General features: G+C 48.8%; 5 protein-coding genes across 22 annotated transcripts in view; 4 read left to right on the top strand and 1 right to left on the bottom strand.

Moving 5' to 3' along the window:
- Positions 1-46588, top strand: part of GAS7 (growth arrest specific 7) — a 234323-nt gene extending 187735 nt beyond the window's left edge. For all 16 annotated transcript variants that reach the window (XM_084764353.1, XM_084764363.1, XM_084764368.1 and 13 more), the window contains 10 exons: positions 7073-7126; positions 16899-16988; positions 18975-19090; positions 21488-21562; positions 29723-29801; positions 34317-34445; positions 35598-35721; positions 38935-39014; positions 40308-40406; positions 41035-46588. In XM_084764353.1, coding sequence (XP_084620479.1) covers positions 7073-7126; positions 16899-16988; positions 18975-19090; positions 21488-21562; positions 29723-29801; positions 34317-34445; positions 35598-35721; positions 38935-39014; positions 40308-40406; positions 41035-41148 — 960 coding nt within the window. In that variant the 3' untranslated portion in view covers positions 41149-46588. The remainder of the gene's footprint in view (positions 1-7072; positions 7127-16898; positions 16989-18974; positions 19091-21487; positions 21563-29722; positions 29802-34316; positions 34446-35597; positions 35722-38934; positions 39015-40307; positions 40407-41034) is intronic.
- A 4093-nt stretch (positions 46589-50681) lies between these two features.
- Positions 50682-59419, top strand: RCVRN (recoverin). The gene is made up of 3 exons (XM_084761118.1): positions 50682-51627; positions 55637-55748; positions 58373-59419. Exons 1-3 carry the CDS (start codon positions 51247-51249, stop codon positions 58483-58485), a joined length of 606 nt encoding a protein of 201 aa, XP_084617244.1. The 5' UTR covers positions 50682-51246; the 3' UTR covers positions 58486-59419.
- A 4819-nt stretch (positions 59420-64238) lies between these two features.
- On the bottom strand, positions 64239-115592 carry GLP2R (glucagon like peptide 2 receptor). Its single transcript, XM_084764352.1, has 13 exons — positions 115328-115592; positions 109477-109564; positions 108026-108130; positions 106958-107079; positions 97349-97455; positions 94835-94988; positions 92210-92369; positions 91088-91148; positions 90184-90253; positions 81879-81967; positions 74053-74191; positions 67185-67226; positions 64239-65806 (listed from the first exon to the last, which is right to left on the bottom strand). The coding sequence occupies exons 1-13, from the start codon at positions 115514-115516 to the stop codon at positions 65486-65488; spliced, it is 1647 nt and encodes a 548-aa protein (XP_084620478.1). The 5' UTR covers positions 115517-115592; the 3' UTR covers positions 64239-65485.
- On the top strand, positions 82480-117825 carry LOC311587499 (uncharacterized protein). 3 transcript variants are annotated; one of them, XM_084764384.1, is made up of 6 exons: positions 82480-82654; positions 86186-86313; positions 88205-88310; positions 111816-111911; positions 115558-115883; positions 117165-117825. In XM_084764384.1, exons 3-6 carry the CDS (start codon positions 88283-88285, stop codon positions 117183-117185), a joined length of 471 nt encoding a protein of 156 aa, XP_084620510.1. In that variant the 5' UTR covers positions 82480-82654; positions 86186-86313; positions 88205-88282; the 3' UTR covers positions 117186-117825. The 3 variants fall into 3 exon arrangements, with proteins under 3 accessions (XP_084620510.1, XP_084620509.1, XP_084620511.1); XM_084764383.1 differs by having other exon boundaries at positions 86183-86313; XM_084764385.1 differs by lacking the exon at positions 88205-88310 and having other exon boundaries at positions 86183-86313.
- A 1757-nt stretch (positions 117826-119582) lies between these two features.
- GSG1L2 (GSG1 like 2) lies at positions 119583-133737 on the top strand (the record flags this gene model as incomplete). The annotated part of the gene is made up of 5 exons (XM_084764379.1): positions 119583-119892; positions 127134-127181; positions 127795-127947; positions 128885-128996; positions 133276-133737. The coding sequence occupies 5 exons, from the start codon at positions 119583-119585 to the stop codon at positions 133523-133525; spliced, it is 873 nt and encodes a 290-aa protein (XP_084620505.1). The 3' UTR covers positions 133526-133737.
- Between the last annotated feature and the right edge of the window lie 8589 nt (positions 133738-142326).

The following is a 142326-nucleotide window of genomic DNA, read 5'->3' as shown; positions in this document are numbered from 1 at the left end:
GTGCTCGGAGGTTCTGATTTACATGTGAGGTGATTCATACAAGCATTATTTATATCCCGAGAACTCGGGACCCAATCTAACTGTCCAACAACAGGAAATGGGCAAAAACAGCTTCTGGTGCTGGACATCTCGCCAGTCAGTTCTATTGCACAGCCATCAGAAAGCATCCTCCTGGAGAAAAGCATCCTCAGGAGATGCTTACAATTCAAGTTGAGTGGGAGGGCTGGGGTTGAGTGGGAGATGGCCCAGGGGTTAAGAGTGTACTGTTTGTCGGAGGACCTGAGTTCAATTCCAATCGCCCACATCAGGCAGCTCAAAACAGCGTGTGACTCTAGCTGCAAGGGACTACACCTTCTGCTTACTTCCATGAGCACCTGCACTCATGTGTCTGCCTGCTTGTGTGTGAGTGTGTGCATGCACATGTGTTTGCATGTGCATGGGTGCGTGCGAGCACTGGTGAGTCCACGTGTGTGTGTAAATCAGGGGCATTCAGTCCTATTCAGAAGAAGGAAAATTGAGCTTATGAGAGGAAAGGGGACCTAACTGCATCTCAGACTGAGATTCTTCCCCGGAGACATCTGGTGGCGTCTCTGATTTTGATGGAGAGGGGTTGTCGATGCATCCACAAGATAGAAAGAAGCAAGTAACGTCACTCCCTGTTGCACAATGGGCAGGACAGCTCCCGCAACAAGGAATTGACCAGTTTGAAAGTATGAATCACGCTGAGGCTGTAAAAGCTTGATCGGGGAGAACATGAGTAATGTTGGTTTTGTTTATGCTTTCTTCAAGTTTTCTAAAATCAACACATTTCACTTTTATAAAAGACAGATATGCTTTCTTATTTAAGAAAATGGGATCCGCAGCTAGGCGTGGGGGTGCACGCCTTTAATCCCAGCACTCAGGAGGCAGAGGCAGGTAGATCGCTCTGAGTTCGAGGCCAGCCTGGTCTACAAAGTAAGTCTAGGACATTCAAGGCTACACAGAGAAACCCTGTCTCAAAAAAAAAAAAAAGAAAGAAAGAAAATTAAAAAGAAAAGAAAAGAAAATGGGATCTGGCTGCTGGAGAGAGAGCTCAGTCAGTGAAATGCTTATTGCACAACCCTGAGGACCCGAGTTCAATCCCCAGCACCTTCATTAAGGGTAGGCCATGGTAGTGACCTTGTAATCCTAGAGCTGGGGAAGTGGAGACAGGGGGATTACTGGAGTGCACTGGCACTTGTGTACTTGTGTACTTGGTGAACTCTAAGCCAATGACCGAAAAACGAAATAGAGAGCAACTGGGATTGACCTGTGCCACACCTCATGTGTGCTCACATATATGAGTGTGCATAGATACACACACACACACACACACACACACACACACACACACACACACACACACACACGTCCCTTAAGGACATGTGGTATTAGGTTTTTTAGATCCCTGGCTTGGTAGACAGTGACTGTTACACACGGGCAGGTTAACAGAATACTCTTTTTGGATGATAACCTTGAAGTTGAGACCCCCATCAAAGAAACAAAATTAAACAGTGCAGTACACAGAAAGGGAAAACCTGTGTCTACTCGCTGCATCCCAGAACTGCAAGGTGGACTTTTAAGGATTCTTTTAGGCTACGCAAAGACATTTGAATACAGAAGCCGCTGCTTTTTCATCCCAGAGTGTGAACCTCTGAAGCTAATTATCTAAGAGCTCTAATGACTAACCATAATTAGCTTGAGAGAGTACCCCTTTAGAGGACAGCAGGACCCAGCAAATGCCTAAGCATACATGGTGTTCTTCAATATACAGGGGGATTTACTCTCCATCCTAGACTGTCAATCATAACTTCCAATTTCTCTCAATAATAACTCAGGGCCGGGACGTGGCTCAGTGGTAAACTACTTACCTGGTGTGTCCAAAGCTCGGAGTTTAGTCTCTAGCATGTGTGTGCATTTGGACAGTAATTGAAATATGAGTGAATGAAGGGCCACGTGACCATCTGAAAGGCAGGATTTGGGGCCACAATGGCCAAGCCCAGATTTGCTGGCTTCCTTCTCTCTGAGAAGGTGGATGGGGAGAATGGTGGCAGGAAGGGGCAAGCACACCTAATATGCCTACCATTCCGCGTCATGGATGGGGGACCAGAGCTCCTGGGGGGTTCCTGCTTTTCTCCTTTACTCAGTCTTGTGAGACCTGGGGTGGATGGGCATAGGTGATGGTGGTCTGGTGCCGCCCAGTGGACAGTTTCAGTACTGCAGTCATCAAGGGGGCTGTGCCTAGGTCCTGGATAAAGGGCGCCTTCCTGTTGGGAAAGAACCCAGGGGTCAAAGGCTAACAGCTTTGCCACAGTCGAAGGAAGCTAATCCTAGATTGTGCCTTCTCTTCCTGCCCACCATTACCTGGGCCCATTTGCAGTCCATTTTCCCACTACTCTGGCTTTATGACCACTCCAGAAACACACCAAGGAAAAGAGGAAGGACTCAGAGCATGGGCACCTAACAGGGTACATGTTGAAGAATGCAGCTTAAGTGGAGAAAGAGCAGAGATGCTGTGCCCCTGCATCCTTCCCAGGCCCTTTACTTCAGTAGCGCACACCCCTAGGTCATTTGCTAGGCTCTGAGGTAGAGAAAGGCTCCGCCCTGCCTGTGGGAGAAAGACAATGGGTCAACAGTTGTATCATGACATCAGTGGTGAGCGCAGGAGGAAGCGTGCACAATGAGAAGCCAAGAAGTGGGACTGAAAGCATTGGAAATGGGCTTCTTAAGATGAGATGCTAGGCTAAAGAGTGCAAGGCTACACGGAGGGCTGGATAACAAAAAGATGGGCATGGTGTTCCAGACAGAGGAGACAGCGTGTAGACGCATAGAGGCAGAAAGGACCACAGCATGGGTCATGCTATGACTTAGTAAGTTGGCAGGTATAGGAGAGAAGAAGATGGAGCAGAAGGGGTCTGCATGGCCTGTCACAAGGATTATGCCGACAATGTTGGGGACTGAAGAGGGGTTTCCTATAGGAAACCCGCCTGCCCAGGGCATAGGATGCAGGAGTTCTTATAGAGGGATGTGTTTTAAAAGACACTTGAAAGAGGGGCTGTTAGCCTGCTTGTGAAGTCGCTGACAGCTTAGCAAGTAGTGTGTGTTCTTGGCGACAGCACCATTGCTCAGGCACAGTCAGGACACTAGGATGTGGGAGCGGCACTTCAACCAAAATGGAAGAGAGCCAGGCAAGCCATAGACAAGTCAGCAGGATCAGGGAGTCTCTAGCGCAGGGCTATCTTGTGCTATTGAATGAGTTCTGGACCCAGAAAAAAAGGAGGGTTATTACAAGTAAAGGGTAAAATGTGTAAGTATCTATTGTAGGACTCTGCGGAGCTTCTGTGACAAAGTCCCGTGGACCTAGCATCTCACTTCAGTGAACAGTGTGGCATTGGGACAATGTTGGCTCACTACTGGTCTCATCCTGCCTCAACATCCCCACTTAAAGCAAACTCCTGACTTACACCTCTAAATCAGTGCTTCTCAACCCCTGGGTCACAACCATTAGGAAAATACATATTTCCAATGGTCTTTGGAACCCCAACCATAAATGTATTTTTGTTGCACTTCATGACTGTAATGTTGCTACTGAGTGGTATCTCGGTTCCTAAGACCATCATAAATATGTGTTTTCCCGTTATCATGACCCGTAGATTAAGATCTGCTGCTCCCAATCCAAGTATTTCTAGTTGTAAAACAAAGGGGGAAGACATCAGAGTACAATTACCACAGCCAAGAAAACACTAGACCAATAATATCACCATATACATTCTACATTCCAATTATTTGGTGATCCTTAAAATGGCTTTTACACCTGCTTTTCTCCACAGTCTAGGATCTACTTAAGTTTTTTTTTTTTAATGTGAAAATGTTGGTTACTTAGTCTCTTTAGCTTCTGTCTCTGTCTGTGTCTGTCTGACCATCTCATTTGTTGGGCTGCAACTAATTATTATGTAGCGCCAACTTTCAAAATACAGTCTGGGTTACAGCTCAGTAGATGACAAGGAAGAGATCAACACCCAGGCCTGTCAAAGACAGAGAGAGGGGACAGGGGACAGGGGACAGGGGAGTGGGTCTGGTGCCAACCAGGCATTCGATGGCTATTTTTAGAGTGCTCATACTTGTGCATCTTTCATCACAATGAATTGTAGAAAGTTTGCATCATCACTCCCAGCATCACCCAAGCCATGGAACTGTTACTAACCTACTTTCCGACTCCGGGCCGTCTTTTTATGATGTTTTATCTGCGGAAGGTTGGCCCTGTGTGGTCCTTAGTAGCTAGCTGCTTTCACTCAGGATGTTTTTGATGTCTTGTTGAGTGTGCTCAACTTTCATTCATATGGCTGAATAGTAGGCCACGCAATGGGCAGTTTTGTCATCTTGCCTGCTCCAGTCTCTTTGTCTAGGCAGGTACCCCATGGTTTTTCTTTTGCTTACCCTCACACTGACTTCTAATTTATGTTTTGAAGACTCCAGGCCAACTGTTATCTTGTAGGGTGACCTACATTCCTTAGTCTGTTTGCTACTCCCGTGCATGTGTAGAACCCAAGCTTGGGATTTGACAGGCATTCTGTGTGGGGTGAGCTGGCTGCTGCCTGTTGCACCTCTGGGGAGATACACACACACACACACACACACACACACACACACACACACACACACACACACACACACACACACACGCTGCTAGTGAGATCCTGGGTCACTGCAATAACTACTAGATTTATTTCATTTGTTTCCCTTTCTGGTTGATGGGGGCCAATGCGGCACTAATGTGACTCTGTGAGGACCACAGTCTACATCTCTTTGCCACTGGGATATCCAGGTGATGAGCTCTATCTACAATTTTATGGGTGTTCTTCTGGAATGGTGTGTTCCCTCTGCCCACTGCACAGCGAGTCCCTTGCAGCCACTATTGCCACTGAGCCTATGGGGTCATCTTTAGACTAGCTCTCGCTTGCTCTCTTCTTATAGCTCCATCATTTTTTTTGAGTTCTCTTGTACTTGCTGCCACAGTAAGCACTCGGACAGCTCTGACTCCGGCATTAGCTGTGTTTCTAGGAACCTGCGTTCCTCTCAGCGAGAGTAACAAAGAAGCCCAGTAAAGGATGATTCCTGTAGGATTTCTGCCTTCTGGCCCCTCACTACTTCAGTAGCAGCAGCAGCCATACATAGACTATGGCCAAGGCCACTGGTCCCCCCCCCCCCCACCAATCCTGGGCTGCAGTGGAATGACAAGAATGGTGGCAGCATCGTGTTGGTCCCTGACAGGGAGACTTGCCCAGAAGACAATCTAGCCCTGAGGCAGGCCTGACCCTTTCTTGGCAGCTATGGGCTTGGCCAGAGCCTCTGTGTGGAAGAAACATGGAGGGACCATTGTCCCTGCCTCCTCTTGATTACTGACGCCCAGGGCTCTTGTGGTGCAGCCTCTACTTGTCTTGTGCCATGGGCACTTTTAGTGAATGTCCCAGCAGGGAAATGGCAGCTTGGAATGCTACAGGCCAGGCCAGGTCGATATGATGGTGCCTTAAAAAATACATATTGAAGCTATCTTTGGCCATAAGCTTGACCGCTCCATGGCCTGTCAGGGTGGCAGAGGAGCTGCTGTAAGCGTCTGAAAGTCAGTCAGGCCAATGGGTCTCCGGTGAAGCCTCCAGCTGCTCAGGACTGGGACTGGCTAGAGCCATGTGAGAACCCCTGATGATGTGTGAGAACCCCTGATGATGTGTGAGAACCCCTGATGATGTGTGAGAACCCCTGATGATGGTCCATTTTAGAGATGGGAAAACCCAAGGTTCCAAGAAGTCAGCTCCATGGCCTTCATCTTAAAGCTAGGCATCCATGAAATGGATGGTTGCTTTTCACCAAGAGCTCCAAGGATGTGAGCATTCTATGAGCAGGCTCTCTTTACCTGTCAGATCAAGGCAGTAAGGCCGGGCATAGGAAGGGCCCAGTGAGATCCATTTGGCCTGGCTTGCTGACGGCTTTCTGAGACAGGAGCCTCCCACCCGCAGGTGCTCACCTTGCCAGGATCTAGGTGGCTTGGGGGGTGGATGAAACCATCTGGCTTCCTTGATGCTCACTGGTAAAGCCCTTTATACTTTTGGGCCCATGCTAGCCCCAGAACACAGAGTGGTCAACCATGGTGTCTCAAGGGAGCTGTTTTCAGGGGCAATATGTGACCCAGGACAAGTGGCATCTCAGGGTCCTATCTGGAGAGCTGTGGAGTTGAACCCTGGACGTGACTGCTGGCGTGTTGGAACTCCGTACAATCCCTTGTGTTAAATGTGACTTAAAACCAAAACAACAACAACAACAACAAAAAGCTGGCCGTTCTTATCCATCTCCACCAACACAATCATGGGGCCTTGGCCACCACCTGTAGGAGCATGGGTAGTTGGGACTCCGGTGTTTTGGCTGACAATGGGAACAACGTAAAAAAAGGCACTCCAGGACAGGGGGATGCTCTGCTTAAGAGAGATCGCTGTGGTTCCCAGGCGCTGGCACCATGGCACACAGCCAAGGTGCTGAGCAGCACCCGTGCTCATTTCACACATTCACCATTTGACATTACAGACTTGAAGGGGGGGGGTCGGAATGAGATGTCATGTGCCGAGTCCTCTGTGCGGGGAGGGGGGGTGGCCTACAATCTGCCTTAACTCTCTGCTCCCCTGTCATTCCACTATGCTGCTTTGGCAACGTGGCCTGGTTACCAGCAGAGGGCAGTGGAGGGGTTAACTCCCCAAGTCCCAGTTGGAAAGGAGAGGAGGGGGGACCTGGTTTGCTGCGGTTCCCTGGAGTCTGAGCTCAGCCTTCCTCCACTTTGCCCAGGAGCCTGAGCACTCCGGAGCAGCCTGGGCTATAAGATGCTTTTGCCTGCCCTGGCCCAGAATATGGTGACTCAGGAGTTAACAGCAGGCTGACACCCCTGAACTTCCCCAGCTCAGGGTTCTTAACCAATCCCTCCACCCACCCACCTGGGGAACTGGGGATGGGGAAAAAAATGTCCAACATGGAGAACAGCTTTGATGATGTGTCTCACCTCTCTCCCCAGAACCTGGGATCCTCATCGCCAGGCAAAAAACAGAGCAAGGAAAACACCATCACAGTAAGTGGCTCACTGTTGGGGGGAGAGGGGGGGAGTGGTGGAGGGAGGGGTGGTCCGAGGACCACAGCTGGGGCTGTTGCCCTGGCAACAAGGACGGCCAACCAGAATTGATGTTCACTAGGAAACAGGGAAGTTCCAGGCAAAGCTTGGGTTCAGCTGAAGCTGCCCCCATCCCCTCCCTCTGTCAATTTCTCCTTCTGCTTGCTCTCCCCTGGGGAAGCGGTGGAGGGCAGGAGGCTGTAACAAGGGAGAAGCCGCTTCTGCGTGGTGGTGGTGGTGATGGTGGGCAGGAGAAGGTGCTGGTGGGGGAGCGAGCTGAAGGGGGTGGAGTGTGCTGTGGGAAGAGATGTGACATGGAAATTACAGCCACCACGGGGCTGCTTTTGTGCAGGGGAACTTCTGGAAGACGTCAAAGTTAGAAGCAAGAGAAAGCTCTGTACAAATAGCATTTCTGGGAGTCCCTGGTGAGAAGCTCTCAGGGATTTCCCCCCACCCCGACCCAACTAGATACCCCTGTGGGGGTGGCATAAGGTTGCCAACTCCTCCCCTCAAACCCCCTGATGCACTGGGGCTCTCTACTCTAAGGAGGGAGCTGGCCAGGTTCTTAGCCAACGGTAATGATTTAAGAAGTGGGGTCTTCAGGTTTGCTATCCTGGCAAGGACCCATTCTGAGCTGTTCTGGCCATCTCTGCAAAGGTAAAGCTGAGTGGGTGCATTGCTGAGTGGACCGTCCCACTTTGGAGGGAAGAGGGAGCCAAACAAGTGGCAACACCAACCGTAACACCCCAACCGTAATACCCACTGCCACCTTGGTGCCCACTCGGTACATGCCAGGACCACCACCACCCCCAGGGCAGGGGTTCTGTTTGCCTCCAGCTATGGCTCTGTAGTGAGCAGAATCAACCCTCCGGAGTGATTATACAGATGGACTCTGACACCAGAGTGTCACTTATGTCACCAGGCCGTGGCAACATTTGAGCAAGTTTCTCCGGCTTTTCTGGTGTCTCTAAAGCGGGGAAGTGAGGGCATCCCTCATGGGGGGCTAGTGTCTAGAAAGAGCTGGTCCTTGGTTGCAAAGCACCGAGAACTGAGTCCGGCACACACACTCGGTGCTCAGTGTGCATTAATGTGATCATCGCACAGTACACACATGCAGAAAGTGGAGCACAGAGCGGCGCCCTGCCCAAGCTTACCTAGCTAGGAAGCATCAAGACTGAAACCTCATCTCTTGCCCACTGGCAGTTCCCTTCCTGAGCTGGCTTAGGTCCCTCGGGTCACCACCCTGTCTTCACCCTGTTGTGTCTGCTGGAAACTGGGCAGAGAAGCTTAGCTTGCTGCTACTCTGCGGCAGCCACAACTTTTCTTCCCAGAGAGTCTCAAAGAACCTGGCAGAGCATAGACAGGCCCTAGGTTCCAGCTTCTGAGGGCACAGGCCCCGTCTTTCACATTGTCACCAAATGCCAAACAGGATGATGGCTTCTCAGAGCCACTAGAAATGGGGAGAAGGGAAGAAGAGCAAATAAAATAGAGACGCATGTTCACATTCTAGAAACAAACACCAGAAGTGAAAAGAGATGCTGGACAGGCAGTGTTATGCTGGCTGGTTGTCTTAAAGACACAGTGATGGAGCCCAGCCATAGAGGCAGGCCCCTGCCGGGACCTAAGTCAGAGCTTCTGAGTGTGGCTGTGAACTTCCCACTGGATTGCATGCCCTGTCCCTGCTGCCTGCTCCCTTCCTCTAGCCCACATCAGCACACCCCACAAGGTGGTCTGCAGCACACAGCTGGTAGTCATGGGAGATGATGCTTAAAGTGCAGATTCCTGAAAAGCATTAGTAGTTGGTCTCTCTGGGGCAAGGACGGGACACTGCATTTCTGTCACCAGTTCTGGAGGTTTGATGTGAACACGCATACCTTGGAGAACTGCTGCTGGGGAAACTGAACAAAGGGGGGGGGGTGACTATAGGTCACACAGCAAGTGAGAGGGAAAACTCAGGACTCACATGCAGGTCTCCCTGCTGCCAACCTAGGTGCTAGCCCACGCACCCCTTGGATAGTCTAATCCCACATCACTTCAGGCTGCAGACCTGAACCATTCTCTCTCCCTCACCCAGTACTCTGTCTCCATACCCAGCCTCTAGCTCCAAGTTCAAACCGTACAGAGCTCAGGACTACTCCAGGGGACAGGACTGCCACATTCCCAGGATGCCGAGACACTTTGTTATCTCAGGGAATATAGGAATATGGCGAGTAATTTCTCTCCTCTGGTCTGGGAGGCAGCCATTGCCAGGTCCTGCCAGCGCCGGATGCCTGTCCTCAGTCAGGAAGCAAGGATTGAGCTGGATCTGAAGCTCAGTGGCCCGAAGCTAGTTTAGACCAACAGGCACATGGGTCCCCTGGCTGCAGAAGCAGGGCTGGCAGCCATGCCTGGGTCTCAGTCTGCCCCTGCTGTCAGAAATGCTAGGCTGACAGGTGGGGGTGGGGAGATGTTTGATTGGGAGTGACAGGCACTAATGGCTGCTCACTGCCCTCAGCACAAACATGACACCTCAAGATGTGGAGGAGTTGAGCAGTGATGACAAGCGAGGGCACCAGGCACGGGCTCCTGGATGAAGGAGTTAGAGGACCTCGTGGTCCTCCACTTGGATGCCCGGCATAACCAGTCTGGAGGCATGGCATCCCGGGAGGGAGCTCGTGGCTGGAGGAGAGCCCGTGGGGTCCTTTGCTTTCTTCTCACTTTACTGAGCCAGGGGCACACAGAGTACTTAGCCACAGCCTGGGTTACCAAATTCAGCTCTGAAAGCTTTAAGGGGACTGACCCCCACCCTGCCCTCGGACACAGACATTGCTGCTCTACAACAAGAGCAGGTAGCCCACTCCCCGCCCAAGCCTCCCACATCAGCCCCTCAGGTGCATCACACATGCGTTCCTCAGCCCCAGTGGCCCAGCCAGATGCCTTTCCAGCTGCTGTGCTCCCTTTGAACCTTCAAAGAGTGACTGGGAACAGCCCTCATGGTCCTACAGAATGCCCCAGCCAGGCAGCCACTGCATAGGAAGCATCCCAACCATTGGGGTGGGATGTGGGTGTTTCTCCTTGTGGCTGTAGACGAGGCTAAGGAGATAGTAGGAGTGGCCACATCACACACACACACACACACACACACACACACACACACACACACACACACACAGTGTCCCATCCATTAAGATGGGGATGCAGGCGTTTCTCCCTGTGGGTGTGGGTGAAGCTGAGGACATAGTAGGAGTGCCCACATCTCTCTCTCTCTCTCTCTCTCTCTCTCTCTCATACACACACACACACACACACACACACACACACACACACACACACACACACTCCTGGTTCTGCTTCCTGCTCAGCACCTACCTTGGCATACATAGCTACACTTTGCCCCAGCGTGTTGGACAAGTTATGTGTGACGGGGCTTAGCATCCTAGTCCGGACCGGAAGAAGTCCTAGTCTGGTTTCTGACCAGGGCTCCACTATTACATATGAGCTGTGTGCTCTGCATTAAGTTACTTAGCCTCTCTGGGCTTCAATGCCTGCTGTGGCTATTGTGGGGATTAAGTGAGTTCACACATAGCAAGCACTTGGGGTATGATTAGCTCTTGCTGAGCATAAAGTAGATCCCTGGGCTGTCTGCTGTGCAGGGACAGGAGGGACTAAGGCCCTCGCTGTTCCCAGCAGGCTTTTGGGGGAGACACGTCTTTCTTCTAGGGCTGCAGCTATGTGTTACTATCAGCTGCTAGAAATCACCAGGAAGGGAAAGGAATCTACCCATGGAGGTCTCCACGGAGAAGGACATGTCCCATTCCCCTGTGCTCTTTGGAGTTTTGTGGTTCAGGGACACAAGAGCCTGGCTGTGAGACCTGAAGGTCACAGAGGGCCAGGGGCAGTGTGAGACCTAGGGTTCAGTCCTCGGGAGGCCAGCCCTGCACCCTCTTGTGCCACTCTAGCTGCATGGCAGTGGCCTGCCAGCCCCTGTGCCTCAGTTTCCTCCCCTGTGCGTGTTTGCACCACCGTCACAGATGGGCATTTTTGCTCTGATTGCTTACTGCCCGTGACTTTGCTCCACTACCATCAGGACCACCTCCACTGCCTCAGACTCTCGCTCTCCAAAACCCATTCTTCTCCACATCTCATGCCCCGGTGTGGAGACACACCTTCAGCCGGGCCTGGCTCCTCACACTCTCAGCCATGCCCCTGTTGACATCTGGAGTCAAGAGCAGTCCTGAGCCTTTTCCTTCACAATCATATTCCTTCACCTCTCTGTCCAGTGCAGCCTCTGCCATGTGGGCCTGGGGGCTAACCCAGAGAGCACTGCCCTGCTCATGTGGCTAACTGCCTCAGCACAAACATCTGGTCACAGCTGCCAGAACCCTTCTTGCTTATGAGGCAAACTCAGCATGCATGTATGTGAACACGCGCGCACATACACACACACACACACACACACACACTTACATTTGCATACACGTGCACATAAACACACACATGCACACACTCAGGCACACACACAGCCCCCTTTCCTTCCTGAGATACCCTTCCCTCTTCCCAGCCTACCTGCCTAGATCCTCCTCAAGTACCACTTCATCTAAGAATCATCCATTATCCGCAACCCTTCCTGTGGCCTCAGCACCCTCTACCTACCCTAGCGGGAGGTTTATCCCAACAACCATCATCCCTTAATCAGCAAGATCTCAAGAGCAGATGCAGTGATGATGCTTTGTTGAATGCCCCCTGTTAGCCTGCTGTGCCAGGAGCTAGGAAAACCCCTAGGGAAGGGCGGTCTCTGCCTCTCCACCTGCCCCCACCGACGGGCTGCCAGCAAGGAAGAGCAATGTAAAAAAGCCATCAGAAGTAGAAACACACTAAGTGTGCATTATGCTGGGGAGACCCGGAACACCAGGAAAACTCAGGGTAGCACATGCTGTGGAGGAGCTATCTAGCAAACATTTAGCTCTGCCGCCAGCCTGACCTGAATCTGCTTTCCTCAGTGTTAGGCACTTCTCTACATGACCACCGGGGGGGGGGGGGGGGGGGGGAGGGCTCTGGGGACTCTGCAAAGTCCCTGTGGGCTAACCCAAACCAGAAGTGACAAGAGGTAGTGACAGGCACCCCACAGCTCCTTACTACCCAGTAAATCCAAAAAGAGAGGCAGAGGCATCCAGAGCCAGCAGCTTCCCCTACCTCCTACCTTCACTCCTGCCCAGTGCCCGTCTTTCCATGGCTGTCCCAGAGCCATCCAAGGGCCTATCACCTGCTAGACCCCAGACTTTCTAGTTCCTGCTGTACGCATTACTCTGGAAGGCTCTATGAGGTATGAAAGAGCAGGACCCTGGGGCTTATTCGTTATGTTGTCTTCCATGGGTAGGTGCAGGCCTTCCTTGGGGAGTGGTCCACCCCTGCAGCCTGGCCTGCCCTTAGGCAGTGGTCCACCCCTGCAGCCTGGCCTGCCCTTAGGCAGTGGTCCACCCCTGCAGCCTGGCCTGCCCTTAGGCAGTGGTCCACCCCTGCAGCCTGGCCTGCCCTTAGGCAGTGGTCCACCCCTGCAGCCTGGCCTGCCCTTAGGTAGTGGTCCACCCCTGCAGCCTGGCCTGCCCTTAGGTAGTGGTCCACCCCTGCAGCCTGGCCTGCCCTTAGGCAGTGGTCCACCCCTGCAGCCTGGCCTGCCCTTAGGTAGTGGTCCATCCCTGCAGCCTGGCTTGCCCCTTAGGCAGTGGTCCACCCCTGCAGCCTGGCCTGCCCTTAGGCAGTGGTCCACCCCTGCAGCCTGGCTTGCGAAAGCTGTTTCTCACTTCTCTGCGTCACCTGCAGCCACAGGTCCCAGAACCCCTGACCATACACTCAGGCTAGGACCCACCCATCTAACTTAACAACAACACCCCCCACCCCGGGGTGACTCTGAAACATGTGTGCCATGGCTCTAGGACAAAGGAGGGGTCGAATGAGACATAACCAAGCCCTCCTGTAGACTTTCTGTGGTCATTCTAGGAGCCAACTAAGGATTGCCATTGAAGGAGGACCCTTTGGACTAAGGGGGTCTATCTTCTCTTCATGAGCAGCCTGGGGTTGACAGTACCATCCTTTCTCTGGGCGTGGGTCCTCTCAGGAAGGATGCTGGGTATGGCTGAACAAGACCTGTTTTCCCCTTGCCATGACCTACCACTGGCCAAGTCATTTGTTCTCTTACACATCTTCCTTAGAGCCAAGGCAAAGAGCAGTTTGGATGAAGACTAAAGAAGAGGGTCAGGGGTAGCTCATGAGGTTCCTTAGAAATCGCCCATGGCTGCCTTTGGTGCTGTGGCCCCTAGCTGCAGGTCCACATCTGTGAACTCAGCCAGACGAGGATCCCACCAACTGCAGGTTGAAAATTGTGTCTGTACTGAACTGCACAACCTTTTTCCTCACTAGTATTCCCTAAACAATAGGGTAGAACAACTATTGAGCTCAAATTAAGTATTATAAGTCTATAGATGGCTGGAGGGTATGAATTTGTTATATGCAAACACTGTGCCACTTTACATAAGGGAGCTGGCGTCTATGAATTTTGCCATCCATGTGAGGCCTGAACCCAGTGCCCACCCCTCCACCCCCAGATACTGAAGGGCAATTGTACCTTAAATCTATGGGTGCCATGGTTCTTTTATTTACCTATTTGCATGTGTTTTGTGTGCCCAGTTGGGTGTGCACACTCATGTTGCACACTCGCATGCATGTGGAGACCAGAAGAAGATGTGTTTTTTCTCTATCACTCTCTGCTTAATTTTCTTGAGACAGTCTCTCACTAAACCTGGAGTTGGGCTGGCGGCCAGTTGCCAGCAATCTTCCTGTCTCTGAGCCTCATGCAGCCGTGCCTGACTTGGCATTGAGGCTCTAGGGGTGTGAACTCAGACCCCCCCCCCCTGCATGCACAGCAAGTGCTCTTACCCACTGAGACGCCTCCCCAGCCCTGGTCCTGAGACTCTTCCAGCCTGATTACTGTTAAAATTCCTGTATCATTAAAAAAACACTGAAGCTCTCATGGAGCAAAGTAAATGTGAAACCATCTTCTCCAATATGCTTGGAACAGGAAATATCTTTTTTAATTTAAATAATTTATTCAGATTACATCTCAGTTGTTATCCCCTCACTTGTATCTTTCTGTGCTCCCCTCCCTCACCTCCCTCTTTCACTCTATTCTCCTCCCCTAGGCCTGTGACAGAAGGGGACCTTCTCCCCCCACCATATGATCACAGCCTATCAGGTCTCATCTGGTTAGCCTGCTTACCCTTCCTCTGAGTGCCACCAGGCCTCCCCACCAAGGGGAAGTGGTCAAATAGGAGGCACCAGAGTCCGACCGAGTCAGTCCCCACTCTCCACACAGTTGTGGAGAATGCGCTGTCCATTGGCTAGATCTGGATTGGGTGTCTAGGTTTACTGCATGCGTTGTCCTCGGTTGGTACAGTTGTTTGAGCAGACCGACCTGGGTCCAGGTCCTCCAGCCTTGATGGTCTTCTTATAGGGTTCCTGGACCCTCCGGGAGGAAGTATACCGTTTTCATGATGGCTCCAAGCAGCATTCACTCAAGTGGGAGGCAGTGAGGCCTGTAAAGAAGGTTTAGACCAGGACACCACACAGCAGAGAGGCGATACAGCCTCAATGGAGAGCTTAGAGAGAGCCTTTCCTGAGGGCGGACATGAGGTGCTGCCTGTCGTATCCCCCAATCCAGCCCCTAGCAGCAACAGCGGGCCAGAATTCCACATTGAGCTGACTGTTGCAGAATTCAGTGCTGTTGATCTCCGGTGCCCTGTGACACTCTTGTCCTCTTCCTACTATGTCATCATCATGCGTCTCTCCAAAGGGGCCCCACCTTATCTCACCAGTGTCAGTGTCCAGGAGCAGGCCTTCCCCCCGCTGGCTAGCACTTCTGGGTCTCTTCACCCGGGCCTGTGAGGGCATCTGCTGCTTCCGGCAGGGGACAGGCAGGACAGGTCACTGACTGGCAGATGTTCTTTTGCCCTTAAGTCAGAGGCCCCTGGGGTCTGACTCAGCTGCCATAGGCGTTTGCTGATTGGGCACAGTGTTTTGATTTAGTTTGGTTGGTGGGTTTTTTTGTTTGTTTGTTTGTGTGTGTTTGTTTTGTGTTTGTTTGAACTCTGAATTGATTACCACTGCTCAAAACCTGAGACAACTGACACACAAACCCTGGCCTGACCTCCGACTGACCTGGGGTCAGCTCAGTCTGGTAATATGAAGCAGGAATCTGAATCTGTCCATGAGATATGTATCCACAGCCCGTAGACCCTGCCCAAGGAGCAGACTGGTCCCATCCTGTCCCAGCTATGGAGTCTATGTCACAGAGATACCTGGGTCCGAGCTTAAGGCCTTCCAAGCCATGGAGGTTCCTGGCCCACTCTTCCTTTCGGCACCAGAATCCCCCTCGTTGGCAGATGCCTGGTCTATGAGGAAAGGTTGAAGGAAGGTGCAGCAGGGTGGGGGTGGGGAGTAGAAGCCCCCTCAACAAGAGTGGCAACAAAGCCGCTCCCACAGAGCAGGGACAGCTAGGGAGTACCACAAACATGGCTGTCAGGGAACAATAGCTGGAACGGCCCAGAAACTTCCACACCACACTCCATCAAAAGGGCCAGCCCCAAGCCTGAACCCTGGGTTATACCTATAAACTGTAGGTGTCCCTACCACAGGCAACTCAGTGTAACCTCTCGCCCCAACCCTCAGGTGCTTCTGACTCAGTCCTGTCGTCCTTGGTTCTTAGAAGCAAATTAAGGTGCTAGCTTCCGGAATTATTGCACACAGGATATACCAAACACATGTCTATTACCCTGCTTCCTCATACAAACAGGGCACACCGATAAACTAAGCCATCCTACACGCTGCCCACTGTGTACCCAGATACCCTCCCCCCTTGCTCCCCTCCCCCCTGCTCTCCCCTTCTCCCCCCCCCCATGCTACTTAACAGTGCACCCTGATGCTTTTTCTTGCCAAGATGTGTGAACTTTATTGCTATATCTATTTTTTGATTATTTTTATCTATGTTTTTATTTTTCATCTATGTATCATTACGTACATAGTACTGTATTTTATAAGGTCGCTTTCACACCAGTACATACTGTACATTGAACTAATCTTCCCATACCTCCTGATCCCCAATAGTTGCCATGTTTCCACAAGCAGTTTGACTTCTGCCTTTATTTACATATGTGTGCATGTACCTTTCAAGCATCTCTACAGGTGTCTTCTGCGTGTCATGCAGGACCTCTTTGTTTAGCCTAAGGTGGCCTTGAGCTCCTCAGTTTTCTGCCTCTCCTTCCTGGGTGCTGTGGTTTCAGGGGACCCCACCACCCCTCACTCATCTCATTCCCCTCCTGTTGGACAGTGCGGTTCTGGTCCAGCCTTTTACTGCCGTATGTACTGTGTGGTGGAAACCAGGCACCTATGTCCCCGCACACATGGGCAGATAGATCTGTAACATAGACTCTCAGATGCACATCGGCTGGGTCAGTGGCAGGTTCTCGGTGTGTGCGATCGTGATAGATCCTATTAAACTCCCACTAAAGAGGCTTCCTCTTCTTAGCCCCTGGGATGGGCGTGGGGGAGGGGCCTACTGCCTCTGATTTGAAGTACTCATTGGCTGCTGCGAGAAGATTGCCGAGAACATTCCACCAAAGTGCCCCATGGGGAGGCCTCCTTTGTGCTCTAGCTTTTTGATCCTGCACTGACAGCATTCTCTTTCTCATCCTATACCCTGCAGATAAACTGCGTGACATTCCCTCACCCAGACACAATGCCTGAACAACAGCTGCTCAAGCCTACTGAGTGGAGTTATTGTGACTACTTCTGGGTAGGTGCTGCCTCAGTTTCCCTTCGCTGTGACCCCCCCCCCCAACGGGAGCATATACCTGGGAAAGGTGGGAAGGGTGTTCTTGTGGAAGCCTCGAGGTGTGGAGTCCAGCTTAGCATCTCAGACAGGGCGTTCCTTTTCTAGATCTTTCCAGCAGTCCCTGGAAACGTGTGTGGTTTTCATTCACAGTAACATGAAATGCAAGGAAGCTGGAAGGCCATTCCCTCCCATTGCTGGATGGAGGCAGGAGACTAGAATTACTTCTAGGAAAAGAATCTGAGCTCCAGGGCTGCTGGGCACCGCTGTGAGTGGCCTTGGACGTGGGCCCTGCCTCCTTGAGTGGTGCTTTTCCCAGCTGAATTGTGAGGAGGTTGGATACAGGAAGGAATGCATAAACCACTTCGTTTAGCGGCCACAGCTCTCAAGCCCTTGTGTACTGCTTAGTGGGCACAGAGTTGCCTGTGGCAAGAGAAGTTTCTGCCGATGATGGGTGGCAGAATGTCACCACCTCAGTCTCAATACTCTTAGTGTCACTAAGCTGTGTGTACGGCGACAGCAGTAAATCTTGCATTACGTATATTTCCCTGCCATTCAAATGATGCCTTAGTGTACATGTAAAGGCCAGAGCTAGTCCTGAGGGTTTGCGTTTCTTGAAGTCAGCAGTGTCACTGACTTCTGCAGTCGTAATGGTGAGGGTTCACGAAACCTTGACTGTCTATGGAAAACTACTAAATCTCTAAGAGGGACTTTCAGGAAGACCCTGGGGAGCAGTCAATAAATAAAACCTCTTTCTACTATGACACAGAATGGATTATCTGCCTCCTTTTTAGATTTGCTAAATACTAGGCAAACATGCTTTTTCTTTTTCCCAAATCAAGCGTCCATCAGAACGCACACAACAAAGGCTCCTGCTTGCCCCAATAGAGAGGTGCCTGCCCCCCCCCCCCCGCCAGCTTGCAACATAAAGGTCTACAGAGGATGTGAAAGCATTGGGAGAGGGGGTGCTGTGCGACATAATCCCGGAAAGAGACATGTACGCAAGCATAAGGAAATAGGAAGATTCAGTAGGCACGAAAGAAGTTGTGTCTTGTGCTGTCTGTAAATATTGAGGGAGTTTTAAAGAGAAACTAGGTGTGACCTGCTCTACGTGTTGCAGATAGGAATGGAAGGGGAGAGATGAGTGAGCTGCCCAAGGAAGAACAGAGACAGCAGCAGAGATAGAGAGAGGCAGTGTGTTCACAGAAGCCATCCCTGGGGCTCCAGGGAACAGGACATATCCTAGAGGAGAGACGAGGAACTTGTGGGGCTGAGCAGAACATGCGATCCTGCCTGCTGCTCAGCGGCACCCTGGGAAACCACATTTGACAGCCAGCGTCCTTCTTTTACCTGTTTGGTGTTATGTTGAGATGGTCTGGTCATCCCTGTGCATCTGCCTTCGGGAGCTGAGATTACAGGCGTAAGCTACCATGCTCAGTTGCGACCTATCCCTTCTTAGTGGTTTTCCTTTCATGATCATCAAGGCCTTTTCCTCTCGGTTGGGACATCTCCTGGCTGGCACAGTCATTGCAGCACATGGCTCTTGCTGGTTTTCCTTTGAGCCAATGAGTTGTTCAGCCTGTTTATCCCAGAGGGGGGCACATTTGGGCTTGGTATCTTGGGAAACTTCCTTGACTTTCTGTCGGGATGTAGCATTCACAGGATGAAGTGTGCACATGCGTGCTCAGTGCCCATACAGAAGCCTCAGGAGGATGTGTGTGATAGTGGTCTCCCTGTCAGGAGAGGTGCTTAGCACCATGCCCAGAGGCTCTTGGATCAAGGTTGCCAAGAAAAGAATTTCACTGTGCTCAGGTCAGGGAAGAGGGTCCACAAAGCCCGTCACACTGAGCAGGATTTCTGCAGGCTGCAGCAGCTCCCTAGTCTGACCTGGAAGGCATTCTAGAGACACAGCGCACTCCCCTGATGACTTGGGCTTCTGTTTCTTCCCAGGCGGATAAGAAGGACCCACAAGGCAACGGCACGGTGGCTGGGTTTGAACTCCTGCTGCAGAAGCAACTGAAAGGCAAACAGATGCAGAAGGAGATGTCCGAGTTCATCCGGGAAAGGTGAGACCGAGGCCCACCCTGAGCCCTGGACCACAAGGGAGTGGACAGTTGGCCTTGTTCAGCCTGGGGCCGATGGGGCCAGCAAATTTGTGGTGTCTGCATGGATAGCGTTTCTAAACGTTTGAACCAATATCCAAAAATATCGGTAGCCAAGGTACAGTGTTTCATACCTATAATCCCAGCATTTTGGGAGTTGAAAGCAGGAGGTCAGGAATTCAAGGTCATCCTCAGTTGTGTAACGGGCTTATGGCTTGTCTGAAATACGTAAGACCACAATATACACATGTATGTGTATAGATATAGATATATTGATATATTGATATATGTCACATTAAATCCTGGAAGCCTGGCATCCATCAGTTCCTCCACAGCCTCTATGGAGGAAGTTGGCTGGAGTTGAGTGGCTGAGGTCCACGGTACATGCCCCTATTTGCCAGTCTCCGCTCCTCCCCACTGCCCCCCAACTTGCCACTTTGCTCCACACCTCACACCTACACACCCAACCATCTATATATCCTTGTGCACAGACAACTGAACACCCATGCACCTGCACACTCACACACCTCTATGCACACACACTGCACGTGTATGCTTTTTCATACACACACACCTATACCTGCACACCCACATGCCTGTGCATGCATACCTGCGTACACGTGCACACAGCCGCACACTTGCACATCCCCATCGCACACCTGTTTGTCTATGTGCCACACACCTTCATACTCACACACCTATTCCCCTGCACACCCAAACATCTGTATACCTACACACCCACACATCTGCATACACACATCACACACTTCTCAACAAACGCACGCAACTTTCCAACTAGAGTTTCCAAGACTTCCTGGAAATATTTGTTGTAAACAGCAAAGATCTTTTTTAAAGTATTTCTTCATTATAACACCAGTAATCGGGTAATAATGCTTTGGCATTTTTAAAGCCCGTTTTTTCCTTAGGAGGCCTATTTTCCATTTGTATAATCAAATCTTTATTTTATGACCCATTAAACTAGTAGGAAATTGGAAAGCTGCTTTGTTCCGATGCGAGAAAACAGAAGCATAAAACAGACAAATAGGAGGCACTAGGAGCTGAAGTCTCAATATGCATATGGTTTACACTCATAACAGTGCCCTGTTAACAAATAAATGGTCTCTGCCACTGCGGGTCACTGTGATCATCTCTGGGTTCCAGCAGGAGGAACTCAAATCCCTGGAACCTTTCTCAGCCCACCTTTGGAGTTCTGGAGGAAGCCTATCAGAGGCAGGAGAGCCAGGCTGCAGGACTGGGAGTGTCCCTGGGGCAGCATCGTTGTCAGTTTGCTGGGCTGAGGGAAGTGGGCGGGAAGTGGAGATGGTACCCGAGCTGGCTCACAGCAAAGGCGCGGGAAGCAGATGGTGTGTGCACCTCCCTCTCCTGGCACATGCCCTTGGCCTTGTGACATGACGAGATCTGCTTTCTGGAGATCTTGGCCACAGCATTAAGGTGCGGAATCCACATACATGGGGGCTAGAGGCAGAGGCGGGCACCTGAAGAGAAAGCGGCAAAGGGTAAGCCATGGGTCAGCGTGAACTCAGGAGCTTGCAGACAGGGGCCAGCCGGAAGTGAGGGCTGAGCAGTAGTCACCCTCTCCAGGCCTCCGCATCCTTTGAGTTTCAGCACCCTAGCAAGTGCGACGCAAATGCCGCCAGCCCATGCCCTGAGACTCCTCTGTTCACTGAATGAAGGTGGACAGGCTGTCTAGGGTCCTGCCTTCAGACCACCTCTGGTTGTTATAGCACAGCTCGGCCTCCCACTAGGGCCCTAAGGACCTCTTAGGAGTGGAGCATGCCATTGACAGCCTACTTAACATGGATGGGCCTAGCTGTACAGACTGTACGCTGGAGCGTTGCCTTGGAGGTGTGAGGAGGGTTTTCCCCACTTGGGAGATCCAATGGGACGGCAGGTCTAGATGCTACCTGGTTTCTGTGGAAACACTTGCACCCATGACAATGCTTGGCAATGGAAGGCATTGTGGGTGGGAAAGTGGAGGAAGATGTTCTCTTCTTACGTCTGTGGGCTAAGGCCATCTGGGAGTGTGTGAACCTGGAAGTAAGGGATGGAAAGATTGGGTGCATGCTGGGCATTCCTGGGAGTCTGTCACAAGCTTCTCTTGCTCCTGGAAGGCTCAGCCTTGTGCTAGGTAGTGCACATGACATCTGCCACCCCCATCGCCTAGAGAAGTGGCTGTCGCTGTCGGCTCCTCCTGCATTGGCAGGGCAGTGAGAGCTGCGCGCTCTGGAATTTACATGTCTAGAGGGATCCCTTTATACACCTGAGGCGCAGCAGGGGGTGGCGGGTCCAAGCCATGGTCTGTACCGCAGAGCATATGCATCGGGTTTTCCCTCTTTGCAGGATAAAGATTGAAGAGGAATATGCGAAGAACCTAGCCAAGCTCTCTCAGAACTCCTTGGCTGCCCAGGAAGAAGGGTGAGTCGGGAGGGGAGAACGGCGGGAGATGGGAGGATGCAGGGGCGCAGAGGAAGGGATCCTTACTCAATTATCAGCAATGCCGCTTGTTTGGGATGGAGAGGTTGCTGTAGGCCGGGCTCACTGTGGGGTCTGTGCCTGTTGCTCACTCGTAGCCCAAGGTAGGTCCTCATAACTCAAGGTAGGCACTCATGACTCGGGCAAGGGACCAATAACAAGGTGGACACCCTTACCTCAAGATGGGTTTTCGTGGCTCAGGATTCAGACACGAGGTTCAAGACTGGTACCCAGAACTAGATGTTTTGGCCTTTAACCTCTCAGCACCATGGTGGCTGAGGAATGGGGGATTGTTAAATTCAGGCCAGCCTGGGCTACACAGCAAGACCCAATCTCAAACAAACAAACAAATAATACTGGTGCTCATGGCTCAAAGTGGTACCCGAGGGCCTTCATACTCTAGGCTTATCCCATCTGCCTTTTTTCTTTAGTGACTCAGGACCTCCTAGGTGCTGGAGCACATCAGAGAGCCTCTGTACTGTGCCCTGCAGATGAACAGAAGCCTCTGGGTGCCCAGCTCTGTTCCCCATCTTCTGGGTCTGGCTGGAAGGAAACTGGATCTGAGAATTTCCTATCTAGCCTGTGAGAGTGCCCATGAGAGCCCCAGTCCAGGCCTCATCACCCTCTCCTGTGACAGTCCAGATCGGGCTAAGGGACACTTCCAATCCTCCCAGCCACCCAAGGATCTCCAGTGGGAGAAATCCTGTGGGGCTAGACGCCTTCCCTGATGTCTGTCAGCAGAGCCCTAGCCCTTGTGATCTCAAATGACAGCCTCTGAGCAAAATAGCTTGACATTCCCCACAATCGGAGAAGTAGTGTATGTTATGGCTCCTTCCTAGGTTTATCCTCAGACGAATCAAAAAAAAGGACTCAAGCCAGCATGTTCCATGTAGCACTGGTCACCAAGACTGAAAGGGAGAAATGACCCAGATTCCATCAGGAGGTAAACAGGTACACAAACCATGGTGTACTCACAGTGGATGCCCATGGGTGTACAATGGGGTATTATGCACCCACTAAAAAGGAATAGAATGCTGAGCCCCTCTACGAATGGATGAACCTCAAAAATGTGATGCTAAGTAAAAGAAACCATCCACAATGGGGTCACAGACTATATCATCCCACTCATATGAAATGTCCAGAATAAACAAAGCCATGAAGACGAAGCCCACTAGTTAATGGAAAAGAAGGAAATGAGGCACAGTAGTTAACAGGCACATCGTATCATTTGGGGTATGTATGTGTCTGCTGAGGCTGCTATAACAAAATAGCACAGACTGACTAGCTTAAAGATCTGTTTATTTATTAATTATTATGTATATAGTGTTCTGTCTGTGTGTACATGTACATCAGAAGAAGGCACCAGATCTCATTATAGACTGTTGTGAGCCACCGTGTGGTTGCTGGGAATTAAACTCAGGACCTCTGGAAGAGCAGACAGTGCTCCCAACTGCTGACCCATCTCTCCAGCCCCCAGACTGACTAGCTTAAACTATAGGAATTTTTCTGATCATGAGGGTACACATCTGTCTGTAACCCCAGCTCTCAGGAGGCAGAGGTGAGAAGATCGTGAGTTTACGGATAGCCTGGGCTACCTAGTGAGGTTCCTTGGCCAGCCTAGGCTACATAGTGAGATCCCTGGCAAGAAACTGGAAATCCAAAGTCAAGGGTCCAGCAGGGTCAGTGTCTGACATCGCTTCTCCCTGGGGTCACAGGTGGCTGAAAATCACTGTGTGCTCACATAACATCCTCCACGTGGGCTGAGGTGGGAGAGTGGGTCCTCCAGGGTCAGCCATGTTATTGGATCAGAGCTCTGCCCTCTAACCTTAGTTACTGCTCCATCCCTACGTCCTTGACTGGAGTTTTAGGATATGAATAAGGAGGATAAAGGGTCAGGGGGAGTCACAAGCTTTTATTTATGACAGGGTGATAGTGCCTGGAGCCATCAGGGGTAGGCCATTCATTCTACACTGTGGATGTTGTAAACACTCTTCAACTGCTCGGCTTAAATTAGATAATTTTATCACATGCGATTTTCCCCTCAAAAGAAAAATGATCAAGGCTCCTCATAAGTCAGTACCAGCAGGGTCCTCAGAGGCCCCCTCTGTTGGCCCACCACCTTTCTGAGGTGAACCTAAGAAAGAAGGCATGGCCATAGGGGTTACAGCTGTCCGGGAGCTGTGGAAATAAATCAGCTTCAATCTGCTTCAGGGCTGGAGTTGGCCTGGGACAGAGATTTTTGCCAACTGAATATGGCCTTGATTAGGGCTTCTCGTGGGCTGAGTGCAAGCAGGCCGCCTCCTCCCCATCAGCCACAGGACCTGCGTCTCTTCAGACCTGACCATGGTTAGCTGGCTCCTGGCCTCTCCAACTGCCATTGCAATCTGAGACGAGGAGGGGAGCACACTGAAAGTAGCCCTGCCACCAGGGAGCGCGGCTTCCTATGGGTCCCTGCGCTCAGCATCACTGTATGGCTCTGGCGTCTTCCTGTTTCCATCCCCTCAGCTTGGGCTCCTGCCAGGGACATCTTGTCCTGCTGGCACACAGCATATGCTTCTAAGCAGAGCAGCCTGCTCCTCGTGCCAGACCTGAACACACGAGCACACTCAACCACATGAGCTCAGGTACAGCGCGTGCACACCCCTTCACTGCTCCACCAGCGGGCACGAAGTACAACAACACTGTATCTCACACCTACAACGCAGTTCTGGTCATTTGGCCCAGTGCACCCTGAAGGCTGTGAGGGGACGTGGGAGCTCAGACACCAGGGGGCAGCCAGGGGGTACACCTGAGCTATCTGACAACTTAGCTGCTCTGTCCAGATTAGATGTCACAAGACGTGTGTGTGTGTGTGTGTGTGTGTGTGTGTGTGTGTGTGTGTTGCGCGTGCACACATGTGCGTGCTGGTGAGTCAGCAGCCTGCAGTTCGTCATTCTTCCTTCAGCCCTCTCATATGTGGGAAGACAATGAAATGTTGGTCTTTCTTGGTTGGCAGTTTTGACAGGAGCCCGCATTTTGACTTGGCATGCCCCCAGACTATACATTGAGACAGAACTGTACTCAACAGTTTATCATTTACCTCTTTCTCATCCGATGCCATCTTCAGGTGAAAACTTCTAATGGCTTCTCCCCAAACATTTGAAATGTGTTTCTAATTAACACGTGTTCATTTGGACATATTGGCAGGGCCTAGTGTGGTAGTTCCATACATCGGAAGCGCCTTGGAATACTGAGGAGACGGGGACATAGGCATGGGGCTGAGGCCATCTGAGAGCGAGGAATGACACTCCTGCAGCTGGGGCATGTTAGCCTTTGTCCAGGACGGGAATGGTGTCACTTCCCTGACCCTCCATGCCCCTGAGACGACATTCTCAGGCTGCATACCTGGCCTGAGCCAGTTACCCCGTGTGCTCCGCTGGCAGCAGATGTACAGCCCTGGAGGAAGAGGTTCAGGGCCTCCCGGGGCCTTTGCAGACTCCTATATTCCCAGGGCCTTATGTGTGTCACTCGGCTCCTGTGGCAGCACCGCCTCTCCCCTGTAATGGCAATGGCTTATGGGATGTCAGTTTGAAGCTAGGATCAGCATTGAGATCCTGTGTGCATGGCATGAGGTGGTGGTCCAGGTTCCTTCTTGCCACGTTGTCTCTTGCCTAAGGACTAGAGATGAAGCTCAGTGGTAGAGCATTTGCCCGGTATGTGGGAGATCCCAGGCTCCATTCTCTAATGAAATATACAGCCCTGCCCTTGAGGCTTACCAGCCTGGCCTATCTGTGTGGCTCTGTGTCACAGCCCTGCCCTTGAGGCTTACCAGCCTGCCCCATCTGTGTGGCTCTGTGTCACAGCCCTGCCCTTGAGGCTTACCAGCCTGCCCCATCTGTGTGGCTCTGTGTCACAGCCCTGCCCTTGAGGCTTACCAGCCTGCTCCATCTGTGTGGCTCTGTGTCACAGCACTGCCCTTGAGGCTTACTAGCCTGGCCGATCTGTGTGGCTCTATGTCACAGCCCTGCCCTTGAGGCTTACCAGCCTGGCCCATCTGTGTGGCTCTGTGTCCCAGCGCTGCCCTTGAGGCTTACCAGCCTGCCCCATCTGTGTGGCTCTATGTCACAGCCCTGCCCTTGAGGCTTACCAGCCTGGCCCATCTGTGTGGCTCTGTGTCCCAGCGCTGCCCTTGAGGCTTGCCAGCCTGGCCTATCTATGTGGCTCTGTGTCACAGCCCTGCCCTTGAGGCTTACCAGCCTGGCCTATCTGTGTGGCTCTGTGTCACAGCCCTGCCCTTGAGGCTTACCAGCCTGGCCCATCTGTGTGGCTCTATGTCACAGCCCTGCCCTTGAGGCTTACCAGCCTGGCCTATCTGTGTGACTCTGTGTCACAGCCCTGCCCTTGAGGCTTACTAGCCTGGCCCATCTGTGTGGCTCTGTGTCCCAGCGCTGCCCTTGAGGCTTACCAGCCTGGCCTATCTATGTGGCTCCGTGTCACAGCCCTGCCCTTGAGGCTTATCAGACTGGCCTATCTGTGTGGCTCTGTGTCACAGCCCTGCCCTTAAGGCTTACCAGCCTGGCCCATCTGTGTGGCTCTATGTCACAGCCCTGCCCTTGAGGCTTACCAGCCTGGCCTATCTGTGTGGCTCTGTGTCACAGCCCTGCCCTTGAGGCTTACCAGCCTGCCCCATCTGTGTGGCTCTGTGTCACAGCCCTGCCCTTGAGGCTTACCAGCCTGCTCCATCTGTGTGGCTCTGTGTCACAGCACTGCCCTTGAGGCTTACTAGCCTGGCCCATCTGTGTGGCTCTATGTCACAGCCCTGCCCTTGAGGCTTACCAGCCTGGCCCATCTGTGTGGCTCTGTGTCCCAGCGCTGCCCTTGAGGCTTACCAGCCTGCCCCATCTGTGTGGCTCTATGTCACAGCCCTGCCCTTGAGGCTTACCAGCCTGGCCCATCTGTGTGGCTCTGTGTCCCAGCGCTGCCCTTGAGGCTTACCAGCCTGGCCTATCTATGTGGCTCTGTGTCACAGCCCTGCCCTTGAGGCTTACCAGCCTGGCCTATCTGTGTGGCTCTGTGTCACAGCCCTGCCCTTGAGGCTTACCAGCCTGGCCCATCTGTGTGGCTCTATGTCACAGCCCTGCCCTTGAGGCTTACCAGCCTGGCCTATCTGTGTGACTCTGTGTCACAGCCCTGCCCTTGAGGCTTACTAGCCTGGCCCATCTGTGTGGCTCTGTGTCCCAGCGCTGCCCTTGAGGCTTACCAGCCTGGCCCATCTGTGTGGCTCTGTGTCACAGCCCTGCCCTTGAGGCTTACCAGCCTGGCCTATCTGTGTGGCTCTGTGTCACAGCCCTGCCCTTGAGGCTTACCAGCCTGGCCTATCTGTGTGGTTCTGTGTCACAGCCCTGCCCTTGAGGCTTACCAGCCTGGCCTATCTGTGTGGCTCTGTGTCACAGCCCTGCCCTTGAGGCTTACCAGCCTGCCCCATCTGTGTGGCTCTGTGTCACAGCCCTGCCCTTGAGGCTTACCAGCCTGGCCCATCTGTGTGGCTCTGTGTCACAGCCCTGCCCTTGAGGCTTACCAGCCTGGCCTATCTGTGTGGCTCTGTGTCACAGCACTGCCCTTGAGGCTTACCAGCCTGGCCTATCTGTGTGGCTCTGTGTCACAGCCCTGCCCTTGAGGCTTACCAGCCTGCTCCATCTGTGTGGCTCTGTGTCACAGCCCTGCCCTTGAGGCTTACCAGCCTGGCCTATCTATGTGGCTCTGTGTCACAGCCCTGCCCTTGAGGCTTACCAGCCTGGCCCATCTGTGTGGCTCTGTGTCACAGCCCTGCCCTTGAGGCTTACCAGCCTGGCCCATCTGTGTGGCTCTGTGTCACAGCCCTGCCCTTGAGGCTTACCAGCCTGGCCCATCTGTGTGGCTCTGTGTCACAGCCCTGCCCTTGAGGCTTATTAGCCTGGCCCATCTGTGTGACTCTGTGTCACAGCCCTGCCCTTGAGGCTTACCAGCCTGCTCCATCTGTGTGGCTCTGTGTCACAGCCCTGCCCTTGAGGCTTACCAGCCTGGCCTATCTGTGTGGTTCTGTGTCACAGCCCTGCCCTTGAGGCTTACCAGCCTGGCCTATCTGTGTGGCTCTGTGTCACAGCCCTGCCCTTGAGGCTTACCAGCCTGCCCCATCTGTGTGGCTCTGTGTCACAGCCCTGCCCTTGAGGCTTACCAGCCTGGCCCATCTGTGTGGCTCTGTGTCACAGCCCTGCCCTTGAGGCTTACCAGCCTGGCCTATCTGTGTGGCTCTGTGTCACAGCACTGCCCTTGAGGCTTACCAGCCTGGCCTATCTGTGTGGCTCTGTGTCACAGCACTGCCCTTGAGGCTTACCAGCCTGCCCCATCTGTGTGGCTCTGTGTCACAGCCCTGCCCTTGAGGCTTACCAGCCTGGCCCATCTGTGTGGCTCTGTGTCACAGCCCTGCCCTTGAGGCTTACCAGCCTGGCCTATCTGTGTGGCTCTGTGTCACAGCACTGCCCTTGAGGCTTACTAGCCTGGCCTATCTGTGTGGCTCTGTGTCACAGCGCTGCCCTTGAGGCTTACCAGCCTAGCCCATCTGTGTGGCTCTGTGTCTCAGGCCCTTTTATGCTGCTACAAGTGGATAATTTATGAAGAAAAGAAATTTCTTATGGTTCTGAAGGGTGGAAGGTCCCAAGATCAAGGGCTGACATCTAGAGAGTGCCTACACACTGCCCTGGCATGTGACAGAAGCCACCACATGTTAACAGCAAGAGAGATGGCCAGTGTAAGGCCCCCAAGCTCTTTGTTCCGGCCTCAAGAGTCCCATCTCTTAACACTGCTGTGACAGGGATGAAGTCAGCTGCACCTGCTTTAAAGGGGACACCTTCAGGTCACCTGATCCGTGTTATAGCCATAACAGCTTCTACTGTGGAGTAGAGTAGGGGAGCTTAGCCCTGCAGGTCTGTGGAACTGCGCATTCTCCTCCCCAGATCTCAGGCCCCACAGGCAAAGACAAATGTCTACAGCGTGGTCACCCCAGACCCACCTAGTCTTTTCCTGAAAGGACCCCATCAACACTCTCCTTCTTCCAAACTCTATAATTATCACTTGATAGTTTCTCATAAGCATCCACCAAGGCCAGGCTAGCACCGCCACCAGCCAGGGAGAGAACTGGATCATGGGGACAGATGTGCTAACTGCTGGCCTGGAATCCGGAAGCAGCAGCTGAGGTGCTCCGCCCAGTGGTCTGTCTTCTAAGCAGCCTTTATTTACCGCTGAAATTAAATGAATTCCCCAGGCCGAGCAGCTTTCCCATGAGATGACGTCAACCACCTGGGTGAGAGGTTGGGAGAAAGAGTCAGGGGTCTGGTTTAGAATGGCTCCATAGCCTGAAGGGTCCAGATAATGATTTCTGTATCTTGGGGCCTTTGGAAGTCTCCGGGACTTGGAGAGATGCCTTCTGTTTGGAGCATCTCTTTGGAGCAGAGAGATGGCACAGTGTAGAGTGCACGCTGCGAGCCACAGTGAGTACAGAATCCAGAATCTGCTAGAGGGAAGCCAATGCCCTGCACTTGGCTGGAAGAGCCTTCTCAGGGTGGAGCTGCACCTGGGCTGTCCCTGGACCCAAGTAGACCATCTGTGCCCCTCCTGGAGGCCAAGTGGCTGAGGCCTGAGAGCTGGCTGCTAGGGAAGGGCCTTCAAAAACGAATCTAGTTTTCTTCCTTTGGTTAACTACCATATATTTGTCCCCTCAACAGCAAACCAGGGTGTGCAGTGGGAAGGCTCTGGAGACAGTGATGGCCGGGTATCAACCTCACTGCAACCCAGGCTGTGGAAAGTCACCCCACACACACCCTTTTGCACCTCCCCGAGTCTTTGGGTGCCTCTGGGTTCCAGATATTTCCCCTGTCACTGAGTTGTTTGTTTCTTACTTGGATCCAGAAGCAAGGCGGGCTCACTTTGGCTTGGCCCAATCTAACCTCACTCAAGTGTACAGATTTGAACATTTGACACCTCCCTAACACATGGAGCTGAGAACCATCCCATCTTAGCTAAGGGTATAGCTTTGGACCAGAGCTCTCCTCCCCAATCCCGGGTCTAACAACCTGCTTCCTGTTGCAGCTCCCTCGGAGAGGCATGGGCCCAAGTAAAGAAGAGCCTGGCAGATGAGGCTGAAGTTCATCTCAAATTTTCTGCCAAGGTAACACTCCCATCCTTCCAAGGTTGGACCAGGGCATGCTGGTAACTGGCTATCCGATGTCTCTGGCTTATATTGCTTGCTGTTTTCTGTGGTGCCAAGGCCCTGAATACAGAGCTGAGAGGAGAGTCCCATAGCTCACTCGCCATTAGACAGTGTCTCTATTGAACTGGCAACAGCAGCAGAAATGACCGGAAATGTGAACAGAGCCCAGGTAAAAGCACAGTGTAGGTGTTGAAACACGATTGCGTTTCTTGAGTGTGAGTCCAAGTTTCTGATAATTGATGGTTAATATAATGTGCATTTGTTTAATTTCTTCTTAATCATGGCTATTTGAACAAGCTGCTCATCCTGAGCTCTTAGGCAGCCTGGGGTCTGTGTGGTAAGAGTGGACACCCTCTGGTTCATGCAGATGGTCCCCAGCCTCTCTTTGCCACTTTCACAGGCATGGATTGGCATGGCAGTCAGCTCTAAGGCTGGGAATACTAGGCTGTGGCTAGGGCAGGATGTTTTTAAAACTGATTTGCTGCAGCAGAATTTCTAAATGTCCCTTTCTTTCATCCTGCTTCCAGAGACACCAGGACCAGGCCTTTTTTTTTTAGCTCAGGCACAATTCTGTCCTGTTCATTTACTATGGTTGACACTGAACACCTTGAAGGAGATGCTTATTAGATACCATCCGAAGAAATGAGTAGAGAGAGCCTTCAAGCCATCTCCTCCCTGCCCCAAGTCTTTCAGCTGTTTTGCCTCGGGATTTCCAAATGAACCTGTAGTCTCCTCTCCTTAGCTTATAGCTCCACATTTCCTCTCAGACTCTCAGCTTCTGAGATGATGGAAACTAGATATCTCTATGAAATAATTCACACCAAAGCGTGTGTGACTGATAGGTTTGCCCATCAACCTGCCTTCTTTTTAAAGGAAAAGAGGTCTTTGGGAGTGTCGTCCACCATCTTGGCTGACCCTCTGTTCCACCACCAGCTAATTACGCAGCAGCCAGCCCTGTACTATGTAGTCATGTGCTTGAACACCCCGAGCCCCCATGTTTAAGTAGCAATTTCGTTGTTTGAAGGTGGTATGACTCCAGGGCACTGTTCCTGTCTGAGGCTTCCACAGTTACTGCTAGCTAGCCCTCTCTCTGCAGTACCTCTCAGTGTGCGCTCTTGCTCTACCTAGCCCTCCGTCTGTGACAGTGCAACGTACACAAAAGGGTAGGATGACTGACTCAAAGGGCTTAGACCATGGGAGAGCTTTGCAGGGAACAGCACTGCCCCTGGCTTCTGAAGGGTATGAGTGCCTGAGACAACCTACTCCCCCAACCTCTGTGTGAGTGGCATTTCCCAGCTTGTAAGAGCATGCTCACCCCACACAGCCAAGCCCTTCCCCAGCACACTGCATGGCGCCCCTGTGAGGAGGGGGCGCCCAGGACTGCTGCTTTCAGCGCCACAGATGAAGCAGCAGGTTGAGTTTAAGACACAGCTCCTGAGTAGCTTCCCTCCAAGACTTCCCCCCTCCAGTCACAGTCCCAGCACTGTGGGGGTGAAGGCCATCAACAAGAGGGGAACCCCCGAGGAAGCTTCCACCCTCACAGCAAGTGCCAACAGTGGGTGCTGGCTGATTTCCCAAACACATTTTAAGCAGGGTTCTCAGGCTCACAGACAGACCTCAGCACTAAAGATGGCTCATGGAGAAAGCGTGTGCAAGTACAGCAGACTTTAACACCATCAACACTTCTGGCCTGGGTATATTCGTGGCTGGAGGCTCTCCCAAGCCTCTTAATGGTGGCATGGTAATTTCTTAAAGAGGAGGGGGACCTTGAGGATTGATTTGTCAGCCTTGAAGAATATGAGTCCCGAGGCACAAAACCTATTTTATGTCAGCTCCAAAGGGTTTATTGAAATTCTTCTCCATCTGAACACTCGGTGTCGAGGGTAAAAGCCTTTTAAGAAACGGGACTGCATACGGCCCACTCTCCCGCTTTCCGGGTCTCCCAGCTCAAGCCTGTGCTAACAGCAACAGCAATCACAAGAAATGAGCTCGCTCTATTTGGAAGGCAGTTAGAACTGGCCCCAGTTAGAGAGGGGAGCATCAGTAGGCTTCTGCTGATGGGGCCCCGAGCGTGCAGTAGGGGAGCGTGCATAGGCAGATCCATAGGCAGGAGGATGAGCATGTGCCCAGCGCTGTCACTAATAGGCGTTGAGAGCACAGGTGGGTTACTCGGCAGCCCTCTTCATGTGTGAAATGAAGTGCTCCAACCATATCTATGGCTTTAACTTTGCCCGGCCATGACCACAAGAGGCATTTTTACATGGTCACCAAGCACATATGCGTACCCACCCCCATACCCACTCAGATATACACATGTGTATAGCCAAAACAGATGCTTCATGACACACTAATTTTATTCTCCCTAAAACATACCCTAATATTTTCCTCCTCAAGTTGGGTCTATTATCTCAAAAAACAAACAAACAAACAAACAAACAAACAAACAAAAACTGGTCCTGTCCCACCAAGCTGATTTCACAATTATAGCCACTCTCCACTTGGAAAGGTTTGGGCCAGACAGTCACTGAAATCACTCTCTACTTGGAATTCTTCATCTTCTCTTCTGACATGTGATGAGAAAAAAAGGAGTACACGGGGCCATGCCCCACTAATCAGTTCCTGTAGCCCAGCCCATCTGGAATAGGCCAGACCCACCACACATCCCCCAAAACACACTTTCAGGAAAGATCACTGAGGCTATGAAGCAAGACTTCAGAGTAATGAATGATATATATATATATATATATATATATATATATATATATATATATCTTGGTATTAAAAAGTCTTTGATAAATGGGCTAGAGAAATACTCAGTCCATAAAGCACTCAGTGCACAAGTGTGAGGATCCAAGTTCAAATCCTCCAAACAGAAAACTTAGTGTGTACAACAAAAACAGTTCATGGCAACAGACTTTAATCCCAGCTGAGATGAGATATTTTAGCCAAGTGTTCATTGGTGTTGTGTGATGTGATGGGCATGCACAGTGCCATGTATTTTCAGAGCCAAGGCTGCCATGAAGTCATGTGATGTGACACGGACAGCTTAGGTTCTTCACATGTTTGGTTTTGAATTAACTTTCGGTTGTTGCATCTTTACAAACCTTGCACTGTTGCCAAGTTTGAGTAAGACCCACATTGCTTAATGTCCCATTAGTGGGGTGCAACCCAGGGCTTAAGAACCTGGGGGTGAAAATAAGAACACTTAAGTCTTGAGTGATCTTTAGAGAAAAGTCAAGGCCACAAAAAAACCTAAGCTGGAGGAGAAGAGAAAGGCCACAGAACCTCAGAAATGGGGAGCCATGTGTTTGGGGGACAGAGCTGGCTGGCCACAGGCACCTACGGCATGGTGGAGGTCATGTTGAGGGCCCCCCAGGGACTGACTCTGAGCAGTGCTGGCAAGCTCCAGGAGGTTGGGTATGGGGCAGAGGAGAGAGCCAGGTCCACCCCCTTGGCTGACCAGAGCAAGGCTTTTTGATCCCTGTTCATGTAAAATAAACATATCATCCTTCATGCTTAAAATCAAAACAAGTATCTCAAAATAATCTCAGAAAAGCATGACACAAGCTGGGAAAGGGAGAAGGGAAAAGAGAGGGGGAGGGGAGTTTGGCTTAAAAGCAGACGCCACCAGCTCTTCTCGTGGCAGAGAACTCTTTCTTGGGCCCCCACAAAGAACATGAGGGCAGTTGCCTACAGTGGCGATAGGAAGTGCACCTGCCTCCCTCTAGCCCTTAAGTAGAGAAAACACCCTTTAATGCTGCTCAGGACAGTCATCCCTAGGTCCTCCTGACAGTTCCTGCCACAATTTCCTGGAGGTCTGACCCGGCCTAGGTCATCTTCTTACTCGAGGCACCTGACATGCAACAGGCAGTAGGTAGATAGAAATGATTTCGGATCACCTGTGTGATTGGCAGATTGCCTGCATGACTGGCAGCCTTTCCAGTGATCTCCTAAGATGCATACAATAGTCAATGTGCGAAGTGCCCTGGGACACAAGCAGGTGATGTGGGCCATTGCCCAGGGAGACAGGCAGGTCCCCAGGGGATCCCTAATTTGAAAAGGGCAAAAAAGAGGGCACCCAAACCAAGCCATATAAGACAGCTATATATTGTGAGACACATGTAAGTGAGGGTACCCAAGCGAGGGTACCCAAGTGAGGGTTCCTTGTGTGACTCAGTCACTGCTTGCCACCAAGTGTTAAAGATGAAATTTTGAAAAGAGAAGAGTCTGCTTTGAGGCATAGAAGAGGAAGGAGTGAGCTGATGGGGGCTACTGGAAAGTTCTGGGATACCCACTCACCACACGGCTGTGCCACCTGGGAGCGAAGTGGGCAGATGCCCAAGTCTTCAGCTTTCCCTTCCATCCAGACCACACCCCCGGGCCTGGCTTCTGCAGAAGGTGGGAACTCTCATTCCCACCCTAGCACAGGCAGAGCCTTGGCAACAACTGTGCCCTCTCCACCCTCCCCCACAGCTCCACAGTGAGGTGGAGAAACCCCTGATGAACTTCCGAGAGAACTTCAAGAAGGACATGAAAAAGTGCGACCATCACATCGCTGACCTCCGCAAACAGCTGGCCAGCCGCTATGCCTCGGTGGAGAAGGTGAGACATGCCAGGGGACCCCAGCTGATGGGCAGTTGGGGGAGTTCTAGGACAGAAGCTGGTTGTAGGTATCATAGCAGAAGCCTTTCTCCAAGGAACCCCCATCTATCCATGTGGCAGACAGGTGTTGCTACCCCAGGACACTTGGGTGACTCTCCCAAAGTCAAGAGGGAACAAGGAGAAGCTATGGGTGAAGCGGGAGCTGTAATGGGCACGTGGGACAAGGCAACCTTTATTTGTGGGAGCACCAGGCCAGATGTGCCATAGCTACCCACGTGGCTACTCTGTGCGGGCCTCACCTTCAGGCGCTCCCCTCCCAGATGTGCAAAGAATCACCTTCCGGTAGGTAGCCATACCATGGGAGACAGGGCTGCAGGTGGCCAGCCCTGGAGGAACAGGCGATCTCTCCCCAGTGGCCTGGCTCAGTGCCTTATAGAACAAAGAGTGGCAAACCACCGCAGGTACCCACAACATGGCTACATCTCCACCAATGACTGAGAGTGAACGATGATGGTGGTGGTGGTGGTGGTAGTGGTAAATATGATGATGATGATGATGATGAGATGATGAGGATGAGGATGAGGATGATGATACAGGCAAAGTAAAGACTGTAAGATAAGTGAGTTGGTACTCATAGCCCATTGTGCACTGCTAGGAGGTAACCCAGAGACAGTGGGTTTTGTATGTATGAATGTTTTGCTCAAGTGTATGTCTGTGTACCACCTGCTTGCCTGGTGTCCTTGGAGATTAGGAGAGGGCATCAAAGGCTCTGTAACTGGAGTTGTGGGTGGTTGTGAGCTACCAAGGAGGTGCTGGGAATTGAACCCTCTGTCAGCTGCAAGAGCAAGTATCCTTAACTGCTGAGCCATCTCTCCAGCCTCAGAGGCGGTGGGTTTTAGGATCACAGTACAGGCACATGTTCTGGAGCCAAGTGGCCTCAGGGACTGACAGGTCACATGCAGGTGCGACTGGGGGAGAGAGGGCGAGAAAAACCCATCAAGGTGCCAGCCCTCCAGCTCCTCCATATTGGGGTGCCATCATCCGTACAAGCAGGGAAGATGAGCGTTTATAGGTAGGTGTGTGGTGGGACCCTGAAGCCTGGCTGCAGCTTTAGGAACAGCTCTTCTGGGCTGGGTTGTTCCCCCACTCCAGGCCCGCAAAGCCCTCACAGAGCGGCAGAAAGATCTGGAGATGAAGACCCAGCAGTTGGAGATCAAGTTGAGCAACAAGACTGAGGAGGATATCAAGAAGGCGCGAAGGAAGTCCACTCAGGCTGGTGAGCCCAGTGGGGCCCTGGCTACACCAGCCCAGGGGGAGGGGGCAGCTCTTCCTGTCAAGTTTCCACTCAGGTGACCTTCCCATCTTCCCCCTTGACGTGTCACCTCCATGCCCCATGACCAGTGATCTCAAGGAAAAGAGACAGAAAGCAGGCAAGCTAAGATTTCTCCATGCACCAAGAGCTCAGGGCCCTGCCCTGGCCCTGCCCTCAGACTGCAACCCCAGACCACCTATCCAAGATGCTCCACCTCCCCAGGGAGTTAGTTATACTGTGGGAGTGAGCTCCTGCCCTGAGGACCAAGGCCACCATTTGGATTTAAAAGCATCCTTACTTCAGTTTGCCCACATTGCTCCAGAGAGCAGGTTTCTGCTGCCACCTAGTGGTAACCATTAGCTGATAAACAAGGCCGGAATAAAAGGGTCCTTGGAGAAAAGAAACCACTTTCTCAAGGATGCCAGTCTCCACCACACAAGGGCAGTGCATCTGCCTCCTGATTTAAGATTTGCATTGTGCAATGAGGGCTGGGAGATCTTTACATATCCTTCCCCTTAATTTCTGATGAACCTGCTGCAATTTGTATCATCCTAGAATAAAATAGTCATCTTAGGCCATGTTAAATAAAGTGGGACAGAAATAAGTTGACCAAAATTAGATACATAATAACGCAACCTGACCAGAAACATTTTCATAAATCCATGACATGTTTCTTGTAAACAGGAAGGGGACATGAAGAGGGAAGCCTGGTATTCGGATTAATTCATTAAATTACAAAACAGAACTATATAGCAACAGCAGTCAGTATATGGCAAGTGTTTTCATCAGTGCACAAGAGTACGTAGTGTTGGTCGCCAGAAATATTCCCCAAATAATTCTCTGAATTCATATAAACTGGATCACATTAAACGCTATCTTCGAGCTTGTTTTTCAATTAGTGTCTTAGACATATCTCCCCGTCTCATTCCTTCTATACTAGTCTGTATATCCACTGATGAACAGCAGACACTTATTTTTATTGGTATATTTTGTTGCGGTGCTGGTGAGGGACCTCGGGACCTCATACATACTAGGCAAGCACATTCCCACTGGGCTGCAGCCCCAGCCCTGGTGATTGTTTCTGAATTTGTTTTATCATTCCTTTGATAGATTTTTTTTTAGGAGTTTGCAATTGTTTCAGAGCGTTTGCCTAGGACCAGAGATACGATGATGGGTTACTGGGATTGTAGCTCTGCGTCTGTAAGCCGAGGCTCTCCTATGGGGTGAATGAAGATGCTGGGTCAGGCGGTTTGATTCATTTTGACAGCTATTTCCCAACTGCTTTCTGGAGAAGCCTCCACCTATGAATACTTCTTCCTGGAATGCTTACTGGCATTGCCTGTTATCACGCTTAAAACCACTGGTATGCTGGTAAATAATAATAACTTGCTATTATTTTGTTCTTCTCTAGGAGGGTTCAGCATCCATCACCACTACCCCCCATCCCCCCATGAACTGAGGAACTCAAATTCTTTCCCCGTTTTCTTATTGAATGCTGTGCCTAATTCTTAGTGACTGATTCACAAGCCAGCTATGCATTACGGTGATCCGCCCCTGGTCATCAGAACCGCAAGGATTTTCCTATGGGTTATCATTTATTCTTTGAAGAAAAAAAAACGAAAGTTTTGCGGTTGTGGGGTTTTTTGCTTGTTTGTTTTGTTCTGCCTTTGTTTTTAACTGGCTTCTACTGCTGCCGGTTCTCTGTGTGACATGGCACTCTCTCTCTCTGCCGTGTCTGGGTTAGAGTAGGGCGGGCTTCGAGAGGCCTCCCCCTGGAAGGTAGCCTCTCCCTCATCTCTCACAATGCTAGTGGGAGGAACACGCCTTTAATCCCAGCACTTGGGAGGCGAGGCAAGTGGAGCTCTGTGGGTTCAAGGCCAGCCTGGTCTACAAAGTAAGTCCGGGACAACCAGAGCTCTGTTACACAGAGATACCCTGTCTCAAAACAACAACAAAGTTACATCAAAGAAGTGGCCTAATCTATTCAAATGACTAGCTTCAGTTCCGAGAATTCCTAGAGTCTCCTGTAGATTTAGAGTGAATCACTCCTCTAAATCTGGGGCTCTGGAGCTTGACTCACAAGCTTCTCCCATCATGAGCTGAGACCGTGATACCCGTTCTCAGCAGAGCCACATTTACACAGTGTAGGCCGCTTACGTGTCCGCTCCTCTGACACACTCCTCACCACACGTCTGGGGGAAGGTGGCTCCTGATTCAGTGGTTCTGCGGCATATCCAGAAGCCCTGCACTTGTCACCAGTTTCTGGGGTCCCTTGATGCCATTGGTGTACCAACTATGTTTTCATAGCAAGGCTCTGAGGTGCCCGCATCCTTAACTAACATTCTGCAGTCACCCCATAGTTCATTTTAGTTTTGATTTCAGAAATGTTTGATGTACACGTCATTACACACAGTACTGCTAGTCATGGGGCTGGAGTGGTTATGGGTTCGTGTTGCTGTTATAAAACGGAATGCTGCCTGAACACTTCCCTCCGGTCCAGCCTGACTCAGTTTCCCAAAGCTCCCACTCGTCTGTCCCTGCTCTAGTGTTCAGGTTTGTACCAGTACTGCATAGCGAACGAGCTGTGACCACCAAGGCAACTGTGTTGGGATTTAGAATGCTCTTTTCTCTCTCTATCACACTGGCTTATTATATACGCGCTTACATATGGATGTGCGTGCGTGTCTTGCAGGCATATACACGCACTTGTGTGTGACTTGCAAACTTCTCTCTTTGGGGAGAGAGAAGACACTGGGTACTCTACCTGGGTCTTCCATACATACACTAGGCAGGCATTCTTACCACTGAGCTCCATCCCCAACTTACCCAGCCTGACCTCGAACTTGCGGCCCTAATGCCTCAGGCTCCCAAGGGCTGAGATTGCAGATGTGTACCCAGACTACAGTGCATGTAGTCTCTCAATGAGAAGCCCCCTGCCTGAGTTCCTGGGATCTGCGGTCGAGTTCACACAGGCGCTCTGGGACTTGTCCCCTGTGGCTTGCCTGTCATTCAACCACTCCCTTCTCTTCTGCCTCCTTCATTGCCTGACTTTGCAATGACCACCATGACTCCGGGAGAGGAGCAGGCATCGCGTGGGCACCGGCAGAGAAGGGCCAGTCACGGTGGAGACAGGGTGGCATGGAACAGGGCATGATGGTGGCTGTTGGCTTTTCCCAGGAGATGACCTCATGCGCTGTGTGGACCTCTACAACCAGGCCCAGTCCAAGTGGTTTGAAGAGATGGTGACAACCACACTGGTATGTAATCAGGCATGCGTGAGCATATGGCAAAGAGGCCAATACATAAGAAACCCCTGGGGAGGAGACAGTGGTCATGAAAGGGTGGAGTGGGGTAACAGCAGAGATGGTCACTAGATTTCTCTCAGCATTGGAGTCCAGCCTTCAGTCTATACATGCCCATAGCACTCCCTGCCTCAGCGCTCGCTGCTCTATGAACTCAGCAAGGGCTTGGTCTTGCTCTGTTCTCCTTTGTCTGTGCACTGAGAGGTCAGCGTCCATTAGGAATTTCCTCAACTCAGTGAGCTATGGCCCTACTGGGGATAATCAGTGAAACAGTCGGAAGCAGTCTCTCCACAAAACACACACACACACACACACGCACGCACGCACGCACGCACGCACGCACTTGCACACGCACACACACTGAACCCCAAGTCCTTGATAGAGTGGTCCTTATGAGACACCTGAATGGGCCGGCTGGGGAGCTGCAGAGAGGCTGTAATGGAGACCACGTGTTGGCCCCTGCATGCTGTCCTGTGTGTTCCTTGTGAAGAATCAGTCATCTCTCCTTGTTGGCCAGAAGCTGCCCGAGCAGGACAGGGGTGCGTGGCTGGTACTCGGAACAGCATCATGCCCATTGTTTATCCCGATCGCCCAGTGTCCAGGGCCACCCTGCCCATCCCCTAACCAGCTACCTTCTCCAGGTGCTAGCCCACCTAGGAAGATTAGCAGCCTCCTTCAGGGTCAGTGCCCAGGCTTTTCTCTCCTCCGTTAATCTGCTAATTAAGCCCCCCTTCTTTACCTCCCTTTACCCGGGTTAATCACCTGGCCAGTGACCTAGTTACCCACAGGAAAACAGCTTAATCCCCTAAAGTCACGGAACCACCAACAAGCCCGCTACACTCTTCCCTATGACAATGGCTACCACATCCCCAGCCTGATTTGCTCCCTGCCCAGTCTTCTTTGTCCCTCAGCACTAAGTGTGCGTACAAGCCAGAGTTCTCGAGAGGCTGAGAGCTCCAGCACACACCCTGTTGCCTCACCACAGAACCCACCTTAAATGCCACTCTTCCTACAGCTCCATGACACTTTGTGCCAATGGGGACAATGGCGGACCCTCTCTCTGAGTCCTAGTGAGAGCAATCTGATACTCTACCCATGGAGAGTTTCACACTGAGCAATCAGGTGGGCTGGGAATCCACAGCCAGGTCCTTGAGCGTAGGGTACATGACGGTCTGACACCTGTTTGTTGGGAAGGTCCTCAAGTTAGGGATGTACACAGGGGGCCTCTGGTCTTTTCTTCCTCTGCAGGAACTGGAGAGGCTGGAGGTGGAGAGGGTGGAGATGATCCGACAACATCTGTGCCAGTACACACAGCTGCGGCACGAGACAGACATGTTCAACCAAAGTGTGAGTTCCCTGCCTTCGCGCTAAGGCTAGCAGGACAGACATGGCACAATTGCCTCAGAGGTCCAAGTGATCCGTTCCTAGCAGATTCTCCTGGGGGATACAACCAAGGACAAACAAAACAAAACAAAAGCTGTAATTGGTTTTGTTTGGTTTGGTTTGGTTTTAGATTGAATCTGGCTAGGCCTTAAACATGTGATCTTCCTGCCTCAGTTTCCCCACTGTTGGGATTGCAGTTTTATGCTTCCTCCTGCTCTACACTGGTTAAAATAACCAAAGACACTTGTATCTCATATTAATTTGCTTTAGAAAAGAAACCAAATATACAACTCCTAAAACAATGATGGGTGCCTGGAGGCAGTTCTATTTGCCCAGGGTAGACCAGTAGGGGAAGGGATCATCTTTAGGATAGCCTGGCCTCTTCTCCGAGCTTGGAGTCTGCAGACTAGCTCTGCCTCTCACAACGTTCTGCATATTCTCACCCTCAAACCACCTCCATGGGGCCCTGGAACCTTCTAGAAAGGCCGATCTGATGTGGCTCTCCAAGTGCAGCAGCATGGGACATGGGAGGCATCCCAGTTCAGCTGCCACCCCGACAGTGACCACCCCCCTCCTCTATGTCCCCTTGCAGACAGTCGAGCCTGTGGACCAACTGCTGCGAAAAGTGGACCCAGCCAAAGACAGAGAGCTATGGGTTAGAGAGCACAAAACAGGCAACATTCGCCCGGTGGACATGGAGATCTAGAAGCGCCTGTGTAGTCCTGGGGGTCCTACTGAGGAGAGGGGCTGGGGGTCCCACGGAGAAGGGGTGTAGCTGCCCTATTACCTGCTGACCTGTCCACTGAGAAGGAGGAAAAGAGCCGGTGATTCCAGAAGGAGGGCCCAGCCAGGGGCTCCCCAACATTCCCAGGCCACAAAGATGGACCCACAGCCCTGTATCCATCTCGAAGACAGACCCTCCAACTCCCATGCTGTGCTTGTCACTCTGACACCAAACAAACGCTGGAACCCTGGAGCCCCTGCTGAGTTCTACAGAGGTGGGGGTGGCCATCACACACCTGTGCCCCAGGTGTCCACGGCCTATCCTCTAGCTGGCATCCCATCCCCAGGGTTAGGGAAGAGGAACAGAGGGGGCATCTCTGTCTCCAAACAATGTCAGGGTCAGAATTAAGGATAGGAGACACAGTGCAGTTCACAGTCCGCACCCACAACCTTTTTTCAGCCCTCCCTACTTTCCCCCATTGCATTCTGGGAGCCCATGTCTTTTTTTTTTTTTTTTTTTTCATCTCTTCCATGGGGTGGAGGGTATCTTCCCAACCCAACTCTGGTGAGGTCAGGATGGAACTACCTCAGTTGGCACAACTAGACCATGGCTCCCATCAGCTTCAGATCAGGCATCGTCTGTCACGCCTACCACGGAAGTCCCAATCTACACTTCCCTCAGCCCCTTTCTCAAGGAAGAAGCTCCCCACCTTGCCGTGACACCCCTTCTCAGGCTCAGTAGAGGATATTTTCCAAAGTCCTCAGGCAGCTGTGTGCATGTTCAAAGGCTTTGGGGGTGGAGTCTCAGAAAGTCTTGCCTGCCACGTGCACCCTGCCCATCAACGCTGTGACATCCTTTGGCCAGCACTCTCCCATGCTGACCACAGGTCATGTGGGGCAGCAGTCAGTCAGGCTTGGTGGTTCTGTAATGGGTCCAGCTGTGGGTGTGCATGATGTGGTAGGAACTGCTGGCCCCCATATTGGCATTGGGCAGTAGCTCAGACTCTTGGATCTGTGGTTTGTTGCCACCCAGGAGAGGAAGGAACTTTGGGAAGTCACACAGTGAGCAACGGGGTAGATTCTGCTTGGAACTTGTGCTGGAGGCGGGGGTGGGGGTAGTGAGGGTTGGGGTGGCGGTGGGGGTGTTTCCTCATCTTTCCCACAGATGACTCTGTATTTGTCATGTCTGTCTCCCCAAAGTACAGAATCCTCTGAACACAGTTCAACTTCTTTGAGTCTTAGATGCTAACAGTTTACTGATCTCAGACCTTTTGGCAGCTCGTCCACAGAACCGCCTCTCATGTTAGGCAGATGCCTAATGCACTAAAGCAAACTAAGCATTGTCACCTTCTTTACCGGAACATCTCAACCACAAAGGCCACCATGAGGACATTTCACCAACTTGTGCTCAGCATTCTGGGGCTCAGCATGGAACATAACACCAGCTACAAAAAACAAAAACAAAAACAAAAACAAAACAAAACAAAAAAACAATTGGGTGCTAGTGGTGATTTGCTTTGTGGCATAGCAATCTAAATTTGTGAGTGATGGTCAAATTCCAAGTCTTGTCATACACCGAGATTTGGGATACCACAGTGTGGCTCATGACTCTGCCCCCATCCGAAGAGTTTAGAGTCCTCTGAGATGTCACGTCCTCAAGCGTAATCAGCCCAGTTGGCTGATGCGAGGCAGTTCAGTTTGAGGCTGTTCCCTTCTCGTTGTGACCTCGTCTTCTTTTTGATCTAGCCACATATACCTTTTGTCCTTTCTTCTCCCTCCCTTCCATTGTTCGTTCATGAAGCATTTTGTCATAGGCCAGCAATGTGTAGTTCCCTCACCTGAAGACAGGCTGCACTCAGCTCTGCATGCAAAGAAGCCCTAGGGGCCGGCTTCATGTGGACTCGCCTCTTCCTGGCATAGTCTTGGCTGTCCCTCTTGGGTACTCGGCCCATTTGAGTTCTCAGAGGTACTAACGCATGCTGGTTTATCTGCACCAGTTTGTTTGCACACTCATTGTTTTCCCCCAAGAACACTTAGGGCTGGCTACTGAGGGCCAGAACTAGTCTTGTGTCTAAGAGGACACCCTCAGCCCACTCCACCCGCAGGGAGACAGGTGGGTTTAGACCCTGCTGGGCAGAAGGACTTTGCACTTTCCACCCCACCCGCTGCAACTCTTCAAGTAATAACTGTGCTAGGAGATCCTGGCCCAGCAGCAAGATTTGAGCCTCCTCTCAGCTTATATGCAGCGTCAGTTTCAGAAATGGCTTCAATAGGTTTTCAGTATGACTCCTCATGCTACAACGAGGAAGCATCAGAACACGGAGGAAGAGGGTGCCAGGAAGCGGCACCCGGAACTATGAGCAGTGTAGAGCCGAGTGTCCAGTCTATGAATGTAATCAAGAAGATGATGAGGTCCGAGAACCTAAAAGTCCACAGAGACGTCAAGTGTTAGAGATGCTTTGGGGGCCCTTGGTCTATGTGCAGAGCTGGGTACCCAACCAAGAGTAACATGTGACTAGGCCAGAGCTCTGCCACTTAGCTACGCACAGCTCTGTTATCTTGCTTTCATGAATGTGTCAATGCATAAATTCTGAGAGGATTTGCCTGGCTCTATTCAGAGTGGACGAGCATCCATTGTCCAGGCTGAGAGCAGCACAGCCTTCTCTCCCTGCCGCCCCCTGCCCCCGCCCCTGCCCCCGCCCCCACCCCTGCCCCCGCCCCTGCCCCTGCCCCCCGGCCCCCTCCCCCGCCTAGGAGTGCCAATGCACTTCACTTAAGCTTTGTCTGCAAAACCCTGATTTAAGAAAAAAAAAAAAACCTCTCTAATATGAATGATGTTCAAGGGGGAGGGGGAGGGTAGTTGTCATGGCAACCACCAGGAAGAGATACTTGTTTCCTTTCATTATTTTCTAGCACTTTGGAACAGTTCCACGGTGCACACACGGTTTGAGGGATAAGGATGCCAGCCCTGGGGCTGCCTCTGCCATGGGGGCCGCCTTTCCACCTCCACACAAGACCCTGTGGACTCAGGAGGATTTCTGCAATGGTTGGTTAATAGCTGAAACAAAGTATCCCAATTCGTGGAAGGGGTTTGTGTGTTTCCCCTCTGTGAAATCCAGCCAGTTAGCAGTGTAGTGGATGGGTGCGCAAGTCTTGGCTAAGCCAAAGGCCCCCTTTCCTGGAAATACAAGCCATACAATTCAAAAAAGAGTCAAAAGATCTTGGCTTGTTTGGGGGTTTGCTCCTAGCTGTGAGTAGCCTTGACAAGGAGGAGTTATACCGGCGTCTAAAGGCCTGCTGTTACTAAGAAAGGCACTTTATAGATACAAAGAAGGGGGACAGGTCGGCTGCCTGATGGCCTAGCCTGGAGACCCTCTCATCCCCACAGTTGTTCCCATGACAAAAAAAAAAAATATATCTCCACCTCCCTTTTCAAGGTAATTGAGGTGTGATTTAAATATAGTAACGTTTACCCTTTCAAGGAGTGTGTTTCTCTGAACCTTAACACCTGTGATCCTGTCGACCACGAGGAAGACTGGCACACCTTCGGCTCAGTTGCCCTTTCCCAGTTCAATGTTCTGTCCCTATAGTTTTACCCTTTACTGCAAAGACAGGTAAATGGAGTCACACTGGTACAACCTTCTGGGTCAGCCATGATGTCATACGTGTCAGTAGAGAGTCTCTTTCGCTGCTGAGTAATATTCTATCATAGGGCTGGACCCCAAGACTTCCTTAGTTTTAAAATGTGGTGGGGTTTTTTTTTCATGCCCCAGAAATTATCGCCCCAGACCTCCAGTTTGTTTGTGTAACTGCTTCCTACCCACTGCTTCCTGTGTTCCCAGGGCTCCTTCCCCAGACACCAGCTGCACCCTTGACAGGTTCCTATTGCATTCACCTTTGTTGCTGATTCTAGTTTTGGGGTCATTGCAGAAAGCAGGGAGGGGCAGCACAGTATATCTCAGTGCCAGACGAGCCTTTCCCCCAGGGAACTGTCACCTCAGTCCTCAGGGGTCTGTCGTTTATTGAACATTGACGCTTGGGTACAGCTTGACCCTTCCCTGACTCTGTTGTGCCATCTGCCATTTGATGGTGCTTGTTCTAGAAGGCCTCTGAGGCCTTCAGCTCCTGTGTTCTCCCCACCCCACCCCCCATTTCCCTATTTGTACTGTATACACATGGCAGTGTGTAACCTGGACTCATCTGCACAGCTGTGGCCAGAAATCCTCAAGATGGGCACTTTACTTGGTAGACCCAAATGGAACTAGATCGTGTCATAAGCTGAAAGTTACTGAGTTCCACTCAGAACCCCCAAAGAAACTATAAATCAGTACCAGTACCTTCTGTTCCTCAGGATCCAGGGCCAGCTGATCAAGTCCTTGTGGTGGGTGTACTTTGACTTGCCAGCTAGGCATACCAAGACTAGCTTGAGCCTACACCCTACTAGGTAGTGGCAGAGATAGGACCAAGCCCAGCTCAGGCCAGACGAGGCCAGGCTATGGGTGGGGCCCCGTGCGGCCTACTCCTCTGAGCTGTATTTGGTCAAGTACTGCTAAATGGGTCCTAGAAGGCACTCGTGAAGTTCCAAGTAGACTGGGGCATTCCTAGATTCATGTGAGGGCCAGAGCTGAGGAGCTCTGGAGGGACTAACCTATGGAGGCTTGGGTTGGGGAGTAGGGGTTGCCTTTAGACTCTTCCTGGATGATATGAGGGATGTGAGCCCTTTGTGTTTTGAAGAGATTTTCCAATAGGACCACAGTGGTAGAGTATGAAGGGCCAGAGCCGCAATGTGACACTGGGGCAGGAAGGAAGAACTGACACGGGCCCTGGCCGGCCCTCGAGTCCATCCTGCATCGTAAGGTCATACGCTGTCCCTCCCTGCAGCTTCCTCAACAGACAGGTTCTTGGACCCAGGTACCAACAAACATTCCAAGGGACACCAGCCAACCCGGGTGAGGGCCCCACTCTGTATGTTTTCCCCTTCCCTGGGGAAAGAGATGTCAGAGGCGTTCCCCTTGCAACCTGAGCGCATCAGCAAACCCCATGAAAGTGGAATTTTCTAACAAAATAAACTTGCTTGTTTGGTCTGTTTTCTGTAACTTTTGCTAAATACTTTATACATTTTTAATGTTGAAAAGCAGTGTCTCCTGCCAGCATTCCTCACCCGGGATGAATGTGTTTATTCCACGCTGTATATCTTTCCATGCTCTGGCTGCCTAGACCAGTAAATAAAATGGATGTAATATAAGATGTAAGTAACATTGTCCAAACTCTGATCCCAGTGGAGGCTGTATGCCTCCCCTACCCCATAATAGCATTTGTGTGTATTAATTCTGAAGAATTAAATGTTTAAATTAGAGTTTAACTTTTGAAGGTGTTTGCTATGTATAATTGCCCCTACACTGTTATAAAGTGTTTTCAGGAAATTCAGTGCCATCCCTTTTCTTTTTCCCTCCTTCAGTTAAATGTACACTTGAGATGCTTAGATTCATTCCACACAAAAAAATAAAATAAAATAAACTCGAAAGAGTCGATGGGTCCCACGGGGACCCTCTTTCCTAGAAGGCCACATAGTTTTCTTCTTACGGACTGTCTCGGCATTGCCTCTTGGCCTCTAGACACCAGTGATGGTTTCAGTCCTGGTGACATAGCAGAAGGGACAAAGGACACTTAGACATGGATGCCCAGATGGACCCAATGGTACTGGTCCCAGCCTTGTGCATCCCAACCCCTGACTTCCTGCTTCCCGTCGTCTGCCTTTGGAGTTGCTGCTATTGCCTCTTAAGTCACTCATCCATTCGCGTATTTACCCAACAACTACTGAGTGTCTATGTCATGTCACTCTCCTCTCTGAGCACTGGGAATACAGCAGTTAGCAGAACCAACAGCTCTGCCTTCATGTTTTCGGGATAACAGGACCGGATAGAAAAATCCCAGAGAGTGGCCGCAGAACATCAAGTGTGGAGGGACCAGGATGGCAAGGCTGGGTGTATATACCAGGGAGATTGGACTGGCCCTGGGAGAAAGGTTTCAGCAGATTAGACACAGGCAGACAGAGGCAGGGGGTCAGGATGGGGGTGGGGCGGGTGCTGACAAGTCTCAGCAACTTGATGTCTCTTTCCCCAGTCTAGACCAAGAGGAAGCCATGCTAAATGTTTGAGGCCTGGGTGGCTGGAGCAGAGGAGAAAGATGGGAGGGTCCACTCAGGGAAATGGTGGCAGGATGGGGCAGGGAGTGTCTACAGGGAGGCACTAGCTGTTATAAACGTTTGATGTTCACTGAGGGAACGTAGGCCTCTTCACTGTGAGTACCAACATTGATGCGGGTGTTTGCCTCAGGCAGATTTGGTAGGTTAGTCAGGACTTGGTTGTTCTTTGGAGGGAGAGCCAAAGTCTTGGATGTGGAGTGTCCTGGAAGAGAAGTCCTGAGTTGACTGAGAATCTGGGTCCAAGAGGGAGGGACAGGCAGCTTCTTTCCACAGTGAGGGGGGCTGTACTCAGGCTGAATCCACAGCGCTTCCATCCCTTTGTCTTCTGCCAATATAGACTGTTTGAAGCCATGACTCCAGGCCAGGGGGTGCCAAGGGTCACATTCTATTGTCGCTTGCTCAGAGCAGGGGCCGTGGAGGAATGCGGTGAGGGCGTGGGTCTGAGCTCGTAAATAGCTGAGGCTTGCTTGAGGATGGGATGGCAGGGCTAGCCTCTAAGGAGCACAGGCTGCGTGGTCCAGGCAAGGCCAAGAGGAATGACACACATGGCCGTCTCCCCTTCAGTGACAGCCATCGGTCTTTCTTTGGGGCAACGGGCAGGGTTATTGGCCCAACTCAGACTTAACAAATCAATTCACTATACATCATCCCATCAGACTTGTTTGGCTGAGGAGCATGCCTGCTCTCTCTGGTAGAAGATGTTTATGCAGGTTTTCAAACAAACCTCGAGGTCATGACCCCCTGGTTCTCAGCAGCATCAACACAGCTGCCTGTGGTCCTTCCCGGGATTCCCTCCACCAGGGCACAGCAACCTGAAGGAGAGAGACTGGGCCCAGCTGCAGCCCACCTGCTTCCTCCTGGACAGAAAAGCCAAGGTCTCTGTCAGACACCCCACCCCCATCCAAAGCCACATGACTCTTTACTGTCAGCTCTTCCATTGCCATGGCAACCGCAGATCCTCACCTATGGAAATGGAGAGTCTGGCCTCTACAGTCAGCCTCTTAGAGAGCAAAAGAGCAAGCAGAGAGTAGAGTGGAGAGAGCCAGTGAAATAGAAAAGGTGAGGAGAGGAGGGAGGGAGGGAGAGTGGGTGGGAGGGAGGGAGGGACGGAGGGAGGGAGGGGCTGTAGTATTCAGAGTCCAGAACTGGCAAGCCTGGGTTCTGTTTCCAACTTTGTGATTCAGGAGCAGTATAAGCCGGGACTGGAAACAGGTCTTTGCAGTGACTATTTCCTACTTGTGACACGGTGGCCTTGTCTCGTAGGGCAGCTTATAAAGACACCTGACCCCCTGAAGGTGCTTTAAAATAGATATGTCATTAGTGTGTGCATGTGTGGAAGTCAGAAGACAGCGGATTCTCCTTCCTGTATGTGGGTTTTGTGGCCCAAACTCTTTGTCAGGCCTGCAGGACCAATGCCTTTATAGCGATCTACATCTGGTTCCCCTGGAGACACTTCTAACCAGCTCTCAGAAAGAACTCAGAGCAAGGGCTGGAGGCAGCTGGCCACGCTTGCCTGCCTTCCCTCAGCGAGGTGTTAGGCTGCACGGCTATTCCATAGTTGCATGCGCTCACGGTGCTCTGCCTGGAGTGAGTGGGTGAGTGACTTTTCAATGTGCATGGCCCATTTGCAACCATACTTGGGAGCAAATGCTTGCTGCAAGGGCAGTGAGAGGCCAAGGGAGAAGGCAGCACTCTTACTAAGAAATATAAGAAATAGTATTCTCTCCTAAGCTGTGGGAGAGAGAACTTTACACACACATACACACACACACACACACACACACACACACACACACACACCAGAAACAAAATTCCTTAGGATATGATTTTAGCATTCCTTTTGAAGCGTTTAAAGACCTTGCAACATTAATCTGACCCTGAAAAGGAAAATCCAACTCCAACTCAGGTTGCTCACCTGTGATCCCAAAGGGTGTGAGGCTTTAACCCCCCTGCAAGGAGAAGTCACTGCAGTCAACAGCTGGATGCCACGCAGTGCAGTTGGCTCTGACAATGTGAACCCGGGGACAGCATTAGAGTCCACAGGTGGAGGGCCCCATCCCCAAGATGACCCTTACTTCACACAACCATCCAGGCCCCCCAAATAAAACAAGATCCTCTGAAATAAGCATCTCACCAGCCTCTATCCCATAGGGTAAGCAGTGCGCTGGCTACTTTCATGTCAACTTGACACAAGCTAGAGTCATCATCAGGGAGTGGGGAGCCTCAGCTGAGAAAATGTCTTCATAAGATCGGGCTGTAGGCAAGCATCTAGGGTATATTCTTATTTTGGTGAGTGATATGGAAGGGTCCAGCTCACTGTAGTTCATATTTCTGCCATCCTTGAGCAGGTACCAACTCCTCCTCAGTTCCATAATAAAGCAGGCTGAGCAAGCCATAGGGAGCAAGCCAGTGAGCAGCAGTCCTCCATGGCCTCTGCATTAGGTTCCTGCCCTGCTTGAGTTCCTGTCCTGACTTCTTCCAACGGTGCAGAGTGAAGGTGAAATAAGCCCTTTCACTTCCAAGAGGCTTTTTGGCCATCGTGTTCCATCGCAGCAGTAGCAGCCCTGACTGAGACAGGCAGAGAATTCCTTGCACCCATCCCAAACCAGAAAGGCAGGGAAAGATGGGATTATATATTCAGTTTCTGGGAGGATGAACGTGGGAAAGAGAAATCCTGGTTTGTAGGGTCAATCGGGTACAAGGACAGCACCGTAAGGTAGGGATGGGTTTTGCTTTCTCGAACTTACTGTGCCCACAACAGTGTTCTAGTCTCTAAGGAAATAGCAAGAGGGGGTGGGGTAGAGGGGCAACCATGAATTGCGCACGAACACAACAACAAGAAAATGTATGTAAATATGACAGCTCCCACGACTATATTTAAATGGCACGTTCATCTGCATCCTTTGCTGGTGTGACAGGCCACTCTGCCCTTTGCCGCCTACCTGCCTGGTCTGCTTGCTTTACTCAGTTGGCCTGCTTACTCATCCTAGGCAGCTTTGTTTTACCCTTGTCACTTAGGAACAACAACAACAACAACAACAACAACAACAACAGTGTTTGACTTACAGTGGGGCCGGGTCTCGATGACCCCATCCTAAGTTGAACACACCGGAAGCAAAAATGTACACCATTCACCCAAACCAACCAGCTCTATAACACGGCCTTGCTCAGAACACTCAGGCTGGACTCCCCTGCAGTTGTATGAGGCATGTTTTGGTACCGTGCTAAAGTCAAAGCACTTAAACTGAGGTAAAACGAAAACACTTAAGTGAGTCTGGTGCCGTGTGTGTGTGTGTGTGTGTGTGTGTGTGTGTGTGTGTGTGTGTTTGCACACACGTTAGTGTGTTCAGCACCTCCTCCGGACGGTTTGAGCTATCTTGTTACTGTTCTGACAATGGGGGTAGGAATGCAATCTTTCCCCTTTCTGGGACTTCCATTCTGTCAGACAGTTTGGGGTTTACCGATGGCGGTGGGGGAGGGGGCCCTCCCTCATAGTGGATGAAAGGCTCTGCTGAAAAGGTGCCCTCTAGGCCCAAATGTGCCTGAGCCTAAGCCCCTAACCACTGCGTTATAAAGTCCCATGTCAGATGGGGAAGACGAACAGGGACAAATGTGGCTCTTCCAGGGCTCGAGTGCGGGAGGGTCTTTGGTTCAAGGGTCCCAAACTATCCCTTTATTCTCAGCAGGCACAGAGGAGGTTTTAATCTCAGGAGGGTTCTGTGCCCCTCCTCCTTCCAAGGACTGGGAGGAACTAGCTGCAAATCCCCCCATAATCCATCAGCACCCGGGTCTCCACCCCACAGCAGCACACAGCCTCGGCAGCCAGGGGACCGCACTCGTCCCTGCTGCCCCCCACAGCACCCACTCTCCCTCACCATGGGGAACAGCAAGAGCGGGGCCCTGTCCAAGGAAATCCTGGAGGAGCTACAACTCAACACCAAGTTCACGGAGGAGGAGCTGAGCGCCTGGTACCAGTCCTTCTTGAAGGAGTGCCCGAGCGGCCGCATCACGCGGCAGGAGTTCGAAAGCATCTACTCCAAGTTCTTCCCCGACTCTGACCCCAAGGCCTATGCGCAGCACGTGTTCCGCAGCTTCGATGCCAACAGCGATGGGACGCTGGACTTCAAGGAGTACGTGATCGCTCTGCACATGACCACAGCGGGCAAGCCCACGCAGAAGCTCGAATGGGCCTTCTCGCTCTACGACGTGGACGGCAACGGGACCATCAGCAAGAACGAAGTGCTGGAGATTGTCATGGTCAGTGTGTCTCTGTCCCTGCTGCCTGTGTGGGGTGGGGAGGAGGCCAAGGGATGAAGGCCACAGATGCTGTTGTAGCCCAGTGGAGTGGGAGCCGGGACAGAGGCCAGGAGAGGGGGCAGGGAAAGGCCTCCGATGTAATGAGAGGAATAGATGGTAGGTACCTCCCTACTGTGTCATCTGTTTCCCAAAGAACAACCTGGGCGTTGCCTAATAAGTATAGTTTAAAATTTCCCCCTTCTTCCTTCCTCCTTACTTCACCCCCCTACCCCTCCCTCCTGCATCCTTTGCTGCCTGCCTTCCTTCCTTCCTTCCTTCCTCTGCCTTGCTCTTTTCCTCCCTTCTGGTTTCCCTCCATCTTTCTTCCTTATTCCTCTCTCCTTCCTCCCCCCTCCTATCTTCCTCTCTTCCTTTCCTTCTTTCCTCTCTCACACATTTCCCCCCTCTTTTTTTTTTTCACACATTCAGATCCCACAACAGTAAAGTTAAAGCGCGTTCGTTTCCATTAAAAAGCAGAAAGAGACCACAGTGGGGGCACGGATCCTAGACACTGGTCTTGAGCGGTTTCTTTTCCTAGTCCTGGCGCGGTGAACCCCTAGGCAGGGCTCCTTAAGCCTCTCACCACAGTGGACTTTTTCAGCTGGAGTGCTGTCTCTTCTCCCTCTGTCTACAATTTGCTCTGAGTATCTTTGGTGTCTCAAATTGTCATATATAAGCGGATGCAAAAGAAATGTTGCAAAATAAGGTAAAAAGAATGCTTATAACTAATGTACTGTTAGTACATTGCTACAAGCCTTCGCAGCGTTTTGTCTGTTTTAAGGCAATTCTGGAATCCTAACATTTTAACCAGTGATTTTTTTCCCATGTGATTTTCCTGTTACTCTTTCATCACGAATATTTTCTATATTACCATAAGTTCCTCAAAAGCATCCCCCCCCCCCCCAGGAGTCTCCCAGTGTAGCTCAGGCTGTCCTCAAGTTCCCAGCCTTCTTGCCTCAGTCTCCACAGAGCTGGGGTTGCAGGTGTGAACCACCATAGCCAGGTTAAAAATATTTATAAGAGCCACTTAAAATTCTATACTATGGTATGTCATAAGGCTGCCCAAGCATTCCTATAACTTAAGACATTAGAGAACTCCAATTTTCCTCCCTCCCGTATTATGTCACTTAGAGGTCTCTCTTTGGCTGTCTTCTGATTCCTCCTGAACCTGTCACTTGCTATATTGTTCAAATTCCATTCCTGTTAGGAGGAACAATACTCTTCATATTTTATCCTATGTTGGTACATTTGTAGTCTTGTTTTTACTTGCAGGATTCTTCCCCCTTATTAGGACAAACCACAAACATAATAGCAAAGCCTGTAGCTAGGGGCGGACTAGGCCATCCCTTGAATGGAGACTGACAAGTGGCAGTCTCACATCTGTGGTGCAAAGCCTACAGAACAACCTCCCCTGGGTTAGTTTGGGGGTCCCTGGATGACACAGGATGGGGACCAATTCAAAGCCACCTAAAGAGTGCTAGGTTGTTGCTCTTCTAAAAGAAAGGGGTGGGGAGGAAAGGGGCAGGGAGAGGAGATAGGGAGACTAGCTGAGGCTATGCAAAGTGGGCAGGGCCTTGTTAGTCACCAGGTCATAAGGTCGTTGTGAGAGCATCAGTCTGGAAGTCAAATTTGATGAGTTTTCGTGCCAGCCCTGACATCAAATCATTATATGACTGTGGGAAATGTGTATGACCTCCTTGGGTCCAGGGTGAGGCTTTGATAACTTCTATGGCGTTTCCCAGAACCTTCCAGACCACCAACCAGCCCTCTGTTGGAAGAGAGGCGGAACAGACAGACAGTCACTGCCAGTGTTTAGCCATCATGCCTAGACGTGGTGCCAGTTGATCAGGAGAGAGGAATTCTGGGAGTCATCTGTGTCTCGGTTCACTTAGGGGGATGTGTGTGCTGTCTACAATATAAGGGCGCTGCCTTGAACTATTAGGGTTAATGTCCTTCTTGTCCTAGCACCAGTGGGCAAGAGCACTTCTTATGGCTGTTGGCCTTCCTGATTTCACAGACATTACTTTTGTAACATCCTAGAGACTCCAGGGAGCCAGGAGCCTTGGTCAGAGACAGCAGCCTCCAAGATCCTCATGTCAATGTATCTACCTACACCCTGAGCCTGCCTAACACCCAAGGGCCTACAGCCTTGAGTGTCCTTGCTGAGCCTAGCTGGACCTGGAGTTACCAAGCCAGCAGAATACCAGAAAGCTTGTTATTAGAAGGATGAGCAGGGGCCACCTTGAACACCTCTCTGATCTCACAGGCCAGGAACACTTCCTTCTAGCTTTGTCCTTGATTTGAGCGGGGATCCATGAGCCCAAGGCTCAGCCTTTCTCTGGATTCCTCCCCGAGCTGAGGGGTACCTGAGGGGCTTCCTGTGTCCTGAGCAGACCTCTGCCAGTCTTGCCCATGTCTCCCTTCCCCCTGCCCCCCTCAGCCTAGTCTGTGCTCTTCAGAAATGAGATAAGCAAATCTCAGTATAATGTAAGAATGCAGGTTCTAGAACCAAGCTGCCTGTGTCAGAGTCTCTGCTGCTGTAGGTGATTCTGAACAAGTTAGATGTTTCTAGATTTGTTTGTTGTCTGTAAAAACAGGACCAGTACTTCCTGCTCTGTAAGTTTGTCTTGAGAATTAATCTTTTTTTTTTTTAATGCTTAGAAAAGTGATGTCCAATAGATGTTGGCCTTCATGGTCATAAGCCATCAGTGAGATACCTCACAGACCCGGAGGAGTTGGATTCTATCAAGCCTGTGGGAGGCAGGGTCTGTACTAGTGGCTCCAAACTCAAACCTCAGGACTGCTGTGGATTATCAGAGAACTTCTATTTCTTTTTTTTCTCCCTAAACAAACCTGTATTGACTACTCAGAAATTTCAAATTTTACATGAAAATGCAAATTTTCTTCCACATTCACTGACCCTTACCAAGGTTTCAAAGGTGGTGATGATGCCCGTGCCCCGCCCTCAGAAGCTCTGATTCAGTAGAACGTGTGGGGCTGTGGTAGGCACCTGGACTGCAACCTTATCACCTCAGAGGGCACCTGATCCTCCAGGCTGTTTGGCCACCAGGGAAGAGAAACCGTTTTGAGAAGACCCAAATAATGACCAAGGGGCTTCCTTTTCTACACATCCACTCTGACACTCGCCTCTTGTCTTGGCCTTTAAGATGGGAGCACTTGCTGTGTGCTGAAGTCCTCCAGGCTAGAGCTTCACCACAGCCCCATCTGACAAGAGGCACAGACAAGGCGGGTGTTTTCAAAAGGAGTTCTCCCCACAGATGTGAGGGCACAGCACCTCACTGTGGTTCCAAGCTCCACTTCCCTGGTGGACTAATGAAGTTGGTCACCTTTTCACATACCTGTTGGCCATTCCTATCTTTTTAATTTTACTGTCTTTTTGAAGAAATGTCTGTCCAGTTCCCTTGTCTGATTTTAATTCAGTTTTTTAGGTTTTGCTTGCGTTTGAGTGTGGTTGGTTCATTGTGTTTGTTTGTTTGTTTGTTTGGATATAGTCTCACTACATAGTCCTGGCTGGTCTGGGACTTCCCTGTATAGTCCAGGCTGCCCCTTCCCTCCAAGTGCTGGGATTAAACATGTGCGTCATCACACTCGGAATCACGTATCGTTTTAGCATTGGGTTGTAAGTGTGCTTTATATCTGTTATATACTAATCCCTTATTAAATTGATCCTTATCAAAGGCAGGTAAATATTTTCTCCCATCCCAAGGTTATCTTATTTTGTTCACTCCTTTGCTGTGTAGAAGCTTCTTAAGTTTTAACATAATCCCACTAGCTCAAAAAATTTATCACAACTGATGTCATGAAGCTTAGCTCCCTCTAGGAATTAAAATTAAGTCTTTAACCCATCTCTGGTAGATTTTTGTGTATGGTATGAAACACAGATTTCTCAGGAGGACCACTGAGCCCTTACTACTCCTTGTGACGAGGTCTTTCCCTCCGTCTGCTACAGGCTATCTTCAAAATGATTAAGCCTGAGGATATGAAGCACCTTCCAGACGATGAGAACACCCCAGAAAAGAGGGCCGAGAAGATCTGGACATTCTTTGGAAAGAAAGATGATGGTGAATTCTTTGTCCTTGTTACTTCTGATCTTACAGCCTCTGCTGTTTCCTCAGGACCCCAGCGGGATTTCCTCTTCTGAGTCACAGGGCCCAGGCAGGAGTTGGGGACTCTTCTTGTAGTCCTTTGGACCACACTTTGTCCAAGCTATCTTCAAAGGTCGGGAGTGGGGGTTGACCAGATGTACCAGGAAGGGCTATGTCTACCAGTGATACTTTTGATAGGGGGTATCAGCAAACCCCTATTCCTCACATAACTCACTCACCGCATGGAGATTGGGGGTGGAACGGAAGCAAAACAGTGTGTATCCCAGGGTGGCAGTAAACTAGTGATCCTCCTGCCTCAGCTTCATGAGTATTGGGGTGTCAGTTTTGGCAGGCTCGTTGGTCATGTGTACACAATAGCAAGTTTAGGGGGATGCAACCTTTTCTTTCTTCAGGCTGCTTGCTTTCCAGAATGCTCCCTGCACAGGAGGAACTATACCTCTGTCTATACCTCTCCCAGAAGATACCTCATTACAACCAGGAAATTAGTTTGGGTGACCCAAAAACTCCACCAATAAGGGATTCGATTCAGTTACACTGCTAGGCATTCTCTGGGAGGACAGCCTGTGCTGGGCCTCTCGGTGTCCCTGCTCTGCTTCATGGCTGGCTGGAAGCAGCCTCTGGAGCTTGGAAAAGGATGGATTCCAGAACATGGCAGCCGGAAGTATCATCACACACACACACACACACACACACACACACACACACACGGAGAGAGAGACACAGAGACATACTGACTTGGTGCCAGACAGGGTCTACAGATTCCTAGCCACACAAGGCTAGGATAATGAACTTCAGTGTGATGAACATAGCCCCACTGGGAGACAAGAACTGGTAAATAGCCCTGATGAGTTCTTGCATTTTTCCCTGTGGAAATATGGAGCTTATTGGTACCATGTAATTTTCTTTCATTTATTTTTTTTTAAGGAATGTCAGCATCTGAGCTGTTTAAAACCTAAAGTTCCTCAGGAAACACAAAACAGCATGCTCAGGCACATGTGAATGGCTAGTGTTAGCCCATCGTATGTTCTGTGTGGCTAGTGCTAGCCCATCGTGTGTTTTGTGTAGCATGCTCTCCCCAGGCCTAAATAAAGAAGCTAATCCTCAGAAGGATTCAAAACAAAGATGGAGAGGATCCACCCCTACTCTTCGGTCAGATGATGACGTCAGAGGAGGGCCTGGTGCAGGCAGCAGGGCAAGGCAAGCAGGCTCTCAGAGTGCAGGATTCCTAGAGGTGCTCATTTTCAAATGCCATCTGTGTCCCTACATCCCCTTGAAAGTGAATACGTCCTTCAGTGTTTGCCTAAGCACCGCCTTGTCCCGCCCTACACCCAGCCCTGTTGGCACTTGTTCCCTGAACACTTTGCTTGCGTGGGTTCTGGCTGTGTATGACAGCTTCCTGTGGGACTTCACTTTTGAACTCCTCCATTCCCTCTGTGCCAGGCCGTGTGTCAGGGTCTCTCTGCTACTTTTTGCTAATCTGAAAACTGTTCCACAGTGGAGGGAGGTAGCAGAAGGCTGGCTGTTACTCCTGCTAGGCCAGGCGTGCATGTGTGCTGGCATATGTCTATGGTTCATCTGAAGGCAGCACCGTCATGGCAGCAGGCTTCGGTGGTGGGACTTTTAAGCTTGGAGTGAGGCTGGTGAGACAGTTAGAACCTTGAAATCCAAATTTCACCACCCAGACTTAGGCACAGAAGCACTAGAGAGGTCCAAAGGCTACAAATATAAGCCAATGGAAATCAAATCAACTCTGTGGTACTGTGTGCTGAGGGACCATGAACAAAATGGATCCGTCTCATCTTAGACTTCTTTCTACATAGAAATGTCTTCCCACAGACCCACTTTGTCTCACTGTCTATACCCCACTCTCTGCGATGTTTGTAACCCCAAGAACAGCAGCATGAAGGACACAGAGGAAGGCTATAGTGGCATGCATTTGGCGCGCGCGCACGCGCGCGCACACACACACACACACACACACACACACACACACCTGGCTTGCTGGAGGCAGAGGCTCTCTCCTTCCAACCTCACCCCAAATGAGGTAGAACAGACTGAGAGATGAGGAACTGCAGGCAGAGGAGGATGTGCCACCTGGTGTCACCAGATTGCCTGGGTGCTATGAACACAGAGACTTTCCTGCAAGCCAGGCTTACCACCGTCCCCTGACCTCTCACCCCTCGTTCCTACTTCTGCAATGAGACTGTGAGCCTGCCCCCAGAACCTCAGGCTAGGGAGGTATCGGTAATTTCTAAAGCATACAAAAACAAGTATTGGTAATCATCAATGATTTCAGTGTGTAATGACAAGGAAGGCAAGAGTGCTGTCCAAGCAGGAGGCACGGAGTATACGCGTGGGTCCCGGCAGACATCTACAAAGCCAGTCTTTGGCTGTCTTGACATGATTTGAGGGGGGTTGAGGTCTTGAGGAAGGGGTAGTATCTGGGAGAATAGCATGGGTCCCTAGGAGTACTGAGTCCCCAGTACTTGCACATGGTTTTCCTGGGTATGGAGGTTGAGTATCACCCTTTGCAGCTTGAGACAGCCATTCCTGACTGATGCTTCTTCTCCACTACACAGATAAACTCACGGAGGAGGAATTCATCGAGGGGACCCTGGCCAATAAGGAAATTCTGCGACTGATCCAGTTTGAACCTCAAAAAGTGAAGGAGAGGATAAAAGAAAAGAAATAGTGATGGGAACCGCTCAGCTCTCCCCCACAGTCCCCACACCCATATAAACACCCACAGCGCAAGCATACACACACACACACACACACACACACACACACACACACACACCCTGAGTCTGGAGAGGTGGGGAAACACAACCTCTCCCTGCCAACTGAAGGTCTTAGCAGGACACAGTCCCTGCTCTCTTTCATCCACCACGTCTGTCTGTCCCTTCACACCCTACCTGTCCCTGCCCAGGTAGCCCTGTGATAATCCCAGGCTTAGGTCATAGGAGTCCCAAATGTCAGCCCTGCTTAAGCTCCTTTGGGGATTGCTGGGTAAGCAGGTTCCAATAAATGCAAAAGGACTGGGCCACAGCTGGCTTGTCATTCTCAACCCCAAAGAAGAGGTGCTCCCTGATGCTCCAAGGTCTGTCGCGAATGCAGCTCTAGGCCGGCTAGGGTGCTGAAGAGGATACACGTGACCCCATTCATGCTTTCCTGGGAGTTAAAGGCCCAGGGGGCACATGATGGTTCATGTTTCTTTTGGTTTGGTTTTTGGAGACAAAGTCTCACACTGGAGCCAAAGCTGATCTCGAACTCAGGACAATCTACCTGCTTAAACCTTCTGGGAGCTAGCATTACAAGCATGAGCCTCTCCACCAGCCTGACGGAGCTTGATGCCAGGACTAAGGTTACCATGGTGATGTGCACGGCACTAAGGGAATATGTAACACAAGAGGGGTTGGCTTGTCAGGAACGGTCAGGGAAGATATTTCCAAATGAAGTGATGCACTCAGGCCCACTCACAGCTGACTGGAGCAGGAGGTGGGTGGAAGGCGGAAAGCTTCTGTCTCTCAGTGAAAGGAAAAGTATCAGCTTAGGATCCCCAAGACCAGGCTCTTGGCACAAAGGAGATGTACTTGCCCCAGAGGGATGGAGGGCAGGAGATAGAGGTTTTCGGCAAGACAGAGGGAACGGGGGAGAAGGGCAAGACCTGCTAGAGCCACACTTGCCACGCTCAAGCTGGCCAGAGTCCCTTCAGACAGGGTCACTGACACAGCCATAGAAGCAAAAAGGGGCACCTCTGTAATCGTGAATGGGCCTCTGCAGCCTTGCCACTGTGTCAACGGAACTGGGAAAGGTCTGTCTTTATAAGCAAGCTCCTAGCAGGGTGGATATAATCCACAGGCAAGACAGGGGGCCAAGAGGTGACAATGGTGTCCAGGGTTCAGGAGAGGCAGAGAGATGAAAGGACAGCTGCAGGGGTTAGCATCGTATGAGTGACAGCACATGAGAAACTACAGGGGCAAGGGTGGCCACAGGTTTGTGGCTGGCTAAATATCGGGGCCATCTGCTGAGACTGAAACCCCCTAAGGGTGGCACTGATTTCAGGGGATGAACAGGAGCCCTGTCTGTTTGGTGAGTGGTGAAGAATGAGATCTAAGTGCCCCCCCCCCATCCAGGGACCTCATCTTGGAGACAAGGAAATGGAAGTCATAAAGCCATAGGATCGGCTTGCCCAAGGTCATCCAGCTGATAAGCAGAGGCTAGACCAAGGACATGTACCAGTACGCATGGCTTTCTTATAGGGCCAGGGCAGGGAAGGCTTATGAATGCCTCAAGCGGCTTCCCTAAGACCACAGGATACATTCTGTAGAAGGCCCTAAGACCACAGGATACATTGTGTAGAAAGTCTTTTGGTTCTCCAGCTTCCAAGATGAGGTCAGGGAAATTATATGGATACTCTGAGCCATCACCAACCTGTACACAACCTCCTGAGACTGGAATGTCTCCCTTTGTGAGTGTCCTGGGTGATCCTTCCCAGCTCCCACGACTTAGCCACAGTGCTGTCACAATCAGCAGTGTCTCCCAAAAGAACAAAACAGTGAGCACTTGGATGCTCTCTGTGAGCCAGGCATCACGTGGGGCTCTCTGTAAGTATTATTTTAGGGATGGAAGCATTGCCACATCTATAATAGAGATGAGGACACTGAAGTCAGGAAGTGACAGGAGGACAGGACTTATAGTAGAGCCTCTCTGAGCACAGCAGGGTGCTCCCATAAGTTTGGGTGCTGGACATGACAGGATTGTGAATCCTTGGCTTGTTTGTCATCTGTGGATTGTTCGTCATCTGTGGTACAAGAGAGGTACACAGCACCACTGCCTGGGCAGTTCAGGGACAAGGGAGTTATTGGGCAGATTTACCTGTTTAAGATGTTTCTCTAGTATAGAAATCATGAGTCACCTGGGAGGCAGCACAGGGAGGGAAAGGGGGCATTTAGTCTAGCCCATGGTGATTTAGAGACTCCCTACAGGCCTCTTTCTACCTGTGCATTGATTAAGTCTCCTGGTGGACTACGAGACTAGGGGCTTCTTATTTCTATCTGAGGTCTGGCTATCGCTGTCACTTGAGTCCAAAAACCAGGCTTCCTAATCATAGAGACTCCATGGCTCTCATAGATTCACCACTAAGTCCCTAAGTGCCTGGTGCCATTACTCCCTCCAGGTATCAGATTTCACACTACAGACATGGTTATAGGGACGCTGGTGTGCTGCAAATTCTTCTGTAGGAAAGTCTGTTAGAATGACTCTGGGGTAAAAATGACATTCATTATGAGAAACAGCTCTTCTAGAATGGTCTATAGATTTGCTTCCCACATTAGGCTTAGGCACTATCCATGAAGCCCGGGGGGTGAGGGACACCAAGCTCTTCCCACTTTTGGCTCCTGTGACTGATGCTTCTATAGATGGAAGTAGATGCCTGGGTTCCTGTTTCCAAACTTGGAAGTAGATGCTTGGGTTCCTGCTTCCAGACTTGGGGTGGTCAGCCAGTCAGAATATTTACAACCGTGTCAAGCCATGCCCGAACTCCTGTTTCTAAACACTGGGTGTCCAATCAGAATATGTCAAATCAGATTCATCATTTGGTCTATTTAAAAGTTTTCATTCGGGAAGTGGTAGCACATAGTTGTAATCCCAGCCCTCGGGAGGCAGAGGTCAGAAGGATTGTAAGTTCAAGGCCACCATGACTATAAAATACTGAATTTCAGGCCAACGTTGGCTATAGCAAGATTATGATTCCAAGAAAAATTTAAATGAGGGGGGAGACGTGGCATTGTTTGGAGATGGAGCCCAGAGGTACAGCCTTTGCTTGATCGTGTACAAGGTCAAGTTTCATCACCCAGTGCCAGGAGGATTGTGAGCAGGAGGCTAGACCTGTAAGCAATACACGCACTGAGAGACTTAAGGGCTGGTTTGGGAAAATGGAGACACTCGCCTTCCCCTTTTGGCATCTGACCTCTGCTTCTGGCTCTTCCAAAAAATGGACCACACCTTCCCCCCACCCACACCCCCATACCCCCGACTTCTGTTCAGAAACAGTGCAGGACACTCCCCAGGCAGACAGGCAGACTTCCAGCTCCATGAGAAACAAAGAACGGACAGCATAAAAAACAACTTAAATAACTTGTTTTAATCAGTAGCACAGCGAGAGGAAGCAGTGTGGTGTGGGAGGATGGCCCTGTCTGCAAAGGGAGGTGGGGAGAAGATGTTTACAAATGCTTTGGGAAAATGGGTTTCCCTATTCCTGGTAAGACCTCAGATAGCTTGCTTTAGGCAGCACCTGATGCTGCTCAGAGGCACTCTAACCCTCCCAACCAGTATGTCTGGAGCCACTTTTCCACACCAGCCCTGGCCTGGGCACACACCAAGAAAGCAAGATGTCCCCATTGGAGCTGCCTGCCCAATGACAGAGCAAGGATATTTGCAGAAAAAAAGAGGAAGGATGTGTATTTTAATATAAATTCCAAAAATGTAGATACCCCAAACCCTCACCTCATTATGCACTTACTTAATGTCTTTGCTTCTGTTCTCACCCGGCTGGGGACAGCATAAAATGTAAGACACCAAAAAGCTCCATAATCAGGATAAATAATGTTTTAATACAGTTGCTCAACACCAAAATTACTGATAAAAGGAACACACTGTCAGGATAGAAGACAGGGTAGTAGTTAGAACCTATGCTGGCACCCTGGGGTTTCATCTGCTGCCAACTCACCGCTGCCCTGGTACCAGCAAACTTTATCCTTACACATGGGCTATGGACTATAGTTGGTGGGTTTGATTGTGTGTGTGTGTGTGTGTGTGTGTGTGTGTGTGTGTGTGTGTGTGTGTGTGTTGTTTTGTTTTGTTTTTCGAGACAGGGTTTCTCTGTGTAGCCTTGGCTGTCCTGGACTCACTTTGCAGACCAGGCTGGCCTCGAACTCACGGCGACCCTCCTGCCTCAGCCTCAATCATTCTCTTAATATTGCACTAAGTTACAGTTTATTTTATCACTGAGGCTTTCAAAGGTGACTGACACCACCTTAGGAGGCACACCCTTGTCCTAGCCTTACCTTCAAGCCTCCTTATTAAAGAGAACAGCAGGTAAGACACGATGCACAATTAGACTCAGTTTCCAGGCGAAGCCTATAATGGTATAAACTCATACAAGGAGATCATCCACGGACATCAACCGAGGTTCACATATAAAGGAATACATGGGGGTTTCATTTGCTGAGCCTGGCGCAGCCCTGCTTGAGAAGTATCAAGGCAGCACCACAGAAACATGCCCCACCATGGACACATACCCACCCAGGCAACATACCCAACCATGAACACATACACCTTGCCCACTGAAAATCAGCATTCCTCACCATCTGTACAACATTTCCACAAACAGCTCCTCCCTCTGTCACCCCGCACCCTCCTGTCTGTGGCTTGTGTAACTCAGGCTGGCCATGGCTGATTTCCCATTGGCATGAAGGTCCAATAAGCCTGGCAGATGTAGAGCCGTGGGCTTCTCATGCCACCCCCAGCAAGCCCACACTCAGCCAGAGTCCTATTCCTCACCTGGGATTTCAGCACCTATGTAGGGTGAAGAGTCTTTGTGCGTAGGAAGCCTGGCTATCAAAGGATCAGTGGTGAACCAAGTATGGAAAGGCATCCCTAGCCCTAAGGATGTAGAACAAGTGGGCTAATAGGAGCTGAGTTCAGGAGCACAGGTGGAACCAGGAAGAGGACAGGACCAGTGACAACATTCCAAAGGCTCCCAATATCTGAGGCCAAAGAAAGAGCCGTGTGGCAGTGGGTCTTCACTAGCAGCTTGCCCGGATTTGAAATCATCTAGGGGACACACCTTTCGTTGTGTGTTAGGACCAGAGAGGCTTAACCAAGGAGGGAAGACCACCCTGAGTGTGAGCAACGCCATCCCACCAGCTGAGAACGGTGGAAGAAGAGAACAGAGCGCCAGCCCCCATCTTTCTCTGCCACCTGACTTCCTGGTTCACCCCAGGTTTGTTACCAGCCTGATGTACAAACGGGCCACCTCCCCACCAAACCATAGATCCTGATCCCAAGGAGCAACTCCCAGAAGATTCTGTCTCAATGATGCTGGTCTCTTATTAAGTGGATTTGTCATCTCTAACTGACCAGAAACCTACAGATTCGATTAAAAAAAAAAAAAAGTTCAAACAACCCAGAGTCTTTGCATCACCTCTGAAAAGTTACAAGCCCTCAGCACTCTAACTATCCAGCTCTCACAATAAAACCCACTAGGCTTTGAACACTCAGCAGCTTTTCCAGCCTCAAGTTCCAAACATTTCTACAATCCTTCCCCAAAGCAACATGGTCAGGCTTGTCACAGCAGTAGCCCACTCTCCAGTACCAACTGCTGTCCTAGTTTGCTTTATTTTGCCATGATAAACATCATGACAACAACAACAACAACAACAACAACAACAACAACAACAACAACCACTTGGGGAGGACAGGGTTAATCTGGTGTACACTTCCACATCACATCCCAATCACCGAGTGAGGTCCAGTCAGGATATGAACTCAAGCAGGAACAGAGGAAGGAGCCATGGAAGGGTGCTGCTTCCTGGCTTGTTCATCATGGCTCACTCAGTCTGCTGTCTTATACAACCTGGGGTCCACCTGCCAGAGGGATGGCACCGCCCACAGTGGGCTGGGCCCTTCCACACCAATCATTGATCAGGAAAATGCTCCTACAGGGCATTTTGTCCCTATGGGGCAATATGATGGAGGAAAGACCTCTGTTAAGATGCCCTCTTCCCTGAGGTGTTTGGGTTTGTGTCAAGTTGACAAAAAAACCAACAAGCTACGTTGACTGAAACAGCAACCAGCCACCTCATGCTCCTACAGCCCACTGAGCCCCTTCTCGCCGGCATGATGGACTGTGCTCTCAACCCCTGAGCCAGCACGTCATCTCCTCCCTTAAACTGCTCCTCGCCAGGTATTGGGCCACAGCAATGAGGACAGAAACTAACACGCACACAGTGCGGTGACAGCCAAATGTCTGTCCATCCCAAGCAGGGCTGAGATGGAGAAAGGGAGATGAGACGTGACGGGAGAGGAAGAGACGAGAAGCAGGGAGGAGCAGGGTCTGGGGACAACATGGGATCACACCCTGTCCAAGGAGAGCGGTATGTCCCAGGTGAGCAGCAAATGCTCCCTCCATCCTGCCCAGGTTTTGCCAAAGATGAACCTTCCAGAATCTCCTCAAGTGCTTACCAAACACTTCCAATTCTCGCTCATCATCTCAGACTTGCTCTCTCTGGATTTCCCAGAACTCCATGCTTTAAAGCTTCCTGTGGGGTTCCAGCGCACCCTACACCCATCCTTGGGAGGAGGCTGTATACCGTGAGGGGGGAAGGAAAATCAGGCTAAACCCCATTTAATAAATTATTTCTCTTCATGGGTGGGTGCCACCCACTTGGACCTAGGGAAAGGCCTCCCAGGGACCAGTGGATATTTTGGGGAGTACGCCTGGCAGGGGGGCCAGTAGGATGCTGAGGGCAGGAGGAACCGTGAACACTACACAAACTCGTTTATAGAAAGCTTGAGGAGCCAGGAGAGCCTTCACAACAAAGTGCAAACAGTGAATAGGAGGGTGACCCGGGCTCAACGACATCCCTCCTAGGAGTCCCAGTTGCAGAGCTGGGGTGATGGACATTGCCTTAGATCTCACTCTCTTCCAGAATCTCCTCCATAGTATTGGCCAGGGTGAAGTCTCCCTCACTGCTCTCAGACAGGCTGCTTCCCCGGGGCCAAGCTCCATGGCCCCGGTGGGGCCGGACCCCCAGATCCCCCAGGGTCCCGGAGGTCGAGCTACACGCTGAGGACTGCAGCTTCCGAAATGTCTCAGCACCTTCTCCCTCCGACAGCTTCTTGGAACATTTCCCCAGGAACCGGAAGTTCTTCCCCAGGACACAGGCTCTGCAGCCCCAGTGGCGAGCTAGTAAGAAGCGGCCCCAGTACTTGCGCAGCTCCGCCTTCACCTGCCAGGTGAGACAAAGGTGGGGTAACCATCTTGGAGTCCAATCAGCAGGTATTTATTGAGCGAGCGCTTACTGGGGGCTGCCTTGGGGAAATTTACTTTTTTTTTTCATGAGTCTAATCTGCCTCCTATTCTCTCTAACGGATGCTCACAACAAATATTTGTCCCATTACATGGCAGAACTGAGACAAAGCAAGACAGAGGAGCACATCAGGAGGCAGAAGCAGTACGGCAGCAGCAGCGTGGTAAGGGCTGTTAAATGGGAGTTTTGATGGGAGACTGGAAGCTTGAGATACAGTGCTCAGGATGGGACTTTGCATAGTGGTGTTGTAGCTGCAACCTGCCTGACAGATAGGGAGCTCCCTTGTGGAGACACTGAAACAGCAGCAAGTGCAGCAGAAAGCGAGGTTTGCTGCTCAGAGGGCTGTGTTCTACTGGAAGAGACAGCCCCCGTGGAGAGGATAGAAAGGGCTGGAAACTACTGAAAACACCATCCTGGCCTCTGCCTCTGGCCCTTTAAGCCTTTTCCTGGATGCGACCCTTTGGATAGGCTCTTGCACTGAAGGTGTTAGTCTCCAGCCCTTGGCCCTATTGGGGGTGGTAGGACCTTTAAGCTGTGAAGCCAACTGGAAGGAAGTTAGGTCACTTGGAAAGGATATTGGAATATGAGCGCGCTCGCTCTCTTTCTCACCTCTGTCTCTCTCTGTCTCTCTCTGCCTCTCTCTCTCTCTCTCTTTCTCCTCTATTATTTTTTTCCTCCATCCCTCATTTATGAGGCAAGATGGTCAGGCAACCAACCATTGACTGAAACCCTTGGACCAAATGAGCTTAATAAACCTTTTTCCTTCTTTGTACATTGATTATCTTGAGTGTTGTTACAGTAACAGAAAACTGACTAGCACACAAGGAAACAGAATGCAAAAAAAAAAATTTTTTTTTTTAATTAAAAAGCATAGCTCCCAGGTGCTCAGTGTTTCTTTTTGTGCTGAGCATGCCCAGGGTATCATTGTGAACAGGGTCACCTGTTGCTCACATTTTACAAATGAGAAAATTGACTAACCCACAAAGATTCTAAGCGGTCAGTCAATGTTTGGGTGCAGATTTTTAGACCCTAAAGTCCACGTTCTTATCTTCCATCCCATTTTAACCCTACCATGTCTCCCACAGACCAAGGGTTGGGTTCTGAGATTCTCACACCATTCTTGATATCTTTTTTTTTCATGAGTCTAATCTGCCTCCTATTCTCTCTAACGGATGCTCACAACAAGTATTTGTCCCATTACATGTCAGTGACAATCACACAAACAGATACCCCTAGGGAACATAGACCTACAGCTTCCTCCTCACTAGAAGCTGGGATGGCAACATATAAAACATACCTCTCCATTGGCAAAGCCATACTGCAAGGCCACCAGAAACCCCTGGAACAAAAGGAAAACATGGTATGAACTCCTACTTGGTAGAGGATGTGTTGAGGGTCCCCGGGAAGAGGTATTCCAACATGGTGCTTACACAGAGCAGGGTTAGTCAAGCTGGTTGGTGTCTCTTCTTACCTTGATACCCACTATCAACATAGGCAGCCTCCTGGGTGTTGGTGGGTACACTTATGTCCATGATAACAGGCCTGCCAAGACCTTGGGTCATTCATACAATGGGACAAATACAGAGAAGGCCATTGTCTTTTTTTTTTTTTTTTAACTTCTCCATGGTGGTTATTGACTAATTCGGTCTTTTCCTCCTCTTCTTTTTCTTTGCCATGGATCTCAGTATGTAGCCCTGGCTGGCCTTGAGCTCATGGAGATCTGTCTGCCTCTGCCTCCCAAGTGCTGTCGACTTGTATCTTTTCCTACCTCATTCCCTGAGCCTACAGCACAATTGTCAGTCATGAGGCTCTCATAGTCTAGGACAGCTGTCACCATAATAATTGGCCCAAACAGACTCTGTGACACGAGCAAAGCCAAGGAGAGCTCTTTTCACTGGAAAGGAGAGGAAATCTCTCCCCTTTGCCTGTCATAATAATTATAATTATGGACACTCTAGGCTTAGAGACACTGCTGGTATCTTCCCAAGACAAAGAGAGAGCGCCTTTCTGGGCATGAAGCCAACAAGAGAGACTGGTGATGGTGGGAGACAGATTGCTCCTGGATTGTTTGTGGACCTGCATCCCGCTACAGCTGGTCCTGAAATTTTCATTTATGCAACTTAATAAACACCCTTCGCTCTTGTCTAGCTATTCTCTTTGAAATGACAGATTATTTCCCACCAGTGGTTTCTCATCTCACTTAGCACAAAATAAACTCCCCTAAGTGTGGGAGGTCTGAGGTGATCTGGGCTCTGGCCCTTTGTGGTGCTGACTTCATCTCATGCCCCGTTTTCTATTAACCACTATATTCCAGCCACCTTGGTGACCCTAAACCACAATGGCCGGTGAAAGATCTCCAGATCCTCAGCCATAGGACATGTATGTGATGATTAAATCCTTATTGCTTTGGTCGCCAAATTACACACAACAGACACTTAACATGTAGGCTTGAAATGCCGGGGCTTATGTGATTGGTGAGTCTTTTTCTGGTGACCCTGACTGCATTGTTGTAGATTACGCCTTCAAATCACTATTTTAAAAAACATTTTAAAAGAACATGTACATATGTGCATGTGCATGCATGTATGCATGTGTGTGTGTGCACATGCATGCATGTGTGTTTTGAACACATGTTCAGGTACCTGCAGAGGCCAGAAGAGGGTGCTGGATCCCCTAGGACTGAAGTTACAGGCTGTTGTGAGCCACATGACATGGGTGTTGGGGACCAAACTCACATTCTCTTACAAGAGTAACTAACACCCTTAACGGCTGAGCCTTCTCTTCGGCTCTCATACTGTAATTTCAAACATTAGTCCACACCTCAGAAAATTCCTGATTTCACAGTAAAATATAACCATGGTCATAGCAACAAAGATTTCTTCTTCGTGTAATAATGCTTACTTTATCAATTAATGTTCAAACGGCCTTGCAGAATATGTCCCAGGCAAAAGCGTTTGTGGTAAGACTCGCAATTTATGCTCAGATTCACTTAGCTTGAAGGCAGTGGGCCTCAGTTCACTGCCCATAGAGTTGCTTGAGGGGCCTGGCTTTTCCAGAGAGGGTGAAGCAGGCAGAAGCTGCAGCCCTTTCCATGAATGACCTAATGTCAGAGGTCATAGGCCATTGTTCTACAAAACCAAAACCGACACCTGGGCCGAGGTCATTCATTATGGCGGGGGTGCCTAAGCAAGGGTGTGGATAGCACTTACACATATCACAGCCCACTTATTCCTCATGCCCCTTCACGCTTCCTGTTTCCTGGGAGGTTCTTTCCGCAGATCTCTACCTAAATTGGCTTCTTAAACTTTAGAGATCAGCTCAAAAATCACCACAAAGAGGTCTTTGCAGGGTGTCCAACTTTAAGCACTGGAGTTAGCATGTGATTTACCTACTTGGCTATTTCCAGCCCTCCTCTGTAACATTAACAGTGAGAGCAGCATCCCTGCCTAGACTTCACTACCAGATCCTCCGCACCTAAAATCATGTGGCACATAATAGAAATGCATTATGTAGTTATTGAATGAATGAATGAATGAATGAATGAATGAATTGGGCTTCTTTCACTTGGGATAAAGAGTTTTGTCACATATAATGCCGAGCCACTTCTAAAGTGCGATGACATGCCTTGCTTTCTATTCTTTTCATAGCTATTTGGAATATCCATCTTGACCTTCCCTAACTGATGTGAGGATCTGTGGAGTCTGTACTACCATGTCTGACATATTAGGACAGATATGTGTGGGCCCCGAGCAGTTGAGACTTTAAAGGAAGATTCTCAAACTGCCAGACCCCACAAGGAAAGGGCACATCTCCAACTGAAGGGTCACAATGACAGGCTAGCTCTTTCCATATCCTATCTATCTGTCTGTCTGTCTGTCTGTCTGTCTGTCTGTCTGTCTGTCTATCTAAGACATGGTCTCACCGTGTAGCTCAGGCTGGTCCAAAACTCCCACCTCACTATCCCAAATCCTGAGATTACAGGTATGTGCCACTATGGCCAGCGTTCCTATGTCTTTTGACACTAATGAGATACAACCCTGGGAGGAAGCTGTCTTTGGTTTTCTTTATGTTTAGCTCTGCCAACAAGTCCCTCCCAGTTCAGATCCCGCCTGCCGATGTGGGGTTTCCCTTTTGTCGTGCACCTGAAGGGTCTATGCCATGCTGCCGAGTAGAGGTTTGGGAGTACAGTTGATCTTTTCCACACATGCAATTAGAGCAGAGGTTCAGCGCCTGCCGTGGGGGTCACAGGAAAAGTAATAATCACCTCTGAGCATGTGCGATAAGAAGAGCCGGCTTTGGTGTACCAGAACCCCCACAACGCTGGCTAAAAGAGGATTCGAGTGACAAGCGTGTCTTCGCTTCCCTGCTTTAGGAACACCCTGCAGTCTGCCTTCTGCTCCAGATAAAGTAAGTGTGAAGGGAGCAGGTCCCACAGAACACATGGCTCTCACTTCACATGGCGCCAACATGTGGCCGTCTCTCCAAAGACCTGATGATAGCAGGAGGCTGGTGACGCACTCTGTGCAGCAAACCTTTGAAGAGTGGAAGGGACTCCAAGGCAGCGAGGGAAGGAAGCTGTGGGGAACTAATGCCTCTTCTTGCAGATCCCTTTTATAATGTCACCAAGAAGGTGACTGAGATGGTTCCAAGCATGCCTGTCTTCATCTGCCCATCCCAACACTCACTCCTCTTGGTGAAATACGGGAAGCCTCTGTCTACAGCCAAGCGCTTTCTTTCTCCATCACAGTTTGGAACATGCTGCCCGCCACATGTCTGTGAAACCTCGTGTTCCTCCATAGCACAAACAGGTGAGCAGAGCTTCCTCTGGTAGCTGGACCGATCCACTGTGGCAGCTCCTCTCCAAAGAGAGGCTCAGGCTGTTCCTCACATTAAAACCTGGATCTCGTTTTTCCCTCCTCTTGAGATGACCCTGTGACTGTTAACCTGCATAGTGTGGTAGAAGCATCCATCTAATTAGGTATTTACTTCTGAGCTTCTGGCTTTTGGAGGATGAAGACTTCCTCTTGAACACTTGCCCTTGGGGTGCTCCAAGAATCCAGCTGTTAAATTGTGAGATACGTGGAGCCAAATAAAGCTCACTCATCAATGGACCTAGCTGAACAGGTCAACAGGTCACATCAATGTGTAGTCATGTGCATGACCCATTGAGGGTGGTCCAGCCTGATGAAGCCTTCACACTGTTTGCAGGTCCAGCCAAAATTACATGTATCAATAAGACCACACATATGAAGCCTAGAAAGCCCAACCCACAGAATCATCAAAAATGATAGTCATTATAGCTTTGACGCAGGTATAGTTTGTAAATGGCTTATTACACAAATGGCCAGAGCATCCTCCATACCTAAGGAGTCTGGTAAGTGAAGTTTTTTCCTTAGAAATTTGATCCCATGATCCCCATGAAAGTGTCTGGTCCTCAGCTTGCCTTGGATGTGTGATACCAGGTGATTCTGAGGCTTACATTAACCAGTGAGACAAAAGGCCACCAAACATCTGGAGGATTTGCTTTTGTTTTGCTTTTCTCTTTCGAGATTACCTTTTGCAGAAGATTAGAGCCAAGCAACAAAGGAAAGTCAAATTACTCTTAGCCTTTGAAATCCCCCAAAAGATTGAAATAAATTAAACATGTTTCAATGATGGAAAAAATTATTACCAATGGGCCTGGTGTGTCAGTTTAAGGCCACAAAGAATTTAGCTCCGATAGGAGTAAAAGAAAAGCACTTTCAGTTGCTGTGCCAAGTCCCAGGCTCTGTCTCCTAAGCCACTGGTGAGAATGAAGTTGGGGCAAGCATGTTTTCTCTGCTCTCTGCACAGGATCTCAACAGGTCTCCCTGACCCCTCATGGTGGCAGAGACCTGAAGACTGTGTTGTAGCAAACTTGGTGTCTCCTGGTTACAATCTTGACAGGATGCCCTCCAGGTACCATATGATATGCTAGGTATGCCATGGTAGGTACAGGCAAGGGCTTAATTTCTAGATGAAACTTCCACCTTTGACTTTGTTAGCACATGCGCATTCTCTGTGCCCCAGCTTTCGTCTTCTGGGTGGGTGTGGTAACTCCTCCTCCACAGGGACGTCAAGAGACAGAGGAGTGTCAAACAGACTTTCCAGCCTGCCAAGTCAATCCCTTGATGGTGTTTCTGCCACATTTTAGTTATTTGAATAGGCCACGTATTACAGCATGCATCTTAACTTGTCACAGTTTGTTTTATATTAATAGTAACTTTATTTTGGTAAAGTATAGAATTTTTGAACATGTCTCATTTATTCATTCCTCTTTCACGCTACTATTGTGATGCATATGTGATCTTTTTAGTAGTGATATAACATAATCACCACTACATTGTACAATCATCTCATGTCTTCTAAATAAGCTAAGAGGAAAAAAAAAGTACCATGTTGTCCCTATTTAATTAGATATCTGCCTTCAACAGTGTTTTAGTTTTTTGTGAATTTGTCTTTTTCCTCCAGCCTGCAGGACTTCCCTTGAAACCCCTTGTAGCACTGTCAGATTTCTCTCAATCTTTATCTACCTGAGAACATGTGTTTTCTTCATCTTTAAACAGTGTAGCTGGCTGTGGAGCTGTTGACTGGCATCTTTTTACTTACCCAGTCTCTACCCTGCTGTGCCTCTGCCTTCCTGCTTGCTGGGCCGGCTCCTATTCCATAAATAGTTGCTATTCTTTTGTTATATTAAAGATTGTACCTTGCTTGTGAGATAAATCTTGCTATCCTACCGCTAACTTTGAGTCTGTGGTCCTCCTGCCTCATACTAAGCCAGCTCTCTATCAACTGAGCTGCATACCAGAGCCTGTGGCTCTCCAGGGAGGGAATTTTACCAAGTTCTTCCTCCTCCATACCAGAAACCCCACTCGATGTCAGAATCAAGTGGTTCTTTTGAAGTTGAAGTTGGTTATTTGTATTATTTTTTTTTTTTACTATTAATGATTATTTTGTCTTGGATGACCTAGAATTCACTCTGTTCACCAGGCTGGCCAGAAGCTCGAGATCTGCCTGCCTCTGCCTCCCAAGTGCTGGGATTACAGGTGTATGCCACCACCACCCAGCGAAGCTGATGAATTCTGAGACTACCGCAACACGAGGACTTTGGCTATTCCTATATGATTGATCACCTGAGGTGTGGGCCCTCGTGGTCTTTGCTCCTGAGCTGTGCTTCTCTGCAGCACCCGTGCCCCTCTTCAGTCTCACCTTCCTTCCCTCTAGGTCAGGACGGCAGCTTGCTTTAAACTACAGGATGCAGCAGAATCATCAAGAAGTCGACTCCAGGCCTGGGCACTTAAAACGCCCAGCAACCCCTGTTCCCATGCTCTTGGGAGCCCTGAGCTGTCACATAAAAAGGCAGTCACTCTGGAGAGACCACAAGGAGGGGCACATGTGGGAAACAAGCAGCCCTCAGATCCAATGGAAGAAAAGAACATAGAAGATAGTAAAGAATAAATGAAGCCCTAGCAACTCAACCCAAATGGAGCCAGCCCCAGCTCAGGCTGTTGCCGGTGTGTGAAGAAGCCACGGGGCCCCAGCAGGCTTCACCAGGCCAATGCTTAGCCACTCTCCCATGCCCTGCCCACATGCCTGACTCCCATGCGAAAGAACAGGATGAAGGGCCACACTAAGCTGATGCTTCTTAGACAGTTAGCAGTGACTAACCAAAACATTCAGGTAACCAAAGCTGAACCCTGGTTTCTTGTTTTGGTACCACACACACCTGTCTGGCTTAAGAGCCTCCTGATCTGGACTCCCTCCTCCCTACCCTAATAGTATTGTGTGCTGTGTACATGTCACAGGGTGCACGGAAAAGGTTCACTTTGTACGATGCTCTGCAGATAACGCAGCAAAAAATAGGCCCTTAATAAAAGGCTTCACGGTAACATTCACAGTTAGTATGGTCATGAGTCACAGCACCTATTACAGTCCAGGAACAAGAGTGATTTTCCCTTCTGAGTCACTGAATCATGCTGGCAGCATCCAGGCAGCCCTTCCCCATCCATACATTCTTCTAATGTCACGGCTCCTCACCCAGAAAGCCTGCCAGTGCTCGAAAACTGTGTTGGTCCCCAGATCTGTCCAGCTCTGTCCGGACGCTTGTATTTTCCTCTCTGAGCCAAGGCATCAGTGAGAGTACTTACGTGCAAGGAGCTCAGTGTTAGCTGGATGAAGAGGCGAATAAGCTTTGAAAATCCTTGAAGTTGGTCGTCGGTGACAAAAGAGAAGAGGATCTCATGGACCCCCAGCAAAGGAATGAGGAGCAGCGTTGACTTTGCCAATCTGCAAACGACACCAAGGAGCAGTCGTGAGGGCCTCCCAGGGACTAGGCAGCATATTCTGCCCGTCTGCGCACATCTGTACTGTAAATCTCCCACTCTTGATGAACAGCTGGCTTATCTCGTGTGACCTTGCTCAATTCTGTATCTCTGTACATAGCAGACAAGCAGGACACATTTGCAGAAAGAACGAAGGAAGCATCCCCTGTAGGGTATCATGCCTACAGACACTGATAGGTCTGGTGGAAAACCCACTTCTATGCAAGCAGGAGCCACCTTTAGATACCATCCAAGCTTGCCAAGTTTCCTAGCTATTTCTAGCACATGCCTAGCAGGTCCCTATAATGCTTTCTCTCCCCAGAAATTTAGTGCCTTCGGTGTCAACCTCAGATGAGAAAGAAAATGGGTTACCCAGGGCCATACAGACACCACAGGGCTATCCCCAGCCTAGAAGTGGGGCCTGCCCTCAGCTGCCCCTCAATCCTGTGGCAGCAAGAACTACAGGAAATGGAAAACTGATCCTCCTCGTAAAGTACACTAAAGTACACAGAGTTGAGGTTGGCGGTTGTTTACAATCTACACACACACAAAAAGGCAAACATTCCTTTGTACCACCCACGAGCAAAGTGCACAGCTGGGGCCCCACTGGTCCAAACTGGTGAATTCCAAGCACTGCTGCCTATTAAAATTCCTTTCAAAGCCTTTAATATATATATACAGTGGGTCCTCTGAATGCATAGGTTCTGCCCTGGGGCACCAAACCAACTATAGATTGATTGACACAGTTTCTTCGGTGGTATCCATTAGTGAACCTGCACAGATTTGTTTCCTTATCATTTATCTCTGGACATTGCAACATTGTAGCATCCACAGCACTGTGTGTACTAGATCGAATCCAGAGATGACTGAAAGTAAATGGAAGGGGAGAAAGGATAGATCGGGAGTTGAGGGTGAGGGGGTGCTTGCTCTTCTTCCAGGGGACCCCAGTTCTCTTCCTAGCAGCCATGTCAGGTAGCTCACAGCCACCTGGAACTCCAGCTCTGGGGAAGCCGATGCCTTTCTCCAGCTTCTATGGGCACCTGCACACACCTGACACACATGCACATAGATGTATACACATAATACCTGCATAAAGATAAATCTTAAAAAAAAATAAAGTATGTCAGCATCCTGGGTGGGTTCTGGAATAGGTCTCCCATATCCATCAAGGGACATTTTTTTCTAGGTCCCGTTGTCAACACTTTGAAGCCAAACTTTGGGAGGCTGTTGCCTGAGAGTGTGAAGTTTACAGAGTAGTGGAGACTGGGAACAGCTTCACTTTACCACTGATCTGCTTCTTGGTTTGCCATCAACAGAATTAGCAAAGGTGACTCATATTCCGTGGGGAGGTGGGGGAACTAAACTAGCGTCTAATCCACACTGGCAAAAACAGAGCTTAATTGTAATGTGTTTTTAAACCAAGTACTTATAGAACCAGAGTAGGAGGATCCCCACCCCCCCCCCCCCACACACACACACATACACACATACACACACACGGTAAAGATGTAGAGAATCAGTGTGGTCAGCAGTCCAAATGTCATGCAAAAAACTAAACTCTATCCTGGGTCTGAGACACACCCAAATGCATGACCACCCATGCAGCAGAACAGTTTGCTTCTTTAACAGCCTTCAGAGAAGAGGGACTCCACCTGCCATGTGGGCTGGATGTCTCCAGAGCCTTGACAGTCAGGGGAAGCCACGGTGGGGGAGAGGTGGGTGACAGATCCTGGTTATGCACTTCTCCTGAAGGCAGCTCAGATCTACTGCTGCCCCCTCATCTATCCACGTGGGAGTTGCTTAGGAAAGACTATTTCTTGGGAGAATATTTTTTCTTTTCTTTTTTGGATTGCTGAAGACTGAGACCTGGGCTTCACGTGTGCCGAGCATGTGGCTCTACCGCCAAGCTATATGCCCCGCCCGCGCCTAAGCATTATTTTGTAGGTGTGAATATTCAGAAAAGTTTTTAGACCTCTTTGGCTCACTGGTTGCAAAACAAGGTGCACAGGTTGGGGTTTGACCTGAAGCCCGTTTTTGCTTAGGATATAGAATTATTTTTATTGCAGGAGACATCTTTAGCAAGGATGTGTAAGCAATGATGCTCAAGTCTTAATCTTTTGAAAGCCAGAGCAACCTGATGGCAAAGCCCCAAACTCCCGCTTGACAACTGGCTCTCACTGGCAGGTACTCCCCAGCCTCCACTCTTCATGTTACTTGCTCTGTACTGACAAGATCCTGAACCTGTTACTCTTCTTCTGCGGTATCTGGATTAATAACACATATTAACATACTTATGTGCAGTCCCATGTCTTACCGGCAATTGATTCTTAGGTTAAATTACAGCAATTACGTGTTTTAAGACTTTTTTTAAGTGTGTGTGTGTGTGTGTGTGTGTGTGTGTGTGTGTGTGTGTGTGTGTAAATGAGGGTATGCATGTGAGTGCAGGTGTCCACGAAGGCCAGAAGCATCTGATGCCCCATTTGCAGGTGGGTGTGAGCCATACAACATGGGTCCTAATAACCAAACTCAGGTCCCCTGCAAGTGTGATAATATGCACTCTTAAACACTGAGCCATCTCTCTGACCCAGTTACAGGTTTTTAAAGTACGTGCTGACTATGGAAAGGTGTCAGTTCTACAGAACAATATCAAAGAGGACACAAAGGGCTTCCGAAATAGCCTTCCTTAATTTCTCTAGCGTCCACAGATGGTGTGGCCATAGTGTATCCACCAGGAAACCATTGGAACCAAACTGGTAGTGCATTCCAGACTTGGTTGGATTTTACCTGTTTTCCATTTTCGTCCTGTCCGCATTCCCAGGATCCACGTGCAAACATCACACATCTAATGGCGTATTGGGACACTTTTGTCACTCCCACATCTTTGGGTAGATTCAGAGTGGAATGTCCCCACTACCCATGCCCTTCCAATGTCTCCTTAGATGAAAGTACAATTTGTGTCCCAGCTCAGATGAAAGCCATAAATAGTCACAGACGTTTACTCTTATGGACGGCGTCTATGCTTCCTTTTCATCCATAGCCACTTGTTTATTTAAGTGGTACAGCTTGCTGCAGCCGTCTAAGCATTCAACAAATATTTACTAAGCATTCGCTCTGGGTACATGAGCGGGGACAGAGGGAGTAGAGAGCTCAAACCAAGGGCAGTAGGACAAAGGGACAGTGCCAGGGTGTGGATTCAAATAACAAAGTCACCAACCACACAGGGTGACCTTGGGCAAACTCTTTACCCTCTCTGTACATTAGTCTCCTCGTTTTATAGAAAGAAGATTATACAAATCATACTGAGGTCCTTATAAGGATTAGGCAAATAACACAGGGTGGGTGTGGGTGGGTGGGTGAGTGTGCAAGCGTGCAAATGTCCATGTCTGGTGCTCTCCTCAGATGCTCTCCACCTTGTTTGTTGAGACATAGTCTCTCACTGAGTCTGGAGCTAGACTGGCTGGCCAGTGACACCTAAAGATCCTACTGTCTCTACCTCCCCCAAAACAGGGCTCATAGAAGCCCAGCATTTTACACAGGTGCTGGGCATCCAAAGTCGGGGTCTCATGCTTTACACAGCAAGCTCTGTACTGACTCAACCATCCCCCAGGCCCCTTTTTACTTAAAAATTTGATAAAGGGTCTTACGAAGTTGTCCAGACTGCCCTCTGTGGCTAAGGCTAGACTTGAACTTGCAGTCCTTCTGCTTCAGCCTCCCTAGGCGCTAGGATCATAGGCCTGTGTCACCAGGCTCAGTTGTCATCATTTTAAAAGAACCCCTGCCTTTAAGTAGCTGTATTTCATCACTGTGACAGACATTTGTGACAAACAAAGGAGGAGAGGCTTGTTTGGGTTCACGGTTTTAGAGGCTTAATCCATGCTCACTTGACCACCTTTGTGTGTGGGGGGGTACTGTGTGGAGACATCACAGCATGGTGGGGAGCACATGGCACACTAAGCTGCACACTTCATGGTGGCTGGTGGGTAAAGAGGAAGAAGAAGAAGCCAGCCTCCAACTATCCCCTGCTAGGGACCAAGCTCATTGCACTAGGCTCCACTTCCTAAACATTCTACAATGTCCCCACAAGTGCCACAGGCTGGAGGCCAAACCTTCAACACATGCACTTTTAGGCGACACTTAAGACCCTGGCATAGCAGGTGCTGTAGCTCCTATGACTCTCTTGATGTATCTCCCAGCCTATTACCTTCAGGCCACGCCTCATTTGTTTGGTAACATCTCCCCGTGACTATCCGAATTCTATCAAGCCTAGCATTAAAAAAAAAAAATACACATTCGATGGCTTCTCTGTGTCTTCATTGCCTTGGGAAGGCTCCCATGACACTCAAAACTCTACATTTGTTTACCTTCCTTTCTTCCATTCTCTAACCTATAAGATTTATAGACCCAAAGCCAAGGTCTCTATGAGTCAAAGTAAAATCTTTCTGCCCTCGTGCTGCCCACCAGAAACTCCTTCCAGAAATGAGAATATTTTCATCGTTCTCCCTATACTTAATTCACCATGAGCTCAGGCTGCACACATCACATGGAGAGTAAAACCATTAATAAAGGGAAAACAGCTGTCTCCCTTCTGGGAAGTGCAAAGGGTAGTGAAGTGGGAGGGGCTGAGGGACTGTTAGTCTCTGAGTGCTTGCCCTTTATCCTTGCCTCAGTTTACCCTCTCCAAATCAAATAGTAGAGCCATTTACTGTCTCCTTTACCTGATGGTGGAGGCCCATGGGGAAAGCTAAGAAGACGGAGAGTTAGAAACTTGCCTCTTGGGTGAGGGCTACATGTGTTTTATTTAAACCTTCCTAAAATAACTTCTGGAGAGGGGCCAGCGCTTGAGTGTTACATTCTGAAAGTTCTCAAAATCTGAGAGCTGGATGGCAGCCTCGTATCCACTGGACTATAGATGGCGTACACTAGCACCTGGAGAGCTTTACCCTGCTGAGGACTTTCATGAGAAAACTAGCATGGATGGGGCATGGGAGAGGGCAGTGTGAGACAGGCATGGTGATGCCTGCTGACGTGACAGCGAGCATGGCTTCCCAAGAGCAAAATCAGCAAGCAAGCTCACAGACCCCGCAAGGGTTCTCCAGCCCAGAGAGCACAGTGAGAGAGCATGGCTGTGTCTCTAGAGATGAGTCCCACACCCTAGGAACCATTAGGATCATGCAAATCTGCTGGGCTATGCTCTCCCTGGGAAAAGAGGGAGTCAGCAGAAAAGACAAGGCCAACCAAAATGTCAGAGAAAGGCACCAAAGGGGCACGTTCTCAGAACGTACCCCACCCGATTCCATGGACTCCCCCCACCCACCTTCCACAGACTTCAAAAATGCACAGCTGCTTAGTTAACTCCCCAGGGTGTGGCCCCTCCCCCAGGGAAGCCATTGGGTAGACCTGCACGAAGACTCTTCTCAGGCATCTTCTTTGGACAAGGGTGGGAAGAGAAAAAGGCCAATTCCAGACTACACATGTCAGCTAAAGTTACTCTTTCTCCCCTCCCCGCAAAACATCCATCTTTGTTCATTACCCAGCCATGTGGTCTTCCTCAGTGTCTTAACCTATCTTTCCCTAGTTCAGTGTCACTCAGGGAGAAGCACAGTCACCATGACGCAAGAAGGAAGCTCCCTGTGCCAGTCACTGGGACGTCGGGTCAGTGGTCCTCTACTCCGGCGTCCATCCAAATCCCCTGGGGAAGCCTCTAAGAAGCTCTCATAGTATGACTCCATCCCACATTTCACGAGCAGACTACACAGTGGTAGGGCCCACGAGGCTGTGTCTTGAGCCAGCCCTCAGCAGACACTCACAGTAGCTGAATTGGGCAGCTATTAGGAATCGCTGAGTGTCTAGCGCGTGGAGAAGGTCCCAGGAAAACAGTGGACTTTGGGTGGGAATAAAGCCATAGATGTCAGCCTTTGGGCCTTGTGGGTTATGCACTGGCTAGTTGCATGCCAACTTGACACAAGTCAGAGCCATTTGGAAGGAAGAAACCTCAACTAAGAGCACATCCCTACCAGGTTGCCCCAATGGTCAAGGCATCATTTTTCTTTTTCTTTTTCTTTTTGGTTGACTATTGATGTTGGAGGGTCCATCTCACTAGAGAAGAAGCTAAGCAAGCCACGAGGAATAAACCAGTAAGCAGCACTCCTCCATCATATTCCTGCCTTGAGTTTCTGGGCCTCTTGCCCTGACTTTCCCAGATGATAGACCACAGCTATAAAATGAAATAAATCCTTTCTCCCCAAGTTGCTTGGGCCATGGTGTTTTCTCACAGTAACGAAATCCTTAGCTGAGACAAGTCTCCTCTGCTCTCCTTCTGTCTCCTAGAAGCCTTTGCCTCTGTACAGTTTCTGGAAGCACCCTGGTGGTTAGGACATTTGCTTGCCAGAGGAGTGGCACTCTTTGAGTGGACTCTGGCGGCCCTGCCTGTTCGTGGAGTTCTACCCTGAGAACAGTGGTGTGAGGAGTGTGAACCTTGGGAATGGGGCCCAAGAGGCTGCCTGGCCACTTGGAGTCTGGACCAGAGGCGCCAAGAGAGATAGCATGACTCCCTGGGGCCCAGGCCAGGCCAGTCCCCCAAGGCTAAGTAAGGGCTTCTGCCAAATGTCTGGATGTAAGTCCTAAGCAGTGCCTCTAGCACACATATGTGTGCTCTCTCCTGCATCGGGTAGGCTGACTCTCCTCGAGCTGTTGGAGTAAAACCCTTGGGAAGATGGGCTTGCCCTCTGTATCTGATTAAATTGGCTGCCCAAAAACAATGCCTTCAGCTGCCGCGACTCATAGGAGACAGGTCTGCTACCACATTCCCGTTTTACACACCCGAAAACAGACCTCAGGGGCCAAGCTTATTAAAGGTCAGAGAGGGAGCTGGGGTGTGGCCAGCCCCCCTCCCTCCAGTCTGCCCCCATATCAGTGTCTCCGTCATTCCTGAAGTTCCTCACACTCTCCTGAAGTTGCCTTGGTCATGGTGACTTATCACAGCAATAGAAAAGTAACGAAGACAGCCATTTATTTTCATAGTCTTGTGACATGGGGATTAATACGCCCTTGACTGCTTACCACTTACGTCATCGTCATGAGGTTAGGGAGGCTTAATCCTTGGCAAAAGTCTCCCATGCATCTCAAGAAGGACCTTTTCAGAAAGGCCCTCCTCTGTCCCCCCCCCCACCACCACCACCACCTTAGGAGACAAATCTGTAATTACAGCCCGTGTGCCATGTTATGAATGTGGACTATCTCCCGTGGGTTAATCTGTTTAAATACTTTATCCCCAGCTAGCGATGTTCCTTTGGAAGCCGACAGACACAGGGGTGCAGAGGCTGGTAATTAAAATGTATATCCCAGCCTCATTTCCAGCCCAAGAGCTCCACTTCCTGCTTTACTGAGAAGTGCTGAAGACTGAGCCACGAGCGATCACCACCACGGATGTGAGCTACTCCCACTGCTGGGTCTTCCCAGACACGAAGGACTGTGCTCCCTCAGACCAGGAGCCAAAACAAGTGTTTCTTTCGTTAAGCTGTTTTTGCCCAGCATTTGGTCACAGGAATGACAAGAATTAAGGACACATTGTTCCCCCCTTCCCAAGCTGTGGGTGACACCCACGAGAGCCCAGATCACCTCGGATCGCCGCACGCTGGCCTCGGGCCACTCACCTGTACTTGTAGTCTCTGAAGCACATCTGGTGGGCTTTGAGCTTTGAAATGAGAAGCTTGAGGATTTTCAGGAAGATGAAGAAATTAACCTGGAAAACAAAAAGCAGGTGTAAGTGGGGGGTTGGGGGGTGGATGCTACATTCTATGGGTATCAAGGTCACCCTGGGAGTAGGCATCAGGTCCTTATCCACATGAACCAGGGGCAAGTTGGCACCTAGCTGGTCACACAGGAAGTGTCTATGGTCATCCCCATTGTTCCAAAGACTCTTTGAACTGAAAGTCTGGGAGGGAACTTAGAGCATCATTTACTTTATCCTGCCTCAGGGAGGCCCAGCGCTCAGCAGTGTGAGAAAGACAAGCAAGCATTATTATTAAGTATTGATTATTCACCACCCAGGCTTTGGGCTAAGAACTTTCCACATACCATCTCATTTAATCTCCAAAACAACCCTCTGACGTTGTCCCAGTTAAATTTTCTTTTTGTCCCCACAAAACAATGAGTAACCACAGCATGGAAGAGATTAGCATGATACGGCAGCTCACATAGCTAGGCAGTGACTGAGTTGGTGTTTATGACCACGGTTGACAGAGCTCCCTTCACTTAAACAGAACTGGTGTGTTCAGGCTTCTCGGCAGGAAGCTAAGGCCTCTTGCTGTGTGGCCTACGGTCCTCAGTGGGACTCACCGAGCAGTGTGTGCCCTCCACTCCAGGGTGTCTCCCATAACTATCACAGACTTGGCAAATCTACACCTACAGCTTTGACGGAAACTGTAAGGTATGTCTGAAATTCCTTGATACTTGTTTTAGAAAGGGGATCTCGGTCTCCTTCCCTCACTCTTACCCTGTGTGTGTATTAGATTTAATTACTTTCACTAATGAAAGTGTGTGTGTGTGTATGTGTGTGTGTATCCCTCTTCCTTTGTCTGTCACTGCTTAGCCTTGGTGAAGCCATGCTGTGAGAAGAGTCCCACATGGGAGGACTAAGTCTTCCTCCCAATAGCCTGAAGTTCTCTCCTTCTCCCTCTCCCTTCCCCCACCCCTCTCTCTTTCTGTCTGTCTGATATTTTGATTCACGAGAGATCCTGAGTCCATTGGATGTAAAAAAAAAAAAAAAAACAAGTGGTTGAGTGTAGGCTACAGTTGTTGAGCATAGGCTAAGTGTGAACTTGGAGAATGAGGGCGTGGTTTGTGAGGAGACAAGAAAGGCAGGGCTAACCAGCATGAGATTTACATGGTCACATGGTCATGCTGAAGGGCTTGGGTTCTCTTATGAAGGCAGTGGAGACCCTGGGATAAATTCTAAACAGGCATATGACCTGGTCACATTGGAACCTCTCCTTCTCAGGAAGATCATTTTCAGCAGCAGTGAGGGGGGATGGGTTCGGCAAGGGTAGGTCTGGAGGAGGGTGAGAAGTTGGCAGGCAGTTTCCAAGTTCCTGGGGAAGATGGTGGGCAGGCAAGCTCAGGCAGCAGCCCTGGCGTTTCAGTGATAACAAGGAGCAACCCATTTAAAACTGCTAAGTGTTAGTCAAATGACCTTTGACACTGGTCGGATGTGAGACCAAAGATGTCCTGATATTTCACGGTAGCCCTCTGCTGTGTGGTAGTGTTATTCACCCAGAGAAGGACCTTGTATGAAGGAAGGGCTTTGATGATTCTGGGAGGAGGGCATCTCTAAAAGATCCAAGCATAAGAGATGCCTTAAGGCAGATGGATGTCTATGCGTGGACCTCAGCAGAGGATGAAGCCATTAGAGTGCTGGGAGAGGCTTTGGTGTTGAGTGTTTTCTAGGATGGAAAAAGTTTAATATGACTCCCACACAATGGGAAAAGAGCTGATAGAGAGGGCAATCAGGTGACGAGTCATGGAATAAAATCTCTACAAACACTACTGATCTAGCACAATACAAATGTCTCCAAGCAGAAGCACAATGTGCATAGACCTCTTATGTGCTCCCCTGGCCTCAGAGACTCAATGCTCAGTGAGTGCTAAAAGGCTAGAGTTTCTAAAACATAAACCAACAGGAATGAAGGCAGTACCCAGCCAGGGGATATTTAGTGCCAGAAAATTTTAAAAATTCAAATGAAACATAACCAAGTAATTTATCCCTTTTAATGGGATATCTGCTTCTCATCACAATGGGAAAACACCGTGTGCTTGGCTTAATAACTTGTAGAGCACAGGAATTTTTCTGACAAAGTAAGATTAACAGGGAAGATACATCTTTCAGCCAATGGGCTGAGGTCTGGACCATTGCCTAAGAAACAAAGGGCCTGTGGATCCGCTCCTCTCTGTGTCTCCCAGAGACCAGACAAAAGGAAATGGGCAGCTACCAGGGGCCACATGAAGAAAACATCTCCCCACAAACATGGAGCCCGGGCACCTCTGGGTTTCCAGAGGTCCAGAGTCAGTGACCACCTTTGGATGGTGGGCTCTTCACTTGAGTACCATCAGAGAAGGCGACAAATGAGGAATGCTGGCAGAAATGAAGCTAACTCCCCTGGGAATCTGTGACGAGACAGCGAATACGCCCTCAGGAATGTGTGACAGGATAGGGAGCATGCGGAACCTCAAGGGCCTGGACCCTGCAGCTGCTTTTGCAGCCGTTACCTCCTTGGTGACATGTGTTTGGCACCCTAACATCTGTACACAGCTGTGGGCATGCAGGATGGCAGTGGTGATTTCCAGCACGGCTGGCTTCCCACTGCCAGCAATGTTTTCTGTCAAGTCCTGGTGCCTTTCGGTTGGCTATATGGATAAGAATGCTTAATGCTCTAAGGCTCCTCCTTTAGGCAAAAGACATACCTTCCCCCCAAGAGTCCTGCTGATGCAGGGACAGATAGAAGGACCTGAGGGTGGACAGGAGCTCCACAAGACGACAACAGAGCCAACTAACCAGGGGCCATGCATAGACTGGACCAAGGCTCCCTATGCCGATGTAGCCGATGAGCAGCTCAGGCCTCATGTGGGTCCCCTCTTGCTCAGTCCTGGTGCAACTTGATGAGCTGGGTGGGCAGTTAGGAGGGGGGGTCCCCTTTTCTGAGGAACAGGGAAGGAGAGTGAAGGGGAGAGGAAGGAAGGGTGTGGACGAAGGAGAGAAGAGAGGGTTCTGCGATCAGGATGTAAAGTGAATAAATTAATTAACTAGTTTTTTAAAAGAGTCCTGCCAAAAGCATGTGCGCTGTAGAAGGTAAAGGAACGGCTGAGACAGCATGAAGGAAGGTCTCTTTTCTCTCATTCAAAGCGTTCACTTTCCACAGCACTGAAGCCTTCAGTAAACACCTATTGTGGTGGTTTGAATGAGAAATGCACGCGCGCGCACGCACACGCACACACAATACTTGGTCCCCAGTTGGTGGCACTGTTTGCAGAAGTTATGGGACTTTTAGGAGGTAGAATCTTGCTACCAGAAGTATTGCACTAGGGCGAGGCTTTCAGGGTTTGCAGCCTCAATCTTCTTCCTGTTGTCTCTCTCTGCTTTCCAAGCGTGGGAGAAAACAACGTGATCAGACAGCTTCCTCTTCCTGCTGCCATGCTTTCCCAACCTGTCACCATAACCCAGCCATAATGGCCTCTTGAATTTCATCACAGCAACAGAAAAGCAACTAATACAGCTGTGATCTGATTTACTTTCACCGTGCAAAGCAGAAGCTTGGGTGTGGTGGAGGCCAGCAAAACAAGGCAGAATTCAGCACTAAGGGGCTCCCCGATAGTGCTGTGGTGCAGAGAGGACCCCAAAAGCTAGACTGAGATGCGTTGCTAGGCTTGTCTGTGAAAGCAAGCCTGTGAGAGGCGGAGCAGGAGTGGACAAAGGATGTGCAAAAGCGATGACGTCACTCCACTTTTCCTTGTAGAGATGGAAGAGGGTTTTGGTGGCAGACGATGGGACAAGGCAGCTAGGGCGTTTCCACTTCAACCCTTCAGCAGAGAACAGGGTAGAAGTGAACTGGTGTCTAGGGAGACAGGGAGTGACAGGAAGCTCCTAGTTCCTCATTAGGTAGAAGTCCGAAGAGCTATCTTGCCCATTGCTCAGCATTGTCACACTTTTAACCTGTCAGAGGAGTCAATGATGTTTTGACTTTATAGCATTGTGAAGTCAACTGTAAAGTCAACGGTTATTTCATTCCACTGATGGGCTGAGCAACCCACTCAGCTGGGCGTTCAATCTGGTCAGACTGTTAGCTCCAGGGAGCAGGACAGGGATCCAGTGACCTTTTCTCAAGGCCGTTAGTTCGTGAGGCTGCCCTAGAAGGAATGGAGTAACCAAAGGAAAGGAGTAATCGAGGCTTTAAAATTTTGCTAGCAGGTGGCGGTGTGGCGGTGGTGACTAAAAAGTAAGAAGGCACCACGTTCCAGTATGACTCAACTCCACAGAAGGAGGACGAGGGGCTAGTTTAAGCAGCAGTTTATGAGAAGGCATGCATAAAGAAGAAAGTAGAAAGTCTCCTGTTTCTTTCTTTCTTTCTTTCTTTTTTCTCCTGGTGAGAGACTCAAAGAACATCTAGATTTCCCCGCTCGTCATGGCATGGACGTTTCTAAAACACAAGAATCCTGACAGTAGGAGCAGCAGGTGCAGCCAGCTGATGTGCCCGCATGCCCAGAGTGACCTAGTTCATCGAGCCAGACATCAGTCAGCAAACACAGACATAGTTAGGGGGCAGTGACGATGGGGGATGCTGGCCCCGGATGCAAACCTAGAGTAGACGATCCCTTTGGTCCCGGCATTCTGTTCATCACACACGGTTGACTTTCCCCCAGAAGGTCTGCACCTTGCTCCAGAAATTTGAGCTCCAGATCAAATGGGCCAAGTATGAAGGAAAATTATTAAGGACCCTCAAATCTGAAATAATAAATACTGCTAGATCAGATTTTCACTGACATATTTTTGTAGTTGTTGGTTTGTTTTTGTTTTGTTTTGTTTTGGTTTTTGGTTTTGGTTTTTTGGTTTTTGGGGTTTTGTTTTGTTTTGGTTTTTTTTGGTTGTTTTGTTTTGTTTGTGGTTTTTTGTTTTTGTTGGTGGTGGTGTTTTTTGTTTGTTTGTTTTGGTTTTTGAGAAGGGTCTCTCTGCATTATCCTTAGCTGTCCTGGACTCACTTTGTAGACCAGGCTGGCCTTGAACTCACAGCAATCTGCCTACCTCTGCCTCCTGAGTGCTGGGATTAAAGGCGTGTGCCGCCATGCCTCGCCTTTGTTGTTTTAGAACCATGGTTCTTAACCTGTGGGTCATGGTCCCTTGCGGGTCAAAACAACCTTTTCACAGGGGTCACCTAAGACCATCTGTGTATCAGATGTTTACATTATGATTCATAACAGTAGCAGTTATGAAGTAGCAACAAAAATAATTTTATGGACCTGGAGAGATGGCTCAGAGGTTAAAGGCACTGACTACTCTTCCAGAGGTCCTGAGTTCAGTTCCCAGCAACCACATGGTGGCTCACAACCATCTATAATGTGATCTGACACCCTCTTCTGGCCTGCAGGTGTACATGCAGGCAGAGCATTATATGTATAATAATAAATAAATAAATCTTTAAAAAAATAATTTTGTGGCTGAGATCACCACAACATGAGAAGCTATATTAAAGGGTCACGTCATTAGGAAGGTTGAAAAGCACTGTTTTAGAGTTTCCGTTTAAATAGAATATATGCAGAAGTCAAGATTTTTTTTCCTTAGCACTGTATTTCCTTTTGTTTATGTCACACCTTAGTGCGGTGTGAGGCTCTCTGTTTTACGCAGTCATTTGGGCACCCAAGGCTCTTTCCATTTTGTTATCCAGTGAGTCTTTTTTTAGACTGAGGATGCGGCTATTCAGATTAGTGGGGACTGGCAATATATGGTCATGTGATCGACCATGGAAGCCACGGGCCATGCTGTGTTCTACCAGCTAATAACAAATAGTCGGCTCCTTACCAAAGGAGCATTCCTCCTGTTTCTATTAAAGGCCAAATCTTCTTGGCCAAATCCCCGCAGACACAGACAGTAGTAGGGAACAGCACCTTCCCTGAGACCTTTGCAGAAATGCTCCTTGCCAGGCGTGTCTGATGACTTTTGTGGCCAATGGACTAGACAGATCAATTAACGTATTGACTTCGAAGGAGGAATATGGAGCCATCACGTGGTCATGTAAAGGAATAAAACATCTCCACTGAGAGGGGAAACTTTGGGTTTCTCCATACAAGTAAAGCACGGGGTACTTGTGGTCAGACAGACAGGGACTATCACACTAAAGAGACTGGGGTCAACCTTGAGTATTAGGCTGACTCACCAAAGTCATGGGCTATAACTGGATTTTTCTCTGAAGTGATCACTCTGGCTGCTGTACAGGGGCTTGGTCGCCAGGGATAAGAAGGAAGGGAGTCAATCAAGAGGCGTCTGCAGAGGACTCCACAGAGGGCTGATGACATGGAACGCAACACTAGCTATCCAGCCCGTAGGCAGACGTGGGCAGAAAAATCTACCCAACCCTCAGTGGAACCTGTCAGCCCACTGTTGGTTCACCCCAGCATCACTACCCATCCACCTTCTTTAACAAAGATCACCCCCAAACATTACCATCTAAATCTCTGCTTCCTAAACATCACTCAGCTTAGGAGGGCACAAGACATTAGTGATGGTAAAAGGTTTCAGAACATACAATCAAAAATGTAATTCGAAATTAAATGCGTGTGTCCAATGTATTTCTGGCCACATTTGCCCTTGGTGTATCATGAAGCAGCTTTGTTTCTGAAGACATAACATGCACACCTTCAGTGCACATGCCAACAAACACTGCCTAGCATGCACACTTTCAGTGCACATGCCAACAAGCACTGCCTGAAATGCCTCAGCTTAGATTTTAGGACCATGATTTAATTACAGAAAAGAGAAAGACTTTTCACATTTCCCTACCGTCATTGTATAGCATTGTAAGTACTCCAATAACTTATCTTTGGATTCGATTGTTAGAATGATTGGCTTTAACATTGCTGTTTGAGGGAATGGATAGGCGGCTCGGCAGTTAAAATGTTTACTACTCTTCCAGAAGACCTAGGTTCAATTCCCAGCACCCACATTAGGTGGCTCACAGCTACCTGTTACTCCAGCTCCAGGGATCTGACACCCTTTTCTAGATCCAAGGGTACCTGCATTTACACACGAAAACACACAAATACACACACACACACACACACACACACACACACACACACACGCACGCACATACAATAATAAAATCTTTAAAAAAAAATAAACCTTTCCAGAAACTGCTGTTTGAGTTGCTAATTTCAGTTTCATTTTAACAATTGCTATGTGAAGTTCAGCTAGAGATGAAGAAGACTCTCCAATAATTCCTAAAATCGGCTTACGACATACTACTGCTATTTTGAACTGCATACTTATATAAAGTTCTCAACATTAGTAATTATAAAACTCAAAATATCAACTCTGAAAAAAATGAAAATGCAGTATCAAAAATTCAGCCAAGATTTATTTTACGTAAAAAATAAATGAGCATATCGATCTCACTAATGTGCAAATTTGCTTTTGTCAAATGGCCAAATCATGTACATGCCAGGGATTTCTGTTAAAGTACATTTCTTTATAACTCACTGTCTATAGATATTTGGTTTGTAGCCATATTGCATGTCTATGTACTTGGGGTCCCGTAAGAGTTGTTTTGGCAAAAGGAGGTCAAAAGCTCTAAATGGGTCCTCTATGTCAGTGATCTCTATGCCCTGCAAGTATTATGCACCACGACAAAACCAATTAATAATATATATTCTTTTAACCACTTGTATTAACACTGATTGTTCACGTTTCTCCTCTGAAAGTAGTCTCGTTGGTTTCCTCTCCCTGTTTGCTATTGGCGTTAAGATAAAAGTTGAGCAGGGCATGGTGGCACACTGGAACCCCAACAATGGACAGGCTGAGGCAGGAGGGCTGCCATGAGGTGGAAGTCAGGCTCTACTGTGTGGCAAGACCCTGTCTCAAACAATCAAAAGACACACGCTGATAGTTCCCTGCTTTCTGGGACCTGACAAGACCACAGACAGCCCGTTCCCTATCACAGCCCTTCGGCGCAGGGTCATCGCGCTGACTTCAAGTCCCACTTAGAGATCCAGAGAGATGGAGGCTTACAGCGTTACCCTGAATTTGGATCCTGAACCAGAAGTTTCTAATTTCTCACCCTGAAGAAACTTCTCACATGTTATATTCCCACTTTCATGGACCAGAGATTTGAGGAGTCGGGAGGGAGGGGAAGGAGAGGGGTGCTCCCTGAAGCTGCTGAGCCCAGAGAAGGAAAGGGTGGAAGCAATGGGCCTTACTGTTACGCAAAGCAGCATGGGTCCTCTGATGATCCACCAGATTTTCTTATTTCCGTTTGTTGTCCAGCACCTAAGGACAAGACCAGGAGGAGTAGGCGACACATGAGACGGGGATGAATGTCCAAGTTCCATGCCCTGTAGAAGAAGGGTGCCTGCCCACCTTGAAGATTAACTGTCTACCAATCCATCTCACAGGAGGAGGGATGAGGGGGAAAAGGAAAAAAAATCCCTTTTCCTACCATAAAATTTCTCCTTATCTTTAGGATTGTACTGCACAGATGCTTCCACGAGTTCCTCCGTGTGTGTGCAAACAAACGCTCTGGGTTATAGACCCTTATCACTTTACTCAACAGCTTGTTTCCCATATCATTTACGTACTTATAAACATATGTGTGTATCCATATGGAAATGTGACGGTTGCTTGGTGGTCATTTGGAGGGGAAAATGGATCACACAATACACCTTGTTTAGGGCCAGGCTTAAAAATGTTTGCTGAGGTTCAGCCGCTGCAAGTAGGAGATTCAGAACTAACTTGTGATTCTCGGTGCATTTTGGTCTTCACACCGTGTTTCACAATATAGCAGTGCCATGCTATCCGTGTATATCCAAGTTGCTGTTTTCTCTCACATGAACAAAGCTATAGAAACTGCTCTCTGCTTCTGTCCTTGCACACCCAGTCATAGACTGGACAGCTGGTCCAGACAGCATCTTTCAATACTTTACACGTGTAACTAATAGGCTTCTATAGGATCTTTGACCACCTGTCTACACTCCTGTTACACTCTAGAAGGACAAAGTAGGAGAGCTGAATAGTCTCTTTCGAAAGGTCAATGTCATTTCCTGTATTTGGGCATATCTTGGAATTGCTGGTCCATGGAAGCCTGACACCAGCGGGATCACCTACCCTGTGTTCTCCAGGTAAGCACGGGCGAAACCCCAGGGGAGGACAAACAGCACGGGGAAGGCTGTGTAGGAAGCAGAGACGGTAGTTAGAAGTTGCTTGTCCAAAACGGCCTGCTCCCACACCAGCCTGACGGGGCCCAGCAAACAACGGCTTAAAAAACAAAACCATGCAAACAAACAAACAGATAAAAACCACAAAGCATAGAATCAAAGAGTGTGAGAATTGTTGATGCTTAGAGTAGCCCAAGACCAGCCGTGCCTCAGTAATACGAGGCGCTGGACTCGGGGGAGAAGGGGCTTGCCACCTATCACAAGGCAGTTTGGAGTAAATCCATGAGCTTCAGTCAAACTTTCCATGAGGAATACCATGTGTCCTTCTATTTCCTCTGAGTCCTGTATCCCCTAATTGACCAAGAGCTTGTAGAAACAAGAGATCCAGATCAGAATACCATGCTTGTACTTTTAAGCATGTTATTACTATTATTATCATTATTATAAAATAAAACTTTCTTTTTCTCACATACCTGTTATAAACTGATGGATTTTTTTTTTTAATCTCAAAATTCCTGTGTTGAAAATATGTCAACACTGTAGTGTTATTTGATAATGTGGAGTTACTAGGTTTAGGAGGTGTTCTGGGGTCTCCCTTTCTCCCTCTCTCCACCATGAGAAGATACAGCTGGGAAGGCAGCTTGTCTTTACCAGCACAGCAGGTTGGACTCTGAGCTTCCAGAAGCAGGAGAAAAGTGTCTGTTGCTCAAGCCACACAGATATTTTCTTATGGCATTGTGTGAAGGCCGACGCAGTTGGAAAGACGGCCAGAAAGACATCGTCTGGTTGCATCAAAGATCTTTTGATTTTTGCATATGTGCATTGGGCCTATAACACCTTTGTTTGTGAATGGATGCATGTGTGTACTCACATGCATGTACACACCACACACACACACACACACACACACACACACACACACGTTCTTTGGAGATGCTGCCATTAAAGAGTTATCTGCTCCAAGCATCATTCTCTAGTTGGATTCCTAGCTCCCACCAAAGTCTCTGATGGGCTCCCATGTTCTGAAGGGTCCATGGGAGGGAAGGACAGGAGTCATGTCATGTCAACTCACCCCAACCCACCACCAGGTATCTGGGCCACAGCCGCCTTTCAGGAAGCACTGTGGGTGCCAGCAGAGCATGGAGGTAAAGTCCTTCAAACAGCAGCCACAAGTGATTGGCACCCACGGAGTAGTGCAGGAGGACCTGGACTGAGCGGCAGGAGGCGGACATCTGCAGGGGCAGAACCTGGGTGAGTCCTGGCGTCCTCAGCACCCGCATGAGCAGGGCTCCCCCGCGTACACACACGCCCACGCCTGTCCTCCCTTCGCTCCTGAGCCCTTGCTGACTCCTTCAAAGAGGCTGGCATGAAGGCTTCACAGAGCTTTTAAAGATCAGTCTCATCCTTAATAGTGTAGGCCAGTGTGTCACAACCTGTGGGTCAAGACCCCTTTGGGAGTCACATGACCTTTCACAGGAGTCACCTAAGACCATCAGAAAGCATAGATATTCCCATTAAGGTTCATAACAGTAGCAAAATTATAGGTATGAATTAACAATGAAAATATTTTTATGGTTGGGAGTCACCACAATACGAGGAACTGTATTAACAGGTCGCAACATTAGGAAGGCTGAGAACCACTGTCCTAGGCTCTTTTTGTTTGTTTGTTTGTTTGTTTGTTTGTGGAATACATAACCTATGTATTCCAAGCCAGGCTTGCATTTTTTATGTAGCCAACGATGATCCTGAACTTCTGACCTTCTTGCCTTTTGCTTCCTACCTGCTGGGATTGCAGGTGTGAGCCACTGGGTTTTTTTGTTGTTGTTGTTTGTTTGTTTGTTTGTTTATGTGGTTCTAGGGAACCCAGAACTTCATCTATGCAAAGTAAATGCCATATTTAGACTTTAAAAACATAAGTAAAGAAGAGGCTAGAGAGATGACTCGGTGGTTAAGAGCCCTTACTGCTCTTACAGAGGACCCGGATTTGTTTCATAGCACCTACATGGTGGCTCTCAACAGTCGGTGTAACTCCAGCCCCACAGGATATGATGCCCTCTACTGGTCTTTTCAGGCTTCTTCATGAACATGGTGTATACATACATGCATACAAAATTAAAGAAGGAAGGAAGGAAGGAAGGAAGGAAGGAAAGAAGGAAGGAAGGAAGGAAGGAAGGAAGGAAGGAAAGCTTAAAGAAAACAAGATCAGAGAAAGCTTACCATCAGCAGCAGCCCAAATGAAAGCATGGAAGGGTCTGCTCTCTAACTTCAGTTCAACTAGGTTAGGAACCACAGTAACTAAATAAATCTTCATAGGACTGGAAATCATCCCACGGACTTCATAGGTCAAATAAGAAACAGAAGAGCTTCTTGAGTGAATGTAAAAAAAATAAATACTGTGTGCCAAACTTAGTACTGTGCAACTAATATCAAGCCTGGACTTGGAACGAAACTTCTGCCCTTAAGTCCAACTATCAAAAAAGAAAAGAGCTGAAAATCAGTTATCATAAGTTCTTGTGGGGGGGGAAGATAATAAAAATAACAGCGAAATATCATGGACGTAGAAATGAATGCAAATGAGAATAGAAACTGAAAGGGCTCAGTAATGCCAAGAGTTTGTTCTTGGAAAAGTCCAGCAAACTTGAGAAACTTCTAGCAACAGGTGCCAAGGTGTGAAAGCAAAACAGCAAAGACATAGATAATTAACACAGAAAATGAAAACACAACTACAGACCCAACAGACTTGAAGAAAATCTAAAGAGAAGACCATGTGCAACATTACGCCAAGAAACTTGGAAGGTCACATGAAATGGACAGACAAATTCCCAGAGGACTTACTACAGACGCTAGAAAACTCAGAAACTTTTGAGTACAGGATTCATGATTAAGGCCCCAGGGAGCCCGCTCAGCAGGTGAAGATGCTTGCCACTAATCCTGACCACCTGAGTTCGATCCCTGGGTTCAACATGGTGAAAGAAAAGAATCAACTCCTTTAGGTGTCTTCCACTTTGACCCCCACAAGCACTCCTGCACACACACACAAAAATAAAAGTAACAAGATCCATGATGAATCCATAACTCAAACCTTTTTACATGTATGTATGTGGTGTACGGGTGTGTACACATTTTCACATGTGTGAATTCGTGTATTGCATGCCTGTGCATGTGGAGGTGAGAGGTTGGCATTGGCTATCTTCTCTGACTGTGCTTATGTGCTGTGATTGTATTTATACTTTATATATTGAGGCAGAGTCCCCCACCTGAGCCTAGAGCTTGCTGATTTGACTTCCCTAGCTACCTAGCTTGTTCCGGTTCCCATACTGGCAAAGCAAGTGCTTTACCCACGAAGAGATCTCCTAAAACCTACTGGTACCTGGCCATGATGGCACCCACATGGAATTCCAGTACTCTGGAAGCAGAAGCAGGAGGATCGTAAGTTACAGACCAGCCTGGGTTACACAGTAAGAATCTATCTCAACAAAAGATCCGTCTAGTCTTTTGCTTGCCCTTGAGAAGTCACCCGCGGCGAGCCCATCAGCCTGTGGATTCTCTGGCCTGGCCCGCTCCTGGGAGGTTGTGTTTTTAAGTTATACACTGCCGGTCTATTAAGGAGGCTTTCACACCCTTTATCTCTCTGTCTCCCTCCAGAGCCCATCCCCCTCACCCGCCAGCTCGGCCCCCTCAGGCGGGAGGGGGGTACCTCTGACAGATAGGACACCCATCCGCTCTCGTTGTCAGGCCTCTTGGAGTATGAGTTGTAGAAGACGGCATCCTTCACCAGCACGGCCAGCGCTCTCAGGATGAACGAAGCAAACAGGTTCATGTGGATGTAATTGCGTGTGCAGTGCAGTTTTCTGCAGAACAGAACACAAGCGTCTTCCCTCAGGAAAGAATGGCTGGGAGGGCAGCCCTGGCTGATGCGCTTATTTTACCAGTGTTACCTAATAATGTTTATTATTAGGCCTATAATTATTATCACAACAGTATTTTCTAGCCCGCTAACAATCAATCAAGACACAAACACCTGTTATATTTTAAAATAGCCTTAGTTAACCTGGGGCAGGGCAGATATTAACACCCTAAACTACTTCCCATAGTGGGGCAAGTATGAAATACCTGTCCCAATCCCCTGCCATCTGATTTTAATAACTTCTACCAAGCTACCTCCCATCCATAATCTCACGTACTTGCTAATGTTCTTCATCTGGGCCAAGTCTCCATCCACGCTGCCGGCCACGTGCTTCTCCTCCATCTAACCCATGGCGGCCTTCCTCTCCTCCCTTCTTCTCCGGTCTCTCTTCTTCTTCCCAAGATTCCCTCTGCCTCCCACAAGCCCAGGAACCTTAGCCACGCCTACCCATTTTACCCTGCCCAGGTGTGATGGCCTTTTATTGGTCAAATAGGTTCGGCTCTAGGCAAGGTACTGGTGGGTCCCAGAGACAGCAAGCAGTGATTGGTGTCAAAATACATCAGACCAAGCTCCAACACCTGCCGGCCTGTGCACAATACAGGCTGCTGCTCTGGGTGCTCTTGCTTCTCTGTGCTTTGCCCTCCCCATCTGTGAAGTGGGGTGAGAAGTTGCTCCCTAGATAACACGTGTAGCATGCCATGACACGTGTGACCAGTGGCACCTTTACCCACCTCTTGTGCTGCTGGAGGAGTGGGCACTATTGTGACCCTGATTTTGTAAATGGCAGAAGTCCCTGGGCAGTGAGTGGTGGAGCTGAGATTCAGGCCTAGAAATGCTGAGAACTAGTTCTGGCTTTCCAAGAGCTCAGCTGTCTCTGAGAATAAGAGAATTTCTCTCAGGGGGCCTGTGGAGGGTCACATCCATTCACTCATATAAAACGCATGGACGAGGTGTCCAGAGATGACGTCGGCTTGAATCACTTCTGCCTGGCATCTCTCTCCTCTCTCTCTCTCTCTCTCTCTCTCTCTCTCTCTCTCTCTCTCTCTCTCTCTCTCTCTCTCTGTCCTTCGGACTGTTGTGACACCGTGTGCCCTCAGTCTGTCTTCCCACCTCTGTGCTTTCGATCCAACACCTACCCCGCCCTACTTGCTTTCCTCCTATTATTACCTCGGCATCTTTCAAATGGAGGGAGCTCTTGCGTTTTATGATGTGTGCATGCTTCTCCCAAGCTAGACCAGGAGGCTCAAGCGAAACGGACACTTGGCCAAGCCAAGCCCTGGGGAATTTACCGCCTGCTGGGCCAACCATTTGCTGGCTTGGGCTTGACACTTTGGGGAAGTGCGTGGAGAAAGGAAGGGGTCAGGGCATCATCGGTAGGCACCGGAGGTGGAAGTTGCCGAAACTCAAAAACGGCAGATATGATGTCTGCTCCTGAAGCCACAGAAGGTCATGGGGTTGGGGAGACAGATGAGCTAGGATCTGAGTCCAGGTGAGCCTAAAGAGGGCGTTCCACCTCTCCCCCATGTCACCAGGGTCTTCATACAGGTCTTTAGCAACAGTAGTGAGGGTCCTGTTACCCTCGCCAGTGCCTCTGACTGAAGAATCTCCTTGGGGGGGGGCCTTCCTAGTGGATCCATAATTGTCTCACTTAGGGGACACCTGAAGTACGGTTTAGTAAAATGCACTGGGCTTTGAATTTTGAAACAGCGCACTGGTCTGATTGGTTATGACCCTGGCTCTGTCACCCAGCAGCTGTGTGGTCCTGGGCAAGTCCTTTCACCTTTCCAAATTTTAGTTAACTCACTGATAAAATGGGACGACAGGCAGTGACCTTCTAGAATTAGGATTAATCTGAAATCAGAGTACGAGGGCAATGGCAGCAGCGGTAGCTGGCTGAGGTACGCAGGCCTCGTTCAAATCCTAGGTCAGCCATGGCTTCTTGGAGGGAAGGGGTTCTCGTGTGCAAACGACGCCTCTGGTGGAACTATGGTTTGCCTGGGCGGTGGTGGTAAAGGGTGTCATCAGGAACTTATGCACAGTGGCAACGGCAGAGTCAGGCATCCCGTTGTTTCAAGTCCTAGCTGTACCCAGCTGCCTTTTCTGCCCCTAGGGACCCAACGCCCCTCCTTTGGAACTTTCTGTCTTCTCGTCTACAAAATGGAATGGAGATATTCAAAAATTCCAAGCTCCCAGCTCTGAAGATCCACGGCGTCACCCAGCAGAGTCTTCTACTGCCTTCCGGTGATGAGCACCAAGCAAATTACAGGCCATGGATCTGCCCACATGTCGTGGGGCTCTACTCACCGAAGAAACAGGAAGAGTGTGAGAGCCAGGAGGAGGGAGACGAGAGACAGGGAGTAGCCCACGGTGTACATCAGCTGTAAGGTGGACAGCAAGGCATAGTGATCCACCTAGGCACAGGAAGAGCAGACATGACTACCAGACTGTAGTGTGCACCCCACATTCGCCCCAGCTCCATGCCCAGAGCAACCAACCGAGACATGCTCTGAGCTCCCAGACTATCCTTAGACCTTTCTTTCCCAACTGTTGATATCCAAATAGGCAGCCCAGCCTGGCTGTGGCACACCTCAGAGGCCACAAAACCCCAGGAGTAAGAGTCAACATGAGCTTCACCGCATGGCTGGACTCACAGCCCAGCACTCGTTCACTAGGGGTCGCGACATCAGAAACAACCGAATCCTAGACAAAGATGCCACGGTCAACTGAGGTGAAAGCCTTCTGTGGTCTCTTAGTATGATAAATTATGTTAGTTTTTAGATTTTAAATCAATGTTTTATGACACTGTTTTCTTTTTAGCACACTGTTTGATTCAATTTGGTCAAGTTTTATCTACGTACATCAAGAAATGTTTTGTCTTTGTCAAGTCTGGTGATCTCTCTGTGTGGTGGCTGTCTCATAGGCTGGTTTCACAAGGGCTTCTTCAACAATCTGGGAAGTTTTGTAGAATTTGTAGTATTTTTTTTCTGTTTTTCTTTTAAATTTAATCAGCTTCTGCTTCATGAGCTTTGAAAACCTATTAATAGGTTGTTGTTGTTATTGTTGTTTATTTATGTATTCTGATGAATTTATCTCTTCACTACTATGTTTGTTTATTATTTGTTTGTTTACTTATTTAGAGACAGAGTGTCACTATGTAGACCAGGTTGGCCTTGAACTCACAGATGTCCACTTGCCTCTCTCTTCCAAATGTCAGTACATGTGCCACCACACCAGCTGAGATGGTACTCTCTATCCTGGTGATATTCATTGCTCTGACATCTACTTTGTCTGATATCAAGATACTTAGTATTTGTTTTCAGTTGTGATGGCTTGGCTGAGAATGGTCCTCATAGACTCACATGTTTGAGTACTTGGTCCAGTTGGTGGAACTATTTGAGAAGCATGGCCCTGATGGGCGAGGCATGTCTCTGGGGGTGGGCTTTAATGTTCCTGAAGACTCAGGCTATCCCCAGTCTCATCCTCTCTCTTGCTACAATTTGCTGGTGGAGATGTGAACTCTCAGCTCCTGCCACCAGGCCTTTGCTCCACAATCACAGACTCCACCCCTCTGAAACCATAAGCCCCGAATAACATGCTATCTTTTGTAAGTTGCCTTTGTCATAGTGCTTTGTGCAATAGAAAAATAACTAAGACAACAATGGTTTTGTTTTTGTTATTTTTTTATCTTTTAAATTTTCACCCTGAAGATTTGTATTTGTGTGTGTGATTGTCTTTTAGCGTGGATAGTATTATAGACTTTTGCATTTTCTTAACATAAACTGATATCCACCTGGGTGGAATGCTTAGATTGTTTATACTTAATGCTGCTGTTATGTGGCTGGGTTTAAATCCATCAGTCTTTTTCTTTGTCTCACATTTTCTTTATTCTCTTTTCCTCTTTTTCTGTCTTATTTTAAATTGACTATACCTTCACTCTCTCGTTTCATGATTTAGTATGTCTTCTTTCAATTTTTAGTGACTGCTTTGAGACTTATAGTAAACATCTTAAAATTATTGTGGTCTACCATGATCTAATATTTTATGATTTGGTGCATAATTTAACAACTTCACCGTTGCATACTGACACATCCTTCATCCCGGCCATTCTGCTGTTGCTGCCATCCATCCACTCACTACAGCACACCCCATAGGCTCCTGATAGATCCTTACTACTTTGCCTTAACTAGTACTCTGCCTTTTAAGGATATTTTGAAATACAGTAAGGAAATTGTCTCTTGCTGTTTCTAGGGATCTTTATTTCTTTGTGTGGATCAAAATAGCCACCTTGCACATTTCCCTTTCAGCGTTGAGGGTTGTCGTACAGTGGTAGTTTAGATGTAAATTTTTTGAGCTTTAAAAATAACCCATTATATTTGTATTAAGAATTATTTTCTGTGGACCTCATTATGACTCCTATAGTACTGTGAGTCCTCCAGCCACTCTCATTTGACCTCTCTTCTTAGATAAGCTTCTTACAAGAAGTCCCTGGGGCTGGAGAGATGGCTCAGTGGTTAAGAGAGCAGACTGCCCTTGCAAAGGACCTGAGTTCAATTCCTAGCACCCATATCAGGTAACTCCAGCTTTGGGGAGTTCTTATACCTCTAGCTTCCATGGACATCTGCAGACACACAAATATACACATAATCTTTTTAAAGTCCTCATTTCTTATATTTTTAAAGTCTCTGCTTCTTAACAGCTCTTGTCATCACAACACTTCGGACTGTTTCTCAACTTGGTACATCAATTTCATCATCATCATCATTATTATCATTATCATTATTATTATTATTGCTGTTATATTTTACTCTCCGCATGTGTGTGCATGTGTGCGCATGTCTTCATGCGTGTACATGCGTGTGTGTTATATTAACTGATGTGCACGCCCAAGCACCTGTGGAGACCTGATGCTGATGCCAGAGGTCTTCCTCACTCTCTGACTCATTTTCTGAAGCGGGGTTGATCTCTCACAAAGCCTAGAGCTACTCAACTGGCTAAGCTGGCTGACCAATGCAGCTATAACATATATGTATTGCACACTTATATTATGCTATGATATATACATATATTTCTAGGAACTGATGTGGAATGATTTGCAGGATATGTTACTGAGTAAAAAAAAAATACTGCTTTCCATGAAAGAAAAATGAGGAATAACAGCTATATGTTTGCTTTGTTTTATAAAAAAGAAGCACAAAACATACTTCAATTAACAAAAGAACTGGGCATGGTAGACTTTGAGAGGCCGAGGGTCACCACTGATTTTGAGGCTAGCCTGGGCTATATAAGTAGACCTTACAAAAGAAAGAAAGAAAGAAAGAAGGGAGGAGAAGGAAGAGGAGGAAGAGGAGAGAGAGAGAGAGAGAGAGAGAGAGAGAGAGAGAGAGAGGAAGGAAGGAAGGAAGGAAAGAAAAAAGAGGAATGGAGGGAGGGCTGGAGGGAGGGAGAGAGGATGAGCCAGAAAATAAAAGTGACTGTCAATAGGAGTTTCTGGAAGAGGGTAAAGGAAACAGTGATAAAAATTAAATATCTCTTTATACAAATTTGGCTTTCAAATCCTGCCAATACCTTGCCTATTAAAAGACAAAAATCAAAGGGGAAAGAGTGGAAAAGAAAAACACAAGTAAAAACAGCCAAACAAAACTGCGTATCCCAGTACTCAGATGACCACATAGAGAAGATGGTTAATTGCAACACAGTGCTCTCTGCTCAGAACACAGCCTGGGGGGTTGCGGGGGGGGGGGGGAAGATCTGCAAAGAAACATTAAGATTTACCAATTAGGTTTGTGGTATCAGGAGCAATATTACTACTTTAATTTTGAAACTAATCCAGGGAAATGGATAAATATGATGTCACAAGAAGTAAGGTTTTACTGATAGAGTAAAGAAACATAAATACAGAGTAAAAGAAGGTGAGCAAAATTTCTAAATGTTAAATTAAATCACAGATCTCAATATGAGGTCTTGATTGTATGGGTTCATCTGTGCGTGTGTGTGCACGTGAGCAAACATGTGAAGAAAGAAACATTTTTTAAAAAGCAGTTGGTCTGGAGGGAGGGCCAGGTGGATAAAAGTATTTACCATGCAAGTGTCCTATGAGGACCTGGGTTGACCCCGCATAAAATCTGGACAGACATTGCAAGTGTTGGCAATCCCAGCGCCCTACAGGGACCTGAGAGGAGATGGGAGAATCCCAGGCACAGTGTGAAGTCGGAAGACGGGCTGGGGAGCGGCTGTTCACCTTGTCTCAGACGGGGCCTTTGTTGTTTTCCTGCTGCGTACTCCGGGCTGTCACAGGAGCTGCTGTGCACACTGTTAACTGTATCTGCTTGGAACCATGACAGCGTATCGTCCGTGTGAAATAACTGCCTTCATATTGGGTGGTATCTGATGAATCTTACTGTGTCTGAGAGGCGTTTTCCAGCATTTCAGAAAGATAGTGAAGGCCAAATGTGAATAGATTTGAATCTAGGTAGTGGGTATTTTGTTTTTCTTTTAACAATTGTATATGCTTGAATATTTCAAGATAAAGTACAGGCACATTACATGGCTTTTTCAAGTGTTAAATTACATTAATCATTTACATTTATCACTGCAATGAGACAGTCTTGTGTTAGAGTTTTGTCCTTGTGACAGAATTTCTGCAAGAAACAGTTGGAAGGAGGAATGGCATATCTTGACGCAGGGTAGGGAGGGCATGAGGGGGTAGAGAAGCTCACGTCATGACAGCTGGAAAGCCAAACCAGCCAATCCTACGCTGACTAACTCTCTCCTCTTCCCATTCATCCCATTTTTATCCCACCTAGACTCCCAACCTACAGGATGGCAGAACCCGAACTCAGGGCGTGTCTTCTTCCTTTTGTTAGTTCTTTCTGACCCCATCACTGACATACTCAGAGATATGCCTTACTAATCTCCTCAGAGATCTCAATCCAGTCAAGTGACAACCAGGCTCAACCATCACAATTACATATTGCAATTATACTCTGGGGCCAGTAAGATGGCTCAGGAGGCAAAGGCATTGCCTCCATGTCTATCTCAGGGACTAACACAGGGGAAGTAGAGAAGCGACTTCTACAAGTTGTCCGCTGATCTCCACAAAGTCTGTGTTGTGATGTACATCAGACACACAAACACACACACACACACACACACACACACACAAATAATAATAATAAATAAATATTTTAAATTATGCCCTATACAATTTTATAATTGATAATTGTATACCAATTAAATTCTGTATTGGAGAATAGAAAACACTCTATATGAGAATAAAGAAAATAGCCTGAAGTAAGATGAAACAAGAACTGGCCCTCCCACACTTCTAAATCGAAATCTATACAGACAACTCTAAACGTAGTGTCTGTGCTTATGCACGTATACCACACACACAGCACCAAGACATGCACTTAACATACATAAGGATTCCCAGAGTGCTGTTAGTTGATAATAGCATGGTATGCTTGCCAAAACTCTGAAGGGCAAAAGTTTACTCACACTGCCCTTTTTTGGGAATAGTTTCAACCCACTCTGTGAAATGCAGGTAAACATGGCCAGAAGCTTTGGGGTTTTAAGTATTTGAGTTCTTGGAAACACAACAATATGCTGAGGGAAGGAGCATATTCCTCCTTCTCCTCCTCTCTCTGCAGGGGAATATTATCTTTGGGATGGGAGTCTGGCTCTGTAACCTGGTAAGAGTGGCTTAAAATTCAGATCTTCCTGCTTAAGCCTTCCAAGTGCCACGGTCACAGCCACACACCCCTGGTGCACCCACTTTTCTAGAGAGAAATCTTCCTTTGTGTTTTTCTACTCACTGACTTGGGGTTGTTGCCACAGCAGACCAAAATGGGGTTTACATCTGCCAGTGAATCTGACTGCATAGAAGAATTATCTGCAGAAAGTTAGCCTTAGTATTAAAACCCAGGCCCCAATGCAGACCCATTGACTCAGAATTCATAGAGTCATAAATTCATCATGTATTAAATGTCTGCTCTACATAAAGCCTATTTTGCATACCTATTTTGCATATGCTAGGATTTGGGAGTGGTATCTAATATGATGGTTACAGTTTGATTGTTCTCAATCAGTTTACAATGCAAGATGGAAGATAAGAAATGGCCATTATGAGATTCATTCAAAGTATGCAATTAACATAACGTCAGCACTATGGCATGAACCAGAGAGGCTTGAGATAAACCACAGGTGTCACTTTGATCCCTTTAAGAGATGGGACCTGGGGGGCTAGAGAGATGACTCAGAGGCTAAGAGCACTGACTGCTTCTTCCAGAGGTCATGAGTTCAACTCCCAGGAACCACATGGTGGCTCACAACCACCTATAATGTGATCTGGTGCCTCCATTGGTCTGCAGTTGTACATGCAGACCGAGCACCTGTCACACAGTGAAGCTGTATAGGGTACACAGAGTTCTACTAACTCAAAACAGAAAATATGGCTTTTAAAATGGCTCTAAGATCATCCTAAGATGTGGAGAGTCCATCGTAAGGCCCAATAGGAGCCTGCAGACTCAAGACAGCCAAGAGCACACCAGCTCTCCTAGCTATAGAGAAAGTCACAACCAGAGTGAGAGATGCAGACTCAGACTATCTGGGGAAAGTCTCTGAGGGTAAGACATGAAACTCAGTGGCAAAAGCCAAGCATATTGTCATGGTAGACTCCATAGTATGGCCATACCGGCATAAGTGTCCACTGATTAATTTATATTAGCCAGTTGGAAAATACAAGCCTTACTAAAAATTAAATTATGTAAATCAAATAACCATGTAAAGGTGGAAGGAGAGAACTGATCCACAAAGCTGTCCGCTGACTTTATATGCACACCATAGCAGTCTTACCCCACACACCTATCACATGCACACGTATATTACATACATGTACAAGTTTTAGAAGGAATTTCAAATTTCAACTAAATGAGAGCACAGGGAAGCTGGCCCTGAAGGCGGGATGGGTGCAGGGGTGATGCACTCCCCCTTTCTCCCTCACCGCCTGCAGTAGCTGGGAGAGCTGACCCTGGGGTCATGAGAGCAGGAGAGCTAGCCCTGCCCCCTCACAGACCCCTGCACCTTGACTGGGCAGCACAGTGGAGCTGGCTCTGGAGGTGTGAGTGAGCCAGCCCTGAGGCCATGAGAGCAGGAGAGCTAGCCCTGCCCCCTCACAGACTTCTGCACCTTGACTGGGCAGCACAGTGGAGCTGGCTCTGAAGGTGTGGGTGTGGGTGTGGGTGAGCCAGCCCTGAGGCCATGAGAGCAGGAGAGCTGACCCTGCCTACTGCCAACAGCAGCACTGGGTGTCCTAGCTGAAGCAGTGCTGGAGAGCTCACCCTGGTGGCATGGATAAGGGAGAGCCAGCAGGCTGACCAGCTCTACCACCCTGGCCCAGATCCAGGCCTCTGAATTGGGCCACCTCAAACTCTATATCATCTTCGAATAGTCGGGATTTGTAAGAGGCCCAGTCCCGCTAGTCCAAAGCCACAGGATCTCCATGACACAAGGCAACAATAGAGTGACTGGAAGGAGTCCCGACAATGATCCAATATTGATGGTGTCACAGAAGCCAGAGATCTCAAACCAGACCAATAACCCATTGCAATGAATATTTGCAAATGAAGATGTGTGGAGAGAGGGCTATACTGTGGGACACACAGTGACATACTAGAGCTTCCACAATGAGACGTGTTCTATACTTTGGTTTTGCCGTTGTTGTTGTTGTTTGTTTGTTTGTTTGTTTGCTTGTGTGTTTCATTTGGGGGGATGGGAGGTTGCAAGGGCGAAAAGCAGATATGAGGAGACAGGGAGATGAGCAGGCCTGGGGTGCACGATATAAAACTCACAAAGAATCAACAAAAAGCTTTAAAAGGGGTGGGGCACATGGAGGTGAACCGTGATGGTGAGAGGTAGCCAGCCACTGGGGAGCAGGGGAAGGCGCTCCAGGCAGTGACCAGCAAGCTGAAGGGCAATGCTGGAAGAGTGACTTCCCTATGCACTCTTTGACCCTGAGTGTTTGCTTTTCCTCCTGCCACAGACATTCGTGCTCTCCTCCTTCCCGTGGCCAACTCCTTCTCACCCTCTGTCTCAGTTTGGGCAGCCTTCCCTACCCCCAGACTGCATCGGTACCCCCTTTGCTGTGGCTTTGAGCATCCCATACGTTTGTCCCAGCAGTTAGTCACCCCTCCTGTGTGCCCCGACAGGACTCCAGGCTCCTTCAAATCGTATCTCTGTCTGAGGTGCTTCATCACCGTATATAGCGAGAGTGGAAAGTGGGGGAGACACATGCGGCACATCTGTCTATTCCTCAGCACCTCCTCCTCTCTCCCGTGCGACCCCTTTATACTTGACCTTGAATGCAGGGGAGCAGGATTTGGACAAACAAGTAGCTTTAGGAGCCCAGGGAGAAAGTGGTTTTATTAGAGATGGTTTAGTACAGTTTGAAGCCTAAGGGTTAGCTCAGAGGAGTGCTCAGAGGAAGACACGCCCAAGAGTGGGCACCGGCTCCTAGGGGGAGGAAGCACTTCGTTGTCTTGGCATTAGCTATGTATGCCCTTTTGATGACTCTCATGCAACATCTTAAAAGGTTGCTAGGAAACCTTTTACCCTCTCCCTCTTTTGTCCAGAGAGATACACGAAATGGCCCCAGAGACACCTTTCCTGGAATTATAATCTGATCAAATAAAATCAGAGACTACTCTGGGTACAGAAGGAGTTTAGTACCTGCTCCTCCCCTGGATGTGGGTTTTCTGATGAGTTTTTTTGTTTTTTTGTTTTTTTTGTTTTGTTTTGTTTTAAGAAAATTACAGGTCTATGGTTAGCAAGGAAGAAATGTTAATGGTGCTGGAATTCTTGTTCCTGTTGCTGGGAAAGCTTCCACCAGATTCCAGAGAGGGGTTCCCCCTCCCCACCCCCAGCTTCTCATGTCCCCAAGACCACCCCTGCGCCTTCCTATTCTGTCTCAGAAGGAAAATGGGTGGAGCTGGGAATTGTGCATACACACACACACACACACACACACACACACACACCTATGATCACAGCACTCAGGAGGCTGAGACAGCAAGATCACCAGTTTGAAGCCAACTAGGCTTCAAAGTGAGACCCTGTCAAGGAGATGAGATGGAGAGAGAGAGAGAGAGAGAGAGAGAGAGAGAGAGAGAAGGAGGAGGAGGAGGAGAGAGTGTGTGGAGGAAATCTGCAGGGTGACTTGCTCACTTTCTCTGCATTTGCTGTGCTGCTGAGATGACTGAAGGAGGAGCAGTTCCTGCTTAGAGCCTGCTGACGAACGATATGCCATAATTTATGTCTCTTGACTTCCCAAAACCTCGTGATGATCGCATGCAGCATCCCCTTGGTGTGATGAAGGAAGCAGAGGCACCAAGAGTGAAATCACTTGTGCGAGTCCACGCCTAGTAAAGGAAGAATCTGGATCCATGTGACCAAGTCTGAGCCTCATGCTGCTGCCTGCCAGGATGTGCATTTTGGAGACAGGGATAGATGAAGAATAAGCAATCGCAGAAATATCATAGAGTGGTGGGTACAACAGGGGAATTTGATGAGACTTGCGGTAGAAGTGGCCACTGGGCCTCTCTGAACAGAGCCATGTACCACCTTACTTGCTAAGAGACAACCAAACTGAAACCTGAATTCTGGGTGGTTTCGGGGAGCTGTTCCAGACATGAGACCTAGCAGGTACCAAGGCTGGGATGCTTCTGGAAGAGTCGCAATAACATTTCATGTTTCATCTCACGGGAGTTGCTGTTTGCGTGAATTGCAGACCTTCCCTAGCGGAATCTGGAGCAAAGGTGCTGGTGGAAGGTCTCGTGTCCCCCCTCCCAAAGCTGGCCATCCCCTGAGGTCCCCCAAGTTCCAGCCCTAGGCACTTTGTCAGCAAGCTAGTAGACTCACGTTTTGTTTGAAGCTGTGTTTCTCTGAGCATTCAGAGTCATCCTGCCAAATATCTGTGGTGTTCTCTTGCGTCTGCCAAGTCCCCTGAGCCAAGCAATGTCTGTAGGCCCTTCCTGGGCTCTCTGAAAGTAAACAAAGCTCTAGAGGAAAGGTCAAAACGTACAGCCCGTTCCTTGAGCCCGCCGGAAGGTCTTCACCCTGGTTAGAAAGCTGTGGAAAATCCCAGGGGAAAGGGGTTTTCGTTTCTCCATTTGGAGGTTCATTAGCATCCCTTCTGTTTATTTGGGATGGGAAGAAAAACACGGAAGCCTCTAGATTTTATAACTAACCATGATCCTCTAATGTCCATAGTGTTTACACATGTCTCCGAAGTTAATAGTTCCCAGTGACTCAGAGATATAGCCCAGTAAGGTACAGTCGCCTGGGAGATGCTGACCTGAGCATGCTCAGTGAAGCATCTCTCCCTAATGCCCAAGAGGTGGCGCCATGAAGAAGAGAAAGCAAAGGGTCCAAAGCAGGCTGACTCTGGCCTGAGATATGACAGGCCAGCTTCTGAGCTGGTGTCCTCGATCCAGCTTTACATTCTCTGGGTCTTACCTATTTCCTCATCAAGAACTGTTACGTAACTGCTGCCAATCTTCCGTGACATGAGAGAAGATTGAGTGTGATTATATGTGTATGCTCCTCATTCTTTCTCATGTCCTTTTTCTCCCCATGACCAAAGCTGAAACCCTTGCATTCTTCCTACAACAGTCAGGTTCTATGGGAGGTGAGTCTATCCATGAGCCCAAAAGTGCTGTATAAGTGGAGTAGATAGAAGCCTACAAATTGCGTGAAGAAAAAGAGGAGAGAAGGATACAGTTCATTGGTAGAACATTTACTTCCCAGCGCTTAGAAAGGGTGGAGGCAACAATACAATACGGAGTTGGTACAACATACCCTTACGATGCAAGAGGACTTAGGGAAAACTTTTGCCTAGAATCCCGCCTGACTTCCCACTGGCTGCTCCACCAGGAGCCTCTGTCCTTCAAAGGAGCTGCCAGAAGTGAGTAGGATGAGACCCGTTACCTTCATTCCACCAAGGTAAGTACGAAGGACAGGGAACAGAGACATTTCCCGGAGAAGAATGGGGCCAGCACACATACTGATCGAATGTCCCATTACAAAATATGCCTGTGGGGAGAAGAGAGCGCAGAACAAATGTGAGTCTACACACGCAGGGTCTTCGGCTAGAAACAGACTCAGGAGCTGGGAGCCCACTTTCCAGTCTTTGGAAGCTGGTGCAACCATTGCCGAGACCCACACAGTGTCCTTCTCTTTAGAGCAGTCAAGGATGCAGAGTAACTGGGGACCACAGGGATGCTGAATGTAGCCCCAACACTGCCTTCATCTGCCCACTTTGGCTTCCAATCACTGTCCATGCCATGTTGGTTTTGCTTTATTTTGTATGAAGTGAACGCTCACGGAAACTCATGATCAGGGGGAAGATGCTTGGAGGCCCAGCCACGGGTTTGTGTGGCATAATTAAATGATTGTCAAGTGTTCGCCCATCTGAGTATAGGACACAGTAACTGTAAAATGACAGATGGCACTAAGGAAATGTGTGGAGTTGAGGATCTCGGTCTCATATATCTAGCATTTTTCGGTGTCCTTGTATCTCTCAACTTGAATATTAATTAAATCATTACTACAGGGGTTTGGATCATCTCGAGTTCAGGGAGTGTTTTATGTATCTGTTCTCAGTAACTAGAAGGTACAAGCCTAAGAACGCAGCCTGAGAGACCTCCTGGAATGTGATGGAGCCATTTCATACTGCAAGCTCCCAAACTTCTCGGACCACCATCCTTCCCCGCCCTCCTTCTCGCTGTGGTAGAACCCAGGGCCGTGTTGAGGCAAATAAGCAGGTCCCTGGCATTAAAACTCTGCAGACCTGACCCAGGTTGGCCCAGTTATTAGCTGCCTTAGCACACTGCCAAGCCGGTTGCCAGGTAACAACACACGGTCTACTTTCAGAGCCACTCTGCTCATGGACCGGCTCCATATAAAGAAGGCTGCCCTACTTTGACCTCAGAGGTAGTGTTCCCTTGAAATGAAAAATGGATTCTGTAGCTGACACCAAGCCTGGGCAGATGGAGGACTGAAAGGCCTGTTCACAGAGGAAGTGTGGCTTCTGGTCAGGCTAACCCTTAAGAAGCAAGCCATGCACTGCAAGGAAGCCCCGTCTCCACAGAGAGGCCCGGTGCAGGCACTCTGAGCACCAATCAATACTTTCCTCTAAGAACCAGCATCAGCCAGCAGACAATGGCATGAAGATGCCTTCAGTGATTTCAGCTCCCAGCCTTAGAATCTCCCAGTTACATCCCAGGTAACGCATTGTAGAAAAAGACTATGTCCGGTGTGCCCTGAACTCTTGCCCCAATTGGAACTGTGAGAGACAGTAAATGCTTATCACTGCTTTAAGCCTCTTAGACTGAGGGCAGCCAGTTGCACAGCCACAGATAACTAATGTGCATGCTTACCAGAAAGTTCAGTGCTCAGGTTTGTCAGGCACTTCTCTTTATACTCAGCCCACTTCCGAGTTGTGTCCTCAAGGAGTGATCCTGGTACCTAAACACACAAAACCATGGTCACAGCCAGTCATGGTGGTGCACATCTGAAACCTCAGCACTCAGGAGGTGAGTCCTAGGCCAGCCTGAACTACACAGTGAGACCCTATCTCAGAAACAAAACAAACAAACAAAACCCAAGATCACTCCCAAGCAGCCACGAGTCCAGCTGTGGCTTTGTTTTTCTCACATCCCTGGTCCTCAAATTGCCTTCCAAAGTGGCCCATACCAAGAAACAATTTCCTCGGTATCTATGTTCTACTTAAAAATAAATCTTAATTTTGCATTTAATCAATAATATAAATAGTACTTTTTTCCCCCCGAAATCTTTAAAGTTGGCCATTTCAAGGGAGTGTAAAGCAGTGAGGCTGAGCTTTCCCACACTTGCACAGAAGTGCTGGTGTGCCCCCTAAAACTACACAGATTTCCCCAGAGAGAAGCATCTCACTGAGAGGGGCCCCACAGTGTGACTAAGCAAGGCCCACACATGCTGGAATCAGTGCCATTGAGGAGACACATGCTGTCCTGAGGCCTTGGGACTTTCGCTATTGTTGTTTGTTTGACTGTCTTGTCCATGGAACTTTGGAGATGCCGCTCACATATGCGGACTTTTGAGTAAGTAAGTAAATCTCTCAGCCTCTCTCTCTGTGAACTTAGACCCCTTCTTTCTGTTCATGGAGGGCCTTTCTCTTCAGCTGTTCAGTGGCGGCATCTTGCCGAAGCGCACTGTGTGTCAGGCTTTGTGCCGAGGGGGAATAGCGGGACACAAAGATGAGCAGCGTGTCTCTAGCAGTGAAAGACATTCGCAATACATTAAAGATATGGTAGATGCAGCAATGAGGAACGGAGGAGCATCTGGAGAACTTGAAGATGTTCCCTTTAACAGCTTTCAAATTTAATTAAACTTACACAACCAGCCACTACCCCCAAACTCCATCTAGAACCAATGGGTGGCCTGTTTCGATCACCTAAATTGTCTGATCTCCCTCCCCCCTCCTCGCTTAAGTGCACCCTCCCCCAACACCTTGGCAATCATGATGAGGTCTGTGGCTTTCTTCTATGTCTTTCCTAAAGGACACCACACACACACACACACACACGCACATGCACGCACGCGTGTGCACTCTTTGGAAAAAGGTTTACGCCATCTTACTGGTCCATAGGTTTCCAAAATTTTCTCAGTTTGTGGCACCCTTCACTGTCTCAGTAATTTTCCAAGGCATTCCCAGATGCACCTCCCCTGCCCGAACAAGCACTAAAGTCCTGTTTATTGAGTAAATAAGTCCAAACAGTTTATAAATGTTTATACCTTAGCAACTTTGAACGTATCGGGCATTGCGCAACCTCTCAGACTTTAGGGTGGGATTAGACATCTCCACCTTCATTTATCCCCTTTTCCATACTGGTTTTGTTCTGCTTGGCACTTGCTTTCTGTCACAGTCTCTGCAGACCACCAATCTAATAGTGAGCCAAGCAGACACAGTGCGGAGCAGCACAGCTATGAGGCTAGCACTTGGGGACGGGGGGGTGGGGGGGGTCAGGCAGGGGGCGGGGAGGGAGGGAAGAAGGGGCAGGAGTTCAAGTCCAACCTTAGCTACACTGTGAGTTCAAGGCTAGCCTGGGCTACATGGGTCTCTCTGTCAATTAATTAAATTCAGGTCTTGGGGTGTAGCTCATCTTAATGCTTGCCTGACATGTGCAAGGCCCTGGGTTCCATCCCCAGCACTGCAAAAAAAACCAGAACAAGACATGACTCTGTTGAGCAAAGAGTTTGCATGGTGACCTGAAAGTGCCACAAGCACTATACTTCCCTCCAAAAACTGAATTCACAATGGTACCCTGGGCACTTGACACACAGTCTGGGGACCGGGGACCATGGAATTAGCCAATAAGGAGGACGCAGGAGAATATGATTAATAGCTGGCACTTATCTCTTCGCTTCCTTTTGCAGTGAGCTTGGAACCTCTGCCAATAATGACCCCTTCTGAGTCAGAAGCACCAAGAAAGCTTATGAAAATATTGTGTAACAAAATAAGCAACTTCTGACTCATGTTTTCTTTCAAACACTTTAGCAGATGAGTTAATAACTAATCAATACATTTCCAGGATCCTCGAAGTCATGAAAATAAGGTCATCTGTTGCACAAAGAGCTGTCTATGCCCTGGGTGAACCTTACTCAAACCTGCCTAAAGACGAAACTGTGACATCGGTCTCTGAACTAAGATTCTCCTGGCTCCCTTGTTCTTTGCCAGGACTAATGGTGACGGTGACAGTACAGAAGCCGGAGCCGGTGACAAGTGCTTTGCCACACAAGCAGGAAGAACTGAATTTGGATTCCCAACACCCAGGTAAAAAGCCAGCCCTAAGGGTACATGCCTGTGATCCCAGAACTAGAGAGGAGGAGCCCCATCTTACAGGCCAGCTAGTCTGGCTGAATCAGTGATATTCTGGACCAGTGAGAGATCCTGTCTCCGAAGACAAGATAGAGAGCAGCTAAGGAGGATACCTGACATCGACCGCTGGCCTCAGCATGTACATATTTGTGCACACAGCCACACACACAGTAAGCACGTAAAGTAGAAAACAAATCAGAACTGAAAACTACTGAATGTGGTCAGCCTAGGAAGCCAGACAAACTTGGTTGTCTCCTCAGGTGCTTATTTAAAACACAGCAGCCAGCACGATGGGAGGCTGACAGAGAGCCAGGCTCAGCTGAACTCCCAGTATGATGAGCACAAGAGATGCATGGGCAGGTCCAGCTTGACCCTCCTCCTCCCCTCCCCTTTACATAGGCAGCCTGCATCCATGACCAAAGGGGCTGAGAAGGGATTAAGAAGGTGCATGTGCATGCGGTAGCAGAGCTTTTTCTGACTCAGCTTACACAAATCTTTCTTTGTCAGACGATGAATATCCTACAGAACAAAGAAAGAGAAAGTCCCAGGTAACTGCAAACAGGAGAAAGGGGGATCACAGCCTTCACTCTCGGGGGGGCACCTTCCCCTCCGGACCCTTCTCTCTGCACATTGCCTCATCTTACTTCTTTTTCAGTTCTGTTCCATTCTAACCAAAAAAAGGAAGCCATATTACTCTGCAACCTTTATTTTTCCACTTAAAAGATGCATCCATTTCAAGATGTACTTAAAACTGCTTTAGTGTTGCTTTTATTCAACACCCCCTTTAACTGTTGCACATAATGCAGGGAATAAATATGGTATAATTTATTCTTTAAACCCTCCAGCACTGAACATCTAAGTTACTTCCAGATGCCGCTAATAGCATGCTGTGGTGAAAATCCTCCTAGCTAGACCTTTGCGAGGAGATGAAGAGTCACAGCTCCCAGGTCATGGAGTACACACATTTTTAAAGATTTTTCAAAATAATGTATTGACAAACTGCTTACCCCTGCCAATTAAAAAAAATTTAAACCATGAACCCTTTCAAACACCAGCCAGTGATTTCTAACATCAACTTCTGCTAGAGCCTGTTTAATAGTTTGTTTTTAATGCCAAATAACGTAAATGAGTGAGTGGGTGGGTGTGAGCTATTACGACACTTGCACTTAGAAACTAAAGTATCTCTGAGAATTTCTCATTAAGTGTATTTTATGAAGACTTCCTGCCAGCACATATACACAGACACACACACACACACACACACACACACACACACACACACACACACGCCACAATCATTTATATCCCCGGGCAGGGAACTCATGCATGAGCTAACCTCATGAATGTCTACGCAAAGCCTAGTAAAGCATAAACATCCAAAGACTCTGAGGTTACCATTGGATAATCAACAGGAGACTCGTCAGATTCACAGGCATGTGCTATGGCTGTGACAGACCAGGGTCTCTGTACACAAGTGACCAGGTGACAAGAGGCAAAGGGACCCTTCCCCCAACGGCGTTATTGATATGGAAACACCAGAGTGAAGGGGCCAAGGTATGATTTAGTCAGCACTGCCAGCCAGTCTGAAGTACTGCAGATGCTGCTGCTATTGTATATAAATAGTTATATGTCAACAGCTCCCAAGAGTGCTAGAGAAGACGGAACACAGGGCCACAACCCTCTGGGTAGACACAATGGCTCCCCAGCTCATGGGTGTACGTGAGGGAAGGCAACTGTATAACTCCCTGGAGCTTTTTGCCTGTCTATGAAATGGGTTCAGTAGTAATACTCTTCTCGTGGTCTGGCGGAAAGCATTACACAGGATGATGTGCAAGGAAGCGTCTCACAGTGGCATGGCCAGAGCTGCAGCAGGGCTGGTGTGTGCAGCACAGTTGGGTACATATGGATAGAAAGTGAACAGAATGTAACAGTTAGCTGGGTACGTTGAGGATACCCAGAGACTGCAAGCAAGGATGGACATACCATCACCTCTCCCTACAATGGCACCAGCAGTAACGATGGATAGCAGACCCAGGTCACCTGCTCATTGGGAATGCAGTCTCTCCAGAGTCTGCCACCAAGACCACCAATTGTCTCAGGGTTGACAGCGCATGAGGGATGAAGGCTGCCTTGAGGGAGATTTGGATGCAGAGAGGCAGCAGAGATGCTTTTGCCTGTCTAGTCTCCGGCAGAAAGGCTGGGGAAAGGGACATTTATGAGATCTGGCACCTCTGCCCTCCCCGGGTGCAGGAAGGCAGGAGTTTTTAATTCTGATGCTGCAAATGAGGACTAAGAAGCAAAAGGGGAAAAGGCGGCTGTTCCCTGAGGTACTTTCTTTACTGAGCTGAGTGGCACTGGGGTTCCTTCCCACCACAGCCCTGAAGAAACGAGACCTTGGAAAGGGAAGGAATGGCCAATGGGCTAGCCTCTTTGGGTAAGGTGAAAGCAAGCTACTGAAAAGCCTAACCAGAGGCATCAAACACAGGCTAGTACACCCAGAAAGCCCTCCGCTGGCCTGCAATGGGTCCACACTGACGGATGGAGAGCAGAGTGCTACTTGACCTTCACAGGCTCAGTCTCCTCCTCTGTAAAATGGGGTTTTAACCAAAGACCCTGCCTTGAAGGTCTGCTGAGAGCTTAGAATGAGACCATAGAAGCTGGGATGTGTGACACCAAACCCAGTGCCACCTGGCTATTGCTGTGGTCACACTATTTACATGCTTTGCAGTAAAAAAAAAAATAGATCACAAAATATCTATAGTATGACTATCCATTGTTTTAACTTGTACGTAAATGAACAGAGGGAAAGTGTTGGATGTGCAGGCCCCTGAGTGTGAGCGAGGTTGCACGGTGGCTGGTGGAATCACTGTGATCTGGAGCTTGCATTGATAGGTCTTTGGATTTGTTGTCCTTTAATATTATAGACTACAGAACACAATAAAGAAAAATTCTAAATTTTCTCAATAGGAACAAAGGAAAGGAGAAAAGCAAAAAAAGAAAGGGTTAGACATGTACATGTGCTGTGGCCACTCAAACCAGCAAGAACGTACAGGAGGATGCAGGCAGCCACTCATAAATGTTGACAGGAGAAGATGCTTCTGGAAAGATAGAAAAGGAGGACGAGCGGGGCACATTGCAATTCATCATTTCAGCTGTGTAAAATAATGCACAGAAAAGAGATTTAAAAAAAATCAGCCAAAATATGAACACTGAACAGAATGCTGTGGCTGTGGCTGAGCATCATTTTCTTAATATGGTTTTATTCTTCCCAAATTGCCTACAAGGGGCCTAAATTGCCTCTACCACCAGAAAACATGCACAACTGATAATATTAACAAGAAAAAGAACGAGGAATAAAAATCTGTTCTTACTTGTTTGATGGAAACCAGCAGAAGCAGGACGAGAAAGGGCCTTCCAGGACCCCAGAGCAGACGCATCCCGTGGGAGTGGAGAGGACAGGTCCCCTGAGCCACAGGGATGCCCACCGGCTGTGCCCGCAGCCTGGGCAGGGGCCCCGCTCTGCTTCTACTGGGCACTGCCGGGCTTGGTTGGGGCCGCATCCTCCTGGCGCCCTTTCACAAGTGCAGGCACATCCCTCTAGCACTCCAAGATGTACCGCAGGCGGTGGCCTCCTGCATTCCTCCTTGTCCGGAGAGGAAGTGTTTGCACAAGTCCTCTGCAGGCCGCCGACTGTCTGAACTGCTCTACAGCGATCCACCGAATCTCCAAGTTTCTCATCCCCCGCCTGCCCCTCCTAAAATCTTGGGAGATTTTTCCCAGACCTACCCCAAGACGGCTGTGCTGCCTGGGACTTCCTCAGCAGGCCCAAAAGAAAAAGCAAGGCATGGTTTCCATCCCGAGGATGCTGCTCCACACTCGGGCCAGAAGGCAGTTCGGATAGCTGCAGAGGACGGGCAGGGATGCCAGGTGAGTATCTTTGAAGCTGATATTTCTTTCTATGGCATCAAACTTTTCTAACCAGTGCTGGTGCCAGCGACAAAGGCAGGAGCCACCTGTGAGCTCTGATTATGCTAAGCTAACAAGAGCACCTCCCAAGGTCTGAAAAAAAAAAAAGGCCATTCAGTGACGAGGGTTAGGTCTACACAATAGCAAAACAATGGGTAGGAAGCGCCGAGGTTGGCGCCTCTCCATCGTCCACGTGTTCTGAGCTGGCCATGGTGTTTGGAACACAATGCTGCCCAGACCACATGACTGATACCTTTGCAGTATTCATAACCCACCACGTATGACCAACACCCCGGCTTCCCACTTCAGTTTACGGTTGTAAAACCTTCCACCCTCCGCCCCGTCACACTTGAACTCACAAGTATACCGCAGGGTACCATTACTTCCCCATCTGAGAGCTGAGGTATACTGGGGTTCAGAGAGGTCACATTGTTTGTTCAAAGCTGCACAGCAAGTAAAAGACAGAGCCAGGCCTTCAAGCCAAGTCACCTGACCACAGCTACCTGGCCAGGAGTCTGCTTGAGCCTCCTCGCCACATCTGATCCTGACTGGCTTCCAGCAAGCAGTCTATCCAATTTTTCCAATTGGAGGCCCAAGTGGAAGGATGACCTGATAGACAAAATGTCAGAATGGCAAGAGGCAAGAAAGACAGCTCTCTCTCTCTCTCTCTCTCTCTCTCTCTCTCTCTCTCTCTCTCTTCTCTCTCCCTTCCTTCTTCCCTCCCTCCCTCCCTTCTCTCCTCCTCCTCCTCCACTCTTTTTCTCATATTTAAGTCACATCCATAGCTCATTTCCATTAACTGGTCAAGCCCAGTGACTTCTGAACGTTCAGGGAGATACAGGTGAACGGCTCTAGATAAAACTCCCTGGAAATCTTAAAGCTCTCACACGGCAAGAACTCCAAGCCAGGATAGCAAAAAGACCCTTCTAGAAAGGGATCCCAGATGGGCTTTTATGCTTGGTGTGATTTCTGCAGTCAAAGTGGCCATCTCTCTGGGACCACAGAAAAGGGGATGAAGTGGCAGGGAGAGAGGGAGGAAAGGGGTGTGTGTGTGTGTGTGTGTGTGTGTGTGTGTGTGTGTGTGTGTGTTGAGTGTGGCAGTAAAGCTATTCTGTACACATCAAAGGGGAGCTTCCCGGCTGCATGATAAGGGAGAAAACGCCTGCTTTGTGCGAATATCCCATCTCACTTCTTTGAATGTTACTCAAAAGCATTTTTTCCTGATTTTTTTTTTCCTGAAAGGACATGCCTTGGTCGGCCTGAGTATAGCTTCCCCACCGCTGCCTGTTGGATGGATGCCATCTAGTGACAAGACGTGGTACACCTGTCTGTGAGAGCAGTATGTGGTTCCTAAGGCTACCAAGAGCACAGAACACAGGGAAGCACAGATGGAGGGAGGCAAACACAAATGTCACCGCGCATTTACATCTGGACGACTCCAGGGCTGCTCAACTCGTAATGAGGAGCCCACAATCTTCCGAGGCCACACAGACTCTTTTCTCTCTCCATTCCTTCCTGGCTTCCGGGGTTATTGGATTTCTTATGTAAATTTTCACTTTTCTTGGGGTTCCTAATTGCTTTTCCATTCCTCATCCTAACAACCGCTTGGTTTAGTTTTTGGCTTTGGTTTATCTTATTCCTGGAGACCTAGGTAAAAGACAAGTTTCTTAGGAGGCTCCACTCTCCTTCTCACTCCTACTCCAGACATGGCCACCATGAAGCAGAGGCTAGCCTTACCCTCCCACAGGCTTAAGGATCTTCAACATCATGGGTCCTGCAGGGACCCATTCATGGAGGATGCGAGTGATGGCTCAAGGGATTTGAGTCCCCTAGATGGTGCTAATTTCTGCAGCCAGTGGAGCTCACGCTACACACACACACACACACACACACACACACACACACACACACACACTGCACAATACACAGGCTTTGAAGCAAACTGCCTGTGTCTTTCTTCTCTGAGTCCCCAGGTTAACCATCTGTCCTTGGAACCTCTTTCTAGGGCTGAGCAAGAAACAGGCCCACAAATTCCATCCCCCACCCCAAGTTTCCATGTTTCTTGACTGCTCACCCCTACAAGCATATCCTAAGTTCTAATGTTTATGTATGCAAATAAAGGCTTGTGAGAGTGGATGTGGACGCTAAAAGGGAGGCCACAGGGGGGAGAAGGAGGAGTTAGAGTGGAGGAAGAACACGAGGGATCACATGTGTCATGGAAGTACAAACAGGGTGGCTGGGCTGGGCTGGGAGGGCAGGAGGAGGGTGGCTGGGCTGGGCTGGGAGGGCAGGAGGAGGGTGGGTGGGCTGGGCTGGGAGGGCAGGAGGAGGGTGGGTGGGGTGGGCTGGGAGGGCAGGAGGAGGGTGGGTGGGCTGGGCTGGGAGGGCAGGAGGAGGGTGGCTGGGGTGGGCTGGGAGGGCAGGAGGAGGGTGGGTGGGGTGGGCTGGGAGGGCAGGAGGAGGGTGGGTGGGGTGGGCTGGGAGGGCAGGAGGAGGGTGGGTGGGGTGGGCTGGGAGGGCAGGAGGAGGGTGGCTGGGGTGGGCTGGGAGGGCAGGAGGAGGGTGGCTGGGGTGGGAGGGCAGGAGGAGGGTGGCTGGGGTGGACTGGGAGGGCAGGAGGAGGGTGGGTGGGCTGGGCTGGGAGGGCAGGAGGAGGGTGGTTGGGGTGGACTGGGAGGGCAGGAGGAGGGTGGGTGGGCTGGGCTGGGAGGGCAGGAGGAGGTGGGTGGGGTGGACTGGGAGGGCAGGAGGAGGGTGGATGGGGAAGAAGGAAGAAAGAGAAACAACAAAAGTAAATTTTGTTTGAGACGTGCCGTGCGGGAACCTAGTTATGTGTAAACTAATTTTTTTTTTAGAGACCATCTTATGCTTCTGCAATCTAACACCAAGGGCCCTCCTTAACTTTGAAAGTGAGTGTGGAGTGGAGCATCAAGACAACCCCCTGAATAGTCTTGGCTTTCAGTCAAAAACCAATGTCCTCTATAGTCATCAAAGGAAGCAACCCAGGCATCCATCAAGAGAAAACCAAGTTATGCTACAATAAGCACAGGAGACTATTATTCTGCCTTGCACAGAGTCAAGCCTTTTTGGCACACACTACAACATGATGAGGTTTAAGGATGCCACACTATGTGAAATAAAGCTAGGCTTGTAAGGAAGGACAAATACCGCACCATCACATTTCTGTGAGGCTTTTTGTAGAATTTTGAGACAGTAAGGACAGTGGAGGCTGACAGAGGCTGGGAGAAGAAAGAACAGAGAGTTGTTTGATGGTGACAGAGCTTCAGTTTTACAAACTGAAGGGAGTTCTGAAGAGAGAGCTGAAGGTGGCACAGCCATGTGACCATGCTTACTGCCACTGAACTGAACACTTGGCGGTTAACATAGCGAATTTTATGTGATGCATATTTCACCACCAATTTCAAAAGGGGACCCATGTCTCCTGCTTCTTACTAGGGAAGAAGGAAATGTCCACTCTGAACCTCTTCACAGGAGAATATCTCAGGCCAAGGTACTTACACAGACGCTATATGCTGGAATGGGGACCATGAAGAAGCTGTGTCAGGACGCCAGATGGCAGAACTTGGGGATGGAGACCAGGATACAGCAGAAAGGAGGGGGGTTCTTGCTCATGCTGGGCACTGGGAGCTTTATTCTGCCATGGACAGGGTGAGGTGGCAGCGGATACTGACCCTCCTCCCCATCTGCCTGGCCCTCGTCTTCTCCCTCACAGCCATGGGCAGCAGCCACTGGTGTGAGGGGATCCGGCGGATGACAAAACCACTGTGCCAGGACCTCCTCGGGGGAGTGAACTGCATTCACTTCAGCAGGACCAGCAGCAGCACTGGCAGAAGACATGACAATAGCCAGGCTGTCCAGTACATCTGGGAGACAGGGGACGACAAGTTCATCCAACACAGGTTCCATGCAGGGCTTTGGCAGTCCTGTGAGGAAAGCCTCAACAGCACAGGTGGGTGTGTGTCCCCAGGCCAACAGGAGCAGGATGGCCCTGAGAAGGTGCTCCAAAGCCAGACTGCCTGGGTCTGACTCTTGGGTCTGCCATGAACTATCCTTTACGTCCAAGCCTCAATTTTCTCATCTATAAAATGGGAGTAGTGGGGTTGCTTTATCTCCTAGTGATCATGCACTGATGAGGTGAGTAGATACACGTGAAGTGTCTGCAACAGTCCTGACACACTCTTTATTAAGCACACATGTTCACCCACTTGCCGCTGTCTCTCAGCTTCTCATAAAGGAGAGGCAGGTGGATCTCTGTGGGTTTGAGGTCTACAAAGTGAGTATAGGACAGTGAAAGCTATATAGAGAAACCCTGTCTTTAAAAAAAAAAAAGTGGCTGCCACCCACCTCTAAGCTGCATTCCTAAGATTTCTCATTTTAAAAGTTGTTGTTGTTGTTGTTACTTGAGACAGAGTCTAACTTTGTAGCTTTGTCTGGCCTGGAATGTAGATTAAAGATGTGCCACCATGCCCAGCTGTGTGTGTGTGTGTGTGTGTGTGTGTGTGTGTGTGTGTGTGTGTCTCCTCAGAGACCAGAAGAAGGCATCAGATCCCAAGCATCTAGAGTCACAGGCAATTGTGAGACAGCTGACTTGTCTGCAAACCAACTTCAACTCCTCCGCAGGAGCAGGAAGTGCCCTTCAACACTGAATGGCTGCCCCATCCCCCACCCCACCCCACCCCCAATGCTGAGCCATCGCTCCAGCCTCTCTTGCACTTTTAGTGGCTCTTGGAACAGAGGGTTCTCTTTAAAAAAAAAAAATCCCCAGCTCTCATCATCATTAGACGGCCACCAGATCTATCACAACAATGGCCCAGAACAAGTTGGCCCTTTATATCTGGCTGTCCTTGAAAGAGCCCTGCACGGTAGAGGGCCTCCCCTCAGCTCTGAAGCAGGAGACTTGAAGAATTCGCACACGGGACAAGCCTTCCTTTGTGTCAATCAGCTCAATTCCGGGCTTTATTGATTGAGGGTGGAGGTTTATGAAGTAAACGGTGAGAGAAGAAAGAGAAGATGGAGGGGAGGGTTAGTACGTAGAGCAGAGTTCCCAGAAAAGCAGAAAGTGTTTTTACCTCACAAAGAATAGAAGAGGGAGGCACGGGAAACCTTGATGTCACACAGGCTGCCTGAGCCATACTGGGGCTCCGTGTGATGCTCTGCTTTCAAAGCAAAGGCCCCCCGAAGTGAGAAAGGGGACACCCTAGGAGTCCCCACATATCTTTGGACATACATTTCCTGTACACGTGTTCATTTTACCACCCTGTGGCACTTTACAACTTGTTCTCGGAGCCTTAAGTAGACTGCAATAAGGAAGGATACAGTGTAGCTAGCTCCGAACCCATCCAAGCAGCTACTAAGTAGCAAATAGCTGCCCTGCCTTTGCCTCCAGGCTAAGTGGCCTTAGCTCTAAGTGTGGTGCAGACAAAGCCCTACTAATGCTAAGACTACCAAAGGGACCTCCCAGATTCACTTTTCTCTGGAGCGCTGTCATAGAAAGTCCACTCTCTTGACTCCCCACCCCCACCCCCACCTTCTATACACAGTTACATTTGGCTTATGATCCTGCCTCCTCTGAGAGTGCAGTGATAGTTCCATATTTTCTGTTTGGGAACTGTAGGCACCAACCACATCCGCAAGCAAATGGCTTAAGAACTTCTGTTCTGTTTCCAAGCCCCCCCCCTCCTCCATCCCTCCCTTCCCCCGCCCCCTCTCTCTCACACACACATACAGCCTCATCTATTTCCACAGTTTGGTTTTTTGTTTGTTTGTTTGTTTTTTGGGTTTTGATTTGGGGGGGGTTGTTTTGTTTTTTTGTTTGGTTTTGGTTTTTTTTTTTTTTTTAATAATGGCAGGAACTGGAATCACTCTGGGAGCTTGTTGACATCCAGGAATCCAGCCCCAGAGGCTCTGACTCAATAGATCTGGGCTGGAGTCTAGAAACCTGCTCTTGGTTGTTTGTTTGTTTGTTGTTGTTGTTGTTGATGATGTTTTGTTTTGTTTTGTTTTACATTTTAAGGAAGGTAATATTTACATGCAGGTAGGTCACGCATTTTGGAAAGTTGATAAGCCAACATTCTCGGTCCATTCTTCCAGAGGAAATTGTTTCTGTATGAAAGACAAATGTGGATATCTTCATCTTAGACATTAGCTATTGACTTAGTTGTATAATAAATAACATTTATCATTTTCCGTACATATGTCTGCCATCTTCTTGGTAAAGTAAAATCACTGCTTTATTTAAGTCAATAAGCCAATAATTTTGAGTAGACGTTGCTCATTCTGGCATCAGGAAGGGTGTTCTTATATTTATTGTCTGGACAGATTTTTTTTTTTGTCTCTATGGAATTTCTAATTGCTGTTTCTTTTCCCATCCTCATAACATAAGTACTTCTACTCCGCTAGCCTTTATTCTCTCTAGAGTATCTATTTGTATCCCTAATCTGCTTGCCTGGTGACTATGGCACACATCACAGCAAGAGAAACACACCTCGGGACACAGAAAAGCCCTCTGGACAGAAGGGAGTTGGAGCATCATGGAGTACATTCACTAATGAGCATTTCCACGCTTGGCATGGAGCTCAAGGAACAGGGCTTTAACAGAGAGGGGGCCACAGTGCTGAGAGCTGAAAGCCACTGGGAAATACCACATAGAAAGGTACCACAAGGAAGGGTATGATAGTGGTTAAGACAGCGCCTCACTCATTGTATGGGAAGGTAGGAGATGCTACGTAGGTGTAGAGGCTTCATGAAGGAGGTGGCCGTTGTACCAAACCTCAGGTGTCAGCTTGAGGATGTTGCCTGCTTTGAGACAGGGTCTCTCATTGGCCCTGATCTCACTAATTAAGCAAGAAAGGCCAGCCAGCAATCTGCCCCAGGATCCTCCCATCTCCCCTACCCTTCCCCCTCCCCCTAGCCCCTCCCCCTCCTCCTCCTTCCCCCTCCCCCAGCTTTGGGATTGCAAGCTAACACCACCATGCCCAGCATTTTAACTTGGGTCCTAGGGCTCAAACTCAGACTCTCCTGCTTTCGAGGCAAGCAGTTTATCAACTGGGCTGCCCTTTCCAAGCCCCATAGCTGGGATTTTAATAGAAGAGGCCCAGGAGTCAGGGTGTTCCAGGCAAACAGAAATGAATAATCTGGGTCTGATGCAGCCAAGTCAGGCTTTTCCACCCGAACACAGGACGAGGAACAGAAGGAAGCCTCAGTACAGATCAGAGCTCACATGGCCTTTTCGTGTCCCCGGGGCAGTTGTCCCTTCCTTGTACCAGGGAGAAAGCCTACTTGGAGAAACTGGCACTGCACTGACATTGGCATGCTTTTTGTGATGCCAGAAAACGGTGGGGGGGGGGCTGCAATAGAGGCTGAGCTTGAGGATAGGATTTAAAAATTAGGGAGATGGGAGTTGCTTTCCCTGTGAGAAAAACTGTCCTGGATGGACTTAAATAAAGGAAGAATTGGTCTTTAAGGGGACCCAGAGGTTGGTATCATCTGGTCATCTGCATGAGGCGTGTGTCCCTCAGCACAGCAACACTAAGCTGGTACCTGGTATAAATTATCCCTAAGATAAAAAGTAGTTGGGGAGGTCCTCATCCTAAAACAGGATCCGGGGGCAACATTAAGAGATGGTGGAAGGCTGTTTTGAACTCCTTCTTCTAAAACAGTGGTTCTCAACTTTCCTATTGCAACCCCCTAATACAGTTCCTCATGTTGTGGGGACCCACCCAACCATACAGTTGTTTTCATTGCTATTTCATTTTACTACTGCTATGAATCATAATATAAATATATTTGGAGATAGAGGTTTACACACACACACACACACACACACACACACACACCACTTTCACTTGCATGGCAATACTAGAGGGCCTTTCCTACATCAACTGGGACCCACGCTAAGTTTTAAGGGAGACTGATGTTCTTAGCAATTCACGCACAATCCTGAGTTGAAATTAAGAGTGTGTTTCTTGGTTCCTTCCCAACTTTGTGCACCTCTGTTCTTGAGTTCAGGGTGGGAAGAGCCTTTGCCAAGGACCTCAGTGGGTGTCCTAAACTCATTTCATAGACATGGTCTCTGAATAAAATAAACAAAAGAGTTTAAAGACAAGACTGGGAATTTTTACAGATTATATTTTTCTTGGAAACTCACGTGTCTGTTAGCATGTAAAAAAAACTCTGGAAAGTTATGTAGACACACACACACACACACACAAAAAAAACTTGGTTAATATGACATATCCTAGTGTTTCCAAAATTCATTAACCACAGAAGAGGTTTGTATATTCACATCTATTTATATTATTTATATGAGAATTATGGTGAGAAACTGTTATGGAAGTATATGCGCCACGATGAAAATGAACAGCTAGAGGCTGATGAACTTGAACTTTGCACTCTTCACTCTGACCTTTCCTGCTCCCCCACAATCTAATAACTATCACGAATACTACCTGCCCACTCATCCAACATGCCTCTGCTCACACTTCCCATACTTCTTAGCGTAAGGAAGTTAGGACTTCTGAATGGTACTACGTTGCCGGTGTCTTAAGATAGAAAGAAGACACATTCCTGGAAATGTTTCTCGTCATCTGAAAACACGTCTTCACCTTTCGTGTTTTGTAGGACGTGCCTAGAGCAAACAGTTTAGAGTTCAGTTTTTACTAGATAGGAATTAATAGCAAACGTATCAGAGGGCAAGTCAGAGCTCGATACTATAAGTTATGAACGCAAATGACTCGCCTTCACGCCTTGGTCAAGGGGTTGTCCTTAAGTTCACCCAGCACTGAGGTCAGATTCTCTAGGGAGCTCAGTACAGCCACATCCTTTGCTTTTTTTTTTTTTTTTTTTTTCTCAATCCCCCAATTGAAAAATCTGTTTAGGGCTTTATACAGGCTCCCAAAGCCATGTTTGTAGTGAGGTATAGAACATAGCGCTCAATCACTGACTACCTCACAAGCCCCTGATGGGCTGGAGGCATAAGAAGGAAAGGATCGGATGGAAATGGACAAGCAGTAGCACACTTAGGGAGAGGGTTATGGTGTGCTGTAGGCTCCATTCGGCTGGCAGTAAGGACTCTGGTCTCAGGAAGATGTCCCTAACCAAGTGCAGGCAAGGGAACAATGAGAAGAGGTTTCCCATTCCCATCTAAATCAGGCCATCTCCCACAACTGGGCTCTTCGGTGCTTTAAAGGGAGACTACCTCTCTCTCCTACACTCTGAAATAAAGCTTTACAACGAAAGCTCCTAGTAGAGGCAAGGCTCACGTGTTCTTTTCCTTAGGCTAACCTCCTATGTGCTTGAGTAGACCATGAGCTGTTGTGTTGAAATCAGTGCGTTCAGGTAGCCCTGGGGCCTTGGTTCTGTGGCGGGATGGCAGAGTCGAGCTACAGCTGGCTTGCTGTGTCTCTTGGCCACCCAGGCCCTGCCAAGCTATGTAACACCCGCCTCTCTGGCTTCGTGGGATTTGTAAAGATTTTCCTTCTTAATCCCGCTGGCTTTGTTCAGAGGGAACACTGTTTCTGAGGATTCACATTAATCAAGGGGTCACTCCGGTCTAGCCCTCTGGGCCCAGCTAAACTTGTCCTTCTAAGCTATTGGGAATTCTCTTAATCTGTTCAGCTGGCCTTCTGGTGCTCTGTGCCCTGCTCCTGGTTCCCCCTGCCTGTGCCCTGTTCTTGGCTTCTCCTGCCTCTGCCCTGCTCCTAGCTTCCTTTGCCCCTGCCCCTGCCTAGCTCCTGGCTCTCCTTACCCCTGCCCTGCTCCTAGCTCTCCCTACCCTGCTCCTGGTCTCTCCTGCCTCTGCCATACTCCTGGCTCCTCCTGCCCTTGCCCTGCCCCAGTCCTGCCTTTACCCTACTCCTGGCTTATCCTGCAATACTGTTGGAAAAGTCAGCTCTCTTCTGACTAAGGACACCCCCTCCTTCCATGTGCTTGGGATGTGGTTTGAGGGTGTCCCCCAAAGGTTCGTGTCCTGAACCTGGTCCCTATGTGGTGATTTAAGGCAGGAGGATTTTTCAGAGCTGGGGCCTAGTGAAAGATGATTACGTCATTGAGTGCAACCTTCTTTTTCCTGAGAGCCTGGTTAATTCCTGAGGGTGAACATCTCATGCCTGCTGCCTCATTGTGGCTCCTCTCTACTTCTAGAACCTACTCCCACCATGATGGCATCTGCCATCTGTGATTTAGCTAGAAGGCCAGGCCCTCATTAGAGCCAAGCAGAAGCCAGAATCTTGCTCTTATAGGTCCAGAATTGTAAGCTAAAAAACATTTATTTTCTTTGTAAAGTATCCAAGCATCAGTATTTTGTTACAGTAGAAAATATACTAATATATAACTCCAAGCATTAGGTAGAGGGATAGCAGGCAGTAGTATGGGAAAATGTACTAATACTTAAATTTAAAAGTCCCTCTTCCTTCCTCCCTCCCTCCCTCCCTCCCTTCCTTCCTCCCTTCCTTCCTTCCTTCCTTTTCTCCCTTTCCGGTACCAGGAATAGAACCTAGGCCCTTGCAAATGTTAGGCAAATGCTCTACTGAGCCACACAACCCTAAAACCCCTTACTCTATCAACGTGTAACTTGTTTTAAGCCTGGCTTTCAAATCTGCAAGACATAGATCTTTACACTGTCCCCTATCAATAATTAAGCACAAAAATCCACATGGCAATCCAGAAGATGTTTTTACAACTATCTCACTACAGGCTTTTTGTTAGACCAAGTTTGAGATAAGGAAAAGAGATCTGGAAACTCTCTGCGGCAGGACAGATAATCAGAGAAAGTGCACCTCAGGGACTGAACTGCCACGAGGATGCCCATCTTCTTCCGCTGCTGTCATGAGGGACCCCTTCTTTGTCGCCACTTCCTCTGCCTGCCCCCTTTCCTCGCTCTGCCCCCTCACCCTACCCCTAGCCCACCCCCGTCGTGAGGGATCCTTTCTAGTTTCTGCTTTTACTAATGTTTATTTCCATCTGGACAAGCCGACTTAAGGGTAACGTGCTAGACTATGCCTGGGAAAATATACGATATTTGTCTTTCTGGGCCTGGGTTACCACTCATAAAATAATGTTTTCCAGTTCCACCCAGTTTTCTGCAAATTCATTTTTCTTTAACTGAGTAGAGTTGTGCGTACGTAGCGCGTTTCCCTCGTCCGTGTGTCTGTCTGTGGAACGGTGCTTGGCTATGCTGTCCTTGTCTTCTAGGAGAACGATGCAGGTGTTTTCCGGGGATTGTGCCCACTGAGGGACAAGGTAAGCACCGTGCTTACAGCCGGGGTTCCTCACAAATTGAGAGGAAATAATTGTTTTACTGGGAATAAGGGGAATAATGAGATGGTCGGATATGGTTTTCCCGTGAAGTCAACCCAGGCTCCGTTCACGCGCCTTAAAACCCTGATGTGCTGGAAGACACTAGCCAGCTTCATAGGGTGACAGGAAACTGGCTGGTGGGGTCTGTAGATTCCTGGACCATAAATATTTCCATTGGGGCTGATCTCGGGCTCTGCCAGTGAGGAAAAGGTCGGGTTGGGAAGACACGAGCTCTGGGATCCCATCACCTCCCTCGCCTGTGCTCTCTTCTCTCCGTCATCCACTCAGTTCTCACTGGCTTGCTTGGCATCTGCTCTTCCAGCAGGAAGAGAGGCTTTATGAGACTGCAGAGAGAATCACGTTAGTCCTGGGCCGGTGCTGTTTGAGTTTGACAGCATCCAAACCTGTGAACAGAATAGACCTTTCTGCTTACAAAATATCTAGCCTCCAGCCTTTTATTATAAAACCAGAAAGTGGGCCAGTAATAAAACCAAAAGGCCAAACCTTCCAGATGTGGGTTCTAAATGCGCAGCATCTCTGTCCTTTCCGTTTATAGGAGTTTTGTGGCTCTCCATCGGGGCCGAAATCTTGGGTATCATCCTGATGCTGACAGGCGTCATCCTCCTGGGCTTCAGTGTGAGCTGTCAGAGTTCTGGATGCTGCCGGCTCACAGTGGACGCCTCAGTGGCCATCCTCCTGGTGCTCGCAGGTATTTTCTAGCAGTTTCTCCCAGCCTGCTCTAGAGAGGACATGGGTGCCTCAAGCCATGGAACAGGCTGGCTGGCTCCCTCCAGTCGCTGGCCAGCTCAGTAAAACAGCTGGTCGTCTGGATAAGTCACCGAACTGATTCCACTGAGCGGAAGTAGTGTCGGAAAAGAAGAAGATGGCCACTGGTGGAGAGAAACACTGGTTTGCATCACAGTCAGGGAAGAGGCTGCACTGGTGCTGAGAATAGTAATGACCTCACTTGGCAGAGAGGTTAGGCTTGGGTCTGTAGAGGAATCCTCCCGCAGTCAGACCTCTGCTACTTAATACCTGCTTGTGAGCAAACATATATATTAAGTTTCACAGAGTTAATTAACTTCTATAAGTTAATTGTCAGAGTTAGGCTCTAGTGAAGACAAAACAAGAGTATACCTACTATGTAAATTTCAGTATGTTAAAAATGATTACCAACGTTTGGCATAAATGTTACACACACACACACAAAAGTCTTATTTTTTGACACTACCTCTGCTCTCCAAGCAACCTAACTTGGCCTTCCAAGATCCTTAAGTTAATGTCACCACCAAGCTAGGACTCTGAGCATAAGGCTCCCTTCCAGCCTCCAGACAGACACGCTAAGTTGTGTTAATGTGTATAAATCCAATTTGCGCGGCAGAGTGCAGGGCCACGGACGTGCAGAGATTCCTGCTCGGGTCCCAATATCTACTACGTTCTTCTTGGTTGTGATCAGGCCTGTTTCTGGGTGTTCCTTCAGTTTCTACCGTGGGGACGAGCCATCAGACGGAGTGTTTAAGGGGGTGTAAGTAGCGATACTACACAGGGTCTGTGGATGCTAGAGTTCTGCTAGCAGCCAACACATGCAGGATAGCGAAAATGTCCCGACTGTTGCCACCTTAACTCATGAAGCTTTACTTGCACAGGGCTCCTGGGCATGGTGGCTCACATGATGTACACTACTAGTTTTCAAATCACTGTGAACCTGGGACCGGAAGACTGGAGGCCTCAGGCATGGGACTATGGCTGGTCCTATTGGTAAGTTGCTCGGTCACAAGCTCTGGTGGACCAAAAACGATGAACATAAAATTTTTTTTTGTCAGAAAATAGACATTGTCACGGGGCTGGCACCTGCTACCTTGTGACCCTGTCTTCTTGGCTGTAGAGTTTTTAGCCACCTTGACATCTTTAGAGGATTTTTAATAATTTATTTTCTCATTTAAAAATTTTAATACAAGGGATTTTGATGATATTCTTTCTCCTCCACTAACTCTTTCCAAATCTATCTACCTCCCTAACCTCCCAATATCATTCCCCTGTCAAAAAATCAAAATCAAGACAAATGAACAAGTAAAACCCAATAAGACAAAAAAAAATACCAGAACACACACACACACACACACACACACACACACACACACACACACACACACACACACACGGAGGAAAGAAAGAAAAAAAAACATAGGTTTTGTGTTGACCAAAAACTACTGAGAATGAAGCGTGCCTGAAATCTTGGTTGATATACCCTTTGACACTCCGTAAGAGAAAACATTTTCCCTTTTCCAGAAAATATCAATTGCAAATAGGCTCTTGGTTAGGAATGAGAACCCCTGTGTGCTTAGCCTGCTCAGTGCTGAGATTTTGTCCAACTTGACCCTGAGGAGGTCTTGTAGATGCTGCCCCTGTCTCTGTGAGCTCACATGTGCATCAGTCCTGTTGTGTCTGGAATGTGCTGCCTCCTTAGAGTGGCCCCCTTCACCTCCGCCTCTCACGGTCTTTCTGCCTCCTCTTCCGCATGGATCTCTGAGCCCCGAGGAGAGAAGTTAGTAATGGGTTGCTTTACTGCTGTGTTCCTTTTATAGAACCACAGTGGTAGGTTTCCCCTTACAGCCTATGACATAACTAACTAACTAACTAACTAACCTAACTTAGGCTCTTGGCCCCTTTAACTGTGTCAGGTTATGGATTCCATCTTATGGAGTGGGCCTTAAGTCTAGTTTTTAGAAAAGCGATTGGTTACTCCTGAAACATCCATGGCACTGTGGCACCATTGTATCTTGCAGGTAACTGTCGTAGGCTGCGGGGTTTGTAGCTGGGTGGTATTGGGGATTACCTCTTCCGTCTGTTAGCATACAGAGTACCTTCCAGTACTATGAACACTAGTCAGAAGGGGTGACGTTTCTAGCTGGACATCAGTTCGATTCTTTCACCTTCAGTGACCTATATAAGATTTGTCAGGAGTAAGGCCTTACCATCAGGTTGTAAAGAATAAAGATGAGGTATTTACAAAATACTTGGCAGATGGTAAAGTCTAGATTTTTAAACATTGATTGGAGAATTTCTTCCCTTTTAGACACAGGGTCTATCTCTAGAAGGGAGACCTATACATGCCATACAAGACCATAGAGGGTTTCTTCATAACTTTTTGTTTTTGCAGCGCTGGAGGTTAAACCAAGGGACTCACACATGCTATGGCAAGTGCTTTGCTTCTGACCCACTTCACCACCCCCAGACACATTGCAACTTAAAAATCAATGTGGTGGTGCACGCCTTTAATCTCAGCGCCCAGGAGGCAGAGGCAGGTGGATGGATCTCTGTGAGTTCCAGGCCAGCCTGATCTACAGATCAAGTTCTAGGACAGCCAAGGCTACACAGAGAAATCCTGTCTCAAAAAAAAAATCAGAGTACCGATGCTCACGTTTTCTTTTCTTTTCTTTTTTTTTTCTTTCTTTTTTTTTTTTTTTTTTTTGGTTTTCCGAGACAGGGTCTCTCTGTGTAGCCTTGCCTGTCCTGGACTCACTTTGTAGACCAGGCTGGCCTCGAACTCACAGCGATCCGCCTGCCTCTGCCTCCTGAGTGCTGGGATTAAAGGCGTGCGCCACCACTCCCGGCTGATACTCACATTTTCATCCCACGCAATGGCCCCTAATTCTGGGAGGAAGTTGCCATCTTCAAAAAGGAGTCACTTGTGTCAAAACCTGACAAAATAAAGACAAAGAAAGTCATATACTGAGATTGCTCACTCATAACTGTCCTGATTCTTGGATCTTTTGAGGAAAAAAAATCCAGGTAGAAATCTACTGTGAGTTCCACCATGACTACTAGTGTCAGCCACTTGAACAAGAACCCAACACACTGAGAGCAACACAAGTAAACCTCTAGGGTCAAATTTCAACCGTATGGTCCTTATGACCTTATGACCTTAAGGTCCACTCCACACCAAGATTACAAATCTTAACTAGCAGCTACTGACACCAGCCAATCACAGCTTCCCAGCTCCTAATGTGCACAAGACAGCTTATCCATTTTTCTTTTTCAATAACCAACCTTTTCCTTTGCTCTCCAGAAATGCCAGAGGCTACCCCTGTCTGTCCAAGTGTCCCAGATTGCACTTTTATTCATTATTTGTGCCAGATAAAAATCTTTGCTTGGAGAACTGTCTTTGTATTTTCATTTGGTGTTGACAGTTATTTTCCTGTCTGTAAAACTCACTTTTGGCATTTATTCCCTCATTCTGCCATTAAGCTTTCATGACGCACCTGTTTCTAAACCCTTCTCAGCTTTGGTCGCCTGAGTCTGAGGATGTTAATATTTATAACTGGCCTCTACACTATCCCTGGCATCTGGGTCACTGGAGCAGCTTCCTTCTTAACTAGAGCTCTGGGTTCTGAGGCCCGTCGTCGGCATCTGCGCAGTTGAGAGATCAGTGGAGAGAGGGTGGCAATTTTATTCCTTCATCTCCAGAATGATGCTTCTGTGGTACTCTGTGTTTGGTCATCTGGAAAAAAATAATGTCCAAATATCTTGAAAATCATTTGCTCTTGGGATTTTTGTTTGTTTGTTTTGTTTTTTGGTTTTTCGAGACAGAGTCTTTCTGTCCTGGACTGGTACTCTGTGTTTGGTCATCTGGAAAAAAATAATGTCCAAATATCTTGAAAATCATTTGCTCTTGGGATTTTTGTTTGTTTGTTTTGTTTTTTGGTTTTTCGAGACAGAGTCTTTCTGTCCTGGACTCACTTTGTAGACCAGGCTGGCCTTGAACTCACAGTGATCCATCTGCCTCTGCCTCTGCCTCTGCCTCTGCCTCTGCCTCTGCCTCTGCCTCTGCCTCTGCCTCTGCCTCTGCCTCTGCCTCCCAAGTGCTGGAATTAAAGGCGTGTGCCATCACACCCAGCTTGCTCTTGGAATTTTTAAGGCCATGTTGCTTTCTTCCCGAGGGTCTTGTTGACGTCAGTCTCGTAGCCCCTTGCTTTCTTGCCAAGTGTCGGGGTGTTCCCTAGTGGAGCTCTTTCCATCTCGTTCCTCCTACCTCCGTGTGCTTGTCAGGCTGCTGAGCTTGTGTCCACACTTCAGGGAAGTTTTCCTATTTTACTTCTTTCACTGTTTTCTCTCCTTGGTTTTCTGTTCTCTTGGAACTCTTCCTAAGTGGGTCTCCAGGTTAATTATCCAAAGGTCCTATTTCTTTCCTTACCTAGCCTGTGTTTCTTTTTGTTTCACTTTCTGGGGAAAGAAAATTCCTCGGTTTGTCTTCTAAGCTTAACTCTGAGGTTAGGCACGAGAAAGGGGCCGGAAAGCTTTCTGCTCCACGGCCAGCTTTTCATGCAAACCCTGTTTGCAGACCAGCTTCCCCTCTGCACCCCACACTGGCCCCATTGCATCTATGATGCCTTCACACACTAAGCCTGTGCTCGCCTAGGCACAGGGGTATGGGGTCTTGGTTGTGGTGTAGAGGACATCTGAGAGCTAGGCAGTCATCTATAGTTAAACTTTTTCCTGGTGTCCTGGTGTGTGTGTGTGTGTGTGTGTGTGTGTGTGTGTGTGTGTGTGTGTGTGTTCATGCATATGTGTATCCTCTCAACGACTCAGTGTGGCTATGCAATAGACCTTCTTCTTGTCTTCTGAGACCCTGCCCCCTCAATACTATGTGTTGCTCCTGTCTTCCATGGCTCAGTCATTCCTCCCACAACTGCCGTCCATCCTTTTACACCTCCTCCTTGCTGTTCCTCCAATACCCTCCCTCCAGGAGGCCGTGGAGAGTGCACTGAGCTCTGGGAGCCATTCTTCCCTGTGAACCCTGCAGTCCTCTCCCTCGCTATTTTCCATGAAGCGCAGAGCTTTATAATTTGCTTTAACAGCAAGTCTGCCAGTGAAAGGAAATCTCCCAACCTTATCCTCAGATCTCCCTAACGACACGAAACAGCACTCCCCGTGGATAGCAGCGGTGTCTCTCTGCCTCTGAGTACCAGGTGGCTGACCCCACAGCAGCCCAGGAATCCCCACTCCGGGCCTTTCCTAACTGTGCCTTCTGTTGCAGCCTTGCCTGGGGATCTTTCGCCCTGTGTATGGCCGTGTCAGTGACGACCATGAGCAGATACGCCACAGCCCACGCAGAGACGCCAAGGGCACTGAAAGGCGGCCCATTCCCTCAGCACAACACCCCACAGCCTGGGGCTTCAAAGCAGGTTTGGCACACAGGAGCTGCTCCCCACCCTGTGGGACAAGTCTTCGTGAGTGTTGCTGGGCACCGCCCCCCAGGGACGGGAAGCAAAGTGTCCATGTGCTAGCCAGTGATGCAGTGCAGATAAAGTGGGGTTCAGAAGACTGTGGTACAGGTAATCTCCCACTACCCGTCTCTGGATTCAGCCTCTTGCGCCTCCTACAATTCTGATATCTTTAGAGGAGATAATGTCTACAGAAGGTATCAACTATTAACACTCTGGTATAAAGGAACCCTGACTCTGAGTTTAATAAATCTCCCAAAGAAAGTTCTAAAGGGAAAAGATGATGGAAGAAAGGGCTCCCCAACCCTTACAGCAGATGCAGAATATGTTACCCAGTGACAGGCAAACCCGGGATGCTTTTCTCTAATTGATGCAGGAAATATGTAGCTATACCCCTCCCCTTTCTAATTTCCCTCAAGAAGATAGAAATTTTAAAATAAATTGTGTTGCCTAAAAATATCCTTCACCAGATGTGGAGACTCGGGCCTCTAATCTCGCAACTCAGGAGGCAAGGGGCAGGTGGGTTTTTGCGAGTTCGAAACCAGCCTTGTCTACATAGCCAGTTCCAAGACAGCCATTGCTACATAATAGAGAGACTCTATCTCAAAATAAATTCACACTGCCTACCTATAATGAAGCCGGTTTGAAAGGATGGTGAACTGAAAGAAAGAAGTGGCACAGCATCTTATCACGCTGAAGTGGAGCAAATGTTTGGATTGTCCTGCTTAAGCTAAGTCGCCAGGCGTGCTTGCATCTAAAAATAAACCCTGACAAGCATGCAGGCCATGTGGGAGGTGGTGCTCTGCTCTGGACTTCCTGGTGCGTTCAGTTACGATGCGCATCAGTCTAGTTCCCGTGTTACCACAGCTTGTGACTGAGCCACGGGGTGTCAGGCGCATGTCCAGTTTGACTTCCAAACCCCAAGGACCTGAAATATGTCCTAGCTCAGAGTAATTTGAAAGAGTTTACATTTATTTGTTTTTGTGTTTACTGTGTGTGTGCGCGCGCTTGCGCGCGCGAGTGTGGGTGTGGGTGCGTGTGTGCATATGCCACAGTTCATGGGTGGCAGTCAGAAGACAGCTTATAGAATGGATTCTCTCCTTTTACCAACTGGATCCTGGGACTCTAACTCAGGTCCTTGGGCTTTGTGGCAAACACTTTGCCTGCTGAGCCACCTTACCAGCCCGTCAGAGTCTTTTTTTTTTCTTTTAATTGCATTTATGTGCTTAGTAAATCTATTTCTGAAAAAAGCCAAATGTCTACAATAAAACAGTAATTTGTTTGTGCTGAAATTAAGTTACACTTTACCACAGAGGGGGGGGGCATGGAAATCCAACTAATTGCTTCATGTTTAAGATTCAAGATGATCATCTGTCTGTCTGATAAAACATTGGTCCCGTGTTTTGTTGTACAATGTTTTGGACCCAGCTTCTCTTATCTCAGACATGAGCGTTTGTGTCCCCAGGCCCTTTGCCTGCCTGCCCCCCGTCGCAACACAGAAGGACTGATACCTGACAGCGTCTGCCCTTTGGAGAATGTGGCTTCTTCCATAGAGTCCACGGCCTTCCATGTGTGTATGCAGGGAGATCCTGTGTGACTTCGTGATGTCAAGTCTAATCTGCTCCCAGAGAAAAGGAAAGTCTCTGAAACGCTCCTCCCAAAGACGCTTGACTTTTGGGTAAATATGAGGGGACTCCAGATGACGCTGCCCTAGAAGGAGTGGATCTTCCTGAACCCCATGAACAAAGCTGAGGTCAACGGAGCCAGCAGCTGATGTAGAAGTCAGAGCAGAGCTCAAGTCAAAGCAGACTCTCGAGCTCCGAAGGCACTCACTCTCTTTTAAAATCTTAAAAATATTGACTGTGCACCAGGTGTGGTGGTGCATGCCTGTAATCCCAGCACTGAGACAGGGGGATCATGAGTTTGAGGCCAGCCCAAAGTACACCATAATGTCCTTCCCACAATGGACAAGAGGGGTGGCATTCAAGCACAGCACACAAAGAGAAGCATATCTAAATTATATGTGTCCAGGATATAGCATTTTCAGAAAGTGAACATTTGCCCCAGTGTGACCCTACTGCTTGTCAAGAAACAAACGCATTTCATCTGTCTTTGCCAGAACACAGACTCTGACACATTTTAGTTCTTCAGTGTATTAAAGTTATTTCTTTGCATATCTGTTCATTGCATGTAGATCATAAATCTATTGTATGAATCTATGTAAAGACAGTTCCTTACATCTCCAACATCTAAATAATGGCTGACAATTAGGTTCAACATACACACACACACACACACACACACACACACACACACACACACACACCATACAGCCTTCTAAAAACATCATTTCATGGGAAATAATAAGTTTGTGATTAACAACACAAACTCTACAGACAGATAATCTGCCTGTTTTGGTCCAGATGTAAAAAGGACCAGTTTACATCTGTGTTAAAGAGTCGGTCCCCACCTAGACACACTATTGAAAGTGCTTGGATAATGGGGGCACTAACTTCATCAATGGATAACTTTATGAGCTAAATGGGTCATTAGAGGGTGGGTCATTGCAGAATAAATAAGTGACTTGGGATATACGTGACTTTGAATAGTAGCAAAAATCTCAGTAACCTTGTCTCAGAGACAGCCAGGAACAAGGGATGAAAATCCACTGGCCTTTTTAACCTAGGAGCTCTCCGTCCTTACTTAACCCATCAGTGAATTTTATCAGGTGTCTACAACACTCCAGGCACTGTGCCATTTCTCCTGCATGAAAGAATTTAAAGTTCTGGCTGGGGCCAGTGCTTGATGAATTGTCTCACAGCCAGAATCTACACCAGCAGACAAGGTAGTGTTGGGGTATCAGGTGTTCTACATAGGAGCCCATCTTTCAGTGGAACCCAACCTAGCCTTCAATGACCTTCCCTACCAGGAGTCAGGGAACTTGGGAGAAGTCCTGTGTGGATGTTGTCAGGAGGTGGCTGAGGGAGAATGGACCAGGTCCACAGGTGAAGACAGGAGGAGGGAGCCAACTGTTTCAGCGCAATTGACAATTTGGTCCATGAGCCCATCTCCTCCCTGGGAGTCAGTTTGACCCACATCTTCCAGAGATGATGTTAGTGCTGAGTTTCCTGGAGAACCAGCTGGTTCCCCTGAGAAGGACATCTTTGGAGCCCAGAAGAAGGTTAGCAAGTCTGGAAAGTGGGGCTGGAATCAAGTTTGCTCATGAAGCAAACAGACAAAGAATGTGTGTATAGAGCCCTGGACGTGTAACACAGGAGGAACGTGTCCCCAGTGGCCAGTCACAGAAAACCTCAGTCTCGTATGCAGTGCCAAGAAAGGGCAGATTAGAAAGGGCAGATCCGATCTTCTGAATATTAAAGGAATATTATCCAAGACACTTGGAAACGGGGGTATTTCTGGCTGGTGTTTAGGTTACCCATTTGTTCGTTTGTTTTATTTAAAATTGCACATATAAAATAAGGTATCTTGGGAAAGGGAACCAAGCCAAACATGAAATTCACATGTTTCGTGTCCACCATATTCACACGGCCTGGGAATGAGCTTAAGCCATAATTTAAATCATTTCGTGCACGAAGCACAGCATAACAGATGCATGTTTTCATGTGTGGTGTCACGTCAACACAGAACATTTTGGACTTGGGGTGTCAGATCTCTGGATAAGGACTGCTCAGCTTGCGCTGATCCCTCTGCACTGTGCCTGTATCCCCACTTCTGAAGAAAGACCTGAACTTTAGAAGTCTGGGCCCCAGCAGACTGCCTTCCAGCCCCGCCCCTCCTCACTGTCTCCAGGTGGAGCCCACACAGTGCAGGGCCCTTGGCTTTCTATGTGGACTAGTGAAGGGGTCGGGGAGGCTGGAAGGAAGGTGTTGAGGAAACACTATGCTCTGACTCAGTGACTGAACTGGGTGCGCCGAAGCATCTAGAACTGCAGTTTAGAGGTGGGTGTGACTTCTGCTTGGGACAAAGAGGAGAAAGTGGGTCAGGCCAGCGCTGTCTAGAGGGAACATCTCCCACCCCAGGCTTTCCAGGCTGGCCCCAAACATTCATTAACGAAACAACTTTGTTCTCAATACTCGGTTAGAACGTACTGTGATTTCAGAGCTGTGTATAGCTCAGGAGTAGATGGCTCTTGCAGCGTGCTCAAGGCCCCGGGTCCCATGGCAGTGTGGCAAAAATAAATGGAAAAACCTACAGTTCCAAAGACGGGTAAACTGTCTGTCTTCTTCCTCAAGAAGGACAGTGAAGCAGATATTTGAAGAAATCCTCAGGGAACCGAGGAGTGTATGCTCGTGGGAGAAGTCCGTACCTGTCCTGGGGTGACTAAGGTAAAGAACAGAAGCCCTCCTGACAAGCAGCAGACTCACGTTGTCACTGGTACAACCAACGGTGCCCTGGGAATGCCACCTACGGCTGAATGTAGCTCCACACCCGAGCACCCCTGTTCTTGTCTTTCTCCTCAGGGCTGTGAGCCCGTGTGGAAGAAGCCTAGTATATTTTAGCCACTTGCTGAAGGACTGGCAGGCTATGCTGGGATGATCTTTCAAAGCTGTAGCTACTTTCCTCCAAATATCAAAGTATACGGACAATGGATTTCAAAGCTTAAAGTCTAGGGAGAGTGGATGGGTTGGGAACGACCAGGCAGGGATGGTGCACTGTAGAACCACAGACAGTAAGTCCACTGCAGAGCTAAAAATGCAAAGTGTCCTTGACCTGAAAGGCTCCTTGTCAGTCATCGCTAAAGGCACAATCGCTTCTCAGGCTCTATCTTCACTTAACCAAGCAGCCATCTCCAACACAGATAATCAGCTGTTAGAAGAAAAGCATTCAGGAAGTTAACTAAATTAACCTTAACGGGGTCTATTTGACTAAAGAATAACGCACGAATTGGGCAAGACACAGAACTCAGCAGTTCCAGCCACATGAGTGGCGGGCTTCTACCGGAGCCCCTGGAAAACACACAGAGAAATCATCGAACGGCTCCAGTGAGTGAGTTGGGCCTCAGTGGGCATGGGCGAGTCATTTGAGTGCACGCGGCTTGGTTATTTGTGATTAGGTGAACCTTGGCTATTTGCTACTAAAACAGAACAAAACAAAACCTCCTAAATTCAATTCCAGCCTGTTACCTAGGAACTCATAGCACACAGGCAGCCTCAGGCCAGTGGCTCCCTGATTGTTTAATTCAACAGCCTCTCTAAGACAGCCTCCATATGCTGCTTGGTCTCCGCCAGAACCTCGGCCGCTCCTCTGATTCCTCTTCCAGTCCCGCCCTGTAAACAGCCAAGTCCCCAAGAGCTCCACCTTCAGCTATGTCCCATCAAAGGTCTCACTCAGATTTCATGGCTGTCCTACCTGTGACAGCTCCCAGATGGATGTGCTTGCCTAAACCTTCCCTGATGTGTTCCAGACGGACAGACCCAACTGCGCTCTCAACCCCTTTGTCTTAGATCTGTGTGACTTTGTCTTCCTCCCTAACCCCAGCTATCACCCACCCCTCTTCATGTCTCCTTTGCCTTGCATCACCTCTTTGTTCTCTCATGAGGATACAAAGCACGCCCGCCCCGGGATGCCTGTACATGAGCACTCTCGGAAGAACAAATCAAAAACACGACATGGTTCCAACTTCAGACCTCAGTGTGGATGAATCTCACAGATGTGATGCTCATTGGAACGGTCCAACTCTGTGATTCTTCTTAAATAAAGTCTACAGAGGAAAAGGCACGCGCACAAATGCAAACTAACGCACTCATTTTAAAGACTGGAAAGTAGTTGCTGGGTGGAAGGAGACACACCAGAGATGTGTTCGTACTATGCTTGGTGATGTGGGGCTGGTCACACAAATGTGATTAGCTCATCATGGGGTCATCAAACACCTCACATTCCTAATGTAAACACTAAATGCCAATAAAAAGACGAGGTTTCCCATGCACAAAACTCAAGTCCAAATGGATTAAAGACCTCAATATAAAACCAGAGACACTAAATCAGTTAGAAGAAAAGGTGGGGAAGAGCCTGGAACACATCGGCACAGGAGACAACTTCCTGAACAGAACACCAACAACCCAGGCCTTAAGGTCAACAATTAATAAATGGGACCTCATGAGGCTGAGAAGCTTCTGTAAGGCTGGAGACACTGTCAAAAGAACAAAGCGACAGCCTACAAACTGGGAAAAGATCTTCACCAACCCTGCATCTGACAAAGGTCTAATATCCAAACTTTATAAAGAACTCAAGAAATTAAATGCCACCAAACCAAATAACCCAATTGAGAAATGGGGCTCAGGGGCTGGAGAGATGGCTCAGCCGTTAAAGGCTAGGCTCACAACCAAAAATATAAGAGAAATGGGGCTCAGAATTAAACAGAGAATTCTCAACAGAGGAATATCAAATGGCTGAGACACACTTAAAGAAATGCTCAACATCTCTAGTCATCAGAGAAATGCAAATCAAAACAACTCTGAGATTCCATCTTACACCCATCAGAATGGCTAAAATCAAACATTCAAGTGACAACACATGCTGGCGAGGATGTGGAGAGAGAGGAACACTCCTTCATTGCTGGTGGGAATGCAAACTAGTACAGCCACTTTGGAAATCTATCTGGTGCTATCTCAGAAAAATGGGAATAGGGCTTCCTCAAGACCCAGCTTTTCCACTCCTAGGAGTATACCCAGAAGATGCTCCAGCACACAACAAGAAAATTTGCTCAACCATGTTCATAGCAGCCTTATTCATAATCGCCAGAACATGGAAACAGCCTAAGTGCCCCTCAGTAGAAGAATGGATAAAGAAACTGTGGTACATATACACGATGGAATATTACTCAGCTATTAAAAACAAGGATTTTCCAAAATTTGTGAACAAATGGATTGAACTAGAAATGATCATAATGAGTGAGCTAACCCAGAAGCAGAAAGAGTCAAATGGTATATACTCACTTATTACCGGACACTAGCCCAAGGGACAGGTCCCATGAAAGTCTGCACCTACCAGGAAACGGGGATAGAGGTGAGGACATCCTATTGAGACTCTAGATGAGGAAAATATAGAGGATAGGCAAGTAGGGGGACCCAGAGGGTCCTAGAAACCTACAAGAAGAACATTATGATGGCTAGATCTGAGCCCAGGGATTCTGCTTGATCTAAGGCACCAACCATGGACAAAACGGGCAGTCATCATCAAACCCCTACCCAGATCTAGCCAAGGGACAGAACATTCTCCACAGCTAAGTGGAGACTGGGGACTGACTTTCACAGGATTTCTGGTGCCCCATATTTGGCCATGTCCCTTTGTGGGGGAGGCCCAATGGCACTCGGAAGAAGGATAGAGGACTACCAAGAAAAGACTTGATACCCTAGCACCATATTCAGGGGGAGGAGGTCCCCCACAGCCACAGTCATAGGGAAGGGGGATTGGGGTGAAAGTGGGAGGGAGGGAGGAATGGGAGGATGCATGGGATGGGATAGAAAATGAGATGTAATAGGAATTATTTTTAATTTTCAATTAAAAAAATAAAAAAATTAAAAAAAGACGAGGTTTCCAATGTTCCTGGTTGTTCCAAGTTTCTTTTTTGTATTTTGTTTTTTGTTTCATTTTTAATTTATTATAATTTATTCACATTACATCCCAATTGTTAACCTCTTTCCTCCCGTTCCCACCATCCCTTCCTCATCTGCCCTATTCCCTTCCCTTAGGCTTCTGACAGGGGACCCCTCCACCCGCACCGTCTGACCACAGCCTATCAGGTCTCATCAGGATAGCCTGATTCCACTTCCTCTGTGTACCCTCAGGGCCTCCCCACCAAGGGGAAGTGATCAGATCTCAGGCATCAGCGTCCATGTCAGAGAGACTCTGGGTGGAGAGCTGGGAGTTGTGTGAAAGAGGGAGGGGGATGGAAGAACCTAGAGGGGTCAGGAGCCCCACAGGGAGGCCATCAAGGCCAGCAGATATGGACCCAGTGGTGGGGGGAGGGCTACACAAACTGTGGCGCCAACCAAGGACAATGCATGCAGAGAACCTAGTCCCCCTGTTCAGATGTAGCCAATGGACAGCTCACCCTCCATGGTTGTAGAAGGAGCGGGAACTGCCTCTGATGTGAACTCTGGTGTCCGGAGTTGCTAAGAAACACAGCTTCTGTCATTCTTACTCTCCACCCTCCGCACACCCCCTTCCTTACTCCCACCTCAGCCTCACTTTCTGGCCAGCTCCATCCTCTTTACAGTGTAAATGTTGTGTGACTGGAGAAAACGGTTCGGCCTTTAAGAGTTCTTGCTGCTCTTGCAGAGAACCTGAGTTTGACTCCCAGTACCCAGCTCAGATGGCTCACCTGCAACCCCAGTTCCAGGGCATCTAACACTGTCTTCTGGCCTCCCCAGGCACCCACAAACACATAGACACCCACATACCTATAAATAAAGGATAAAAGCAAACCTTAAAACACAACGAACAGGATGCTGGGCCATGGGCCGTGGGCTCTGGGTGGTCTTAGCCATACCGAATTCCTTAAATTGTTTAACATCTTGGATGTTTAACCATAAAAAGAGAGCAGCAGTCACCTTCTTGGGACTCAGAATCTGTGCCAGGTTCCAAGATAGGCCCCAAAAGATCTGCAATATAAAAATAGCATTCCCATCTTAAAGACAAGAAACTTAAGGCCCGAAAAAGCAAGAAGCATGCGCTAAACCAGTGGTTCTCAGCCCGTGGGTCATGAGAATGACCCTTTCACAGGGGTTGCCTAAGACCATTGAAAAATTGGGGCTGGAGAGATGGCTCAGAGGTTAAGAGCACCGTCTGTTCTTCCAAAGGTCCCGAGTTCAATTCCCAGCAACCACATGGTGGCTCACAAC

This window comes from Acomys minous (genome assembly GCF_964271855.1).
Source record: "Acomys minous genome assembly, chromosome: 16".
Lineage (NCBI taxonomy): Eukaryota > Metazoa > Chordata > Mammalia > Rodentia > Muridae > Acomys > Acomys minous.
The sequence above is the reverse complement of the archived record's forward strand: the minus strand, read 5'-3'. Positions and strand labels throughout refer to the sequence as shown.

Excerpts from the sequence above, each read along its gene's own strand:
- LOC311587499 (XM_084764384.1), top strand. The coding sequence starts at position 88,283 with ATGGAACGCAACACTAGCTATCCAGCCC. Across the intron at positions 88,311-111,815 it reads CAACACTAGCTATCCAGCCC|GACTAATGGTGACGGTGACA; the intron begins GTAGGCAGACGT and ends GTTCTTTGCCAG. Across the intron at positions 115,884-117,164 it reads AGGACGGGCAGGGATGCCAG|GACATGCCTTGGTCGGCCTG; the intron begins GTGAGTATCTTT and ends TTTTCCTGAAAG.
- GLP2R (XM_084764352.1), bottom strand. The coding sequence starts at position 115,516 with ATGCGGCCCCAACCAAGCCCGGCAGTGCCCAGTAGAAGCAGAGCGGGG. Across the intron at positions 107,080-108,025 it reads CTTACCTTGGTGGAATGAAG|AGAGCCCAGGAAGGGCCTAC; the intron begins GTAACGGGTCTC and ends GTTTACTTTCAG. Across the intron at positions 97,456-106,957 it reads AACACAGCTTCAAACAAAAC|GTGGATCACTATGCCTTGCT; the intron begins GTGAGTCTACTA and ends TCCTGTGCCTAG.
- RCVRN (XM_084761118.1), top strand. The coding sequence starts at position 51,247 with ATGGGGAACAGCAAGAGCGGGGCCCTGTCCAAGGAAATCCTGGAGGAG. Across the intron at positions 51,628-55,636 it reads AAGTGCTGGAGATTGTCATG|GCTATCTTCAAAATGATTAA; the intron begins GTCAGTGTGTCT and ends CGTCTGCTACAG. Across the intron at positions 55,749-58,372 it reads CTTTGGAAAGAAAGATGATG|ATAAACTCACGGAGGAGGAA; the intron begins GTGAATTCTTTG and ends TCCACTACACAG.